The sequence below is a fragment of the Trachypithecus francoisi genome, unplaced genomic scaffold, assembly GCF_009764315.1.
Source record: "Trachypithecus francoisi isolate TF-2019V2 unplaced genomic scaffold, Tfra_2.0 Lachesis_group7, whole genome shotgun sequence".
Lineage (NCBI taxonomy): Eukaryota > Metazoa > Chordata > Mammalia > Primates > Cercopithecidae > Trachypithecus > Trachypithecus francoisi.
In genome coordinates this window covers 49,527,660-49,671,838 of record NW_022681472.1, presented here as the reverse complement: position 1 = coordinate 49,671,838, position 144,179 = coordinate 49,527,660, and the positions used below count along the sequence as shown (strand labels likewise).

Below are 144,179 nucleotides of genomic sequence, written 5' to 3'. Positions count from 1 at the left end.
TACAGAATAAGGGTGACATCTCCCCTCTCCTTAGCCTTTCTGCTTATTTGACCAGTCTACTGCCCTCACAGACCCTTCTTTGAAATTTTTTCTTTGCTTAGTGTTATATGATAGAGATGCTGAGACATTTTGCCAGTTTCCAGGGAAACCAGTGGAGAAGGCAGACTTGCTGCTATTCAGACATGGTGTTAGGAAGTGTGTAGGTGCCCCACATAGCCAGTAAGCCCAGCATCTCTGGCTTAGCACGTACCCTTACGAGCTGTGCAACCCCAGGCAAGTCACCAACCTCTCTGAAGATCCATTTCCTTATTGAAGCAATGGGGATATTCATAGCTGCCCTCCCTATCTTACACAGTTGTTGTGGGGATGGAATGACATAATGTATGACAAAGGGATTTGTAGAGGCAACAAACTATGCAGATGCAAGGGGTAATTATTATGCTGTTATGGTTGCCTGCTCTTAACTGGAGCCAGTCTAGGGAATTCTATCTCCCCAGATGAAAATGTCTTTGTTGTCAAATTAAAATGGTTACATTCCATCAAGGTCTATGGGACAAAACCATCGATCTTTGCTCTCACAATGGAACAGTATCTCCTGGAGACAAGTCTGAACTTTATCTGTGTACCCACTAGTACCAAAAGACACTTCTAGACATTATGTCCTTGGATTGAGAATTCATTCCCAAAAAAAGTCCTTCCTTCTGCAGTGCAGAGCTATTCTGCACCCACACAGAGCTGGCCAGTGTGCAGCTCAAGCTCTCCTCCCAGAACGCCAGAAACAAGACTTGCTTGTGGTTGAAGAATATTATTTCAGGAAAGACGCAGGGACTTGAAGGGGTGGAGCAGAGAAGACTTCGCCATAGTGACCACCAGTTATTCATAGAATCATTAATACTAAAGTTAGAAAGTTATCTGGGCCAAACTCCTGCTTTTAAGATGAAAAAAATTATGGTTCAAAGTAGATTCAGTAAGCAAAACAGGTTAGGCAATGGGTTAAATAATTACTTAGAGAAGACTGAGCCTTTTGATTTCTAGGCCAATGTTTTTCTCATTGCATTATTAATAATACTAACTACATCAACATTCACAACAGCTACTGTTTATTGAACAATGAGTATGTGTCAGACATTGTACTAAGCTATTCACATATATTCACTTATTTAATTCCCACAACAAACCAGCCAGGCAGATATTATTCACACTTTACAAATAAGAAAATAAAACTCAGCAATAATCATTGCTTCCCAACATCAGGGCACTGATCTTTACAATCAGCCAGATCTTTATAATCAGTATAGAAAGCAAGAGGGGAGTGTGTGTTGTGGTTACTGCTATTGCTTGCATACGACATTATATCTACTTTTTTTTTTTTTTGAGACAGAGTTTTGTTCTTGTCACCCAGGCTGGAGTGCATTGGCAGCAACCTTGGCTCACTGCAATCCTGCCTCCCAGGTTCAAGCGATTCTCCTGCCTCAGCCTCCTGAGTAGCTGGAACTACAGGCGTCCGCCACCACGCCCAGCTAATTTTTGTATTTTTAGTAGAGATGGAGTTTCACCACCCTGGCCAGGCTGGTCCTGAACTCCTGACCTCAGGTCATCTGCATGCCTCGGCCTCCAAAAGTGCTGGGATTACAGGCGTGAGCCACTAAATGTTTAAAAAACATTTAGAGATGAGATATCATTCCTTACTCCAAATACCAAAGGGTCCCAGAAAATATACTCTGAGTTGAATTGTCACACAATTTCATCCTGAAGTACAGCCCGACTTTATACTGACAGGGGTTAACTGGCAATGAAGATGTGAGGCTTTCACGCCCTTCTGCATGCCAAACTTTTATAATTCAGACATGAGATGAGTCATAAAAGAAATATGTAGGCTTTTGGCCACAATAGAAACACTCATTTCCCCAATTGCTCAGCAGCAAAACATCAAAACTAACTATTTTTATGTGCTAGGAATGTTAAAGAGCTTTTTCCGGTCTTAGGGTTGCTTTTAAGATAATTAAACCAACCTTTGCTGCTCCTGCTGTGGCTTCATTCTAAAGATCCTACACTCAGGCTTTTTCTCCTCTTGCTTAATGGGTTGTGATGGGAAATTCACTAAGCCTAGGATTGTCAGCTGCCAAAATAAATCTGCATGTTCTTTAATCTTGACATCATATTTTGCCAACTTCCGTTAAAAAGCATAACGCCTCTATAGTCTTTCCACACTCTGGTACAAGCCATAGTGCTTGAATTTTTAACATCCTGAACATGTATTTAATTATAATTCCAAATGTCCAAGAACATTATTCAGAAATTCTATCATCCCTAAAATGTTAACTTTACATTAAATGATGCTACGAACAAATGTCCTGGAAGCACCAGAATAATTTCTTGAAATTTCTCCAATACAAAATAAAAGACAGAGGACAGCAGTCTCTGAAATCAGCCAAGGCTCTTCAAGCCCAAATAGAAATGAAACTATCCCCATGGGGTTGATAAAAATTGCATGCCTGATTCTGGATGGAAATATTGTTATGATTAAGCATTAGTAGGCTGCTGTCCACCCCACTTCCTTGTTGCTAAAAGTCAGGTAGCAATAGATATTGACCATTTGCATCCCCATTCTTCCTGTAGATAGGTTTCCTGACATCAGGGTCATAAGACTGCTTAAGAATTGGTTTGTATCCCCATTGCTCCTCTCTTTTGATACAGGACTTGCTCCAGCTTTCATTTCCCATCCTCTGCCTGCCTCAAGCTATAAGCAACCCTTTGTTTAAGGACCTTAAGATAGTTTTCAGATCCCCACATTCTAGCAACCAGTTTGAAGAGCCACACAGAGGAATGGAATCAGCATGAGAATCCAGTTTCTTTCTCTCCCTTTCACATGACTCCACCCTGCACTCTTCAACCAGTCAACCTTCTCCACACTTTGGCCCACTTCAAAACCCTTAAAAACCCTATCCCCAGACCTCTCTGGGAGACAGATTTGAGGCTCCCTCCCATCTCCTCATTTGGTGGCCTTCTTTCTCTGCTGCAACCTGGTGTCTCTGCACATTGACTTGCTGTGTGCATCGGGCGATGAACCTATTTCGGTTACAGAAACTGAATGAAACTTCACAAGACTAAAAGAAAAAAAATCTTTTATAAACAATTTCATAGTTGATTATTGGCTATTATTGGAATGCAATGTCTACCATTGCTGGGAAGAGAATCATAATGTTCATTTAAGAGAACATTTAAAGAGGAGCATGAGCTGTGACCAGTGGGGTCTAACCACCATCCCTGCTTTCTTCATCTCTTCATCCTTCTATCCATGTTTTTATATATCTGTTTATGCTCAGCATTTCAGTACTTAGGACTTGAGTCCCTGTTATATGGTAGGCCCTTAGGATCCAAAATGGAAACAGCAAGACTCGTTTTAGGCCATTCTCCTATTCTAGAAAACCTTCCCTGAAATCACTTCCCTGCCTGGTCTAGGTTAAGAAACATGCCCATGTGTTCCAAAGCATCCCCTGCGCTCGCCTATTTGACTCTTATCCCCCATAAGTGGTGGTAACAGTGACTGCTCACCATCATTGACCATTCACAATCTGCCAGGCTCTGTGCTAAACGCTTTAGGGGCCTCTCCTATAATCCTTGTAATGACCACAGGTGGTAGGTACTGTCAGGCCTCTGAGCCCAAGCCTGCATGTATACATCTAGATGGGCTGAAGCAACTGAAGAATCACAAAATAAGTGAAAATGGTCAGTTCCTGCCTTAACTGATGACATTGCCTTGTGAAATTCCTTCTCCTGGCTCAGAAGCTCCCTCACTGAGCACTTTGTGACCCCTGCCCCTGCCCCCAAGAAAACAACCCCCTTTGACTGTAATTTTCCACTACCTACCCAAATCCTATGAAACTGCCCCACCCCTAACTCCCTTTGCTGACTCTCTTTTTGGACTCAGCCTGCCTGCACCCAGGTGATTAAAAAGCTTTGTTGCTCACACAAAGCCTGTTTGGTGGTCTCTTCACATGGATGCCAGTGACAGGTACTATGAGGAACTCCATTATGCTGATGAGAAAACTGTAGCGTGAAGAGGTAATTTGCCCAAGGGCACAATTAGTAAGTAGCTGAGGGAAGATTCAAAGCCAAGCAGTTGGACTTTTAAGCCTGTGGTCCTAACCACTGTCCAATACAACTTGAATTTCTTTCCCAAAGACCGTGTGCATTATAAGAATAGGAAGTACCTTATCTTTTCTTTGTATCCAAAGAATCTAGCAGAATGCCTGGTGCATATATATATACACACAAAGTTTGCTGAATGAATGCAAATAAATGAATGAGTAGTAGAGGCAAGGAGTGAATGGGAGGTGAGAAAGTAGGCACAGCCATCCCAGAAGAACCTCATGAATTTTGGCTAAGTAGAGAGGAAGAGAGAAAAGGAACCATGGTTTCCATGACCAGCCTTCTGAAAACTCCCCGCTGGGGACAGGAGCAGCCTGAGGAGCGACAACGGGAGGGCACAGTGAGCCCACGTACTTGTGAGCCCAAGTAGGAGAAACTGGGGCTTCAGTAACTTAAGAGTTTTGGGCATATGATTTTTCAGGTCTTCTGGGCCCTAATATTGCATAGTCTAAAGACTCCCTATGTTCCCTTCTGCTCTCACAGGCAGTTGTTTGTTCATTGTCATCATTATATTCCTGCCCTGCCCTTGTCCAGGGTCATGGGGAGAATGTACAAAGCCACTGTGGCTGTATTTCCTCTCTTGCGATAAAGGATTTGCTCCAGGTTTCATTTCCCATCCTCTGCTTGCTTCAAACCTTCTCTTGTCTGGAAGTTCCCAGCCTCCCCGCTATTGACAGCACTCCCAGATTCTTCTTCCTTTTTGGCTTTCATTTAACTTCTTCTCAGTGCAATATTTTTGAATCAACCTCTTTAGTACCAGGTTCAATAGCCAAGGGCAACTGAAGGCCTAGTCTTGGGAACAACCCAATGGCCAGACCTAGGTCAAACCTAGTGCCCATGCTTTCGGGGAGGTAGAAGGTTTTTTCAATAATATCTAAGTTTTGTTTCTGCAGCAGCCAGTGTCAATGCCTTCAGTCCTCCCCCTCGCCACCCGCCCCCATCACTGCCTATCCTTTGGACCCTAAACTTGCAGTATCTGCATCTTCTGTGCCTGAGAATTTTTGGCCCCTTTTTTGCTCAGAAGTGCCACAGCCCCCAGAGCAGCTCTTAACAAAAGCTGATGGGGAGGTGGTATATAAATACCCCAGCTCCCTCACCCCTCAGGTGGTATGATTCTGAGGAGTGTGCTTCACACCAGGGCTTCTCCATGGGTTAAGGTCTAATCACTCCCTAGGGTGACCAGTCTCATAACTCACACATTGTTGGCTACCTTCCCTTCTCTGTCACTTTCCCACTTTCCTACCAGCAGCCCTTGCATCTCCCCAATAAACCACCTGTACTCAAGTCTCTCTCTCTCAGAGTCTGCTTCTACAGGATCCCAAACTAAGACTGTTTCTTTTTTTTTTTTTTTTTGAGACGGAGTCTCGCTCTGTAGCCCGGACTGGAGTGCAGTGGCCGGATCTCAGCTCACTGCAAGCTCCGCCTCCCGGGTTTACGCCATTCTCCTGCCTCAGACTCTGGAGTAGCTGGGACTACAGGCGCCCGCCACCTCGCCCGGCTAGATTTTTGTATTTTTTTTAGTAGAGATGGGGGTTTCACCGTGTTAGCCAGGATGGTCTCGATCTCCTGACCTCGTGATCCGCCCATCTCGGCCTCCCAAAGTGCTGGGATTACAGGCTTGAGCCACCGCGCCTGGCCAACTGTTTCAAAGTTTTTTCTTTGGTGGAGACTTAGAAACAGGGCCAGGACTAGGTGCTCACTCTCTGGGTGGCACAAATGCCAACTGTGCATTCACATGGCCCTGAGACTAAGTGCCTCCTTAAATGTGAAGCCTTGGCAACTCACCCACCCTTACCCCAGTCCAGAGGTATACAATTTTTGGCTTCCCTCAGCCAGACTGGAAGAAGAAGAATTGTCTTAGGCCACACATAGAATATACTAACACTAACAATAGCTGATGAGCTTTTTTAAAAATTGCAGAAAAATCTCATAATGTTTTAAGAAAGTTTGCCAATTTGTGTTGGGCCACAGGTTGGACAAACTTGCCCTAGTCCTGTCAGATAACTATTATTATCTACAATAGTCTCACCAGCCTGGAGTTGTTTGATCATTTTATATCCATGTGTTTGTTGTTTATATCAGTATCTTCCCTTTTAGTGGTAATCTCTGAGAGGGCTTATGCTAATTTGGATTGTCTTTACATTATGCAGAATAGTATAGTTATGGATCAAATTGTGTCCCCCTCAATGCCCCAAATTCATATATTGAAGCCCTAACCTCCAATGTGACTGTATTTGGAGACAGGATCTTTGAAGAGGTCATTACAGTTAAGTGAAGGCATAAGGGTGGGGCCCTGATCTGATAGGACTGTTGTCTTTATAAAAGGAAGGGACCGCCCCACCCCCAACACCTGCACAAAGAAGTCATGTCAGCACACAGCAAGGTGGTGGCTGTCCACCAGGCAAGAGAAGAGGCCTCAGTTTGAAACCTGCCTTGCCAGCACCACCATGATCTTGTACTTCCCAGCCTCCAGAAATGTAAGAAGTAAGTTTTTTGTTCTTGTTTTTGTTTTGTTTTTTTTGAGATAGAGTTTCTCTCTTGTTGCCCAGGCTGGAGTGCAATGATGTGATCTTGGCTAACTGCAACCTCTAACTCCCAGATTCAAGCAATTCTCCTGCCTCAGCCTCCCGAGTAGCTGGGATTACGGGCATGAACCACCACGCTTGGCTAGTTTTGTAGTTTTAGTAGAGACAGGGTTTCTCCATGTTGGTCAGGCTGGTCTTAAACTCCCAACTTCAGGTGATCCACCTGCCTTGGCCTCCCAAAGTGCTGGGATTATAGGCGTGAACCACCACGCCTGGCAGAAATAAGTTTTTATTGTTTAAGTCAGGGGTCCCCAACCCCTGGGCTGTAGACCAGTATCAGCCTGTCGCCTGTTATGAACCCAGGCCACACAGCAGGAGGTGAGCAGTAGGCAAGGGAGCATTCCCACCTGAGCTCTGCCTCCTGGCAGATGAGCAGCAGCATTAGAGTCTCATAAGAACCTAATGAGAAGCCAGCTGAAACCGCCAAAACCAAGATGATGACAGTTAGAGTCTCCCGAGAATCTAATGCTGCCGCTCAGCTGACAGAAGGCGGAGCTCAGGTGGTAATGCTATTGTGAAATGCGCATGCGAGGGATCTAGACTGCACACTCCTTATGAGAATCTAAAGTGTGATGATCTGAGGTGAAGCAGTTTCATTCCAAAGCCATCACCCACCACCAACCCACCTCTACCCTCCTACCACCCTACTTGGAAAAACTGTCTTCCACGAGACTGGTCCCTGGTGCCAAAAAGGTTGGAAACCACTGGTTTGAGCCATCCAGTCTCTAGTATGTTGTTGTGGAAGCCCTAGCAAACTAAAATAGGTATTGAAACCACCTTTGCAAAAATTACAACAGTGAGAAAATTATGGTAGTGAAAGAGATGGGATTTAACCAGTCCTCACCTTTCCTTTAGCTGCCCTTAATTATCCTTGGGGTTGGGCCAAGCTAACTTTGTGCGGAAACTAGCCCTTTCCCAAAACTCAACTGCCTTTGTAAACCTAATGAGAGACCGCCAAGCTAGGAGGATAGAGGAACCTGAATTCAGCTAAGGTGTAGACATAAAGGATTGCCAGACACTACTCCAGAGGTGACAAGATACGCAACTTCCTCTATTACTCCTGCAGATAACATCACTCTTGTAGATCCCAAGATTGGTTTTTTGAGAGATCTTTTCAGGCTTTTTGTGTGTCTGATGACTGATGGCTCCACTTGGACCTGCCACCTGCTCCTGTGACCCCACCCAGAAGTGACTCAATGAGCAGGAGGACCATTTCCCACATCTGTATAATTGCACCCCCCAACCAGTCAGCAGCAAGCACCCATTGTCTAGCTACCTCGACCTCTTCTCCCAAACTACCTTCAAAAACCTCTAGCCCCAAATTCTTGGAGAGACTGATTTGAGTAGTAATAAAACTCCAGTTTCCCATTTAGTTGGCTTTACATGTGTAAAACTTTCTCTATTGCAGTTCCCCTGCCTTGATAAATCAGCTCTATCTGGGCAGTGGGCAGTGGGCAAGTGCACAAGAAGAACCCACTGGGTAGTTATTGCCAGGCGTTTGAAATAGAGCAACTCCGTCTTGAATAGGGGGTGGATAAAATGAGGCTGAGACCTGCTGGGCTGCATTCCTAGGAGGTTAGGCATTCTTAGTCGCAGGATGAGATAGGAGGTCACAAGATACACCTCACAAAGACCTTGCTGATAAAACAGCATGCAATAAAGAAGCCAGCTGAAACCACCAAAACCGAGTGATCTCTGGCTGTCCTCACTGCTCATATACAGTAATTGTAACGTATTAGCATGCTAAAAGACACTCTCACCAGTGCCATGATAGTTTACAAATGCCATGGCAATGTACAGAAATTACCCTATATGATCTAAAAGGGGGAGGAACCCTCAGTTCTGGGAAATCCCTGACCCGTTCCCAGAAAACCCATGAATAATCCACCCCTTGTTTAGCATATGATCAAGAAATAACCATAAAAAACATACAACTAGCAGCCCTCAGGGCTGCTCTGTCTATGGAGTAGCCATTCTTTTGTTTCTTCACTTCTCTAATAAACTTGTTTTCACTTTATTCTGTGGGCTCACTCTGCATTTTTTTCTTGCACAAGTTCCAAGAACCCTTTCTTGGGATCTGGATCAGGACCTCTTTCTGGTAACAGTTACAATATCCGTTACAATATCCTATGTTTAAAAATCCAATACAAGGCCACACGGCGGCTCACACCTGTAATCCCAGCACTTTGGGAGGCTGAGGTGGGCAGATCACGAGGTCAGGAGATCGAGACCACTCTGGCTAACATGGTGAAACCCCATCTCTACTAAGAATACAAAACATTAGCCGGGTGTGGTGGCAGGCACCTGTAGTCCCAGCTACTCAGGAGGCTGAGGCAGGAGACTTGCTTGAACCCAGGAGGCAGAGGTTGCAGTGAGCCAAGATCTTACCACTGCACTCCAGCCTGGGCAACAGAGTGAGACTCCATCTCAAAGAAAAAAAAAATCCAATACTATTACCTTCATTCATATATTCATTCATCCATTCATTCATTTTCTTTTCTCTTTTCTTTTCTTTTGTTGAGACAGAGTCTCACTCTGTTGTCCAGGCTGGAGCACAATGGTGTGATCTCAGCTCACTGCAACCTCTGTCTCCTGGGTTCAAGTGATTCTCCTGTCTCAGCCTCCTGAGTAGCTGGGATTACAGGTGACCACCACCACGCCCAGCTAATTTTTTCTTTGTGTCGTTAGTAGTGACAGGGTTTCCCTATGTTGGCCAGACTGGTCTCAAACTCCTGACCTCAAGTGACCTGTCCACCTTACAGGTGTAAGCCACCATGCCTGGCCTCATTCATTTTCGTAAATGTTTAAGAAACCTCTACTCTGGATGAGTAAAGGTCTAATGATGCTAAAGATGCTCTCTGAGGAGCACACAAATGAATAAAATACTTTCTCAACCCTGACTCAAAGGCCATATAATCGTTAGCATTGTTATTTTAAAATGCACATTTGCACACATTACTCCACTGATGTAGGAAAGATGACAGGACCTGACTCCTGGCCCCTTTCCAGATTCATCTCCTGTCATTCCTCTTCAAGTACCTTGTATTCTAACCACACAGGATTATTTGTTGAACTCTTTCTTTATTTTGGGACTTTGCTTAGTCCCCTGTGGAAATCCTACTTATCCTTCCAGATTTAAGAGAAGTCACACTACTTCCATGAAACCTTCTGGATTCTTCCATGCAGAATTAATTACTCTCTTACTGGTACTGATAGCACCTTTATACCTCTATTGTAGTATTTACTGTAGTCCACAGTTTAATTTTTAACACATCTCTTTCTAAAACTAGAGTGCAGGTGCCTCTAGAGCAGGGGCTTTCTTTTTGTTTGTTAGTTTTTTTCTTTTGAGATGGAGTCTTGCTCTGTCGCCCAGGCTGGAGTGCAATGGCACGATCTCGGCTCACTGCAACCTCCACCTCCCGGGTTCAAGTGATTCCCCCGCCACAGCCTCCTGAGTAGCTGGGATTACAGGCACCTGCCATCATCCCTGGCTAATTTTTGTATTTTTGTAGAGACGGGGTTTCACATTGTTGGCCAAGCTGGTCTTGAACTCCTGACCTCAGGTGATCTGCCTGCCCCAGCCTCCCAAAGTGCTGGGATTACAGGCATGAGCCATCACACCTGGCTGCTTTCTCTTCTTTAACTTCTTTCTTGCATCTGGTACAGAGGCCCTCTCAGAGCAGGTACTCAGTAAGCATGAAGAAATGAATATGATGCCTTTGGGAACTTCAAGCCTACGAGAATGAGCCACTCACAAAATTAGTCCATAAGTCAACCAACCGTCATTCATTTTTTAAATAAATATTTTAAGGGGAAATAGTGCACTAAGAATTTCGTTCCTCGGCAGGAGCACAATTTATATAGATTTCTAAGACATATCAGGAATAGCCTTGGATGCATAAGAAAACAAAACAAAAATTTCCAAATAACAGAGATTTCAGGAAGATAGAAGTTTGATTTTCACTCATGTAGAGGAGTTTAGATAAGGGTGTCTACAGCTGATACAGCCAAACCGTGATCACCAAGGGCCCCGGCTCTTTTTATCTTGCTTTCTCACCCTCCAACATAGCCGTTGCATTGCATCTATATTCCAGCTAGCTGGCAGGAGGAAGAGCCAGAGCGGGGCATGTGTGCTCACCCCACCCCAACACTTTCTGGAAGTTGCTCATCACACCTCCATTTGTATTCCACCGGCCAAAACTTAGTCACAGGAGCACACTTGGCTGCAAGGTATAAACTGTAAAATTCCAGGCTGGGCGTGGTGGCTCATGCCTGTAATCCCAGCAGTTTGGGAGGCCGAGGCGGGCGGATTGCCTGGGCTCAGGAGTTCACGACCAGCCTGGGCAGCAGGGTGAAACCCCGTCTCTACTGAAATACAAAAAAAATTAGCTGGGTGTGATGGTGGCACCTGTAGTCCCAGCTACTCGGGAGGCTGAGGTAGGAGAATTGCTTGAACCCGGGAGGCGGAGGTTGCAGTGAGCCAAGGTTGTGCCGCTGCACTCCAGCCTGGGTGACAGATTGAGACTCCGTTTCAAAAAAAAAAAAAAACGTAAAATTCTGGAGTGGGTAGAATATCTAGAATATCAAGTACCAGAATAGTGGAAGTTCTATTTCTAAGGAAGAAGGGAGGAAATGAATTTGAGACAGACAATGAAGTTTCCGTTCTTCTCAACTTACCTATTGCCTGGACCTTGTTTCCTCAGGCAGATAGAAGCTGCTGTACAATGTAGGGTACCCAGAGCCCTGTGTGTAGCTAGTTCACCAAAGTGGTAGATTTCATATGAGAAAATGTGCTCTGCGTTTCGTCCTCTGGAATGAACTTGACATTTAATAAATAATAACAATTAAGGAGAAACCTTTGAAATTGACTTTGGACACTGCATTTTCCTCATTCACCTGAAATATCTCCTCCATAAAGGTCAGCTTTGTTATTCAGAAGGTACAACTTGATACACATCTTCCACTAAAATGAAATGCCTGGTGCCACGTTGCCAGTGACGTGTGGGGTTTTTGTTTTTGTCACGGGTATTAGACCCACATTTTAGTTCAAAACAATGACTGAATAAACTAGCAAACTCAGGTTGGGTAGGAGTATAAATTCCCAGTCCCAGTACTGGTTTCTTGTTTGTAAATGGAAGAACAATGCCTTCCTCCCAGAGGTTTTATGAGAATTAAGTGTGCGTGGGTGTGTGTGGAACACCTTTCCATTCTCAAAGTGTATTACTGTTATAGGGCTTTGGGGGCAGTAAGCAAATATCAACCTATTTGATGTAAAAGATAAAATAGAACACAATAGCAACCATGCTGGAACTAACAGAGCAGGGGAGCTTCAAAAATAGAAGGGCCTGTTGCATACTGTTAGAATCTCAGGGCTGGACAACCTTCACAGAGCAGGCATATTTCCAGCATGCCCGGCCCCTGGGCAGAACTCCTGGGAGTTCCACACCACTGCAAGTCCTCTCAGAGATGAGTTGCATCTGTTTCTCATCCTGAAGGAAAGAGGGGAGTAGGGCAGGCCGGCAGGGCTGGGCTGGCCAGACGCCAGCTGAGTGTCCCAGAACTGGACTTGGATTGTGGAGGTTGAGGTTGAGAACATTCCCACCCCAGTCAAGGTGTCAAGCCACAGTACACAGGAGAAAGCCTCCAGCCCCAAATCAGGAAGCATGTGAGCCTACAGTAAGTGGAGAGCGGCCGGCAGTGGAGACAAGTGAAGGGGTCACACAGAAGAGCTGGGAGTTGAAGAGGAATGAGATCAAAGCAAAAGGAGAGGGAGAACAGGACCAGGAAAGAGAAGCAGGGGTTGGGGGGACAGGCCTGGGAATCTCCTCGAATACCTATAGGGCCTACAGAGTTCAAAGGAATGACCTGGCTTCAAAAGCCACATGGCCTGGCCGGCATGGAACCATCTTAACATCAAAGCTGACCTGCCTTGAGACCCTCCCCTTCCTACGATTCTATTACTGTCAGCAGGATTTGCTGCTACAGTGGAACAACATGGAGTTTGATTACAGACACCACTGGTTTCCAATCTGCATTCCCTGGGCAGGTGGTACAGTTTATGTGCTGCACAAAGGCATCCCAGAGATGGGGGCACACAGGGGAGGGGAAACCCAGTCCATATCTCGGTCACCATGCCCAGGTGTGGGGCTGCACCTGCCCAGAGGGAAGAGGAGGCTCACTCTTTGCTCAAAGGCACCTGCAGGGCTGCCCCCCTCACAAAGTCCCAACATGGGACCGTGGGAGTCCTGGCCTGCCCCTGCATGCTGCAAATCCCCCAAAACTGCAACTTAATTTCATTTATAAAATATTTTAAACTAAATGTAAAAGTATACTCCCCAAAATGCACTTAAGTGAAGACCATCAGACCGCATTATCTTGTTTGGGGACAGAGACACCTTAGAATAAAGTTTCTTGCAATCTCTAAGCACATATCTGAACTCAATGTCAATGTGTTATTTACTTTGATCTCATGGCTCTGCAATGAACTTAGTAACATTCAGGCCTTCACGTAATTGAGTAGTGACCTGGGAGCGGTCTGCACAAAGCTAGAAAAAGGAACCCAGGCCCCATGCGGTGGCTCACGCCTGTAATCCCAGCACTTTGGGAGGCCAAGGCAGGACAATTGCTCGAGTGCAGGAGTTCAAGACCAGCCTGAGCAAATGGTGAAACCCCGTCTCTACAAAAAAATACAAAAAATTAGCAAGGTGTGGTGACTCATGCCTATGGTCCCAGCCACTCTGGAGGCTGAGGCAGGAGGATCGTATGAGAGCAGGAGGTAAGGCTCAGTGAGCCATGATCACGCCACTGCACTCCAGCCCGGGCAACAGAGAAAGACCTATCCAAAAAATAAAAAAAAAATAGAAAGAAACTCATAGGCCAAGATGGGACACTGTGTCTCCCCGGCCCTGTGGGGGATGGAAATAGAGGTGATACGGTGGCTGCTGATGCACAACTGTCTTGTTTTCAGGTGAAGGGCATTTCTTTCGTGGAGGGGAGGGCCTTGGACAGCCAATGCCATTTTGGATTTAACTCATACAGTCGTATCTCCTTGCTCTGATTCCACACTCACTGTATTAGCTTGCTAGGGTTGCCATAACAAAATACCACTCACACACAAAAAGTCTACTGAGTGGCTTAAATAACAGAAATTTTTTCTCTGGCAATTCTGGAGGCCAGAAGTCCAAAATCAAGGTGTTAATAGGTTTGGTTCCTTCTGAGGGCAGTGAAGGAAGGATCTGTTCCAGGACTCTCTAGATAGCTGTGGATAGCTGCCTTCTCTCTGGATCTCTTCATATCATCTTCCCTCTATGCAAGCCTGACCCTGCATACAAAATCCAAATAACAACATCAGTTGAGGCCCACACTAATGATCTCACTTAACTTGATTACCTCTGTAAAGAACCTATCTCCACATAAGTTCAGATTCTGAGGTACTGGGGGTGTTAGCACTCTAACATATATTTTTAGAGGAGCACAGTTCATCCCATAACACCAAGGAATCTTCTAGAGACAATTTGACTTCCCTGAAGATTCTCCTACGTGGAGAGAATCCAGGGACCAAGCAACGAGCACTTCTCATTGTCAATGAATGATTTCTGTTAGTGAAATATTACTAAAAACAAAACTTCCTGCCAACCTAGAAAACCTCTCCACAAAAGTAGAGGAGAAAGGAAACCGTCTTATTATTCAGCAAACATTAAACCAGAATGTAATGCGCATCCCAGGCAAACTGCTAAAAAGACGGCAGAGACAGAAAGAAGCCTCACCCTTTATACAGGGGAGCAGCTACAACCCGGTCCATGCATGTTCTTAAGATGAACAGCAACTAGTCCTCACAGAAGAGGGCTTGACAGCACCATTTGCCACACGGAGTTCATTGTAAACTCACTTGGGAACTAGAGTGACCACTTTCCTTCTCTCCCACTCTGAGATGTATGCCAACTGTTTTAAAAGCTAAATAAACCTGTTGTCAGCTTTTGGCCTAGGAATGACTTTCCCAAGGACCTGGGAGCCATCATTTTAAAATGTAATCATTGTTTTGGCTGGGCACGGTGATCCATGCCTGTAATCCCAGCACTTTGAGAGGCCGAGGCGGGTGGATCATCTGAGGTCAGGAGTTCAAGACCAGCCTGGCCAATATGGTGAAACCCCATCTCTACAAAAAATACAAAAATTAGCTGGGCGTGGTGGTGGGCACCTGTAATCCCAGTTACGTGGGAGGCTGAGGCAAGAGAATTGCTTGTACCAGGAGGTGGAGGTTGCAGTGAGTCAAGATCATGCCACTGTACTTTAGCCTGGGCCACAGAGCAAGACTCTGTCTCAAGGGGAAAAAAATGTAATCACTGAGAAAAATAGTGCCCCATCTCCAAGTTTTTGTGGGAGAGTAGAAGCCTACATTTCTATTGGTTTGTTTTCTCTCTTTCTCTAATAATAGAGACAGGATCTTGCTCTGACACCTAGGCTGGAGTGCAGTGGCATGATCATAGCTCACTGCAGCCTCAAACTGCTAGGCTCAAGTGATCCTCCTACCTCAGTCTCCGCAGCAGCTGGGGCTACAAGTGTGTGTCACCATGCCCTGCTAATTTTTTCTTTCGTTTTTGATAAAGATGGAGCCTCACTATGTTGCGCAGGTAGATCTCGAACTCCTGGCCTCAAGTAATCCTCCTGCCTTAGCCTCCCAAAGTGCTGGCATTTCAGGTGTGAACCACCATGCCCTCCTGGCTTATTCACTTTAAATCAATTTTTAGAAGTTTTAAAACATATTACAAACGCTATTCCTTTGTCATATATTTTACAAACATTATTTTCTGTCTTTTCTACTTCTATTTATATTGTTTTTTTCCTATACAAACCTTTTTGTTTTTTAACTAAGCAAGCTTGTTAATCTTTCCAGACTTTGTATTTTGTTTGTTTGTTTGTTTGTTTTTCTTTCCTGAGACAAGTCAGTCTCTGGGTTGGGATTTTGTACTCTACGGCCACAGACAGCAGGAACGCCCAAAGCATTGGCTCCAACAACTGTGACCCGGGACGTTCACTGCCATGGTCTGTGGCTGTTGGGTATCCTTTTTTTTTTTTTTTTTTGATACTAAATCTTGCTCTATCCCTCAGGCTGGAGTGCAGTGGTGCAATCTCAGCTCATTGCAACCTCCACCTCCCAGGTTCAAAGGATTCTCCTGGCTTCAGTATCTAGAGTAGCTGGGACTACAGGCATGCACCATGATGCCCAGCTAATTTTTGTATTTTTAGTAGAGATGGGATTTTGCCATCTTGGCCAGGCTGGTCTCGAACTCCAACCTCAAGTGATCCACCTGCCTTGGCCTCCCAAAGTGCTGGGATTACAGGCATAAGTCACCATGCCCACTCGACTCGTCAGTATTCTTGTAGGAAACATGCTGAGTCCCTATGGGTCACAGAAGTAAATTCAGAGATTGAATAAAATGGCCTCCATGTTCCTTTGAGGTTCTCAGATTTAAAGTCATTTCTTCCAGCTAAGCCCCAGCCTAGACAGGAATATTAGTCTGGGTTTATATTAAATAAATGATATGATTATCCAAGCCTCTGTTTCTTTGAATCAATTAAGGTATGCTTTTTTCCACCTTGAACTATCTGCATTTCAAAGAAATTCATTGTCAAGTTACTGAAGCTGTAATAACATTTAAAGAAAATTTCTGGACCATGCCTGATGTGATTCAGAAAAAATTCAGGGAATATCCAAAAATACAAAGGAATGAACAATAATAAAACTTGGCAGACCACTCAATGAAATGTCATTTATTATCTTGCAATTTACCTGAAACCCAACGAATGGCACAGGCCCTTCCTAATATTTCATTCCTCTGCTTTCCACAGTAGATCCTTAAGATTTTCCAACCTTGCTTGTAAAAAATAATCTTTTATTCCCCTTCACTGCCCATTTCTAATTCTACTTTCTCTTCTTAGCTTTCCTGGACCATCACTGTCTTCTCTAGGCCTCAGGTGTACCAATTCCTTTTGTTTTCAGTATGGACTTCCTAACAATTAGGATGTGGAGGTCAAGGGAGAATGGAACAGGTTGCCTCGGGAAGCATTGAGCCTCCTCCCAGATTGAAAGTGTAAAAAAGAGGCTGGATCGACCAGGCACGGTGGCTCATGCCTATAATCCAAGCACTCTGGGAGGCCGAGGCAGGCGGATCATCTGAGATCTGGAGTTCGAGACCAGCCTGGCCAACATGGTGAAACCTCGTCTCTACTGAAAAATACAAAAATTAGCCAGGCGTGATGGCAGGCTAGCCTTAATCCCAGCTACTTGGAAGACAGAGGCAGGAGAATCGTTTGAACCTGGGGGGCAGAGGTTGCAGTGAGCCGAAATAAAGTCATTGCACTCAAACCTGGGGGACAAGAGCAAGACTTCTCTCCAACAACAACAAAAAAAGCTGGATCCCATGCAGGAGATGGTGGGGCAGGAATTCTAATTATTACTGGAGTTTGGATTATATGATCTGGAATATTCTTTTTGAAACAAAGACATTGTCTCCAGTATGCCTTAGCGCAGGCACACACAGACTCAAAGACTCAAAAACTACTCTGTAGAAGAGAGAATGTCTAGGTTAGAAACATTTCAGCTTAATGATATGGATCAGGACACCTTCAGTCTCTAGTTTAATTCAGTGTCAGCTAAATGTGCTTGCTACATTTGAAAGGCTTAATGATTAAAAAAAAAAGAGGCTGGAAGGAAATATGTGACTTTATATGCATAGAAGAAATCTGGAAGGGCATACATCAAAATGTTTCAACGTTTCATCTCTGAGATTGGCTGCTATGACTGTCATCTGGGATGTCAGATCCAGATGGATGATTTCAATGTTTAATTTTTGTTATTCACTATGTTTCAGATTTTCTGCATGAAAACAAGAATTATGTTTACAAACTAGTACCCACCCACCCCATCTCTATCTCTATCTTTTTTTTTTCTCTTTTGACAGGCTGGAATACCAGTGGCATCAGGACTGACTGGTAGAGGGCAGATCAGAGAGCTGTAAGCAGTGTATATCTAGCAGAAAAAGATGCTGAGGAACAGAGAGCACTACAGACATTATGCTGACACCCAGGGCTACACCCACAAGGAGTTGTCTGGGGACATCAGGTATGGCAGAATGACCCGAGGGGAAGCCAGGCATGGTGGCTTACACCTGTAATCCCAGCGGTTTGGGAGGCTGACACTGAAGGATTACTTGAGCCCAGGAGTTCAAGACCAGCCTGGGCAATATGGTGAGACCCCAACTCTACAAAAAAATTTTGAAAAATTTAGCTAGGCATGTTGGCACACACCTGTAGTCCCAACTACTCGGGAGGCTGAGATAGGAGGATTGCTTGAGTTTTGGAAAGTGAGGCTGCAGTGAGCCATGTTTCCACCACTATACTCCAGCCTGGGGAACAGAGAGACTCTGTCTCAAGAAAAGAAAGAAGGAAAGAAAGAAAAAAGAAAGACCCAAGGCCCATGGAGTTCATGTCAGAGAGGGAGCAGACTGGCTGTCTGTCATACAACTTGGTTTTAACTCAATGAAAGGAAGAGCTCTCTCACCCTCAGAGCTTGCAGAAAACCAAATGGAGATCCCTGTGAAAAGTGATCTCCTAAGGGAGCCAGGATGTGATGATCCACTGGGGTACACAGGAAGCAAATAGGTATTTTGTCCTTTACACACTTGAGATGTCCCAAGGGAAGAGCAAGGGTTCCATAGTGTGGAGAGTTGACAAAAAACAGCTGCACTCCTTGGCTGGCTTTCAGAGTTATTGTGATGTGTGGTCGACTAAGTGGACCCAGTGAGGATATTGTCTTGATTTAACTAAAGTAGTTCCAACAAAATGGCTAAATGTCTAAAAACTGATGACTGCAAAACATCTAAGCACAAGAGAACAGCAAGGAAAAGGCAGAGCTGGCACTTCTTCAACACTGAGAATTAGCTCTTTGTCAGCCACACACTCTTTGTCAGCAGATAAATTCAAATCTGCTTAGAAGTTGGCTGAACACAGTTGAAGTGAACAGGAAGACTATTTGAACTATGAATTTACATCTGCTATCACTAACAATAAATCAAGCTGGAAGGGCATACTATGTCTTGAGATATTAGCCCATCATACTGTGAGGCCATCATGATTAAGCATTTAGAACATTATTAATAATAGTATAATTATAATGAGGGCAAAGGGGGTGGATAATGTTAACAAAATAAACTTTGAGATCATTTCATAAGTATTATATCTTTCATCTTTATCTCATCATTTCAATTCTGGGTTTTGTTTTTTGTCTTTGTTGTTGTTGTTACTGTTTTGAGACAGGGTCTCACTCTGTCACCCAGGCTGGAGTGTAGTGGCATGATCTTGGCTCACTAGAGCCTCCGCCTCCCGGGTTCAGGTGATTCTCCCACCTCAGCCTCCTGGGTAGTTGGGACAACAGGCACATGCCACCACGCCTGGCTAATTTTTGTGTTTTTTGATAGAGGCGGGATTTCACCGTGATGGCCAGGCTGAAATTCTGGTTTTTTGTTTTGTTTTGCTTTTTTTCTTTTTTGAGATAGAGTTTCGCTCTTGTTGCCCGGGCTGGAGTGCAATGGTGTAATCTCAGTTCACTGCAACCTCAGCTTCCCGGGTTCAAGCAATTCTCCCACCTCAGCCTCCTGAGTAGCTGGGATTACAGGCATGCACCACCTTGCCAGGCTACTTTTGTATTTTTAGTAGAGACGGGGTATCTCCATGTTGGTCAGGCTGGTCTCAAACTCCTGACCTCAGGTGATCCACCCACCTCGGACTCCCAAAGTGTTGGGATTACAGGCATGAGCCACCTTGCCTGGCAAAATTCTGTTTTTGTAAATGTTTTGATATTACTTGTATAGAAACTCTAGACATATATAGAAGAAGTATTCCAGGATATTAGCATGTAATAGATTACTGACAGGTGTGCCCAGTGCCACATAGGAAAGGACAGTGGATTGCACCAGTGATTAGACATGGGATCTCACACGCACCAATTGATAGGAGAAAAATACACAGTTTAGAAATAGGAGGCTTGGAGATAATGAGTTCCTGTCATGGGAGCTGTTCAAACATAAGCTATGATACGTGGTCATTTGATGTCATGGTAGAGGGGATTGTAGGACTCTTTGGAGACTTGGACTGGAGGACTTTTAAAGACTTTCCACCCTGAATTCTACATTTCTATGTCTCTTCTGTATTCTCAATGTTCTTCGGTCAACTTATTTCATGAAATTTATCTCATTCTGCCTTTCATTGTGTTGGATTTATATGTTTATTTGCCTCTTATGGTAGGTTAAGTGTTTTGAGAGAAAAGGTTATTTTGTGTGTTTCTTTGTAACCCCAAGTTACCTGAAACCATGCTTTGCACATTGGAGGCATTCAATAAATGGTTGTTAATGTAAATAGTAAAGCATCATTATTTTTAGTAAAGCAAATAGTATTGTCTGACTTCTTGGAGAATAAAATGATATATGAAAGACCGATGAAAGCAGTGGAGGAAGTTGTTCACAGATTACCTTTTAAGATTGTTTTTGGTATTGAATGCAGATCATTTTCAGTATTGAATGTACCATCACTTATTAAAATGCTGTTTTTGTGCAAAGATGGTGGGACTGCTCCATCTTAAGTAAGATGTGGCATCACACGAAGTTTTACTCTCCCAACAAGAATAAATCCACATGTATTTGCTGAGGAGTTCTCCTGTGTCAAGAGCTGTGTTGTGCACTTTGAGGATTATATAATAACCATCAATATGGCTTCTGTCTCAAAACGCCCAGGATTTATTTCAGAAGACGACAGAGAAGAGGCACACATGAAGCCAAGAATGCTGAGAGAAGATGACAGAGAAGAGGCACACACGAAGCCAAGAATGCTGAGATACTAGGTATTACAACATCATACACTGATTCCAACTGAATGCTCTAGAAACCAAGGGACAAGGGGATCCCTGCGGATCAGAACAATCGAGGAAGAATGACTTTAGTATGGCAGGACTGTCAAGACAGCATCCCATGTGTGGGACCAGCCCTTTCTTTGTGATCTATTCCAGACATTTGTTAGGATGCTGGGTAGAATGTGAGCCACAAGTTAGAGAGCGTCTTTGTTGTCAGAATCATCAACGATAGCCTTTTGTTTGCTGCCACAGTTAAGCCCCTAACCCAATGTTTGTATCTATAAATGTGGCAAATTGTGGTTGGGATGATGTTGAAAATTCCTTCCAGCTATTAAAAAAATCTGCAATTATATAAGAAAAGATAATTTCCTGAGAGAGGGACAGATCCAGAGAACTTGGCTTGCCAGATAGGTCTGTCAAGGTATGTCCTTCCTTGCCTGAGGAAGGAAACCAAGCCTGAGAGCTACGTGGAAAAGAACACAGCCAGGCTGTCTTCAGGACAACTTGAGCTGTGTGTGACCCTCGTGAGCCCCCTCTGTCCTGGCTGTGCTGTTGGTGTCTCCAGGATGGGTGGCCCTGCTGAGGCTGTCCTTGCTAACTTGGGTTTGGTAGCTGGCTCTGCAGTAGCGGCAGAGCTGCAGCCACAACGAAAATTGATTTTGTTCCATCCTTCAGTCAAATCCATCTCTGCTGCTAAACATAAGAGCTCAGCTCTTATGGCAGAGACTCTAAAATGACAGTTTCTGAAGGGAGGCTTTGCCATTAATGGATTCAAAGAGCAAGCTATTGTGAGCACAGCAGAACTAGAACAAGTAGACCTCAGGCAAGCGAAATCATTTTTCTATTTGTTATTATCAGGGATGAGAATGGCTACACAGAAAAACAACTCTCAGAGCCACTTGTGTTTTGTTTCTTGTTCTTGTATTTAACAAGTACTAATTGGGCAGTACTTGTTCGTTTATGTAACTGTTCATCGGCTCATTAATTCAACAAACTTGTTGCTGCTCCAACACATCAGGCACTGTGCTATATGTTTGCAGTGTAGAGACCAATAACATCCTGTCCTGCCCTCTTGGAGACACCAGTTTATGGGAAAGGCAGGAGAGCACAATGCACTGTGACAAGTGGATGTCAAGGGAATACAGGGAATGGGTGGTGGCAGCTCAAGGTTTGTAATCAGGGAAGAATTCCAGGCTGAAGCCTGTGTTAAACCTGGAAAGTTTGAAGGTGAAATAGAATAAGAGAATTGAGGCAAAAGGACCAGCTTAGACAGACACAGAGACAAATACGGTGAGTTCTCATATGAAATTCATTCATTCAACAAACTTGTATTGAGCATCTATTATGTGCCAGACACTGTTCAAGGTACTGGGGATACATCACTGAATCCAACAAAGATTCCTGCCTTCATGGAGCTGATATTCTAGCAGGGCAGACAAATAGGAAATAATAAACATAATAAGTGAAGAATGCAGCATGCTAGAAGGTGCGAAGTGTCTGAAGAAAGAGAAGAAAGAAAAAATAGACCACGGTGTGGGGTGGGGAATGCCCAGGATAGGTTCAGGCCTCTAAAGGGCAGGATGCAAGGGTCAGGGAGACCGCTCAGCGTTGCTGCTATCCTTAACCTTCCAAGTCTTCCTCCCCAGTCCTTCCTCCAACTTGTGCTTGAGCCATCTTGCTGAAATGGATTATGTCCCTCCTCTGATTCGAATCATTCCGTGGTTGTCCTCTGGTTTCAGGCTCAGGTCTAATCCCCTGAGCGTGGCTCGTGTGGTCTAACCTCTACCCACCTCAAGCTTCTCCTCTGGGGTTGTGTAGCAGGATGAGCCACAGACAAAACTCCTCAGACACCGAGTTAAAGAAGGAAGGGATTTATTTGGCCAGGGGCATTGGCAAGACTCCTGCCTCAAGAACTGAGCTCCCCGAGTGAGCAATTCCTTTCCCTTTTAAGGGCTCACAACTCTAAGGGGGTGCGCAGAAGAGGGTGGTGATCGATTGAGCAAGCAGAGAGTACGTGACTGGGGGCTGCATGCTCCAGTAATTAGATCGGAACAAAACAGGATAGGGATTTTCACAGTGCTTTTCTATACAATGTCTGTAATCTATAGATAACCGATTAAGTCAGGGGTCGATCTTTAACTACCAGGCCCAGGGTGTGGTGCCGGGCTATCTGCTTGTGGATTTCATTTCTGCCTTTTAGTTTTTACTTTTTCTTTCTTTGGAGGCAGAAATTGGGCATAAGACAATATGAGGGTTGGTCTCCTCCCCTAGTTGGAGACATCTGTTGACTTCCTCCCCACCATCTCTCTCTTTTCTTTTCCTTCCTTCCTTCCTTCCTTTCATTCGTTCGTTCTTTCTTTCTTTCTCACTCTTGTTGCCCAGGTTGGAGTGCAATGGTGCGATCTCAGCTCACTGCAACCTCCACCTCCTGGGTTCAAGTGATTCTCCTGCCTCAGCCTCCCGAGTAGCTGGGATTATAGGCATTAGCCACCATGCCCAGCTAATTTTTGTATTTTTAGTCGAGATGGGGTTTCATCCTGTTGGTCAGGCTGGTCTGGAACTCCTGACCTCAGGTGATCCACCTGCCTTGGTCTCCTTAAGTGCTAGGATTATAGGCATGGGCCACCGCGCCCGGCCACCGCCATCTATTTCTCCCCCCATGCTTCCCTTTGGGATCTAGTGGTTCCAGGGAAGTTGGAGGCACCCCCAGCACCAAGCAGAGGCCAATCCACAGCCTCCACACCTGGCCAGGGTAACTAGTTGAAGGGGACTTCAGATCTAAAGTGATCTAGTTTGGCTTGTTCCAGGAATGCTGGGGACGCAGGGCGTTTCTCCTGTTGTAGACAATGTGGTATGCAGAAGTGAGACCTGGAGCTGGGGCAGACACTTCAGCTCTCGTGGGGAGAATCAGCTTGCAGGTAAATTGGAAGACGGAGGAGAGAAGCAAGAGACTGGGGAAGCAGAGCCCCAGACCCGTGACACATGCGTGTTCCAGGACACAGGGCTCTCAGAGCAGCCTCTGCGTCCCACAGCAGTGGCTGCAAAGCCAAACCCTCACGTCCCACCCCAGCCCTCCTGAGTCAGAAGCATTGGGTGGGGTCCAGCCAGCTGCATTTTCACAAGCTTCGCCTGCTCCTTGAAGTTTGATAACCACAGGTCTAGAGCAGTTGTCTTAGCTAATAAATTCACTTTATAGTTTAAGCCCATTTGAGTCAGTTTTTCCATACTTGTGTCACTTGCCCTTTGAACCAGAGGACTCAGGTGCTGTAAAGAAAAATGGGACTTCACTTGTGTTCCTCATGTCCTTGTAAACCTGCTCAGTGCAGGCTGTCCTCTTGCCATTGGGTGAAAATTTGGGCAGGCTGCATCACTTTTCCACCCTGTCTTTTTCTTTCTTTCTTTTTTTTAAAAAATTATTTATTGTGGTGAAATACATGTAACATAAAATCTATCACCTTTAAGTGTATAGTTCCTTTGCACTAAATATATTCATATTCTCATGAAACCATCACCATCATCCATAAGCAGAAAATTTTCACCCCTAATTGAAATCCTGTTCCCATTAAACACTATTTCCTTCTCTCCCCACCCCTGGAAACCACCATTCTATTTTCTGTCTCTGTGAATTTGACTATTTCAGGTACCTCATGTAAGTACCTACAATAGGTACTTATAGGAAACATACGACATTCCATACAACATTCCAGGTACCTCATATAAGTACCTAGAATCGGTACCTAGCAGCATAATCTGTTCAAGGTTCATCCATGGTGCAGTATGTGGTAGAATTACCTTTCTTTTTAAGGCTGAGTAACATTCCACTGTGTGTGCATTCCACATTTTGTTTATGCATGCAGGTGTCAGTGATCACTTGGTTGCTTCCACGTTTTGACTATTGTGAAAAATGCTGCCATGAACGTGGATATTCAAGTATCTGTTCGAGTCCCTGCTTTCCCTTCAGGGAAATTCTTATCACAGATTCACTTCCCCAATCTGCTCTCACTCTCTTCTCTCTCCCCTTGGAGTGAGAGGTGTCCTGAAATTGGTTCTGGATACTTGGAATACTTTCTCTTGCATCTGGAAGCCTCAGTTCGAACAAGCAACTCAGTATCCTGTAAAGCCCATGAACTGTAGCTAATCACCTGTTATCGCTCTGAAAGTCTGAGTCATAGCCTTACCCTCAAAGAGGAAAGAAACTCACATGTGTTTTAGAGGCTGCCAAGCACTCTGGAAAGGGCTTTACATGTTTTTATCTCATTATACTGTGTAACGACCTTGTCAAATATGGATTCTTATCTTCTTTTACAGAAGAGGAAACAGCTTCAAGAAGGCAAGTAGTGTGTCTGAGTTCCCACAGCCAGAAAATAGAATCAAAACACAGGTCTGGGTCGGGCACGGTGGCTCATGCCTATAATCCCAGCACTTTGGGAGGCCAAGGCGGGTGGGTCTCCTGAGGTCAGGAGTTCAAGACTAGCCTGGCCAATATGGTGAAAATACGTCTCTACGAAAAATACAAAAATTAGCTAGGTGTGGGGGTGCATGCCTGTAATCCCAGCTACTCAGGAGGCTGAGGCAGGAGATTCACTTGAACCCAGGAGGTGGGGGTTGCAGTGAGCCGAGATCATGCCATTGCCTCCAGCCTGGGTGACAAGAGTGAAACTCCGTCTCAAAAACAAAACAAACAACAATGAAAAAACCACAGGTACTGTTGGCCTGCTAAGCATTTCCATGATTTCTTCATTCTACTCTATATTCTTTTGTTGTTGTTATCGTTTTTGAGACAGGGTCTCACTCTATTGCCTAGGCTGGAGTAGAGTGGCACAATCATGGTTCACTGCAGCCTCAAACTCCTGCCCTCCAGAGATCCTCCCACCTCAGCCTTTCCAGTAGCTGGGACTACAGGCACACAACACCATGCCTGGCTAATTTTTGTATTTTTTGTAGAGACAGGGTCTCACTATGTTGCCCAGGCTGGTCTCAAATTCCTGGGTTCAAGCGATCCTCCCATCTCGGCCTCTCGAAGTGCTGGGATAACAGATGTGAGCCACTGCACCCTGCCTATTATACTCTAGTTTCGTGTCTAACTGGAGAGACAAAACTGTGAACAAATGAAGTGTGGAGGACTGACCACGTGTTAACTCTTAGAAGAGAGAATACCAGGGTGGACTACACTGTTTTGAGAGTAGCCTATGGTGAAGGTTGAACTTGATCAGGACCTTGGAGAATGAATAACGTTTAGATAAACAGAAGGTAGAAGAGAGAACATTCCTGGGGTGAGGGGTACACTAAGGCAAAGGTAGGGAGGAGAGCATTCAAGGGACACACACTGGACCTTCCTAAGTAGTAGGTGCCTGTCAGAGAGCAGTAAGCAATAAGGTTAGATCAGAAGGTTCTGCTCACATTTGAACCAAACTGGAAATCCAAGCTTTTTGAAAGCAACATGGCATAACACATACAGTACGGGGTTAGACTTGGACTTGGAACTCTGCCCTGTCCATGTGGAAGTCATTTAAATGCTCTGATGCTCTGTTTCCTTCGCTGTGAGCTAGGGATGATCATAGCTACTCCGTGCGGCTTTTGTAAAAATCCGTGATGATGTGTGTATAAAGTGTCTGTCCCAGGCCTGGCACAGAAGTGCTTAGACGTGGTAGAGGTTGTTGCTGTCATCACTGTTATTGTTATACTCAGCAGTGCATTCATTGGTAGGGAAGCACTGGGAGTTTCCAGAAACAGGAGAGGCTGACTAGGAAAATTTGTCTAGCAACAGAATGTAGTCCGGATGGCTTAAAGATAATGTGGGAGGCAAAGGAGACTAGGAAGAGATTCTTAGGTTATTGGGACACAAACCCACAAGGGGCTGAGGCAGGGTGGAAGGAACTGGAATGAAGAGGAAGAGATGGCAGAGCTCACTGGGGCTTGGAAGTAAAGTATTAAGTAGAGGAAAAAGTCCAAACAACACCAAGCTTTCTAGTAAGAATGATGAGGAAGAGGATGGTGTCTACTGGTGTCAGACACCAAAAATAAGGAGGGAGAGCTGATTGCCTGGGAAGTACAGAAGCCCCAGGGAAGCTGTGAGGCTCAATTCTGGGCATGTTGAATTTGGAAGGATGATAAGACATTAAAATAAAATAAAACCCACTTTGTTTTATACATGGGGTGAGTTGGAATTGATGCCAGAGTATATGGGGAAAAATCAGAGTGCCAGAGAGAACATAGCAAGAGTGGATTGGGGAGTGAACTGACAACACTCTTCATATAAAAAGTTTTCATTGCCTGAAGTTAGTGGCAGAAAAACCACGCACTTGCTTGCCGAGAAGGAAGCCACAGACCCCCGGCACCATGAGACCTGAGTGGTCATCCTTTCTTACCTAGTCCGTGGATAGCACTGCACCAGGCAGAGTGGTGCGTGCTCCGTGCTATGGCTGAAGGAGGGAAGCCCGTGTTTATGGAAAGTTTCGTGTCTTCACTGCTGGGGAACTCTGATCTTTTGTCTATATATGCCTCATGTGTCAGCTAATATAATGCAAAGTTAATACAACAGCACTGATCCTCATGTAACGATGCTGGCATTCAATATATATTTTATTGGAAATTTCCTGAATATTTCTAGTTTGCTAGGATACTATTCAAGACCACTGCAGTATATATTACTTGAAAGAGTTAATATCGGTCCCCCAATACTTTAACTGTGACCCATTGCTTTAGAAAATTAAAATGGAATTAATTTGGTTTAACAATCACATGATTTTATCCTTCTTAGCTTTTTAGGAAAAAAAGCTTATTTCAGCAAAAATTACCTAATGCAAGAGCTGTTCTATGAGTGAAGACTTTCTTTTGATTTCAAATCATGTCTATTTCTATGTAAATCACAGTGTTGATAATTTCTCTAAAGAGCCAGAACATCAGAATGTGGTCCATTTATTATTTAAATGAAATGGCATGCATCATTAGTTGAGTCCTTGAGATAGGTTCCATCTTATTGCTATTCTGAGCTCAAGCAGATTGTAAATGAAAGTCTAAATTTTATACAAGCAATGCAATGTCTTTAAAAGTGCCTTCTGGGTAGGAAGGGGGTGAAAGGAGAGAATTTCATTCTTGCTTTTGTTTCGGGGCTACACTGATGTCCAGTGTCAACTTGAGCATTTATTTGTGTGTACAAACAGACAGCAAACACAAACCTGAAATTTCAAATCTCTAACTTTTCTTTTTGGCACATGTTGCACTATCATAAGCTGCTAGACCAGGTAAATAGAATACCAAGCATACAGAAGGATGCTTTGATTTTTATTTAGAGAATTTGAATAATAAAATTTAAGATTTACTGAGGATGTCCCTTCTATGTACTCCCATTATACCCTAACAAATCTCCGGCATAGACACACTGGGGTGTGTCTATTTAACTCTTCTTCCATGAGATTGTTGGTTCTATGAGAGGAGACTGCATCTGCCTTGCTCACCATCAGATCCCCAGTATAGTTCTTGTGTCAAATTGTAATATGCAAGCAATACATATGTGAATATCTAAATCCAGGAACGATGGCAATTAAGCTGTTTCCTTTAACTAGTTGCATGGAATGCTAAGATATCTTTCTTTATTATGAAAGGCTGGGCGTGGTGGTTCATGCCTGTAATCCCAGCACTTTGGGAGGCTGAGGTGGGCAGATCACTTGAGGTCAGGAGTTCGAGACCAACCTGGCCAACATGGTGAAACCCTGTCTCTACTAAAAATACAAAAATTAGCCAGGCATGGTGGCATGCATCTGTAGGCCCAGCTACTCAGGAGGCTGAAACATGAGAATTGCTTGAACCTGGGAGGCAGAAGTTGCAGTGAGCCGAGATTGCACCACTGCACTCCAGCCAGGGCAACAGAACAAGACTCCATCTCAAAAAAAAAAAAAAAAAAAAGGAATGATAGAAGCTTACAGCTATATAGGCCTTATAAATGATTTAGTAAAGTGGTTTTCAACTTCAGATGCACTTTTTTGTGTGTGTGAGATGACTGCAGTGCGGTAGCATGATCTCGGCTCACTGCAACCTCTGCCTCCCGGATTCAAGCAATTATTCTGCCTCAGTCTCCCAAGTAGCTGGGACTACAGGTGCGTGCCACCACGCCTGGCTAATTTTGTATTTTTAGTAGAGATGGGGCTTCACCATGTTGGCCAGGCTGGTCTTGAACTCCTGACCTCAAGTGATCCGCCTGCCTTGGCCTCCCAAAGTGCTGGGATTACAGGCGTGAGCCAGTGTGCCTGGCCCACTTACTTATTTTTATTCATTTTTAGAGTATATATTTGTTGCATACAATATGTTGGTTTGAAATATGTATACATTGTAGAATGGCTAAATCGAGCTAATTAACATATGCATTACTTCCCATACTTTTTTGTGGTGAGAACACTTAAAATCTACTCTCTTAGCAATTTTCAAGAATGCATTGTTATTACCTATAATCACCATGTTGTACAATAGATCTTTTGAATTTATTCCTCCTAACTGAAATTTTGTGCTGTTTGACCAATATCTCAGCCCCACTCTCAACCCCCAGGGCCCACTATTCTATTCCTGCTTTTATGAGCTCAACATTTTTAGGTTCCACATATAAGTGAGATTATGTGGTATTTGTTTTTCTGTGCCTAGTTTATTTCACTTAACACAATATCCCCCAATTCCATCCATCTTATTGACAGAATTTCCTTCTTTTTTCAGGCTGACTACTATTCCATTGTGTATATGTGCAGTGGACCCTTCATATCTGTGAGTTCTGCATCGGTGGATTCCACCAACTATGGATTGAAATATTTGAGAAAAATATGAATAGTTGCATCTGTACAGAACACGTACAGACTTTTTGTCTTTGTTTCCTAAATAAGACAATGTAATAACCATTTACAGAACGTTCACATTGTATTAGGAGTTATAAGTAATCTAGAGATGAGTTATAAGTTATAATCTAGAGTTATAAGCAGGAGGATATGCACAGGTTATATGCAAATACCACACCACTTTATGTAAGGGATTTGAGCATCTGTGGATTTTAGTATCTGGGGAAGGTCCTATGGATACTAAGAGATAACTGTACCACATTTTCTTTATCCATTCATTTATTCATGGACACTTAAGTTGATTCTACATCTTGCATATTGTGAATAATGCTGCAATGAACATGGGAGTGCAGATATCTCTTCAATATACTGATTTCATTTCTTTGTATATACACCCAGTAGTGGGATTGCTGGATCCTATGATAGTTCTATTTTTAATTGTTTGAAGGACCTCCATACTGCTTTCCGTAATAGCTACACAAAGTTACATTCCCACCAACAGTGTGCAAAGGTTCGCTTTTCTCCACTCTCTCTCCAATACTTGTTATCATTTGTCTTTATGATAAGAGTCATTCTAACAGGTGTGAGGTATATTTCTTTGTGCTTTTAATTAGCATTTCTTTGATGACTAGTAATTTTGAGCATTTTTTCATAAACCTATTGACCATTCATTGTATGCTTGCTTTTGAGAAATGTCTATTCAGATCCTTTGCCCATTTTAAAAATCAGATTATTTGTTTTTTCCTGTTGAGTTGTTTGAATTTCCTACAGTTTGGCTCTGCCAAGTCATATGTTGAAATTTGATCTCCATTATTGGAGGTGGGGCCTGGTGGGAGGTGTTTGGGTCATGAGGGGTCTCTCATGAATGGCTGGATGCCATTCTCAAGGGTCTGAGTTCTCACTCTTAGTTCCCAAGAGAACTGGTTGTTGAAAACACCCTGTCACCTCCTCCTCCCTCTCTCATTTTTTCTCTCTCTCACTATGTGATTTCTGCACACACAGGCTCCCCTTCCCCTTCTGCCATGATTGTAAGCTTCCTGATCCCTCAGATGCAGATGCCAGTGCCATGTTTCTCATACAGCTTGCAGAACCATGAGCCAAATAAACCTCTTTCTTTTATAAATTACCCAGCCTCAGGTATTCCTTTATAGCAACACAGAGAGATTAAGACAGCATTCCTTATATTTTGGTATTTGTTTGTTTGTTTGTTTTGAGACAGAGTCTCACTCTGTTGCCCAGGCTGGAGTGTAGTGGCATGATCTTGGCTTACTGCAACCTCCACCTCCTGGGTTCAAGTGATTCTCCTGCCTCAGCCTCCTGAGTAGCTGGGATTACAGATGTGCACCACCACACCTAGCTAATTTTTGTATTTTTAGTAGAGACCAGTTTTCGCTATGTTGACCAGGCTGGTCTCATACACAATAAATTTTCCCAACACAATTTACTAAAGAGATTGTCCGTTCTCCTTTGTGTGTTCTTGGCACCTTTGTGAAAGATCGATTGACCATAAACACATGGATTTATTAATATTTCCAGACTCTCTATTCTGTTTCATTGGACTCTGTGTCTATTTTTGTGCCAGTACCATGCTGCATTGATTACTATAGCTTTGTAGTGTATTTTATTTTATTTATTTAAAAATATATTTTACTGCTCTTTGTGAAGCAGGATTACCCCATGGGCAGCATGCTCAGAATGGCAGCCTGTAGTGTATTTTAAAGTCAGGTAGTATGATGTCTCTAGCTTTGTTCTTTTTGCTCAAGATTGCTTTGGCTATTTGGGGTCTTTTATGGCTTTATATAAATTCTAGGATTTTTTTCTATTTTTGTGAACAAATGTCATTGGTATTTTGACAGAAATTGCATTGAATCTGTAGATCACTTTGGATATTATAGACATTTTAACAATATTAATTCTTCCTATCCATAAACTTGGGATATCTTTCCATTTATTTGTGTCTTCCTCGATTTCTTTCATCAATGTTTTATAATTTTAAGTGTATAAGTCTTTTGCCTCCTTGGTTAAATTTATTACTGTTTACATTTTTTGGTAGCTATTGTAAATAGGATTTTTAATTTTTTAAAATAATTTACCACAAAGTTTAATTATGGTTCAGAAAAAAAATGAGCAAATAACTTTCTCAGAAAAAATATATTGACTCTGTATAGAGCACAGTGATGGGGGGAGGGGCTGGTAGGTTAAATTATCCTATTTTCTTTTTCTTTTTTCTTTTTTCTTTTTTCTTTTTTTTTTTGAGATGGAGTCTTGCTCTGTCACCAAGGCTGGAGTGCAGTGGCACCATTTCAGATCACTGCAACCTCCACCTCTGAAATTCAAGCAGTTCTCCTGCCTCAGCCTCCTGACTAGCTGGGATTACAGGCCTGTGCCACCAAGCCCAGCTAATTTTTGTATTTTTAATAGAGACTGGGTTTCACCATGTTGGTCAGGTTGGTCTTGAATTCCTGACCTTGTGATCCTCCCGCCTTGGCCTCCCAAAGTGCTAGGATCACAGGCATGAGCCACTGCACCTGACTTCTTTTTTGTTTTTTTGAGATGGAGTCTCGCTCTGTCACCCAGGCTGGAGTGCAGTGGCAGGATCTCGGCTCACTGCAACCTCCGCCTTCTAGGTTCAAGCAATTCTTCTGCCTCAGCCTCCCGAGTAGCTGGGATTACAGGTGTGCACCACCATGCTGGCTAATTTTTGTATTTTTAGTAGAGACCAGGTTTCATCATGTTGGTCAGGCTGGTCTTGAACTCCTGACCTCGTGATCCACCTGCCTCGGCCTCCCAAAGTGCTGGGATTATAGCCATGAGCCACCGCACCCAGCCAATTACCCTGTTTTCTATTCTGAAAATGATTTTAATAGAAAGTCCCATTTCCAGTCTGAGTATAAAGATACATGTGCCCCAAATGGCTGAGAATAAATACAACAGGACATGCAAAAGCTGTAAAGCTAAGGGCATGCAAGAGAAAAATCTCAGAAATACCCAAAGTGGCAAGAAGGAATGTTTGGCTGGAACTTGAAGTTCTTTCAGTCATCTTTGTCTTCTGCTCCGTGTTTTAGGATGGGTGTGAACTCAATGTAATTTAAATTCCCCTTTTTGTCAATAAGATCTTCTCTGTACAGCTCATCCGCTTCTTCATCCATGAACCCATCCCCCATGGTTGTCAGCAGCTCTCACAGGTAATCTTCCCGAATTGTGCCAGTTACTTCTTCACCAAAGCGAGCAAAAATATTTCTGATGACATCTTCAGGATCTGTGCCATTTAACTTCTCACCAAACATGGTGAGGAACATGGTGAAATTGATGGGGCCTGGAGCCTCATTCATCATGGTATCCGGATACCCATTAGTTGGACTCTTCCCCAGTGAAGCAAGCACATCCTGCAAATCTTCCTTGTTGATGAAACCATCTCTGTTCCAATCAATCATGTTGAAGGCCCCTTTGAACTCCTGAATCTGTGACTGGTCAAACATAGCAAACACATTGGATGTTGTGCACTAAGGGCATTTCTTGGTGTTTCCTCTTTTGCTTGACATGATGGTGGTTAAATCCCAGCACAGCTACGAGAATCTGAGCACCTCAGTGAGCCCCTCGCTGCCGCTATATGTAATAGGATTTTAAAAAATTTCTTTTTCAGATAATTCATTGTACTACATACAAACTCTACTGATTTTTGTATTTTGAATTTCTATCCTGTAATTTTACTGAATTTGTTTATTAATTCTAACAGTTTTCTGGTGAAGGACTTAGGGTCGTCTATATATAAGATCATGTTGTCTGCAGAGACAACTTAAGTTCTTCTGTTCTAATTTGGATGCCTTTTATTTTTTCTCTCGCCTAACTGTTCTGGCTAGGACTTCCAGTACTATGTTGAATAGAAATGGTGAGAAATCGGGTATCCTTTTCTTGTTCCTGATCTTAGAGAAAAAGCTTTCAAGTTTTCACCACTGAGTGTGATGTTAGCTGTGAGTTTGTCACATATGGCCTTTATTGTATTGGGGTACATTCTTTCTGTACCTAATTTGTTGAGAGTTTTTATTATGGAAGAATGTTGAATTTTCTCAAATGTTTTTTCTTCATCTATTGTGAGAATCATGTGATTTTTGTCCTTAATTCTTTAAATATGATGCATCAAATTTGTTGATTTTTGTATGTTGAGCCATTCTTGCATCCCTGGGATAAATCCCATTTGATTATAGTGAATGATTCTTATGATATACTGTTGAGCTCGGTTTGCTAGTATTTTGCTGAGGATTTTTGCATCTATATTTATTGGAAATATTGGCCTATAATTTTCTTTCCTTATAGTATCCTTGTCTGGCTTTGGTATCAGAGTAATGCTGGCCTTGCAAAATGAGTTTGAAGTATTCCCTCTTCTTCAAGTTTTTGAAAGAGGTTGAGAGACATTAAGTATTAGTTCTTTAAATTTTCTTCTTTATATGAAATTGAGTTTGTTTTTTGAAGAGATAAACAAAATTGACAAACCTTTAACTAGACTAAGAAAAAAAGAGAAAAAAGACTCTCTCTCTCTCTTTTTATTTTTTCTTTTGAGACGCAGTCTTGCTCTGTAGCCTAGGCTAGAGTGCAGTAGCACAATCTTGGCTCAATGCAACCTCCGCCTCCCAGGTGCAAGCAATTCTTCTGCCACAGCCTCCCAAGTAGCTGGGACTACAGGCGTGCACCACTATGCCCAGCTAATTTTTTATTTTTAGTAGAGACGGGGTTTCACCATGTTGGTTGGCCAGGATGGTCTTGATCTTTTGACCTTGTGATCTGCCTTCCTTAGCCTCTCAAAGTACTGGGATTACAGGCGTGAATCACTGCGCCCAGCAGAAGACTCTCTCTTTGAAGAAGACTTTCTCTAAATAAATGAAAGAGGGGACATTACAACTGATACCATAGAAATACCAAAGATTGTAAGAGATTACTCTGAACAGGAGGTTCCAAGATGGCCGAATAGGAATAGCTCCAGTCTATAGTTCCCAGTGTGAGTGACGCGGAAGATGGGTGATTTCTGCATTTCCAACTGAGGTACCGGGTTCATCTCACTGGGGCTTGTCGGACAGTGGGTGCAGGACAGTGCGTGCAACGAACGACTGTGAGCTGAAGCAGGGTGGGGCGTTGCCTCACCCAGGAGGTGCAAGGGGTCAGGGAATTTCCTCTCCTAGCCAAGGGAAGCCGTGACAGATGGTACCTGGAAAATTGGGACACTCCCACCCTAATACTGCGCTTTTCCAATGGTCTTGGCAAACGGCACACCAGGATATTATATCCCATGCCTGGCTTGGAGGGTCCCACGCCTACAAAGCCTCACTCACTGCTAGCACAGCAGTCTGAGATCGAACTGCAAGGTGGCAGTGAGGCTGGGGGAGGGGCATCCACCATTGCTGATGCTTGAGTAGGTAAACGAAGTGCTCAGGAAGTTCGAACTGGGTGGAACTCACCACAGTTCATGGAGGCCTGCCTGCCTCTGTAGACTCCACGTCTAGGGGCAGGGCATAGCTGAACAAAAGGCAGCAGAAACTTCTGCAGACTTAAACATCCCTGTCTGACAGCTTTGAAGAGAGTAGTGGTTTTCCCAGCATGGAGTTTGAAATCTGAGAACAGACAGACTGCCTCCTCAATTGGGTCCCTGACCCCCGAGTAGCCCAACTGGGAGACACCTCCCAGTAGGGCCAACTGACAGACACCTCCCAGTAGGGGCCAACTGACACCTCATACAGCTGGGTACCCCTCTGAGACGAAGCTTCCAGAGGAAGGATCAGGCAGCAACATTTGCTGTTCTGTAATATTTGCTGTTCTGCAGGCTCCCCTGGTGATATCCAGGTAAACAGGGTCTGGAGTGAACCTCTAGCAAATTCCATCAGACCTGCAGCTGAGGGTCCTGACTCTTAGAAGGAAAACTGACAAACAGAAAGGACATCCAGACCAAAACCCCATCTGTATGTCACCATCCTCAAAGACCAAAGGTAAATAAAACCACAAAGACGGGGAGAAACCAGAGCAGAAAAGCTGAAAATTCTAAAAATAAGAGCGTCTATTCTCCTCCAGAGGAATGCAGCTCCTACCCAGCAACAGAACAAAGCTGGACAGAGAATGACTTTGACGAGTTGAGAGAAGTCTTCAGATGATTGGTAATTATGAACTTCTCTGAGCTAAAGGAGGATGTTCGAACCCATCGCAAAGAAGCTAAAAACCTTGAAAAAAGATTAGATGAATGGCTAACTAGAATAAACAGTGTAAAGAAGACCTTAAATGACCTGATGGAGTTGAAAACCATGGCATGAGAACTACATGATGCATGCACAAGCTTCAGTAACCAATTCAATCAAGTGGAAGAAAGGGTATCAGTGATTGAAGATCAAATGAATGAAATGAAGTGAGAAGAGGAGTTTAGAGAAAAAAGAGTAAAAAGAAATGAACAAAGCCTCCAAGAAATATGGGACTATGTGAAAAGACCAAATCTATGTCTGATTGATGTACCTGAAAGTGATGGGGAGAATGGAATCAAGCTGGAAAACACTCTTCAGGATATTATCCAGGAGAACTTCCTAAACCTACTAAGGTAGGACAACATTCCAATTCAGGAAATACAGAGAACACCACAGAGATATTCCTCGAGAAGAGCAACTCCAAGACACATAATTGTCAGATTCACCAAAGTTCAAATGAAGGAAAAAATGTTAAGGGCAGCCAGAGAGAAAGATCGGGTTACCCACAAAGGGAAGCCCATCAGACTAACAGTGGATCTCTCAGCAGAAACTCTACAAACCAGAAAAGATGGGGGCCAATATCAAACATTCTTAAAGAAAAGAACTTTCAACTCAGAATTTCATATCCAGCCTAACTAAGCTTCATAAGTGAAGGAGAAATAAAATCCTTTACAGACAAACAAATGCTGAGAGATTTTTGTCACCACCAGGCCTGCCTTACAAGAGCTCCTGAAGGAAGCACTAAACATGGAAAGGAACAACAAAGCCATTGCAAAAACATGACAAAGTGCAAAGACCATCAATGCTAGAAAGAAAATGCACAAACTAACGAGCAATATAACCAGCTAACATCATAATGACAGGATCAGATTCACACATAACAATATTAACCTTAAATGTAATGGGCTAAATGCTCCAATGAAGACATAGACTGACAAATTGGATAAAGAGTCAAGACCCATCAGTGTGCTGTATTCCAAAGACCCATCTCACATGCAGAGACATACATAGGCTCAAAATAAAGGGATGGAGGAAGATCTACCAAGCAAATGGAGAACAAAAAAAAGCAGGGGTTGCAATACTAGTCTCTGATAAAACAGACTTTATACAAACAAAGATCAAAAGAGACAAAGAAGGCCATTACATAATGGTAAAGGGATCAATTCAACAAGAAGAGCTAACTATCCTAAATATATATGCACCCAATAAAGGAGCATCCAGATTCATAAAGCAAGTCTGTAGAGACCTACAAAGAGACTTAGACTCCCATACAATAATAATGGGAGACTTTAACACCCCACTGTCAACATTAGACAGATCACCAAGACAGAAAGTTAACAAGGATTTCCAGGAATTGAACTCAGCTCTGCACCAAGCGGACCTAATAGGCATCTACAGAACTCTCCACCCCAAATCAAGAGAATATACATTCTTCTCAACACCACATTGCATTTATTCCAAAATTGACCACATAGTTGGAAGTAAAGTACTCCTCAGCAAATGCAAAAGAACAGAAATTATAACAAACTGTCTCTGAGACCACAGTGCAATCAGACTAGAACTCAGGATTAAGAAACTCACTCAAGACTGCTCAACTACATGGAAACTGATCAACCTACTCTTGAATGACTACTGGGTAAATAATGAAATGATGGCAGAAATAAAGATGTTCTTTGAAACCAATGAGAACAAAGACACAACATAGCAGAATCTCTGGGAAATTTATAGCACTAAATGCCCACATGAGAAAGCAGGAAAGATCTAAAATCGACACCCTAGCATCACAATTAAAAGAATTAGAGGAGCAAGAGCAAACAAATTCAAAAGCCAGCAGAAGGCAAGAAATAACTAAGATCAGAGCAGAACTGAAGGAGATAGAGACACAAAAAAACCTTCAAAAAAACCATTGAATCCAGGGGCTGTTTTTTTGAAAAGATCAACAAAATTGATAGACTGCTAGCAAGACTAATAAAGAAGAAAAGAGAGAAGAATCAAATAGACACAATAAAAAATGATAAAGGGGATACCACCACCGATCCCACAGAAATACAAAATACCATCGGAAAATACTATAAACACCTCTATACAAATGAACTAGAAAATATAGAAGAAATGGATAAATTCCTGGACACAGACACTCTCCAAGACTAAACCAGGAAGAAGTTGAATCCCTGAATAGACCAATAACAGGCTCTGAAATTGAGGCAATAATTAATAGCCTACCAACCAAAAAAAGTCCAGGACCAGATGGATTCACAGCTGAATTCTAACAGAGGTAGAAAGAGGAGCTGGTACCATTCCTTCTGAAACTATTCCAATGAATAGAAAAAGAGGGAATCTTCCCTAAACCATTTTATGAGGCCAGCATCATCCTGATACCAAAGCCTGGCAGAGACACAACAAAAAAAGAGAATGTTAGACCAATATTCCTGATGATCATTGATGTGAAAATCCTCAATAAAATACTGGCAAACTGAATCTAGCAGCACATCAAAAAGCTTATCCACCATGATCAAGCTGGCTTCATCCCTGGGATGCTAGGCTGGTTCAACACATGAAAATCAATAAATGTAATCCATCATATAAACAGAACCAAAGACAAAAACCACATGATTATCTCAACAGATGCAGAAAAGGTGTTTGAGAAAATTCAACAGCCCTTCACACTATAAACTCTCAATAAACTAGGTACTGATGGAACGTATCTCAAAATAATAAGAGCTATTTATGACAGACCCACAGCCAATATCATACTGAATGGGCAAAAACTGGAAGCATTCCCTTTGAAAACACAAGACAGGGATGCCCTCTCTCACCACTCCTATTCAACATAGTGTTGGAAGTTCTGGCCAGGGCAATCAGTCAGGAGAAAGAAATAAAGGGTATTCAATTAGGAAAAGAGGAAGTCAAATTGTCCCTGTTTGCAGATGACATGATTGTATAGTTAGAAAACCCCACTTTCTCAGTCCAAAATCTTCTTAAGCTGATAAGCAACTTCAGCAAAGTCTCAGGACACAAAATCAATGTGCAAAAATCACAAGCATTCCTCTACACCAATAACAGACAAACAGAGAGCCAAATAATGAGTGAACTTCCATTCACAATTGCTTCAAAGAGAATAAAATACCTAGCAATCCAACTTACAAGGGATGTGAAGGACCTCTTCAAGGAGAGCTACAAACCATTGCTCAAGGAAATAAAAGAGGACACACACAAATGGGAGAACATTCCATGCTCATGGATAGGAAGAATCAATATCATGAAAATGGCCATACTGCCCAAGGTAATTTACAGATTCAATGCCATCCCCATCAAGCTACCAACGACTTTCTTCACAGAATTGGAAAAAACTACTTTAAAGTTCATATGGAACCAAAAAAGAGCCTGCATTGCCAGGACAATCCTAAGCCAAAAGAAGAAAGCTGGAGGCATCATGCTACCTGACTTCAACCTATACTACAAGGCTACAGTAACCAAAACAGCATGGTACTGGTACCAAAATAGAGATATAGACCAACGGAACAGAACAGAGCCCTCAGAAATAATACCACACATCTACAACCATCTGATCTTTGACAAATCTGAGAGAAACAAGAAATGGGGAAAGGATTCCCTATTTAATAAATGGTGCTGGGAAAACTGGCTAGCCATATGTAGAAAGCTGAAACTGGATCCCTTCCTTACACCTTATACAAAAATTAATTCATGATGGAGTAAAGACTTAAATGTTAGATCTAAAACCATAAAAACCCTAGAAGAAAACCTAGGCAATACCATTCAGGACATAGGCATGGGCAAGGACTTCATGACTAAAACACCGAAAGCAATGGCAACAAAAGCCAAAATAGACTAATGGGATCTAATTAAACTAAAGAGCTTCTACACAGCAAAAGAAACTATCATCACCATGAACAGGCAACCTACAGAATGGGAGAAAATTTTTACAACCTACCCATCTGACAAAGGGCTAATATCCAGAATCTACAAAGAACTTAAACAAATTTACAAGAAAAAATCAAACAACCCCATCAAAAAGTGGGTGAAGGATATGAACAGACACTTCTCAAAAGAAGACATCTATGCAGGCAACAGACACATGAAAAAATATTCATCATCACTGGCCATCAGAGAAATGCAAATCAAAACCACAAGGAGATACCATCTCGTGCCAGTTAGAATGGCAATCATTAAAAAGTCAGGAAACAACAGATGCTGGAGAGGATGTGGAGAAATAGGAACACTTTTACATTGTTGGTGGGACTGTAAACTAGTTCAACCATTGTGGAAGACAGTGTGGCGATTCCTCAAGCATCTAGAACAAGAAATATCATTTGACCCAGCAATCCCATTATTGGGTATATACCCAAAGGATTATAAATCATGCTGCTACAAAGACACATGCACATGTATGTTTATTGCAGCACTATTCACATTAGCAAAGACTTGGAACCAACCCAAATGTCCATCAACGATAGACTGGATTAAGAAAATGTGGCACATATACACCATGGAATACTATGCAGCCATTAAAAAGGATGAGTTCATGTCTTTTATAGGGACATGGATGAAGCTGGAAACCATCATTCTGAGCAAACTATCTCAAGGACAGAAAACCAAGCACTGCATGTTCTCACTCATAGGTGAGAACTGAACAATGAGAACACTTGGACACAGGGTGGCGAACATCACACACTGGGGCCTGTCGTAGGGTGGGGGGAGGGGGGTAGGATAGCGTTAGGAGGTATATCTAATGTAAATGAAGAGTTAATGGGTGCAGCACACCAACATGGCACATGCGTACATATGTAACAAACCTGCATGTTTTGCACGTGTACCCTAGAACTTAAAGTATAAAAAAAAACCCACAAGAAAAGAAAAAGAGATTTCTCTGAACAAATTGTATGCCAACAATTGGATAAGCTAGAAGAAATGGATTAATTCCTCAACACATATAACCTACCAAGACTGAATCATGAAGAAATAAAACATATGGCCGGGTACGATGGCTCATGTCTGTAATCCCAGCACTTTGGGAGGCTGAGGTGGTTAGATCATCTGAGGTCAGGAGTTCAAGACCAGCCTGACCAACATGGTGAAACCCAGTCCCATCTAAAAACACAAAATTAGCTGGGCATGATGGAGCATGCCTGCAATCCCAGCTACTCAGGAGGATGAGGCAGGAGAATCGCTTGAATCCAGGAGGCGGAGGTTGCAGTGAGCTGAGACTGCGCCATTACACTCCAGCCTGGGCAACAAGAGTGAAACTCCATGTCAAAAAAAAAAAAAATAGAGAATATATGAACAGATCAGATCAATAACCAGTAAGGAGATTGAAACAGTAATAAAAAAAGTCTCTCATCAAATAAAAGTCTAGGATCTGATAGCTTAATTGTTGAGTCTATAAACCACTTACTCATCACTTGGTATTTTCCTTTATATTGACTCCCTTTTAGGCATTACATTTTAAAAGAAAACTGTATATCATTTGATAGCTGGGCAATCTGTTTCAACTGCTATACATAGATGAAAAATGAAAATAAAAGTAAGGAGAATAAAATGTAATTAAGTTCTAGGTAGATAAAATTGTCTGCTGATGACACTCAGCCTGAAACTTGTCTCATTAAAAAGAAGTACTTGGAAAAATGTCATTAAGTTGAAACTTTCTCCTTGATAAAATGATTCAAAGAGAATCGAAATGGGGTGACTTTTCTATTATATGTGAGTCATATAATAAATTCTGGAATAATTAATTCTGTTATTAATGAATACATCCTGCATTCACATAGCACCTATAATTACCTCAAGAACCATGGTGTTCTACATAACATACTCTGTAAAATACCATGCTCCAGGCACAATTGGAGGACTGCTTGTTTTACGGATATTTTTGCAATGGCTGTCTAATCAGAATGATTAAAGATCGAAATACATTAAGGATAGAATTCTGGCATTAAAAAATCTGTATAAAATGGGAAAGAAAAGAAAAAGACAACTTTCTTTTGATATGCCCCCAAAAGGAAACGTCTACTGAGAACTTCTTTTATTGAGTTTCAAGTTCTTTACGGATTACTAAGTAATCAAGTCTGATGCCGATTACACACCAGTACACATTGTTTCAGTGCTCTCTTCAAGCAGAAGAAGCAAAAACACTGAGTGCAATTAAAAAGGTGACAAGAAAGAGATGGAAGACCCTACTGTTACTCGCAGCCAAGTCAAATGCAATTAACCTATGTTTTCTAAGGCAAAAACTTTTTTTCAGGCAAAGTTTTTCTTATCAGACATCCCTCAATGGGTTGAACCAGTGGTACAGGACAAATCATGAAGGGGCATGAAACTGATGTGTGCTTCCTCAAGCATTACTCTATAATGAGAAAACATTTCCTGGAACAAGCCTCATACTCTCCATCAAATGCAGACTTGGCACTCATTCCATTTCTTTTTTGGAGGCTGAAAATGCCTTTGTCTACTGGTGCTGTTTAAAAGTTGTCTAATCAACATCACCATAATGCTGTGTCCCTCCTGCGAAAGCCAGCTGGGATCTCTGGTTCTATCAGGGCGCAAGTTTTAATACAGCCACTTTCCTTTCAACATATTGGCTGGGAAATCTCCCCTGCTGGGAAGTAAAAAGCTTTAATTTTGTGAATCATCAAAGCTTTTTCTTATACATGGTGTAGAATAACCTTTCCTTTGCAGAAGGTCTAATCCAATAGCCTCCCAGACCTCAGGATGTCACCAAATGGCATGTGCGTGCAAGAAGAACAAAGGAGGAAGCCATTCAAAGCCCAGCTGCATATTGCATAACACCTTGAATTAGAAAATCCACGACCCATAAAACGCTTACCTACTTTGTGGAGTTTAAATAAAGCAGAGTGCTGCTCCTCTTTAAAGAACTGTTTTACAGTTATCTTCCTGTCAAAATTCCAATTATTCTATGACTCAGTGGGTAAGTGTTTAGCTTTTTGAAAACTTTTTTTGGGGTAAGAATGTGAACAAGTTTTTATGAGAAGTTTGTAAAGGAAAAGTTTATATAATAATGCTCAGCTGCAACAAATACAATATATTTTATTTCATTATTTGAAATAAAATACTTTCTTAATGTTTTAAGAATTAGATCTTATCTATAAAATTGATGAATATTTTCTTTGGTACCTCTGAAAAACATAGTAATTCCCTCCTATCTAGGAATTAACTGGTATCTGTGACAGGGTTGGGAGTATTCAATATGCACCTCTCTCAGACCTTCGGACTAAGATTTCTGTATAAGAAGAATCCCAGGCTGAAAATTTTTATGTACCAGGGATTCATTTTTCCTCATTTTTACAAAACCTGTTCATGGGCACTTTTTGTTTCATCTGTACCAAAGACCAGCTGCTGCTCACTTTCTCCACTTCCATTTAGCTCTGGGGACAAGGCTGGATGATACTTCTCAACCCCCCCAACCCCCTTGCAGATAAGCCTGGCTCTGTGGCTCATTCTGGCCGAGGGAACGTGCAAAGGAGTGATGCACTCACCTTCAGCCTGGCCCATAGAAACCTCTCCCATGCAGTCTTCTTGTCCACAATCCACTCGCTAAGTGGCAAAGGATCCAGGCAAAGAAGTAGAGGCTCTGGGCCGGGCACGGTGGCTCAAGCCTGTAATCCCAGCACTTTGGGAGGCCAAGACGGGCGGATCCTGAGGTCAGGAGATCGAGACCATCCTGGCTAACACGGGGAAACCCCGTCTCTACTAAAAAATACAAAAAACTAGCTGGGCGTGCTGGCAGGCGCCTGGGGACAGAGCAAGACTCCGTCTCAAAAAAAAAAAAAAAAGAAGTAGAGGCTCTAAAAGCGTATCCAAGTCACAATATGAACCATCACATGCCAATCATAAATATCCACAACGCTGAACTTTGAGTGAGAGATAAATTTTTATTGTGTTAGATCACTGATATGTTAGAGTGCTATTGTTTTTGTTTTTAAAGTAGCTGTTAATATAATCACCCGGTGTCCTTGCTTCTTTCCTTTGGTCTCCCTCTGCTCTCCTCTTTGTCTTGCTCTTATTATCTTTCCTTATCATATGATTAGGTGTTTCTGATTTAATAACCAAATCAAGATACCCTTAGTGGATTTAGGATTAAATCCTTGATGGTGTTGAAATAATAAGCAGACTCAATTGATTTAATTCGGAGAAAAGGTTTCACCAATTCGACTTCTTAAAACATTTACAAGTTAAATATTTAAGATAACTTTTATTAAACAACTGCTTGGGTGGATGGGCATTTATCTGGTTTAGAGATCACATAAGAATCAAGGTAATATTGCGGCACTATTCACAATAGCAAAGACTTGGAATCAACCCAAATGTCCATCTGTGACAGACTGGATTAAGAAAATGTGGCACATATACACCATGGAATACTATGCAGCCATAAAAAAGGATGAGTTTGCATCCTTTGTAGGGACATGGATGCAGCTGGAAACCATCATTCTTAGCAAACTATCACAAGAAGAGAAAACCAAACACCGCATGTTCTCACTCATAGGTGGGAACTGAACAATGAGATCACTTGGACTCGGGAAGGGGAACATCACACACTGGGGCCTATCATGGGGAGGGGGGAGGAGGGAGGGATTGCATTGGGGAGTTATACATGATATAAACGTCATGCACATGTACCCTAGAACTTAAAGTATAATAAAAAAAAAAAAAAAAGAATCAAGGTAATTAGGACTAACATGGTGATCTCAGCGCGAATGACCCAGAGGATGTGTACAAGACAAGCCTCTGCTGATAAGAAGGAAAACTAATGTGCGTGAACTTGGAAAGGCAGACTTGGAAACTCAGCCAACTATCTTTATCTGAATGGCCCTGCGGCTTCTGGTGGGCATACACAGATGTTGAAACACAGGATCAAACATCTGTAAGAGCAGGCCAGAATGAGTATTAGTACTGCAAATAACTGGGTGAAGCTTCCAAATTCATTAAAGTTTCAAAAAAGCTTTTCACAAAAAATCTAAAACTAAAATTCCAGTCTGATTTTGCACAAGCTGCTTTCTTTCAGACTCTGTTTAGTGGTTATAACTCACCCTCTTCTCTTTTCCATGTAGGTGGTTCTCAAACCGGGCTCAGTTAAACCTGTTCAGAGACTGTCTCAAGAAGTGGGCTCCAGGCAATTCACTCTGGATTTAACCAGAAAGGCTTCATTTTGAGCTGTTTTGCAAACTGGGTTTTAGCATAAGCATTTATTTTTGTGTGTGAGTGGAAAGGTTCCTTGACTTTAAAGGGGTACAAACCATTGCTTTACGTCTTAGCTGGACATCACATCTATTGTCAGAGTTTTAGTCTCACAAATACCCAGTGATGTCCAAATCTGAATCTATGGCACATCTCTTTTCTGAGCACCCCCCTCATAGTCCCACTCACATTTCACATGTCCGCTTACTGGATGTCTCATAGACACCTCATCACAATATTCCTGAAATAGAACATATTATGCTGCCTACTCTTCTTCCTTAATTAATGACATCACCATTCACCCGATTACTCAACATAAAACTCTGAATCATTCCGACCCCCTTTCCTCTCCCTCTCTGTATCCAATCTGTCATTAGGTTCTGTTTTGTAAAGCGTCCTAAATATCCTTTAAATATGTCCTTTCTCTCCACCCTCACTGCCACTGCCTTGGCGTAGGCCCTTGTCATCATCCTTCATCTGGATCATTAAAATAGTCTCCAGATGGTTCTCATATCACTCTGCTTCGTGGCTGCCTTGAGGGTTTATATAAAATACAGCAGAACGCACAACGGTTAATATTTACGTTTAGCTTTGTAGTCAACCGATGCTTTCATGTACATTGTCATATTTAAGTCTCACAACATTCCAGCAAAAAGACACTGTGATTATTCTTAATTCAGAACAGGAAAATGATGCCTAAGGAAATTACCTTGAACAAGGAGTCTCACCAGGTCATAGTGATTTGAACCCAGATCCAAAGGCTCTAAAGTTTATGCTGATGACATTAAGCCAGACCTCCAAACAGGTATCACCATACCTGAAACAGAAAGTGCACAACCTTTAGTCTGAGAAAGCCTCTTTATAGTCATGCCCCACAGAGCATATTTAGTAGTTAAATAATAGAGTTCTAGAGTTAGAACTCACATTATAGTGTGAAACCTTAGAGAAATCTCGAATCTGCAGTTTCTTAATTTCTTAATCTGTGAAGTACGGCTAATAATAGAGTTTATCCTACAAGGTTGTTGTGGGGCTTAAATAAGGTCGTGAGTGTGAAGCCCTTCACACTTGGCCTGTCCCAGAGAAAGTGCTCAATGAATGTTTGTTCTTGGTACCGATTTATCAGCCTCATGCTGCACCATTTCCTTTCTGTCCTCCACCCTTCAAACAGACCAGACCACATTCTCCACTACTTCTTCTTTGAAGCCTCAAAAATTCAGGTTGATGACTCCCCGACCACTTTATACCACTCCTACAGTTATATACTTGGTCAGAGAGTATAGCCTTTAAGTCAGCAGTGGATTGTTTCCTGGGGTTGGTCAATAGGGCCTTGAGAAAGTCCCCACACAACAGAATGTTCTTCCCACAAACTTTCGCTGGTCTCCTACTTTAGGCTTCTCATCTCCTTGCCCTACCTCTTCCCCATCCCCCGCCATTTCTGACTTTAGATGTGTCCCCTAGGCTTGCCCTGGCTCCACTTCTGATCTCAGCTCCACACCAGTGCTGTGCTTCTGGGCAAGGCTTTGGCATCTTGGTCCTACTGTCTCTGGCGTCTGACCTCAGTCTGTCCTGTTTCTAGCTTTCCTGGAGCTGACAACTCCCAGGGACTGATCAACAATCGTTCAGAAGGGATGATCATAGTTCTTATCATACTGTTTCATGTTATTTCTTTGTCTTTCTAGTCCATTAGGATAAACTCTTCCAGGACAGAAAGACCTTGTCTTTGATCTTAGCAGATCCTTCATAGCACCAGGTTTAGAATAAGTGAGTGCCTGTTGATTGAATAGACTATTCTTTCTCCACATAGAGGCATCTGATAGCACAATCTTCTGAAACTGCTGTTGTACAACCACATTCAGATTAATGGGAGGTACATACAACTGTGGTCATATGTGAAGTTTTTTTCCCTACCAGAATAATATTTTAAAAACCTCACCCCTAAAATAGTTTTAACAAATTATTTTCCTGCTGGGTGCTGTGACTCACACCTGTAATCCTAGCACTTCGGGAGGCCGAGGCGGGTGCATCACCTGAGGTCCTGAATTTGAGATCAGCCTGGCTAACATGGTGAAACCCCGTCTCTACTAAATATACAAAATTAGTGGGCATGGTGGCGCATGCCTGTAATCCCAGCTATTCGGGAGGCTGAGGCAAAAGAATTGCTTGAACCCGGTAGGCGGAGGCTGCAGTGAGCCGCAATGGCACCATGGCACTCCAACCTGGGCAATGGAGAGAGACTCTGTCTCCAAAAAAAAAAAAAAAATTGTTTTCCATTATGTGCTGACAAGTTTCTATAAATTCGACTATGTCATCAACTGTCCTCATTTAGTTTCATTCTAAACATTTTCATTGTTAACCCTTTGCTTTTCATCAAGCACTTTGTTGATATTAATCCCTTACTTCTGTACATAGAGTCCTTGAAAGGAGTTTTATGTTTGTGTTTTCTTGCTGCACCTTGTTGAGTAACTTTTTCCAAGTACAGTATATGCTACATAATATTGCTTAAATTGAAATACACAGACATTTTTGCAGCTACAAAATAACCTCATTTTGTGTTTGATTAAACTATCACAGCTTTCATTAGACACATTTTTCTTTAACCACTGGGCCTTATTTGTATTTATTTGTTTATTTATTTATTTATTGAGACGGAGTCTCATTCTGTCACCAGGCTGGATGCAGTGGCATAATCTCGGCTGATTGCAGCCTCTGCCTTCAAGGTTCAAGCAATTCTCTTGCCTCAGCCTCCTGAGTAGCTGGGATTATAGGCATGCACCACCACGCCCAGCAAATTTTTGTATTTTTAGTGGAGACAGGGTTTCACCATGTTGGTCAGGATGGTCTTGATCTCTTGACCTCATAATCTACCCACCGTGGCCTCCCAGATTTCTGGGATTACAGGCGTATGCCACCATGCCCAACCTAGTTTTATTTTTTTTACTTTTATGTTATTATTATTTCTCTGAGACAGAGTTTCACTCTTTTTGCCCAGGCTGGAGTGCAATGGCACGTTCTCGGCTCACTGCAACATTTGCCTGCCAGGTTCAAGTGATTCTCCTGCTTCAACCTCCCGAGTAGCTGGGATTACAGGTATGCACCACCACGCCTGGCTAATTTTGCAGTTTTTAGTAGAGACAGGGTTTCTTCATGTTGGCCAGGCTGGTCTCGAACTCCCGACCTCAGGTGATCCGCCCGCCTTGGCCTCCCAAAGTACTGGGATTACAGGTGTGAGCTACCATGCACCCGGCCTTATTTTTTTAAATCTGTAAAACAGTAAGGTTGCTTAGATGAGCACTTTCTTTTCAGCTCCACTGCCTGTAGTGTGTGGTTGTGAGATGTGACTAAAAACTCTGGTGTCTCCTTGTCTCAGGTGATCTCAGAATTAATAGAGGAAAATTAAAAAATTCTATTGGCTTACTAAAAAGAAAAATGTACTTTGAAATTATTACTTTTTAAAAGAAATAAGCTTTAGAAAAATGCAAATTAATGCAACAATGAGATACCACTTTTTATCTATCACCTAAAAACATATGGGTTAGGGAAATGCACATTAATGAAATGAGATACCACAAATTGCCTACCAAAAACATGATTATCCCTGGTGTTGGGAGGCATTATTGTACACCACTGGTGGGAATGTAATTTGGTGCAATTTTCATGGAAGGCAATTTGACAGTATGTATTCATTAAAAATGCATATAACAGCTGGGCGCGGTGGCTCATGCCTATAATCCCAGCACTTTGGGAAGCTGAGGTGGGCAGATCACTTGAGGTCAGGAGTCTGAGACAAGCCTGGCCAATATGGTGAAAACCCATCTCTACTAAAAATACAAAAATTAGCCAGAAATTGCTGGAACCCAGGAGATGGAGGTTGCAGTGAATCAAGATCGTGCCACTGCACTCCAGGCTGGGTAACAAAGTGAAAGTCTGTCTCAAAAAAAAAAAAAGTATATAACCACCCATCTGCAAGGGGTTAATAACCAGAATATACAAGGAACTCAAACAACCCTATAGGAAAAAAATCTAATAATCTGATCAAAAGGTGGACAAAATATTTGAATAGACATTTCTTAAAAGAAGACATACAAATGGCAAAGAGGCATATGAAAAGCTGCTCAAGGCTGGGCACATGCCTGTAATCCCAGCACTTTGGGAGGCCAAGGTGGGTGGATTACCTGAGGTTGGGAGTTCGAGATCAGCCTGACCAACATGGAGAAACCCTGTCTCTACTAAAAATACCAAAAAATTTAGCTGGGCATGATTACTGCATGCCTGTAATCCCAGCTACTCGGGAGGCTGAGGCAGGAAAATCATCTGAACATGGGAAGCAGAGGTTGTGGTGAGCTGAGATCATGCCATTGTACTCCAGCCTGAGCAACAAGAGCAAAATTCCATCTCACAAATAAAATAAATAAATAAATAAACAGAAAAGCTGCTCAATATCATTGATCATTAGATAAATGCAAATCAAAGCTACAATGAAATATCATCGATAGCAATGAGATATCAGCTAAAACGGCTTTTATCCAAAAGATAGGCAGTAACAAATGCTGGTGAGGATGTGGAGAAAAGGAATCCCTGTACATTCTTAGTGGAAATGTAAATTTGTACAACTACTATGAGGAACTATTTGGAAGTTCCTCAGAAAACTAAAAGTTGAGCTACCATTATGATCCAGCAATCCTACTGCTGGGTATATACTCAAAAGAAAGAATATCAGTATATTGGTGAGATATCTGTACTACTATGTTTGTTACAGCACTGTTTACAATAGTTAAGATTTGGAAGCAAACTAAGTGTCCACTGACAGAAGAATGGATAGAGAAAATGTGGCACATATACACAATGGAGTACTATGCAGCCACAAAAAAGAATGAGATGCAGTCATTTGCAACGACATAGATGGAACTGAAGATCGTTATGTTAAATGAAATAAGCCAGGCACAGAAAGACAAATACCACATGTTCTCACTTATTTGTGGGATCTAAAAATCGGAGCAATTAAATTCATGGACTAGAGAGTAGCAGGATTGTTACTAGAGGCCGGGAAGGGGAGTGGGGGCTGGAAATGAGTTGGGGATGGTTAATAGGTGCAAAAAAATAGTTAGAAAGAATGAATAAGACCTACTATTAGATAGCGCAGTAGGGTGATTGTAGTCAATAATAGCTTAATTGTACATTTTAAAATAACTTAAAGAGTATAATTGGACTGTTAATAACTCAAGGAATAAATGCTTGGGGGATGGATGCCCCATTCTCCACGCTGTGCTTATTTCACATTGCATGCCTGTGTTAAAACATCTCATGTACCCCATAAACATATACACCTACTGTGTACACACACAATTAAAAAATAAAAAGTAAAATTGTTCTCATTAAAACAAAATAAAGAAATAAAAAGGCATATAACCTTTAAGCCAGAACTTACTCTTCTAGAATGTTCTCCTAAAAATATAATTGAAAATAGATGCAAAGCTTTAGCTAAATGGTGGTTCGCAGCAGTTTGATTAGAAAAGAAAAGCTCTTTGAATGCTTGCAAATTGAATGAAGTATCATTTCCCAAACAAGCAAGGACAGATGTTTGGGGCTACTGCTCTGTAAAAATTGTGTGGCTGGACACACAATAGAGAAGAAACATCTAATCACTCCTCTCTGAGGCTGAACCATTGGCGGGAAGGAGGTAAAGGCCACTTTTCGTTATCCCTTCCCCAGCTCCATTTCAGGACAAACCAGAGGAAATTGAGCATCTTACAAGCTGAGCAGTAAAAAGCTAGAAGGTAGAAGAGGAAGAAAGGAGGCCAGGTCAGACCTACTTCCAGACCCCATCTGAGTGGGCGGGTTCCAGAACACCAAGAAGACTAGGGGCAAGGAAAGCTCTCTTGTGCCACCTTGTAATCCTCACATGTGTATGCATCAAATAGAAAGGCTCCCTTCTGCTCATAGGCTGTACTGATGTTTCTTCTACACGGTTAGAATTTATTTTAAAGTTTATGACAAAAAATAATTTAAAGGTCCAACAATGGAAGATGGATTAAAAAAATGTTTATAGAAGACTTTACTAACATGAAATAATATTTACAATATATAGATGAGTGAAAAAAGCAGGTTACAAAAAGCATATGCAAAGTTATCTCATTTCTATGAAAAACAATACATACACACACATATATATATGTACAGCCACAAACAGAAAAAAAATATGGAATAGTGATATGGTTTCAATCTGTGTCACCACCCAAATTTTACATAGAACTGTAATCCCCAGTGTGGGAAGTGAGGCCTGGTGGGAGGTGATTGGATCATGGGAGTGGTTTCTCATGAATCATTTAGCACCATCCTCTTGGTACTGTTCTAGTGACAGTGAGTGAGTTCTCACGAAATCTGGTTGTTTAAAAGAGTGTAGCACCTTCCTTCTTCCCTCTTGCTCCTACTCTGGCCTCCTGCTTCCTCTTTCCCTTCCACTGTGATTGTAAGTTACCGGAGGCCTCCTGGAAGCCAAGCAGATGCCAGTATCATGCTTCTTGTACAGCCTGTAGAACCAAGAGCCAATTAAATCTCTTTTCTTTATAAATTACCCAGTCTCAGGTATTTCTTTATAGCAGTGTGAGAACAGACTAATACTGATAGTATACTTTAAGGTGTCAACAGAATTCTAGGTACTGGTGTTAGATTCAGTAGCTAATAAGACAGACAAGACCCCTACTCATAGTGCTTTTATTCTCATGGGGAAATACATAACATAAAAAATAAGCCAATAAATAAACATATAATATGTGCCACATACTGTTGTCCGTACTGGGGATACAACTTTGTGAACACACCAGGCAGTTATGGTCCCTGTCCTAACAAGTTTTCTTGTCTGCCTTCTGTGTCTGCTACGAATAGCGAAGTGAGGAGTCTGTGGGGACCTACGAAAGGGACACCTGACCTGGTCACGAGGGATATGGGAAAGCTTCCCGAGGAGGGAAGTGCAGACTAACAGCTAAAAGATGAGTAAGGAGTAAGGCAGCTGCAATAAGAGAGAGCTTTCCAGAGAGAGACCAGGGCAGGTTTTCAGACCTCAAGGAGAGAGGGAAGGAAGGAGGGCAGACAGACACACGGACTGGCTGAATGACTGACTGCTTTATTCCAGGAATTCATTCTGGTATCTGTGGCATTTAGGGTTTGAGCATGGATGGAACAATGCGGAGTAAAGCAGCCCGGGAAGCAGGTCATGAAGCCATGTTAAAGAGGGCTTGGGCTTGACCTGGAGTGATCTCTCAAAGGTCATCATGAGTAGTTCAAGGGCTCAGTGAATCAACTTAGCCCTAGTGTGTACTTCTTTAGGAAGAAACCATTTTTTAAAATAATAGTATCTTTGAAACCCATTTCTGAAGAATATTTAATTACAGGGAGATATACTTATGCTGTGGTACTTAAAAGAGCAGGCTACAAAATAATGTGTATAGTATACATGGTAACACCCTTATGGAAAAAAGTACAAATATGATATATGTTATTTGTAATGCAAAGAAAAATGTCTTAGGGAAATACGCTAAAACCAAAATGTAATCTGTGATTATCTCTAATGATGGAATTACAGGTAGTTTTTGTTTTCTTTTCTTTATGTTTTCTGTAGTTTTCAAAATTTCTACAATGAAGTGAATATACACTCTTTTTATAATAAAAAAAATATTTAAGTGTGCTTTAGGGACAGAGAGCAGAGCCCTAAGGGTTATACATCACCAAGTGACCTTGCCTATAGGCAATTATTCAGGAGAAAAAAATAGGCTCAGCATTGAAGTCTGTCCAGGCACAGCAGCACACACCTGTAAGTCCCAGCTACCTGGGAGGCTGAGGTGGGAGGATCACTTGATCCTGGGAGGTCAAGGCTGCAGTGAGCTGTGATTGTACCACTGCACTCGATCCTGGGCATGGGCAACAGCGCAAGACCCTATTTCAAACAAAACAAAACAAATAACAAAAAACACTGAAGTCCGGGTGGGACTCCAGGACTCACATTTTTTATTTGCAGATTTTACTCACATTTTTCTGTAACAATTTGAATTGCAATGTGAGCTGCACTAAAGGAAGTGCTGTTTTTTGACAGCACACATAAATTTCTCTATTGGCAGATAGGTTTCACCAGTAAAACTAATATGTATGCACATATTTTTGCATGCCTAAGCATATCATTTGTATATGCTTTAAACTTTTAAGTCCTGTTTCTAAGAATTCTGTGCCACACTCGTACTTGACAAGCCAGGTAAAACAGCTAAATTAGATCATTTCTCTATTAAACTATTCTCAGCCTGGCTATGGCTGTCCTGAGGAGACTTGAGTGCTAGCTCTCCACTGAGGGGCTTGCCAGCGACCTTGGACCTACCACAAAACTGCTTTGGGCTTCAGCTTTCTGAACCACAAATGAGCGAGGTAAGCTACGATTGCTAAGGTCACCTAAATTCTATGATTTTGGGACTTCTTTCCCATTGTAAAACTTGACAACATCCTAAAAACAGAGTGAAGACTGAACACTTTCATTTGTTGACTAAAGAAAAAGCGTCAGGCTTGTTTTTCTGAGATGGAGTCTCCCTCTGTTGCCAGGCTGGAGTGCAGTGGCGCGATCTCGACTCACTGCAACCTCTGCCTCCAGGGTTCAAGCAATTCTCCTGCCTCAGCCTCCTGAGTAGCTGGGACTACAGGTGCGTGCCAACACGCCTGGCTAATTTTTGTATTTTTAGTAGAGATGGGGTTTCACCGTGTTGCCCAGGCAGGTCTCGAACTCCTGAGCTCAAGCAATTCGCCCACCTCGGCCTCTCAAAGTGCTGGGATTACAGGCATGAGCCACCGTGCCCACCCAAGCATAGGCTTTTAAAGAATTAAAGCTAGCTTTATTTAGAAGTCTTCCTGGGGACTACGGACCAAGGCCTGGAGCCTGGGAGCAGTCTCTCGGCTCTGGCACAGTTTTTCATCCCACTGCTTATATATAGGTGGTGGGGGTTCAATACCTGCAAAATCACATCAAACTTCCTCAGAAGTTACATTAAAGCAGAATCACATCACGGTTTGGGTGTAAGAGTACATCTGGTTATAAATTACAGAGGCATAATCACTAACCCCATCTGTCGTTATCTTATGTGTAGGACAAGGCAAGGACCAGGTTATTTATCTTTTAAGGAGTGTAGTGACTCAGGCAAGAGACATGGGGGGCCTATGTGCTGTCTCCTGTTTTGTCTTCAAAGCATCTTTCCAGAGAGCTGCGTGTCCCACAGAGTCAGGGACTTTATGAAATTGTATTGCCAGGAAGAAATGAACAAATATGGCTTCTTATGTGTGCTACTTTGTCTCATATATTTTACAAGTTTTACAGAAATGAATCAAGTGCTATTTTATTATGCTTAATTTTTAAAAAATTATTTATTTATGTATGTATTTTTTGAGACAGAGTCTCACTCTGTCACCCAGGCTAGAGTGCAGTGGTGCGATCTCGGCTCACTGCAAGCTCCACCTCCTGGGTTCATACCATTCTCCTGCCTCAGCCTCCCGATTAGCTGGGACTACAGGTGCCTGCCACCATGCCAGGCTAATTTTTTTGTATTTTTAGTAGAGATGGGGTTTCACCACGTTAGCCAAGATGGTCTTGATCTCCTGACCTCGTGATCCACCCGCCTCAGCCTCCCAAAGTGCTGGGAGAATTTTTAAATTTTTTATTTATGTATTTTTTGAGATGGAGTTTCACTCTGTCGCCCAGGCTGGAGTGCAGTGGCGCAATCTTGGCTCACTGCAACCTCTGCCTCCCAGGTTCAAGCTATTCTCTGGCCTCAGCCTCCAGAGTAGCTGGGATTACAGGTGCCTGCCACCACACTCAGCTAATTTTTGTATTGTTAGTAGAGACGGGGTTTCACCATGTTGGCCAGGCTGGTCTCAAACTCCTGACCTCAAGTAATCTGCCTGCCTTGGCCTCCCAAAGTGCTGGGATTACAGGCGTAAGCTACCACACCCGGCCCAATTGCTATTTTAAAAAGAAATGTCTGAAGTTGCTTTCACATTCTGGAAGGTGGAATAAACAAGTCTGCTCTTTTGCTTGAGAAATACCTAGAGGGGTCTTTTGATTATAGAAGGTGATCTCTCCAAGGCATATTCTGGAAAAAGCGGATTCTGGCAGATAACTAAATTGTACTGTAAGTAGAGAGATGGTGGAGTTGCAGTGCTAAAATGAGAGGTGGCTGTATCAATGGAAGTGACTTTAGCTCTTTCCTGTAGCCTCCATTGGAGCCCCTACCCAATCCAAGTAGCATACAATCTAAGTAAAAACAATGTGCTTCAAAGCAAAGCAGACTTTGAGATAAGACCTCTAGCCCCAGTTCCCAATCAGGCTGTTCTTGCTGAGCTCCTTCTTCTGTATAGAGAGTTTCTGAGTCTCTGCTGGCGAAGGAGAAAGGTACAGGAACCCTGGGGACTCCAAGAAGATGATACAGAGGAATGAGGGTAGAGAGGAAAGTTGGCCCTAGGAGCACAGCAGCAGGCCAGGCCCTAAAAGGATGGATAGTAATGTAAATTTCCTGTGCTGGAGAGTTGACTAAAGGACTTGGAGGATGGCAAGACCTGATGTACAGCTTGAAGTTGTTTTCCAAGCAGTGCCCCTCTCCATCACCCCTGACTTTCAGCAAAGGTTAAAATATGCAATTGTCTAATGTTAATGGTGCTTTGGAGAATGAAGGAAAGGGAAACCTGTAGGGGATTCACCCAGTGAGGTGAAGTGGTAGAAGTAAGAACAATAGCTGCAGGGCAAGATGAGAAACGGGAATTCAGCAGAACCTTTCAGAGAGAGAGATTACTTGAAGAACAGAAGCCACCAGGCCTTCTGCACACTCTGCTCCTCTGCTGTGACGTCCACCACACACACAGGCTAACAAGCACATGCACACACACACATGCACATGCACACAAGCACATGAATGCACTCATGCACACCCTCCCAGGAATCCTGAGAACCCTGGAAGGAGGCAAGGCTTCTCATAACATTTGGTTTGGGAACTGGATACTCACCATTTCATTTGGATATTACACGACAGGGTATTCTCAATAGATTGGAAGATTGGCGAATGGCTTTCATTTGACTGTAAATGACAGAAAAAATAGTCCTGTTATATTAGTAATATTAAACCATCAACAGCTGTTATTTTTCGTCAAAAGAGAATCAAAATGTCCATTGTAATAGAAATCATTTGTCCAATTGTTGGCAAAATGTTCGACAAGTTCCATGTCTGTTTTAATCTCTTGCTTCCTCAGCTGAGCTAAATGCACACCTTGTACTCACATGTGCTTGTTAACCTGGCCATTCTTTCATTCTCCAGGCCCCCTGTCTTCCCTGGGCCTTTTCTAAGATAACTTAAACTTCAGGGGGCTCCAAGAAAGGCCTGGGCCACTCACATGGGTTGTCTCCTCTTACTTGGCACAGTGATTTTAAAACTGGAAATGATTTTAGTGCTGGGTGCTTTCTATGCTCCCCATGTGGTGTGTGTGAAAGTGGAAGCACTGAACATTTGAGTGTAACAGGAGTGAATATCCCAGATGTGCTGTGGGTCTCAAGGACCTGGCTTCACCTGGATTTACTCTGTTCGTGTCCATGATCATCACAAGCTGAGGAAGGTCCAGACCCTCACTGTACTGTCACTTCTAAAATCAAAACACGAGATCATGACATGATTGTGTGAAGGCAGAACTTTCTTGGATTATTCATGGAAATACGTGGGCAAATGCCTTTTGTGTATGACGATTATAACAAGAATTCCTGCCAGGGAGAGCTTGGCCCCTGTTAGGAAAATACCATCCTGCCTGAGGTAAAAACAGTCTACAGAAGCTGGGCTTGGCTTGTTATATTATAAGAAGCTCCTGGGTGAACCCAGAGGGAGGGTCTAAGTGTGGATAAAATGATACTCAGCGTGCTTTTTCCTATTCTCTTACAACAATCAACACACAAGATTTCTGTGATCAAATGTCTGGGAGTTTCTCCCCAACAAGCAATCAGTTCTGCAGCGGACACCAACCTGGCGCTACAGTTCAATTTTGACACTATCTGTCTGGAGATAGTGTCAGATCCCACAGGTTGAAGGCTCAGTCACCCCGGCTCCCAGATACCAGTCACATGTCAGGGCCTCCAGAAGTCCTGACAGACCTGCTTCAATTTGGGATTGCTACAACCACTCTTTAGGTTGGGTTAATTCGCTAGGGTGGCTCACAGAACTCAGGGAAACCCACTGACCGTTTGTTATAAAGGATATTGCAAAGGATACAGATATGTAGAGTGAGGTATGGGGGGAGGGGCGCAGGGCTTCCACAGGCACTCCACCCTCCAGTTATCTCATGTGCTCAGCCATTCGGAAATTCCCCAAATGCTGTCCTCTTGGGCTTTTTATGGAGACGTCCTTGGATAGACATGATTGACAACCATGTAGAAATGTGTTTGGACAAAAGGATATGATCTTATGCTCATAGACTGAGTGGGGAGACCCAGCAAACCCTGTCCTCCAGGTTATGGGGCAGGACCCCTTCTGAAATGGGAGTCTTATGGCCTACAATCACACAAGGTAGCTCAGGGAATTTATGGTCAGCTCCAAAACAGAAAAGTAGGGGAAGATTCCTGTCTTGGGGAGAGAAAGAAGGGTGGGGGAAGGTCAGAGAAAGATTCTATTTTCTTTTTTTTTTGAGACGGGAGTCTCGCTCTGTCGCCTAGGCTGGAGTGCAGTGGCCGGATTTCGACTGACTGCAAGCTCCGCCTCCCGGGTTTACGCCATTCTCCTGCCTCAGCCTCCCGAGTAGCTGGGACTACAGGCGCCCGCCACCTCGCCCAGCTAGTTTTTTGTATTATTTTAGTAGAGACGAGGTTTCTTTTTTTTTTTTTTTTTTTTTTTTTTTTGAGATGGAGTCTGGCTCTGTCTCCCAGGCTGGAGTGCAGTGGCCTGATCTCAGCTCACTGCAAGCTCCGCCTCCCGGGTTTACACCATTCTCCTGCCTCAGCCTCAGGCGACCGCCACCTTGCCCGGCTAGTTTTTTGTATTTTTAGTAGAGACGGGGTTTCACCGTGTTAGCCAGGATGGTCTCGATCTCCTGACCTCGTGATCCGCCCGTCTCGGCCTCCCAAAGTGCTGGGATTACAGGCTTGAGCCACCGCGCCCGGCCGAAAGATTCTATTTTCTAAAGCCTGATTCTGAGGCCTAAAGTGCCCCCCAAGATTATAACAAAATACTGTAACAAGGGCTATGGGAGTTACGAGCCAGGAACAGTGGATGAAAAAAAAATATATTTATATGTATATTTATACATTTATATAAATTTTAATATATTTATTATGTATTATTATATTTATATATTTATGCTTTTATATAAATTTTTATATACTTATTTATATATTATTATATATATGCATATATTTTCATCCACTATATATAAAAAATACCATGGAGAGAAGGGGAGAGAAAAAGAGAGAGAGGAAGAAAGGGAGAGAGGAGATGTTGTGCTGTTTCATAATGGGGCCTCTTGAATCCTCAGAAAGTTAAAAAAAAAATCACAGAATGCTTGGTGAGACTGCATTTCTTGTGGGAACCAGAGAGCAATTGAGAAGCCAACCAGCTCTAAGCGTCCGTGATCACAGGGAGAAGAGGCCCCTGGCGGCATTTGAGGGATATGGCCATGCTTAGAGAGAGTTAGAGGAGTAGACCCAGTGAGCAGGAGTGGAGGTGCTGTAGCAAGTGTTAGTGCTTGGGAAGTGAACACGGCTCATTAGTGAAAAGATACACACACACACACACACACACACACACACACACACACACACAAAGCACCGATAAAGGAAATCTCCTGATTTTTGAAGAAAGACTTGAGTGACAGAGCTCAAGGAAGTAGTTTTTCTGTCCATCTGGGACATACGGTGACAAATCCTTACAGGAAGAAGAAAACTATGCCTATTTCTGCCCTTGAATGGAGTGCAGGCATTCCTGGAAACTGCGACAGGTGTACTACTACAAAGAAGAGTCTATTTTCCCCCTGGGACAATGGTTATAACAGGCATTCCTGGAAACTGCGACAGGTGTACTACTACAAAGAAGAGTCTATTTTCCCCCTGGGACAATGGTTATAACAGAGTGGCATCCTGACCAATAACTCAGCATCACATAAGCCATAAATAGAACCAATTGCATATCATAAAAGCAAAGTATTAACTTATATAATTACCTCAAATTGTAAAATTATTTCTTAATTTCTATAAAATAGGCATAAATGTAATATACACATAATGTTACAAGAGACTCCAATATCCTATAAAATGAATAACCATAAAAACAACTAGTGTTAACATAAATATAACATGAAATGCTATAATGAAAATGAACTAACCACTTGACTAACGATACTTTTGTTTGCCTTCTTAGCAGTTAAATACAGTTTTATGGCCCAACATATAGGTATAATCTTAAAAGGGCTATTCAAGAAAGTGAGTTAATACTTCTTTTTTTTTTTTGAGACAGGGTCTTGCTCTGTCACCCAAGCTGGAATGCTGTCGTGTGATCTCAGCTCACTGCAACCTCTGCCTCCCAGGTTCAAGCGATTCTCCTGCCTCAGCACCCCCAGTAGCTGGATGTTGGTCAGCCTGGTCTTGAACTCTTGACCTCAAGCAATCCACCCACCTTGGCCTCCCAAAGTGTTGGGATTACAAGCGTGAGCCATTGTCCTGGCTTCTTTTCTCTCGATAAGTGTTCCCGAATTAAGCAGTGCTGCTTGAAGTCAGTCAATTAATCAAAAGTTCCTTAAGACACATGGTAAATATTTACTACTTGTTTGTTGCTCTTGTTGTTGTTGAGGGTGATGATGATGATGATGGTGGTGATGGTGGTGGTGTCTTCTCCGAAAACACTTCATAGCATGTAGCTACATGTTCTTTTAAGAGGTAGGACCTTCTGAAGGATATCAAGTGAAGTAAGTTCATACTATGGTGTACCTGACATGGAACAACTGGGGGGCAGTGGTTTGGAGGTACTTTATGAGTCAGGATTGCATTAAGCTGCATGGAATAGAGACCTGTCTGTAAATAGGGCTTTGTCCTTCCCAGTAACAAGAAGTGGATGCAGCCTGGGGCTGGCACAGCTGCTCAAGATAGTGGTCAAAGACCCAGCTTCTCTACCTGCCTGCTGTACAAACTCACGCTCCTGCATCTCCAGGCATCATGAACACATTCCAGGCAGGAAGACAGAAGAAGGGCAAAAAGTGTGTACCAGCATATTTATTCCTTTTTTTTTTTGAGACAGAGTCTCGCTCTGTCGCCCAGGTTGGAGTGCAGTGGCGTGATCTCAGCTTACTGCAAGCTCCGCCTCCTGGGCTCATGCCATTCTCCTGCCTCAGCCTCCCAAGTAGCTGGGACCACAGGCACCCGCCGCCACGCCCGGCTAATTTTTTTGTATTTTTAGTAGAGACGGGGTTTCACCGTGTTAGCCAAGATGGTCTCGATCTTCTGACCTCGTGATCCGCCCGCCTCGGCCTCCCAAAGTGCTGGGATTACAGGCGTGAGCCACCATGCCCGGCCATTTATTCCTTTTTATGAGGAAGTCAATAGCCTTCTCAGATGACCCATCAGCAGACTTCTTGCCTCTCATTGGCCACTATGGAACAGGGCTTCTTAGCCACAATGGAAACTAAGAAGATTCCATCCCAAATGAAACCAGTGTTCCATAGTAAAAAAAAAAAAAAAAAAAAAAAGAAGGGGAGCCAGGCACCGTGGCTCATGCCTGTAATCCCAACACTTTGGGAGCTGAGGCGGGAAGATTGCTTGAGCACAGGGGTTCAAGACCAGCCTGGACCACACAGTGGGATCCTCATCTCTACAAAAAATACAAAAATTAGGCAGGCAAAAAATTAGGCAAAAAATACCAAAAAAAAAAAAAACCAAAAACAACCAGAAAGAAAGAACAAATACCAAAATTAGGCAGGCGTGGTGGCACATGCCTGTAGTCCCAGCTACTCAGGAGGCTGAGGCAGGAGGATCACTTGCCAACCGCCCAGGCTGAGCCTGGTAGGCTGCAGCTGCAGCGAGCTATGATTACACCACTGCACTCCAGCCTGGATGACAGAGTGAGACTCTGTCTCTTTTTTAAAAAATAAAATAAAATAAAATGAAGAAGGGGAGAATGGATATTCCACAGGCAACTATCAATATCCTCCTACAGGTTGATTTATTTTGAGGTAATAATTCAGGGCTTCGCTGCAGCATAATTCATACTATGAGTCATGTTTAAATGGCAAGGTCATAACAATTTTTTCGCATATGTTGTCTGAGTTTAAACTGCTGTACTTTTTATAAATTCTGCCATGCTCACCTTCTCAAGATTATTATCTGCCATTTAAAAATATATAAAACTGGCTGGGCGTGGTGGCTCATGTCTGTAATCCCAGCACTCTGGGAGGCTGAGGTGGGCGGATACCTGAGGTCAGGAGTTTGAGACCAGCCTGGTCAATATGGTGAAACCTTGTCTCTACTAAAAATACAAAAAATTAGCTGGGTGTGGTGGCATGCACCTGTAATCTCAGCTACTTGGGAGGCTGAGGCAGGAGAATTGCTTGAGCCTGGGAGGCAGAGGTTGCAGTGAGCTGAGATTGTGCCATTGCACTGCAGCCTGGGCAACAAGAGCGATACTCCATCTCAAAAAATAATAATAAATAAAAATAAAAATACACAAAACTAAATTTTAGGATAAATGACCTGTCCAAGAACAAGTGGGCTCTAATGAACATGAGTCATCTTCATCCAGCATTTTACATGTAGAACATTATCAATTGCAGATCATGACATTAGAGAAAGAAGAGGACTTAGAGATCATTGGACTTATAAATGAAACAGAAGCCTAGAAAGCATAACTGATTTAGCCAATGTCTAGTTATCAATAGAGATAAGACTAAAACCTAAACTTTTGAACTTCCAGTTCAGTGTACTTTCCACTACCCAATTAAATATATATCTAACTTTGGAGCCCATTTCTTTTGGGAGGAAGAATTGAGTCACACAGCTTTCACTTTATCCCCATCATTTCAGATTCTTTTCTAACCCACTTACTTACAGAGTCCCTCAAGACCTGAATGACAATGCTTGTTACTTAATGACTTACTGAACACATCATTATGGAATAAGTTATACTTCCCAAGATAGTACAACTATATAAATGAGTCTATTATGATCCGGTTATTCTGCCTGTAAGGCAGTTAGCTTTAAGGTTTCTTATTTCAGTTCTCAGAGCTCACCATCACAGGAGGCCAAATAGGCAGCCTCCTTCGATGTTGTAATTTTGTATGGGAAGGCTTTATGTGTACACTCAAATGGTCAATTGGGAAAAGATGGTGCAATCCATGTGGTCTATGCTTCCCTCAAGAGAGGTAACTCCTTTCAGCATCCCTGTCTCATTTCCATAATGCATATGCAGAAGGATGTAAATGTCAGGAAGCCACTATTATTTGAGCAGCTCTAAATTATCTAAAAATTCTTCCCTCTTGAGCTGAAATTCACCATTTCATAGCTTTCATTTATTGAGCCTAGTTCTGCACCTGGGAGCTATATGGATATCAGCTCCTTCTTCTATGGGACAAATATTTGAAGAACACCATCATGGTTCTGGTTCATTTTTTCTCCAGTTCTTTCTATTATGCATGGGCATCTCAGCATCCTTCACCATCCTGATCACCACCCTCCCAATAAAATCCAGTTATCAAAGTACTGAGACCCAGACACGTTCAGAACCAGAAACAATACCATGAATAAGGTGTGAATAGCACCCAATAGGGCCATTTCCTCCTTTATTTTGGACACTCAATTAACGTGGCCTTAAATTACATTAACAATCTCATCCCAGTGTTGTTCCATATTGAGCCTGTGGTCAGTTGAAACTGTTACTGTTTTTTCTGGAGCACTGTCCTTGCGCCAGCTCTCCTTCTCTGGAATGTCGTACCTATACTCCCCTCAGGCATACCACAGAAGCGGTCAAATAAGTAAATATGTCACATGAATTTGCTTTGTGGCTGTCAAAATAATAATTCAGTCAAAATGACGTACTGTATTCATTGTATGCTGACCTATTCCAGGCACTGTGCTAACAACTGTACTTCTATTATCTCCCTCAATCCTTATGACAACCCTTTTGAAGCAGATATTATCCAGGTTGACAGATAAAGAAGAGGCTCATAGGCTGGGTGCGGTGGCTCATGCCTATGATCCCAGCACTGTGGAAGGCCAACGTGGGTGGATCATTTGCAGTCAGGAGTTCGAGACCAGCCTGGCCAACATGGTAAAACCCCATCTCTATTAAAAACACAAAAAATTAGCTAGGTATGGTGGCGCATGCCCGTTAATCCCCGCTACTCGAGAGGCTGAGGTGGGAGAATTGCTTGAACCCGGGAGGCGGAGGTTGCAGGGAGTTGAGATCGCACCACTGTACTCCAGCCTGGGCAACAGAGTGAGACCCTATCTCAAAACAAACAAACAAACAAAAACAACAACAAAAAAAGAGACTCATAGAGGTGGGAGAGTTTGCTTATGATCATATGCAAAGGAAATAGAGAAGTTGGGAATTCAAAGCCAGGCCTGTCAGAATTCAAAGTCTTTGCTCTTAGCTCTAATTCTACTGTGCCTCTTCTTCCTTAGCATACAGAAAAAAAAAGTGATTAAATGATGGCTCTTCCTGCAGTTTTATAACCAAGGAGAGTAGACAGAATAAGAGGAATGGGTTTGGAGTTCCATTTTGTTTAGATTACAGGACAGATACTCTTGGACGTAAAATCTTATAGCCTTTTACCCTCTGCGAGTTAAAGCTAAAGTGTTCTAGTCATTTATAGAAATATTTAAAATGTCAATTTAATGAGTCTCCCTGGCAGCTGGCATTGTTGTGCTCATGTGATACAAGGTAGCTAAAAATATATAGAAAGGCATCTAAATTCTTATTAAAATATCAAAAATCAAAGCGCCGTGCAAACACTGGCCACGATTATCTCCCATCAGCTGGTTTGAGTTTCAAAGCTCAATAAGTGACATAAGAGGAAAAAGAGCTCTATGATTCATTTTAAAACCTTTTTTTTAAAGCCCTGGTCTGCTACCAGCTGTCCCTTAACTCCTCACAATGAGAGCAGCTGCAAAAGAAAACTGCCAACATGAAAACATGATCAGAATAATAGCTGACCCCAGCAAGGAGCAGACCTTTCCCAAACAGGATTAGATCATTGACTTTGGCTTTGTGTTCTGAGCTTGGTCTGTCGCCCTTCTAGGTAACAATCCTTTGAAACTGTGTGTAATGATGGCTTTGAGAGAGGCTCCAAAAAATGAGAACTGTTCAGTGGATTGAACAACATTCAGCTAGCTAAAAAAAAAAAGGACAAAATCTTGTTCTGTTTGCTGTAATGGGGAAGACTGAAAACCTGAATTAAATGGAATAAGGCACTTAGTTTTTTTCTTACTTTGAAACTATATTCTTAACTCTAAATAAATCCCTTTTTGAATCCAGTCAATTCTGTCAAATGGTCAATCTAGACCCTCGGTAGACAAGGCTACCCCCACATCAGGGCCTTTGCACATGCTGTTCCTTCTTTCTGGAAAATTTCAGCCTCATTACCATCCTATAGTCCTGGCTAGCTACTGCTCTGCTTTGTCTCCATTAAAGTATCTCCTCCACAGGCCTTTCCAGACTACCCAAACTATCGTAAGTATGCTAGTTTTATGTTCTTGTACCCTACAGATGGATAGTGCTCTATAGTAGGCAAAATAACGCCCTCACACACCCCCACCCACCCACCAAAAAAAAAAAAAAATCCATATTCTAATCCCCAGAGCCTATAAATACGTTACCTTACACAGCAAAGGGGACTTCACCAATGTGATTAAGCTAAGGATCTTGAGATCCTGAAAATTATCCTGAATTATCCAGTGGGACCAATGTAATCACAGAAGTCCTTGCAAATCAAAGAGGGGGTCTTCCTTAGAGCCTCCAGAAGAAACCCAGCCAGGCTGACAAGTTGATTTCAGTGCAGTGAAACCCATTTCAGACTTCTGCCACCCAGAATTGTAAGATAATACTTTTATGTTGCTTTAAGTCACTCAATTGTGGTAATTTGTTACAGCAGCAATAGGATAAGAACACAGTACTTACTGTGCTTTTATTAATTTGTTGTTCTGTCTTTTCTGTTTAACTATAAGCTCTGCAAAAGTAGAGGCGAGGTCTTATCTACCTCCAAATCCTTAGCACCTAGTGTCCCATTGGGGAAATTGTATATAGAAAAAGGGTGTTATATACTTTTGATAAGAGTTTGATTTTTAAAGAGATTTTAATGTAATATGTATTTCATTAAAATGAAGGAAGATTCTCGAATCATTAGATAATTCGTTCTTAAATTTTTTCTGAAGCATGACCTGTTTTGTGACCCTATTCCCTAGGAGATGGATGAAAGTATATCATCTCTAATTTTAGCATTCAATTCCCTAACCTGGGTTTTAAAAACTCAGCACTAGATTTAGAATGCACTGTAGTCATCTGAGCTGCCCAGCACTCTGGTGCAGTAAAGGGAGAGACGACAGAAGTTAGGAGGCGGACAAGGAGTGAAGTGGAGGACAGGGAGAATGGCGTTCCTCTTGCCTCTGCCGTCCTGTGAGCACACCTACCTGTGAGCTACAGTCAGAAGGGCCCCAGCCCGGTCCTGAAAAGCTTACTGTGCGCTCCGCTGCCATCTGCTGTCAGCCATGGGTTTGGTTAAATACAAACTGCAAAGGCTTCGGGTCTTCCTGTCTTTAAGATTCAGGATAGTCCAACCAAAAGTTACAGATTAACGCAAATCCTCTCACTTTACATAGTAAATGGTATGAAAGTTCTTCTGCTCCACACATTCTTGCCCACACATGGTATTTTAAGTTTTTAACTTTTAGCCATTTTGTTGGTTTTGTAGTGGTATCACATGGTTTTATTTTGCGTTCTTTTTTTTTTTTTTTTCTTTTTTTCTTTTTTTTTTAAATATGGAACGCTTCACGAATTTGCGTGTCATCCTTGCGCAGGGGCCATGCTAATCTTCTCTGTATCGTTCCAATTTTAGTATATGTGCTGCCGAAGCGAGCACTATTTTGCGTTCTTATGACTAACAAGGTTGAGCACTTTTCACAGGTCTTTACTGGTCATTTGGAAACCTTCTTTTGAGGGATGGCTGCTTAAGTCTTGCTCATTTTTCTATCGTGTTGCCTGTCTTCCTTATTGATTTGATGAGTTCTTTATTCAGGACAGGAGTGCTTTGTCCAATCTGTTTGCAATTTTTTTTTCTCTTATCGAGGTTTGCCTTTTCATTCTTATAATGGGATCTTCTGATGTACAGTGTTCCTGATTTTAATGTAAATTCCAAATTTACACATATAAATTTATAAAAGTATAATTTAATGCAAATTGTAAAGTCCAATTTACAAATCTTTTATTTTATGGTTCATCTTTTTTGGGTCTTAATTTTGAGACAGACAGGGTCTCACTCTGTCACCCAGGCTGGAGTTCAGTGATGCGATCTCGGTTCACTACAACCTCCACATCCCTGGGCTCAAGTGATCCTCCCTCCTGAGTAGCTGGGACTACAGGCACACGCCACCATGCCTGGCTAAGTTTTTGTATTTTTGGTACAGACAGGGTTTCACCATGTTGCCCAGGCTGGTCTTGAACTCCTGAGATTAAGTGATCCACCCACCTCCGCCTCCCAAGGTGCTGGGATTACAGGCATGAGCCACCATGCCCAGCCTTTTTGGGATCTTAAGAAATCTTGGCAGGCTAGGTGCAGTGGCTCACGCACAGGTGTGTAATCCTAGTGCTTTGGGAGACTGAGGCTGGAGGATCGCTTCAGGCCAGGAGTCTGAGTTCAGCCCGGGCAACATAATGAGACTCTGTCTCTACAAAAAAATTTAAAAGTATCCAAGCAGGGAGGCATGTGTCTGTAATCCCAACTACTCTGGAGACTGAGGTGCGAGGATCGTTTGAGCCTGGGCGGTCGAGTCTACAGTGAGCTATGATTGTGCCACTGCACTCAAACCTGGGCAACAGAGAGCGACCCTGTCTCAAAACAAAACAAAAAACTAAAAGACCTACATGAAAGTCATGAATGGCCGGGCGCGGTGGCTCAAGCCTGTAATCCCAGCACTTTGGGAGGCCGAGACGGGCGGATCACGAGGTCAGGAGATCGAGACCATCCTGTCTAACACGGTGAAACCCCGTCTCTACTAAAAAAAAAAATACAAAAAATTAGCCGGGCAAGGTGGCGGGCGCCTGTAGTCCCAGCTACTCGGGAGGCTGAGGCAGGAGAATGGCCTAAACCCGGGAGGCGGAGCTTGCAGCGAGCTGAGATCCGGCCACAGCACTCCAGCCCGGGCAACAGAGCGAGACTCCGTCTCAAAAAAAATAAAAAAAAAATAATAAAAAAAAAAAAAAAAAAAAAGAAAGTCATGAATATATTCCCCTTTTATCTTATAGAAACTTTACCATTTACCCTTTCACATTTAGATTTAGCATCTACCTGAAAGTGATTTTTGTGTAAGTATGACATAGGGGCATGCGTTTTTTCCACTGGGATATTCAATGGCACATCGATAAACACCTTGCCCTTACTGCACTGCATGCTACCCTTGTCATGTGTGTGCATATACATATCCACACACCTGTGGATTTCTTCCTGGACCTCATTCTACTGATCATCTGTGATTATTTATCCATCCTTGGGCCACAGCCATGTATTCCTTGTAATGATAATAATTACAATGGAAGCAATAATTATTATAAAAATAACAGAAGCAGTTATTTTTTAAAACCCACAGACAACTGTGTGGCAGGCAGTTTGTCTACCGCTACTTCTAGCACACTCAGTAAGGAGACAGTGTCTTAATGTAGTCTCTAGTGGGTCTAATCTGGGTCTCTCTTTCTGCACTAAATATTAATGAGAACTACTACTACTATTACTACTACACAGCTTATATATTCACATAGCATTTACTACGTGCCAGGCACTCTTCTAAGCACTGTACACAATAACTCATTTAATCTTCCCAATACGTCTTTGAGGCAGGTACTATTTATCTCTTTTACAGATGAGAAAATTTAATCATGACTTGCTCAAATTGCCCAGCCAGTAAGTGGTGCAGCCAGGACTTAAATACAGGCCAGTCTGGCTCCAGTGTCTGTGCTCTCAACTACTACCCTTGGTGCCTCTCTTATGGGCAGTGGGGCAATGTATTTTCTTGCAAACCACAACATGCAGCCAGGCAACAGAGAGCAGGAGCACTTATCTCCAACTTGGTTAAACATTCCATGCAAGTGATGGAGATGTGGCCCAACATAAAAACCTTTAATGATGTGACTCCTGTTTTCCTTTCCAACCTCATCGCCCTCCAAAGCCTCCAAACATACTGCTCTGTGTTCTTTTATGTAGTGATGAGTGAGGAATGACAAGGGGAGACAGGAAAAGGTTTCTTACACTCACAGGTCCTAGAAACAGATGGCATGGTACATCATGCACAGCCACAGGGGAAAGCGCCAGTCAGGAGGCGGGAGCACCAGGAGCCAGGGGAGAGCCTGGGCGCTTACTGGAGTTTCCGAGGAAATGGTAAAGCAGGGCGGGGTCAACAGTTTGGGATCGGCTCGTTGGAATAATTTCAGTGTGCTGTAAACTACAGAGGTAGTCCCTAGTTGCCTGTTACCTGGTCCTGGGATGATTTAAGGAAGAGGAACATTGCCTCCTGGGGTTTCAGGGCCACAGAGGAGGTGTGGCTCAGGGCTATAGTTCGTGTATCAAAGGTATGCTCCCACCTGAGTCCTTTGCTGTCTAGAAGAATTGGGGAGCCCCAGGAGGGGCAATCACTCCCCAGAAGGGAAGTTTCTTAAAATGACAAAACATCTTATACAATTTTTAAAATATAAGCAGTACATGTGCTCTGTATTCAAACTGCCCATAGTGTCCCAAACTGCCATGTGCTGCTTTGTCTTTGAGCACATACTGTTCCATGCTTTGGTTGCATTTGTTTGTTTGTTTGCTTGCTTATCTTAAAATCTTAGATCAAATCCGCTTCTCTGAGGTCAAAGACCTGATGACCCAGAAGTACAGTTAAGAGCTTTCCTTACATCACACCCAGGGACTGCAGCGCATTTCATATTGCTGTCATTATTGGTTAATTTACCTGTTTCTCCTACTAATTATAAGACCCTTCTGAGGTGCTGGGAGTGGGAAGAGGTAGAAACATTGTTGGAATGAATGAGCAAATGAAAAAACTCTCCCTCGCAGAGACAATATTACGCTCTTCCTGTTCTCTCCACCCTCTATCATGAACTGTGTCTCCCACAGGGGTGTTTTCTTCTTTTATGTTTTACCTGTATCGCTGACCTCTATCTGGGCCTCTTCCTGGTGGAGCTGGGGGTGGCTGAGGAAGAAGGCAGGCTCAGAATTTTCATTGGTCAGTTATTGAGATCAGTAATCTGAGTTTTAATATCATATTATTAATTTATTAGCAATATAAAAATATACTTTGGGGCAGATATTTTAAACTAAAAATAAAAATTCCAGCATTCATATTTACTCAACGTTAAAATCACATTTTAAGAAACTAATCCTGGCCAGGTGTAGTGGCTCACACCTGTAATCCCAGTACTTTTGGAGGCCGAGGTGGGTGAATCTCTTGATCAGGAGTTCAAGACCAGCCTGGGCAACATGGTAAACACTTGTCTCTACAAAAAAACCCACAAAAAATTAGCTGGGTGTGGTGGCGCACACCTGCTGTTCCAGCTACTTGGGAGGCTGAGGTGGAGGACTGCTTGAGCCTAGGAGACGGAGGTTACAGTGGGCTAAAATTGTGCCACTGCATTCCAACCTGGGTGACAAGAGGGAGACCCCATCTCTCTCTCTCTCTCTCTCTCTCACACACACACACACACACACACACATGAAACTAAGCCTTACAACAAGTGGTAAGCAAAGGATATTATTTTCATTGTAGAGATGTAGAATGAAGCTCAATGATGGCAAATTACTTTGTTCAAGATACCAAAGTTTGTAAGTGATGGGCAAAATTCTAATTTGAATCCAGGTTCTGTTGCTCAATTTGGAGCATTTTCCATTAAGCTGCACTGCTCACTGCTCCTTGACTTACATTTATTTCCCCTCAGCTTATATTTGTCACTATTTATAAAAAAGATACATGCTTCACGCTTGTAAGTGCTGAGTTAATGATCATTTTGAATGTTCCTCAATGTAGGTAATCAGCAAAGCCTTCTGAAAAGGTAGTTAGGACAGCAATGCCAGAGAAGCAAGCATTTACAAATCTACCATAACAGATACTGGTCTACAGAAGTATTTTAGGGCCCTGTACATTTCTAAGGAGCACACAAAGTACACAACAGCTTATAAAGAACCTCTCTAGGTTTTGTTTCATTATGAAATGATGAAGAGACATCAAATGTTTCTAGAAAACCAGTAAAATCAGGGATATAAGATTCAAAGTACAGTGACTGGGTACTACAGAAATAGACAAAGGGTAATGAATCTAGTGAATAACTATGCACATGATCAGGAAATGTAAATTGTGACAATGTGAACAAAGGAGTCGATAGTGTATGAAAATCTGAACACATTTTTATGTATCTAACCAAAATAAAAATATCATACAAAATTAATTTAGAATGATTTTAAATGTTTTCTCTGTTTTAATTTATCAGCAAGTAAGCCAATTGATCCTTTATTGTGAAATTTAATACTTAAAAACATTTGCACTAAAATTAACTTCTTCTATGTTGAATGATGGTTGAATTTCTTTCATACGCTTCTGACTGAGAGGTTTTAAAAATCCATGCCGGTACATGTATTAATCTCTGCAGCTTTTATAAAGGCATTCCTGTACTGTGATCCTTCAGAAACTGCACTTTCAAAGACTTCCTTTTCAGTCATCCTCAAGATTCAGGGAAATGTAAAAGATTCAACTTTGGCAATGGCTGGGACCTCTGCCCCATTAATGCTATATTCCTAAATGCTACTCCATGAGATATACATTAATGAAATAGAAAACAGAAACACCAAATGTTTTAGTATATATTTTCAACTGAGAAAATATAAACAATATTTATACAGTATTCCATTTTAAGTATTTACACAGCATTAACATAGAAAGCAGTGAGAAACATGATACATTTACAGTTTTTTGTTTTTGTTTTTTTCTGAGACAGGGTCTTGCTCTGTCATCCAGGCTGTAGTGCAGTGGTGCTATCTGGCTCACTGCAGCCTCCATCCCCTGGTTTCAAGCAATTCTCGTTCCTCAGCCTCCCAAGTAGCTGGGATTACAGGCCACCACATCCAACTAATTTTTGTATTTTTTGTAGCTATGGGGTTTTGCCATGTTGGCCAGGCTGGTCTTGAACTCCTGACTTGAAGTGATCCACCTGCCTTGGCCTTCCAAAGTGTTGGGATTACAGATGTGAACCACAGCACCCAGCCTTACTGTTTGCTATTTACAATCTTTAAACATAATTGAAAAGCAAAACTTTGGAAGATAACTCTTAAAATATTAAGTAATTAAAATGTATAAAAAATATTGGCAAAAATGTCACATATAATAACTTAATAAATGTAAACTATATTAGAAATGCAAATACATTGCATGGAAAGAGCATACTGACCTAATACAGGTATACAAAGGAATGAAAAGATATCATTTCATCAGATGCATATTAATCCAACAGTGAATTAATCCACTGCCAACTAGGGTAAGCAATTAGAATAAGGCAAATTGAATCAGCAATAATACAATTTAAAATTTCTAAGTAAACTTGAAAATATCTTTCAACATTTTTTTAACCATAAGCACACAAAACATGAAAATATCAAACTGAAAACTAGTCTTAAACTTGGAATCAAATTACTTTGTCAATGTGAGAAAATTCAGGCAGCTCTCAGTTTATAAAATAATCCACAGAGAAAATTGATGGGGACTGTTTTAATTATCATTAAAAAATATTATGCTGAAAGCAACATTTAGATTTTTTTTTGGCCTCACTGTCAGTGTTACTTTATTATTTACTGCATTAAATACCACACACAATGGGAAAACAATATTTTCTGTTTTATCACATATATTCCCAAGTTATAAAAATAAATCTTTCTGCAAATAAAAAACAAAAACAGAATAGTTTGCATTAAAAGTTTTAAAAATATGGCAAACTAACCTGGTATCATGACATTTTTTTTGGTCATGATTATACTGAGTCTTTAAGTTATTTATTCAGGAAGTTAAATCAAAAATCTTTGATCCACCAATGTTTTGGACACCAAATTCTTTTGTCCTACTGTATTACGGATATATCTAAATATCTGGAAAATTAAAACAATTCAGAATGAAAAGAAATATAAACAAAATTAAATATGCACATCAGTTAAAATATTTAGATTAAATTAGCTAATTCTCTCAACTATTTTCATGTATCAGGCATCTGAATCCCATGGTGATACACAAAATTATTTCAAGATGATAATTTTGTTCATAGTTTCAAAGCAATGTATGTTCCCATTTAGAGTAAATTCTTATGAATTAATAATACAAATTCTCTCATGTTCACAGGGATACACTTTAAAATATTTAGAAAGGCAACTTTCTTCTAAGTCTAAAACTAAGGAAACATCAAAAGAATCTACTCGTTAGGGATAGAATTTCTGCACAATTCTAGATCACTGTCAAGGACTAATAAATTGCATCTTACTCATATATACTTCTTTGACATAGTGGAGAATATTTAGTTGATAATAACACCATTTCAAGAACAGATTTGCCATTTCTTGAAATCGCTATTTCAGGGTCCACACTCATACACAAAGTTGCTTTTCATCTACACAGGTAGGGCAGGTGTCAAAGCTGCAGGCTAAAGGGGGCTTCCCTTTGGTGCTGAGCCCTGAGCTAGCTCTCCAGTGGCTGTTTTTTTGTTATTTAACATCTGGTGGAGAGGGTGGATGGGACTCTAATTACTGTTCACTTGTAGCATCTAGGAGACTAGTAGTTAAATGTCTTCCTATAGGATTCCTCTTCCATGTATAATCAAGCAACTGATGCCCTCCACTAGACCCCAGTATTTCATTGACCCTAAAGGACAGAGTACAGTTGGTTGAAATGTTATTCCTCCTTTTAGTGGGGTTAGTCATATTCTAAACCTTTAAAAAATTGTAGTAAAAGTAGACATTGTTACTCTCTGCTATGAAAATATCTACTTCTAACATATTTCTCTCAAGAAAATGAAGGGAAATGTAGAAAAATTTTTAAAATTTACCTCTTGTTGTAGATATGTAAGGAAGGACGCTAAAATAAAATTTTGGCAAGCCAAATCCACAACACAGAAGAACAGCAGATCAAAAATAAGAAGGGTAGCTTCATTTCCATAATACAGGACACTGCTGAAAGAATAACCTTCATCTATTAAAAACGTTTAGAAAATATAAATTAGAAATTTAAAAAAGGAACAAGTCTGTGATAAATTTCTGGTGACAAAATCCGGATATTTAACAACAGCACATTAGAAACATACTATATACAATACTTCATGGCTTACACAAAAATAAACAAAAAGTTTAAGATTTGCTCATCTAAAAGAGGTTAGTTAAAAAACTCATAACACCTCCTAAAAAGCAGTTTTAACATTAGGACCAATGGTTGGTAACTGCTGGTAGTGTAAGTTTCAAAGACCAGTTAATAAATAGCCTTTCTCTATTTCTTTTTGTAACTAAAAGCTAAATTAATCTTACAAACATTCCCTGAGATAGAGTAAATTAGAGAAAAAACCCAGCAAGGCACAGAATAGTACACAGTGTTCAAGAGTTCAATAATTTATTTCAAATAGTCCCCTTAAGGTTTTGCTCTAAGTTCTCTTCTCACTCCACCAGCAGGTTTCATCCTTATTGGGATGTGAACACCCTTTTAAAAAGATTATGATGAGGCCGGGCACAGTGTCTCATGCCTGTAATTCCAGCACTTTGGGAGGCTGAGGCAGGAGGACTGCTTGAGGCCAGGAGTTCAAGACCAGCCTAAGCAACATAGCGAGACTCCATCTCTACCAAAAAAAAAAAGAAAAAAGAAAAGCTGGATCTGGTGGTGCACACCTGTAGTCTTAGCTATTTGGGAGACTGAGATGGGAGGAGTGCATGAACCCAGGAGTCTGAGGTTATAGCGAGCTATTAATATGATTGTACCACTGCACTCTAGCCTGGGCAACAGAGCAAAAACCTGTCTCTAAACAAACAAACAAACAAAAAACCACAAAAGCCTGATGAAAGCTAAAGACCCTTTCACCAGGAAAAAAGAAACAAACAAACAAACAAAAAGCTATACATATACAAGTCTTGCCAACAATTTCAGGGAAATCCAGAAAACCACTGAAGCAGCCTGGGGATACCCAGTTAGGAACATCTGCTTTATACAAGGGGGCATCTGGAGTGCTGGTAATGTTCTCTTTTGAAAGGGTACTAGTTACAGGGGTATATTCAGTTTGTGAAAATTCACTGACCTATAAGTTATATCCTTACAAAATATGCACATTATACTGGCATATAAAATCTTAAAAATAAACCTGTTTTACATGCTGTCTCTTGGTGATTTTCTACTAACACTGCTCCAGCAATGACTTCATATGATAGCAACTCCTCAATTTATTGTGTGCTTCTACTTTCTCCTACAACCTGGTCCCTTATATTTAATGCCTACTGGATACCTCTTCCTAGATGTCCTAAAGTACCTCAAGATGCAACATACTGAAAACTAAATTCATCCTCTTTCCCTCAAAACCTGGTCCTCCCTCTGTATTGCCTCTGTTATTGAAAGGCACCACCACCCACTTAGTTACACAGCCAGAAGTCTGGATAATTTTTGACTAGTCTTTTCCCTTAACATTTCTGGCAATCCTTTCTTTTCTAGCCCCACTGCTACTGCCTTAGCTCATAGTCTCATCATCTCTTGATGAAGACGAAGATAGTGAGGCCAGGAGCGGTGGCTCACACCTGTAATCCCACTTTGGGAGGCTGAGGTGGGCAGGTTACTTGAGGTCAGGAGTTCGAGGCCAGCCTGGCCAATATGGTGAAACTCCATCTCTACTAAAAACACAAAAATTAACCAGGTGTGGTGGCAGGAGAATTGCTTGAACCTGGGAGGTGGAGGTTGCAGTGAGCCAAGATTGCGCCACTGCACTCCAGCCTGGACAACAGAGCGAAACACCATCTCCAAAAAAAAAAAAAAGAAGAAGATAGAGAGATGGAAGAACACAGTTAGAAAGAGGAGGAAGATATGAGGAAGAGGAAGGAAGACTGAAGGAGAAAGGAAGAAAAAGCAGGAAGAAAGAAAGTGACTATTGTATTATTAAAAATAATAGGGCCGGGCACGGTGGCTCATGTCTGTAATCCCAGCACTTTGGGAGGCCGAGGTGGGCAGATCACCTGAGGTCACGAGTTCAAGACCAGCCTGACCAACATGGTGAAACCCCGCCTCTACTAAAAATACAAAAATTAGCCAGGTGTGGTGGCACATGCCTGTAATCCCAGCTACTTGGGAGGCTGAGGCAGGAGAATCGCTTGAACCTGGGAGGCGGAGGTTGCAGTGAGCCAAGATCACACCATTGTGCTCCAGCCTGGGCAACAAGAGTGAAACTCCATCTCAAAAAAAAAAAAAATAATAATAATAACATTTCCTTTTCTGAGTGCCTGTCCATAACAGATACTTTACTGGGTTCTTTATATTAACACATAGTAACTCCACAAAACTTTTAGAGGATTGTAACCAATTTTACAAAGAAGGCATTAAAGTTCAGAAAGGCTAAGCAAGTTTCTCAAAGTTCACAAAGCCAGTAAATGGTAGAGTCAGGTTTTGAATCTAAGACCAGAAGACTTTGAAAGCTACAATACTTTTGTTTGTCTGGTTTTGTTTTACAGAGACAGGGTCTTGCTCTGCCACCCAGGCTATAGTGCTATGGCATGATCATAACTCACTGCAGCCTTGAACTGCTCAAGTGACCGCCTGCCTTGGTCTCCCAAAGGGCTGGTATTACAGGTGTGAGCCACTATGCCCTGGAGGAAAGCTATAATCCTAATGTCTAAACTATGCTGTTACAATTTTGCATCTATTTAAACTCAACTTGTAACCTACTGACAGAGTAATTCTTCCAATTTACAAATCAGATCTGCTTAGCACCCTTCAGTGATATATCCATGTTCATTAGCAGTGGTTTCTTTTTCTTTTCTTTCTTTTTTTTTTCCCCTTTTTTTTTTTTTTTTTTAAATAGGGTTTTGCTCTTGTTGCCCAGGCTGGAGTGCAATGGCGCGATCTCAGCTCACCACAACCTCTGCCTCCTGGGTTCAAGCAATTCTCCTGCCTCAGCCTCCCAAGTAGCTGGGATTACAGGTATGCACCGCCACTCCCGGCTAATTTTGTATTTTTAGTAGAGACAGGGTTTCACCATGTTGGCCAGGCTGGTCTTGAACTCCTGACCTCAGGTGATCCGCCTGCCTCGGCCTCCCAAAGTGCTGGGATTACAGGCATGAGCCACCGTGCCCGGCCCCATTAGCAGTGGTTTCTAAATCATTTTGATCATGCATCCCTATCAGAATAAGATGTTGAGCATGCAACCCATAATAGATATAATAGAAATATTTTATTAATTACTACTCCATATAAATTTAAAAATAGATTAATGGTGATTAAATTGCAAATATACACAAATAGACATTTTAATATTTTCTTCTCACACCTCCATGGATCAACTTATATACATCTTGTAGGGCAAAAAATTTAAAAAAAAATTTTAGAAACAACAGGTTTACAGGATAGAGTGAAACTCCTTAGTGTATCAGGCAAGGCCGTTGTAATTTGGTCTCTGCTTTCTTTATCTTTCAAGTACTCTCTTCCACTGTGTCCCACTTCATATCAGACTTTATAAAGTTTGAAAGTGCATAATGCACTTTGCGCACTGTTTTTGAATCCCCTTTTCCCTGTCTGCATGAATGTCTTTCCCTCCCTCTCTTACCTTAATCCTCTCGGTTGACAAACAGCTACTGAGTTTTGTTTTGTTTTGTTTTGTTTTTTTAATCTCTTTTTTTTTGAGATGGAGTCTCACTCTGTCGCCCAGGCTGGAGTGCAGTGGCCAGATCTCAGCTCACTGCAAGCTCCGCCTCCCGGGTTCCCGCCATTCTCCTGCCTCAGCCTCCCGAGTAGCTGGGACTACAGGTGCCTGCCACCTTGCCCGGCTAGTTTTTTGTCTTTTTTAGTAGAGACGGGGTTTCACCGTGTTAGCCAGGATGGTTTCGATCTCCTGACCTCGTGATCCGCCCGTCTCGGCCTCCCAAAGTGCTGGGATTACAGGCTTGAGCCACCGCGCCCGGCCGCTACTGAGTTTTTAAAACTCAGTTCAAACTTCTCCATGTTGCCTCTTCCGGCTTTACCTCATATCTGGTTAGATTTTCTATGCTCCCTTCTGTCCCCGGCACAACCTGTGCCTGTACAGACTTCTATGCCAGTACCACCCTCTTTATTCACATGTTTGCCTTCTATAGTCTGTTAAACAAGATACCCAAGGTAGGGATCATTTGTCTGTGTATCTCAGACTGACACAATATCTGGCATGCAATAACATGTGGGTAAATGATATCTAGGCCAGGGCATTGGTTATACCACTTCTATTCTTACTCATACAATAGGTCATCAGTCATACTACAAATGACATGTATACTATCTTTTTAACATGAAACTAGGTTTAATCACTATTCCTGTCACAAATATTAGCAATTTTTACAAACTTGGATAAGATAAAAAGTTAAGTATTAAAGATTAATCACAAATGTTATTCTTCTTTAAGTGTTTCATATGTTTGGCATTAAACGAACATTCCAATAAAATCTGAATTTTATTTGTTTTACTATCTCTTCCATGTGGACTGTTGATTCTGAAATTCACCTTTTCTACTTTCTTATAGAATCTTTTATGTGTTTGTTTCCTGCTATATGACATAATAAAATAGAACACAGAAAAGAATTATAATTCATGAGGTTGAGTTCATTATGTTTCCTTTGTTTTCATGTAAAGTTGTTATTATTATTTGAAACAGAGTTTCACTCTTGTTACCCAGGTTGGAGTGCAATGGAGTGAACCCAGCTCACTGCAACCTCCACCTCCCAGGTTCAAGTCATTCTCCTGCCTCAGCCTCCCAAGTAGCTGGGACTATATGTGCCTGCCACCATGCCTGGCTAAGTTTTGTATTTTTAGTAAAGACGGTTTTCACCATGTTGGCCAGGCTGGTCTGAAACCCCTGACCTCAGGTGATCCACCTGCCTCGGCCTCCCAAAGTGCTGGGATTACAGGTATGAACCAATGTGCCTATCCATAAAATTATTAAATCAAAAGAAAAATATCAGCTGGGCTCGGTGGCTCATGCTTATAATCCCAGCACTTTGGGAGGCCAAGGCGGGCGGATTACGAGGTCAAGACATCAAGATCATCCTGGTTAACATGGTGAAACCCCGTCTCTAGTGAAAATACAAAAAAAATTAACCGGGCGTGGTGGTGGGTGCCTGTAGTCCCAGCTACTCGGGAGGCTGAGGCAGGAGAACAGTGTGAACCCGGGAGATGGAGCTTGCAGTGAGCACTGCACTCCAGCCTGGGTGATAGAGCGAGACTCCATCTTAAAAAAAAAAAAAAAAGAAAAATATCTACAAGCACTTTTTTCTCAAACTTTGAAAATAGTTATCAAGTTCTACAAAGGGATTTAAAAGATACCATTGTAAAAGATGCTTTTTTCCATTGGTTCCATGAATTCCATTCCAAGAATTCTTTCAAGAAGCAACTTATCTTTTATAAAGTAATCCATTTCCTTATGAACCTAATTTAAAAAAAGACAGCATCATTTCAAAAACAGCAGTGAAATAAATGCTTTGCAATTAATGTAAAATCAGCAGGAGAGAAAATGAAAAATGAACAGTACACAAAGAAAATCTGTTCTTCAAAAAGACTGAATTTACTACACTGAAACCTGTAACAAACTTCTCTATAGGAATGTTTTAAATTTTAAATGCCCTTAGTAGTATTTAGGGCTAAATATACTGAAAATCAATTTATAAAATGCTTTTCAGAAGTACAATCATAGCATAACACAAGGATTTCAATAATGAATAATACAGTAATATTTTGGTAACTGGCTAACAAAATTCCAGTGCAGACATAGTATAAGGGAATCATCATTATATTAACAGACACAGAAAATTTCATTTTACTTTTGCATAACCTAACTCTATCCCTAAGCCGTAGTTTGTTAATGCTAGAAATGTCTTTTAAAAATATGTTATTCCTAAGTATTGAATGTGACAGACAAAAGAAGGGAAGGTCCTAAGTGGGGGGGTTCTAAGTTTACTGACTTGGTTGACTTGAAGAAATAATTGACATTCCCACTTAACCTTTTAAAAACTGCATTTGATCCCAGCTTAAATATAAATGTTGACATACATACATGGTCAATGAAGGAGCCAAGAAATTTATTCATCATATGATATGCCTTTATACTCTGCTCAAAAGTATTTGCTGATGAACTCAATAGTCTAGCAGGACCATTTTTCTAACGTAAAAAAGAGAAACGAATAAATACAAAGTCTTATGTTCTTGGTATCTAAAAAACATTAAATATTGACGGAATATATCTGAACTGTACTTTATACAAACCCTTATTAGTGTCTCATGAATTCTGTCATAATGTTGTCTCATCTGGTTAGAAATTGCAATCTCAAAAGTCTGACCATCTGTGTTGGGTACCAAACCTCGCTGGCTACACAAATTTTCCTGAAAAGTTAAAGAATTTAAGTTAAGATCAAAATGATAAAAAATTTCCTGACTTAAAAAGAAAATACAGACTGTTTTTTAGCTGTTATCATGTATTACAAGATTCAGGTGCTAAGTGAAATTCACTGAAACTGTATTTGAGAAACAGATTCTACCATTATCCTAGGTTCCCAGATTCTGCTAATTTCTACTTTATTCTAATTCATACTCCCTTGAAGGTCTTTATATCATCTCCTTTGCTCTACTTTAAATAAAAAGAAAAATATATATATTTATCTATAATATATAATATATCTATTTATATATTTATCACATATACATTTATATATTTAGGTAGAGCATATATATTTTTAGGTAGAGTATATATATTTAAGTAGAGCAAAGGAGATGATATAAAGACTATATATATGTTTATTGTATATTGATATTCTTAGCTTCCCTTATAAGGAAGATTATTGCTCTTTTAATGTATGCTGAAAGGTCTTGCTTTGGAGTTAACTAGTTTTATAATTGCAAATGATCTTTTTTGTTTTCTAAACATTTTTGAGATGCTTCCTTAATTAATTCCAATAAAACATAGTGATACGTGACCAAACAGTTAATGTTATGAACCAGATATCCATATCCATTTTGGGTTTCCCTTATACAACTTGGATCCTGACAACCACAAATATGTAAAAAATTTTTGATTTGATTGATGCGTCAAGGCTCGACTCAAGTTCTCTGGCCTACATAAAGCCTGTCTACCTACTCCAGAGGTTAATATTTTCCTTCTTTGTCTTTCTATACAGTTAAAGGGAGAATACATATAGTGAACTTCTTTATTTAAAATTTTTTTTCTTGATTAAAAACATTCATGCCATTGCAGAAAATTTACAAAAAAAGAGAAATACAAAAAAGAAAAGAAAAAAAATTACCTAGTCTCAACACCCAGAAATATAGATATATTAAGGAATTTCACTTCCAGTCTTTTTTCTAAGGGATGTACATATAAATAGCATAAAATTGGGATCACAATGACTTCTTTTTCACTTAACGTTATAGCCTGAGCAATTCCCCATGTCATTAAATATTCTTTAAAACATGATTTTACCATCTACTTAAGATTTCACCATAAAGGTAAGCCAATTTATTTAATATTCTCTAATTTTTACATACTTTTTCCCTTATAAATAACTCCTGTGATAAAGATCCTGAATTTAAGTAGCTGTTCATATTGCTAATTTTTCCTTAACATTCATAAAATCAGTGAATTAAAGATCATGAACCTTAAAAAGCTCTTGGTATATATGTTGCCCAAACACTTTCAAGAAGGTCTGCATAAATTCAACCTGCCACCAGTAGCTTTGTGGTTGCCCATTTCACTGTGTCCTTGATGCTATTAAGTATTAGCTTTTCTAAAAAAATTTTGCTAATTTGAAGAGGGGAAAATCATTATTTTTATATTCAGCTCTCTGATTATGAGTTAAAATCTTTTTAGAGGTTTATTAGTGTCTATTGGTCATTTTTCCATTGAGATTTTAATTTAGTGTTTTCTTAATGATTTGCATAACTTTCAATATTGTTATCAATATCTTTGTCATATTTATTATAAGTATTTTACTCTAATTTACCTTTTATTTATGATTGCTTGATATGTAAATGTACTATATTAATAAAGTAACACCAATTAATATTTTTTTGATGCTTTCTATTCTTTATCCTTAGAATATCATCCTCCAGTCTGAAATATTCTTTTCTAGGTTCTTATGGCTTCATGTTTTACATTTAACTTTTTAATTATAAGGTAATTTCTAATGTTTAATCAAGTGATCCAGTTCAATGTATTAAATAAATTCTTCTCTGAAATGTCATTATCACGTATCAAATTCTTACAAGTCACAGGTATGGCCCTTAATCACGAAATCCTCTTGGTTTTTCCACTTAAGCACATCCTATTCTCTAAAAAATTTTATTATGGAAGTTTTCCAGATGTACATAGTAGAGAGAACAGTAAACCACTCATTACCTAGCTTCAGCAATTACTAATATTTTATCAATTTTGTTTCATCTATCCTCCCAAATTTTCTTTTTTCTTAGAGTATTTTAAAGTAAAACCCAGACCATGTCATTTCATCTGTAAATGCTTTGTATGCATTTCTAACAAGGACTTTAAAAGAAATAACTACCATGCCATTTTCATACCTAACAAAATTAGTTATTCCTTAACATTTAGTCCACTAAAAGTCTCTCAGATTTTCTAAATAGTTGGTTTGTCTGAATCAGGATCCAAATAAAGTCCACACATTGTATCAGATTGGTTTGTTTTTCAAATCTTTCTTATAATGTTCCTACACTGGCACCATCATCCTTCCTTTTCTTTTCATGCCATTGATTTGTCTGGAGACACTGAGTAATCTATCCTGTGAGGCAGCCTATACCCGGACCTGGCTAATTACCTTCTATGGCACTATTTAATTTGTCCCTTTATCGCCTGTATTTCCTGTAAACTGGTGATTAGGCTAGAGGGTTGATTATACTCAGGTTCAGTTTTTTAGGCAAAAATACTTAATTGGTATTATATACTTCCTACTACATCATGGCAAGAAGTGTATAGGTCAGTTATCCTTATTTTTATTTACAGGGCATCTATATTACGTCAACCTGATCCCTCATTATAAAGTTCCCTGTCAACAATCACTTAATTGTTTAGCATCCACTGATGATGGCAGACTACATTCATCAATCCATTAGTCGCTGCAAAATGGTAAGTTTTCTAACTTAGAATTCCTTCTACTTTCTTCTATAAAGAGGAACTTTCCCTCATGAATTATTTGGTTACTGTGAAATACAGTTCATATAGGAACTACAAGATAAAATCAGATTCTTTGCCTTTGTGGATGTTCAGGGTGAGCTGGTTCCTAGCAATTTTTTTTTTTTTTTTTTTCTGAGACAGAGTCTCGCTCTGTCGCCTAAGCTGGAGTGCGGTGGTGCGATCTCAGCTCACTGCAAGTTCCGCCTCCCGGGTTCACACCATTCTGCCTCAGCCTCGTGAGTAGCTAGGAATACAGGCGCCAACACCATGCCCAGCTAACTTTTTTGTATTTTTGGTAGAGACAGGATTTCACTGTGTTAGCCAAGATGGTCTCTATCTCCTGACCTCATGACCCACCCGCCTTGGCCTCCCAAAGTGCTGGGATTACAGGTGTTAGCCACCATGTCCGGCAGTCCCTAGCAACTTTCAAAGTGATCAATAGGCCAGGTGCGGTGACTCACGCCTGTAATCCAAGCACTTTAGGAGGCCAAGGTGGGTGGATCACCTGAGGTCAGGATTCAAGACCAGCCTGGCCAACATGGTGAAACCTCGTCTCTACTAAAAATACAAAATTAGCCAGGTGTAGTGGCAGATGCCTGTAGTCCCAGCTGCTCAGGAAGCTGAGACGGGAGGATCACTTGAATCCAGGAGGCAGAGGCTGCAGTGAGCCAAGACTGCGCCACTGCACTCCAGCCTGGGTGACAGAGCGAGACTCCATCTCAAAAAAAAAAAGTTATCAATAAAGACTTTTTTCAAAAAAACAAATCCAAGATTTATAAGAATCCATTTCTCAACTTAAAAACAAAAAGATGTAAAACATTTTCATACCGCTTCTCTTTTAAGGTTCACATTCATTTCTTCCATATTAGTATCTGCATGCCCATGTACTGATCTACCATGAATGTAATATCCAAAACATTTGTGGGATAACAGAAACACTGATATCTATAAAAAGAGAATAAAAAGAAGCTATTAGCAACTCTTCTGCAAAACAATAAAAAATTAAGTTTTCCTTAAAATTGCTTTCTTTTTCCCAAAATAATGAAGATTGTATTCTTGGGAAATATATAAAGAGGATAATACAGTAAACAAGGATAATAAGGTTTTTTTTTAAAGTGTTTGAGAAAGAGATTGAAGATATTTTCCAAGAAAGGGAGAAATAAGTCTGTGCAACATAGGGAAACTCTTTCTCTACAAAAAAAAAAAAAAAAAGTTGAGTTGGTGGTGGTGCACACCTGTGGTCCCAGTTACTTGGGAAGCTGAGGTGGGAGGATTGCTTTAACTCAGGAGGTCAAGGTTGCAGTGAGCTACGACTGCACCACTGTACTCCAGCCTGGGTTACAGTGCGAGACCTTTTCTCGAAAAAAAAGAAAAAAAAAAAAGGAAAAGAAGAAACAGCGTTGATATACAAACAATTTTCAGGGGTGCTGGAATTAATGAACTACTTGGCAGCATAAGAAATACATAATTAAGAAACTGTAAATAAAGATGAAAAAAACAGGCTGGGCACAGTGGCTCACACCTGTAATCCCGGCACTTGGGGAGGCTGGAGGCAGGTGGAGTTCAAGACCAGCCTGGCCAACATGGTGAACCCCACCTGTACCAAAAATACAAAAAAAAAAAAAAAAAAATTAGTCCAGCAGAGTGGTGCGCACCTGTAATCCCAGCTACTCAGGAGATTGAGGTGTGAGAATTGCTTGAATCCGGGAGCCAGAGGTTGCAGTGAGCCAAGATGGTGCCACTGCACTCCAGCCTGGGTGACAGAGCAAGACCGTTTCCAAAAACAAACAAACAAACAAAAAAGATGAAAAAACTAAGGCAGTAAATATTAACTTGTAATATTATTAAAATATTAAAATTATATAATATAAAAATTATAATATCTCTGGAATTAACAACCAGTGGAAAATTGGACCAAAAATTCAATCATACCAAATCACTTTTAAAGCCTCTCTTAACAAACTCATGACCTTTAAAAAGGGAAAGTAACAGTTGCAAGATGAAGTCAGAAAGTACTTACATTACTCATAGAGCATAAATCAACGAACTGTCGAATTTTATCTTCTATAAATCTCTCATAAAAGACAGCAAAGAACACGATCTGAAACATTAAGCCAAGTTTATGTTTATTAGCTTTTAGGATTTTAATTTTCTGTTACAGCCACAGTGTAGTATCTTAAGAAAAAAAAAGTTCCAACCAAAAGCACAGTGGTCTTTAACAGTTCCTATGTGATAAAGTCCTACTTATCATTTCTGAGTCTTCTGTCCAAGGGAGGAGGATTTTGAAATTGTGTTGAGTCATTGAGGGAACCTATTTTGAGTTCTGAAAACTTTCTGTGTCATTAAAACAAGCTATGACAAACATGTGGGAAGAAAGAAAAAGTCTTTTAAAAATGTAGGACAAATCAATGCATCGATGGTCAGATTTATGTTTGGTTTTGTCATTTTGCTCATCTAAATTACAAGACATGAGAAAATTCTCTACTTTTCAAATTAATTTTCTCTGCCAGAACAGCACATAAAAAGCATATATCTAGTATTCTGACTATAAAGTATTAAAAATTCATATGGAATGGTTTCCAGTGTTTTCTTAGATTTAATAGTAGAAACAGAAATTTTATAAATAAAAATTTTACCTGGTACATCTCTTTAGACATGTTTCACAAAAAGGTAAAATTTCCTAACTCCTCTATTTAAAGCTGTCCCCACTGTCCCCCATTCCTACCCTCCACTCCCCTCCCTTCTTTTTACTCTCTATCTCATGTCCCTGCTGCATCTCTTCACAGCACTTGGCACAATCTGTCATTTGTTCCTGTAACAGCATATCCATAAGCTCAGCACAGCATCCAGTACATAAAATGCACTCAAATATGTGAATGAATAGAGTGAATCTACAGTAGCTGACTGCTGAAAATGTTTTCCTACATACTCTATATATATATATTGTAAACCTCTTTAAAGGATGTCAAAAACAGCAATATTCAAGGTTTAAAAATTAAAAGACACCACTTAAAAGCTGAAGAGGCTGGGTTTAAGGAAATAGAAGGAGTGAACAATAAAGCCTGACATTATTAGAATCAAGAAGAGTTTAGACAAATTTACAAAACTGTAACAGGTTGTTAAAGGAACTCTCAAAGATTCTTGACAAATATATAAACACTGATCATTTTAGAATATTACCATGGAGAGAAAAGGTTTACTATCCAGCTGACAGCAAAGTGAGATGCAAAGAATGAAGTTAGATGGTGGTGTCTGAGATTGCTAGGTGCTGTCCCAACAACCCTTTCTCCTTAGTAACAGATCCCTTCCTTGAGCAGGATATACTGCTGCCCAGCTGAAAGTTAGTGCAGTTAGGTGTGGCCATGCTATTAAGTTCTAGCCAAGAAGATGTTGAAAGGCACTTCTGAAAAGGCTGTTAAAGAAAAGGTGAGCTTACCTACTTCAATTCCCTCCTGTAACTTCATTGGCCATTATGGACCATGAAGGGACTGTGGAGATGGAAGTCCCTTGTGGCTGGGCAGAAGGACAGGCTTCTGGGTCCTGACAGTAGCACTAAGCCACCATTCCACTCCAGCCCTGTACTTTGGACCTCTGCTTATCTTTTTCATGGGAAAGATAAGGTTCTCTTTGATTTCAGCCACTCTTATTTTGTTTTTGATTGTGTTATATTCAACCAAATATGAAAAGTTTCAGATGATACTGCTTTAGACTCTCTACATCCAGATGAATCTGATATACTCACAAAATATATTGGTATATTGTACAAAATATTTCCTTACTATTACATTGATGGTAAACATCAAACTCCATACTCTTTTGATTCTATCTTGTTTCCAATTCTAATATGTTTGTTTTCTTTTTCTGGTTGTCAGTTGTCCTTTACTAACTCCATCCCTGTAGTTTCAACTTTGAGTAAGTCTCATCAATTTAAAATAAATATATATTTAAAAAGTTAATACACAGATTACTGAATACCACCACCTGGACCTAATTCTCTAAGAATATGTTCTCTTAAAAATATTTCAGTCTGGCTCATAACTGTAATCCTGGCACTTTGGGAGGCCGAGATGGGAGGATAGCTTGAGTTCAGGAGTTTATGACCAGCCTGGCCAACATGGTGAAACCCCGTCTCTACTAAAAACACAAAAATTAGCTGGGCATGGTGGCAGGCCCCTGTAATCCCAGCTTCTTGGGAAGCTGAGGCAGGAGAATCGCTTGAATCTGGGAGGCAAAGATTACAATGAGCCGAGATCACACCACTGCACTCCAACCTGGGAGACAAGAGTGAAACTCTGTCTCAAAAAAAAAAAAAAAAATCACTGGGTGTGGTGGCATGTGTCTATAGTCCCAGCTACTGAGGAGACTGAGGCAGGAGGATTGGTTGAGCCTGGGAGGTTGATTCTGCAGTGAACTATGATTGCATCATTGCACTCCAGACTGGGAGAGAGGGGAAGACTGTCTCTAAAAACAAAAACCAAACAAACAAAAATCTCAAAAGATCCTTAAAAGTAGGCTGTTCTAGGTAGATAGCTATTAGCCAGCCATAGGAAGTTAAAAGTGGTCTCTCTAGAGGTCCTATCTTCATGTGCTGATTATAAAAGTTAAGGAAATTTTAAACAGAAGGACTCTTTCTGTTTATGAGTACCTGAAAGTTAGATGCTTGCTGCTGCTTTTCTTTTTCTTTTTTTTCTTTCCTTTTTTTTTTTTTTTCTTTATAGCCTCTACTAGATCCATGGGACCTGAGGCTAAAAAGACTTATTTTTACTTTTGGTCATTTTAATAAATATTTCAATAAAAACTCCACAAGGGGTACGAGCAATTTGAGTAAGGTTTCATGATATATAAATAAATGTAAACAATAAGTTATGTTTCAAAAGAAAACAACATATTTAGGGTAGCTTATCTGTCCCTGTATTTACATATAAACTAAACAAGGAGTCTGTCCTATGACTATAAAGCTGCAGACTCTCAAAGGCCCTTCAGAGCCCCACTATCGACAAGAACGTGAACTCTGAAATCAGGCTGTCTGAGTTCAAATTCCAGTTCTGTCAGTTACTAGTCACATGACTTCAGGCAATTTTTTTAGCCTTCCTGTGTCTCAGTTTCCTCATCTATAAAATGAGGATAATAACAGAGCTTATCTCTGTGGGCTATTATAAAGACTGAGGCATTATTAGGTATAAAGCAATTACAATTTTCCTTTAGTATGTTGGGATTGAGTCCAGAACCCCCAAGTATATCAAAATCCACCCATATTCAAGTCCCACATTCAGTCCTGCTGGAACCCATCTATACAGAAAGCTGGCCCTCTGCAGATGCAGAATTTGCATTCTGTGAACACTGTATTTTCTACTCTCAATGAGTTCAAATAGTTTAACCCCATGTTGTTCAAGGATCAACAGTAATTACACTTGATCTTAGCCTAAAAGCCAAGAAGTGATGGATCAACAGTAGTTAACTAGTACAGTGACTAACACAATGTAAGAATTGACTACTGGCTGGGTGCAATGGCTCACACCTGTAATCCCAGCACTTTGGGAGGGGAGGAGGGTCACCTGAAGTCAGGAGTTCAAGACAAGCCTAGCCAACATGGTGAAACCCCGTCTCTACTAAAAATACAAAAAAATTAGCTGGACGTAGTGGTGGGCGCCTACAGTCCCAGCTACTCAGAAGGTTGTGGTGGGAGAATTGCTTGAACCTGGGAGGCAGGGGCTGCAGTGAACCAAGATCATGCCACTGCACTCCAGCCTGGGCGACAGAGCGAAGGCTGTTTCAAAAAAAAAAAAAAAAAAAAGAACTGACTATTAGCTTATTGCTCTTGTCACCTTCTTTCTGCTACAGAAAGAAGGATGTGGTCAATGTTTGATGATAATCAGTAAGTAGGCAGAGTTATGAAGAAGCAATGTTACTTAGAAGTAATATTACCTGTATAATTCCTTACCTGTATAATTCCAATGGCTAGCCAAAGAGCAGCAGACACTGCATATCTCAAAATGCGGCTATAAGGAGCTACATAGCCAGATGGACTTCTAGAAAGACTAGAAGATGAGTCCATTAATGCCAAGTTCTTGAATCCCACAACCTGGAGTAAAAAGGAAAAGTAATAATTTAAACAGACATGGATAAAGAAAACTACTCTAGACTGAAAATAGAAAACCTCTCCCTACTCACCTTGAAAAACTAAAATATCCAAGTTTGTATAAACAGTAGAAAATCTAGATAAAAATAATTATTATCCAGTATCTTAACTACAAAGTATTTATTACACAATATTTAGTTAGTTCATTTGGCATTCTTCTCAATATGACTAAGGGTCAAATATAACCTTGTTGTCATACACACTGACAAGACTACAAATTTAATTAAAAGGATAAAACTTTCATTAGTAAACTACCAATGAGTGAAACCAACAACTAGTATTTCATGAGTATTTGACATGTGCCAGGCACTGTACTAAACATTTTTATACTTTAAAACAGTATATTACAAAATGTCTTCTAAAGGGCATAAGTTCTTTGAAAAAGTAATCTATGTTTAAACACATTTGGTCCATCCATTACGCTCACCTCCATGCTTCCCACCCTTGTAGAATAAAGGCTCTGAGAAGTTTTACAGTAAAAGATGCTACATGATTATACTGAATCCAATATTTTCCAAACTTACTTGACTATAAAACTTTTTCACGTAACATCTTTTAAAGCTGAGGAAACTCCTAAACACACACACACACACAAACACACACACACACACACACACACACACCCCTTCAAAAAGAAAAGAAGTATGTGAGGTAACAGATAAACTAGCCTGATTTAGCCATTCCACAATGAATACATATATCAAAACACTGTATTGTAAACTATAAACATATGTAAATTTTATCTGTTTATTTAAGAAAAACCAAAATACTACTTCAAGTGAATTTTGGAAGTATTGCTCATATTATTTAAAAGCTCTAAGGATACAAACAGTCTTCTACTAGCTTTACAAAAGTAAAGGAAGGGAAAGGGGAAAGAGAATGGAAAGAAAGAAGAAAAAAGAGGGAAGACAGACAGACCTAAGAGTTAATGATTTATATTCAATCTTAATTAAGCAGATAATTCCTGAGAAAACCTATTCCCATATAAACGGTTTCCATGTTCAGTCTTATACTTAGTACTGAATACTTTCTTTAATAATTTCAACTAAATCCATGAAATAACTGCAAATGTATAATAAATATGTTGCATCTTGTTCATTTTAGCCCCAGCTCTTAGCACAGAACATAGTCCATAGTAAGTTTTCAATAAAAATTAGTTGAAAAATATCAAACTTATAATAGTGATTCTAATGCAGAGGAGAATATGGATCAGGAAGTAGGGAGCTTTTTCAAAACATAGATACCTGGGGTTACCTCAAAGCTACTAAATCAAACATAGTCTCTAACGGTGAGCCTGAGCATAGGTATTTTACAAAAGATCCCCGAGGGCTTCTGACACAAACTATTGGTTTTAAAGCCACTCCTTACACCTAGAGCAGTCAAAACACACAGAGACAGAAAGTATTATAGAATGGTGGTTGCCAGGGGTTAGGTGTAGCAGGGAATGGGTACAGGGTTGTTTAAGGGGTATAGAGTTTCAGTTTTGCAAGATGAAGAGTTCTAGAGATGAATGGTGATGATTTTGCATGACAATGCGAATGTACTTAACACCATCTTTTTTTTTTGAGATGGAGTTTCGCTCTTTTTGCCCAGACTGGAACGCAATGGCGTGATCTCTGCTCACTGCAACCTCCGCCTCCCGGGTTCAAGCGCTTCTCCTGCCTCAGCCTCCCGAGCAGTTGGGATTATAGGCATGTGCCACCATGCCCGGCTAATTTTGTATTTTTTGGTAGAGACAGGGTTTCTCCATGTTGGCCAGGGTGGTCTCAAACTGGCGACCTCAGGTGATCCGCCTGCCTTGGCCTCCCAAAGTGAGGCATGAGCCACTGCGCCTGGCTGACTTAACACTATTAAACTCTACACTTAAAAATGCTTAAGATGGTAAACTTAAAAAAAAAATTGTGGTAAAATAAATAACATAAAGTCACTCCTTTTTAATGGCTTCACAACAATATTTCAACCTTTAGAGAAATCTTCCACTGTCATGAAAACTTAGTTGGAATTATATTAGTTTAATATTTGTAAGGTACATGTAAGTTGCATATAATCACATCAAACAGTTTATACCTCCAAAAAGAAGAGGACAGTAAGTACTTGAAATAGTGAATTAATTTTTCTCACAGTCTGAATTTCATTCCATTCATTTGCTACAAAATATGTTCTCCATATGCTTACAGGAACAGTGGCACTTCGTATACCACCCTCACCTGGTCAGAAAAACAAAATGAGTAAAAGAATTCTACCTCCTTTGCTCTGCAAGGATAACAAAAGAATTTTGGTACAAATGTTTATTTCACTTACCTTCAACAGCTTTAAGAACCTTTCCTTTAGGTCGCTCCCAATCAATAAAGAATACATCTATTGTAATCTGGGATATGAGCTTATGCAAAAATTGTAGTGCCTGAGAATGACATATAATAAAACACCTGAAAAAGTACCAGCATTAAGCCCACTTATAAAACCAATATTGACTCTTTAAGAAACATACTGTTATCACAAGAACATATACTTTTATAAGTGAATTCACATGAAGTTATAATACCACTAGGGGATCATTAGAAGCTCATCAGATAACCTGGAATCACCAAATTCACAGAATTTTCATATACATTTTAATTTACCTTTCCTTTTTATTTCTTTAAAATAGGAATATGAAAAGAGGCGACATTTTCCTCCTTACATAGGGACTTATATAATTGACTCTTTCCCAAAGATTCTAGAAGCATACCTCGTTTTGTAGATCAGTTGACTTCTTTATAAGTAAAGATATTTTCAACTATAGTTTGTTTTTCCTAATTAAAGTTTTTGAATGCTCTGTTTTTTCTATTTCTGCTATTAAGATTTCTGATTTTTATATAATGTGTTGTTGAAACACATCTTTCTCATTTATAGAAGCAATATGTTTAAACTGAGGCATTCTTTCTAGTTGTTGCATTATTGATCAAATAAGGGATAAAAATCTGAGTATGGGATACTTCACTTCGAGAAGCTCCCAGTCAGTGGAAAAAGGAGACACTTAATATTCACAGTACGATGGGATAAGGACTACCAAGAGGCATATAAAGAGCTTCACCTACATTGATAGAGAACACTAAGTTGAGGATGGGGGTCATAGGAAGAAAGGAGCAAAGGAATCTAGAGACAGACAAAACAGCTTTAAGATCTCAACACTTTATCCTTGATTAATGGAGACAAAATTCATGCCTGAAGACATTTTGTCCCATTGTGAATGTATCATCAGACTTTAAGGAAAGTTATATACTGAAATATCATTTTATCAAATAAGCCATACAAATTTATGGCTTCTTTGAAAAAAATATTTAAGGCAGATTTTCAGACTGAGCATCTACTACAAATAAAAGTAAATTTACCACATAAAATAATTAATGCTTTCTTTCAAAACCAAAGTGAATTTCACACCAAAGATTTTTGAAAGCATTTTAATTTTAAAGACTTACTAGTTTATTAGCAGGCCTTTTAAATTTGGTAACCTGTCCTTTAAAACTTACCTTCAGAGCAAAGGCACATCCAACGTAAGTGACAAAACGTTCTTCCTGAACTGGCATTGGTAGCAAAACAGAGACAGACTTCTGTGCCTATAATAAAAATTACTTGATAAATATAATCACACAAAGTTTTTTTTTTGTTTTTTTTTGGGGGGGGGAAAGGAGGGTCTCAGTATGCTGCCCGGGCAGGACTCGATTCTGGACTCACAGGATCCTCCCACGTAAGTCTTCCAATTGAACAAGGTTTTTATTAAGCACAATTTAAAAACCAAAGAAAGCATAAAAGAGGAAGATAGTGATGTAATTGATAAGCTCAGCACACTCAAGGAATGGAGAGTTGGGCACTTTTCTTTTTTTTTTTTGAGGCGGAGTCTCGCTCTGTCGCCCGGGTTTTTCGTAATACTGTTGATCAAAAATTCTCCCAAACAAAAATAGTTCCTTTATAAAGAAAATTTTTCAATTATTCCGATACTGGCAGTTGGGGTAAATTCAGAAACTCACTCACTTTGAAGAAAATAAGCCAGTAAAGACCTGTTCCCACTGTGATGATAAAGAAAACATTGGCCAGATCACCAGCATAGTACACCAAGAATTTCATAACTGTCTGCAATTAAAAAACAAGAATTACAGCTGTTTAAGACTCAATGTATAAACCACTGTTAGTAATACTACCACTTTTATACATCATCCACTACATTTCTTAAGCCTGAAACACCTTGTTTCACATATCCACATATGATCTGGCTATAAAGACCACCTGCTTCCTCCTCCTTGCTACCTTTTGGTTCCTTACCTTTCTGGCCATTCCTGGTAGCCTCTTTTTTCAATGCTTCTCATCTTTCACTATCTAAGAAAATTGAACTGCTTTCTAATTTTCTCTTAGTCCCCTTTAATCTCTCCTCCACACTAACACCAGAGTTAGTTTTCTAAAATGTGAATTAGATTGTGTCACTTCCCTTGTTAAAAATGAACAACTCCTCACTGCAGTATAAATTCCTGATCCACAAGGTCTTTCACAATATGGGCCAAAATTAACTTTTTAGCCTCATCTGCCAGTTCCAGTCATCTAATTAGTCAATGACTAACCACTCCATACTTTCATCTCGAATACTTTGTGGAATAAAATGGGCATTGTTTTACCAAATATTCTTCTCTTCCTCTCTCTGGTAAGCTCTCATGATTTCTGAGAGCACAGACTATGTCTGTCTTCGCTCACTATCACAGCCTCTAGTTCCTGGCAGAGTGCCAGACACTTAGACAGTAGAGCCTCAGTGACTATTGTAGAATGAAGAGATAATCCCACTTAAAGTTCACTTCTCTGGGAAGCCTTTCTGGACTATCCCAAGTAGTAAATCAAGTCCCCCTGCTGATTCCTTAGCTCACTGGCTTTGGAATCAGAAAGATCCTTTGGTTAAAGCTACCCTGTAACCTTTCTCATGTTCTTCATCAGCAAAATGGAAATATCTATTACTGAGTTGTTGTAAAAATCAAGTGAGTAGAAAATTTAACCTTTGCCTCAATTTCCTCATGTGTAAAATGCGAATAATAATAATAACCTAACTTCAAAGAGCTACTGTGAGGATTAAGAAAATTACATACATAAAGCTTTAAAAAGTGCCTGGTACATGGTAAATATTTTTTAAATGTTTGATAAAAATAAAAGGTTAAATATGAAGTGAAAGTATAAAGTTAATAGAATAAAATGTAGACTATCTTTGTGATGTTGATATAGGGAAGGTTTTCCTAAACAAGATCCTAAAAGCACTGAAAAAATATTCAGATATGATGATATCAAAACTAAAAGTTTCTGGCCAGGCATGGTGGCTCATGCCTGTAATCCCAGCACTTTGGGAGGCCGAGGTGGGCGGATCATGAGGCCAGGAGTTCAAGACCAGCCTGACCAACATGGCGAAACCCTGTCTCTATTAAAAATAAAAAAAGTAGCCAGGCAAGGTGGTGCATGCCTGTAATCCCAGCTACTCAGCAGACTGAGGCAGGAGAATCACTTGAACCCGGGAGGTGGAGGTTGCAGTGAACCAAGACCGTGCCTCTGCACTCCAGCCTGGGCGACAGAGTGAGACTCTGTCTCATAAAAACAAACAAAAACAAAAACAAACCTGAAAGTTTCTGTTAAACAAAGGACCACATGGATAAAAATGACAGATGGGTCACATATTTATTTGTTCATATATTTCAACATCAGAAACCAAAAAGAGGTTACTATTTAGAAAATAAAAAAAATCCTTCACATAAACAAGAAAAACTGGAAACATAATAGAGAAGTAGGCAAGGGATATAAACAGGCAGTTCACAGAAGGAAAAACCTGAATGATTAAAATGTATATGAAGAGTACAGAGAAATGAAAATGAAATCAACAGTGACATACTACTATATGCCATGAGATTGGCAAAAATTGGAAAGGTTGGAAAAATATCAAGTGTTGCCAAGTTTGTGCAGAAATAAGAAGAGCACTGCTGGTAGGAATATAGACTGGCATACAGTATGGTGGGAAGAAAATGAGGTACGCATATACCATATGACCCAGCAATACTTATCCTAATTACATACCCCAGAAAAATTCAATGCAACTTCTTTACTTATCCTCTAGCTGTGTCTTATGAAAAGGATCTAGAATAGTCAAAAGATTAAAATATTATTTAAAAACTCCTGAGATTATACCTGTAAATCAATCATGGGACTCCCAGTGCGCCTCTTCCATCCTGCTGTCTTCAAAAGAGATGCTAAAACAGCTAGCCCACCCAATACACCCAAAGCAATCTAAAAAACAAAAGAACAATTGAGAATTTATGTAATTTTTCTCATTGGTGCTCAAAAACACTGTGAACAGAAAGTAAGGAAGTGCTCAAAAAAATGGTGGGGTGGGACATGTTGAAAGGACACAGGAGTCAAGTTGGAGGAACTTGTAATGGCCAAATGTGGGACAATTTGAACAAGAAAACAAATAATAACATATCATAATTACTAGAATAAAATAAATACAAGTTTACACTGATTTAAAAATAAATAATTGAATAAATAATGTGAGCAAAGGGAGAGTTTCTCCTTATAGTAAAGTTCCAAAATAATAAATAAAAAAGTAATTAGGGAAACAGAAAATCACCATCAGGCAAATATCACAGTGAAACTTTCTGCAGGTAAGAATCATCAATGGATGCTATTCAACAAAATTAGAGGGCCGGGTGCGGTGGCTCACGCCTGTAATCCCAGCATTTTGGGAGGCTGAGGCGGGTGGATTGCCTGAGGTCAGGAGTTCAAGACCAGTCTGGCCAACATGGTGAAACCCCGTCTCCACTAAAAATACAAAGAAATTAGCCGGGTGTGGTGGCATGCACCTGTAATCCCAGATACTAGGGAGGCTGAGGCAGGGGAATTGCTTAAACCAGCAAGGTGAAGGTTGCAGTGGGCCGAGATCACACCACTGCACTCCAGCCTGGGCAACAGAGTAAGACTCCATCTAAAACAAAATAAAATAAAATAAAATAAAATAAAATAAAATAAAATAAAATAAAATAAAATTAGAGGGCCGGCTGAGTGCGGTGGCTCACCTGAGGCTGGGAATTTGAGACCAGAATGACGAACATGGAGAAACCCCATCTCTACTAAAAATACAAAAATTAGCTGGGCATGGTGACACAAGCCTGTAATCCCAGATACTCAGAAGGCTGAGACAAGAGAATCACTTGAACCCGGGAGGCAGAGGTTACGGTGAGCTGAGATCACACCATTGTACTCCAGTCTGGGCAACAAGAGCAAAACTCTGTCTCCAAAAAAAAAAAAAAAAAGAGGGGGAGAATAGGAGAATAAGAAGAATAAGAAGCAGGATGTTTGCGTAATTTCAAAGAATCTTCCCCATGAGATACTTATTTTTATTTATTATTATAGCATCACTTTGATGGCATCTTTGCCAACACTGTATGAACTCAATCTGATCATGGGAAAATACCAGACAAACCCAAATTGAGGGCCAAAATAAGGGACCAGTACTCTTCAAAAGTATTACGGTCACAAAAGACTAAGAATCTGTCACACATTGTAAAACACTAAGGAGATATGACAGCTAAAAGCAATATGTGACACTAGACTGGGTCCTAAAACAGAAAAAAATTCAATAGTGAAATTCAAAAAGTATGTAGATGAGTTAGTAGGACTACATCAATATTAATTTCCAGATTATGATCATTGTGCTAAGGTTATGTATGCTAACATTAGGGGAGGCTAGGAAAAGAATATCTGGCAAATTTGTTTTAGCAACTTTCTTGCACATCTGAAATTATTTAATTATAAAATACACTGTATATATTTTAATAGGTTAAAATAAACTTACATCTGTCTGAACATGTGCTTCTCCATGATCCATTTCATATGTGACTGAGAAAGAAACCTGGTATTTAAAACAAAAGAAATTAGCTATACTGAAATTATGTAATACAAACTTACTTTTCTTAAAAAACACATTTGTAGCTGGGTTTTACCATAAACACTATAGCTTCTAACTATCAATATTACTAGAGCTGATTTACTTACATGTAAATAGATACGCTTTTGAGAATTATTTGTGCTACTTTAAATATCTCTTTCACGCACATTAAAAACGGGGCTTGTTAGGAGGTAAGTTAAATTCATGCACAGACTAACCATATTTCATTTTCTGATAGACTTCTGTAACTGAGGAATTTGACTAAACTTGTACATTAGGAATTTAGCAACTGGGTAAACCACCAGTTGCTAAACCGCAGATTAATCAAAGATCTGAACAAAACCTTAAAGATACCACTACGTTAAGAGACAAGAGAAAGAAGAACCTAGTAAAAGGTCAGAGAAGAGGACTGTGGGGGTAGGAGAGGAAGATACCTAAGTCTTACCATGGTCACAGAATAGGGAGTTTCAAGAAGGAGGAGGACATTGAGTACAGTTTCAAATGTTGTATAAATGTCAAGGTGAAGAAAGCCACTATACGTGGAAACCATCGCTGACTTTCATGAAAGAGGTTTTCAAAGAAGTAAATGGCAAGAGCCAGACTGCAAATTATGAAAGAGTAAATGGTTGGGAAATGAAGAGATACATTAGCAAGCTGGGCAGCTGGCAGAACTGAGTAAAATGTTTGTTTGGTTGGTTGGTTGTTTTAGTTTGTTTTTAAGATAAGGCAATCTGAGAGTTTTTATAAACAAAGGAAAGGGACTCATAGAGAGGCTGTCTGAATAAGACATTAGGGATGGAACAGGATATTGGAAAATGTACTATAAACGAGTTAGATAGAAGATTAGTTTAGGAAGAGAGGAGGGGACCTTCTTTCTTGGAAACAGGAACAAGAAATGGGAAGGACAATGAAACAGAGATTCTGAAATATTAAAGAGGAAATCTTAAGGAATTCGTATTAGATGGTCCTGATCTGCTCAAGACCAGATAAAGGGCAGAGACATAGCTGGATGTTTACAACTGACGTAAAATTTTGCAACAGCTGCCATGAGAAATTAAGAAATGATGAAAGAATTGTATATTTTATAATTAGAGTAATTTGAGGTAGACTTCATCAATGTAGTTTCATGACTTAACTTTTTTTTTCTCTCTCTTTTGAGACAGTCTTACTCTGGAGTGCAGTGGTGCAATCTTGGTTTACTACAATCTGTACATCCCAGGTTCAAGCAACAAGAATTCTCCTGCCTCAGCCTCCCAAGTAGCTGGAATTACAGGTAACCACCACCATGCCCAGATAATTTTTTGTGTGTTATATTTTTAGCAGAAACAGGGTTTCACCATGTTGGCCAGGCTGGTCTCTAACTCCTGACCTCAACTGATCTGCCCACCTTGGCCTCCCATAGTGCTGGGATTACAGGCGTGAGTCACCACAACCAGCGGACTTAACTTTTTTCTATTTATTATTTTTCAATTTATCAAGGCTTAGTTTAGAATTATTTTGGACAAGAATAATATCTAAAGAAAAGACTCAGAAGTGTTTTACATTAAAATAAATATATATATATACACACACACACACAATTGTTTTATTTTTTTTGAGACAGAGTTTTGCTCTTGTTGCCCAGGCTGGAATGCAATGGCACGCTCTCGGCTCACTGCAACCTCCTCCTCCCGGGTTCAAGTGATTCTCCTGCCTCAGCCTCCCAAGCAGCCGGGATTACAGGCATGCACCACCATGCCTGGCTAATTTTGTATTTTTAGTAGAGACAGGGTTTCACTATGTTGGTCAAGCTGAAAATAAATATATTCTTGATTACTCATAATACCAGTCCAGGAAGTTTTAAACCAGGCAGTCTTTTGTTGTTACCAAGTATGTTTTGGATTTTCTTCTCTCATTACAGTGTATGTAAGCTCGGTCAATGGAAACTAATTTTAGCACTGGATTAGGTAATACAAATGAGGATGGAAAATCTTTAAAAGTTATACTACATGTGTATTTTTACTTAATTAAAGTTTGAATCCAATAGCAGTCAAGTACAAGTACAAGCACAACAGAGAGGCCAAAAGCACCAGCTGAAGGAACTAGAATATTAAAATACAGAAGTAAAATAGTAGAAATTCAAAGCTCTTACAGAGTTTGGAGGTAAGAAATGCTATGCTCCACTTCTCATGTTTTTAGGGAAAGAAGGGAATAGCCACTTAATCTCTAGGAGGAAAAAGTATAGAAGAATTACCTCTGTTTTTTTTACCTCTATCCCTCTCTCATTTATCCCTCCTCAAAGCAAGGATGCTTTATCTGACTGGAGAAGTTGAGAAGAGGAACTGAGCATGTGTGGCTCAACCTTCTCTAAGCTCATTCTCTGCAGTGCAGCCTAAGAGGTCTCACTTCCATATACAGGCCCACCCAGGCAGAAGAGGCCTTCTGTCCTATAGTTAAGTTTAATTTAGTTGGCGAAGTAGTGGGAAACCTATTTGGCTGCAGGTCCAAACTACATCCTCTAGTTCATGTTAGCTGTACTAGTTATAACGCTGATAATTATCATCTCCTTCTGCCTGTTGAAGTATGTCTCTATTAAGTAGGTCATGGATTGGTGAGTACACATATGCCCACTGTAAAGTCTGAGTTCCTGGCTTAATTGGGCAAAGACACAAGATCTTTTTTTTTTTTTTTTTGAGACGGAGTCTCATTCTTTTGCCCAGGCTGGAGTGCAGTGGTGTGATCTCGGCTCACTGCAACCTTTGCCTCCTGGGCTCAAGCGATTCTCCTGCCTCAGCCTCCAGAGTAGCTGGGATTACAGATGCGTGCCACCACACCTGGCTAATTTTTGTAGTTTTAGTAGAGACAGGGTTTCACCATGTTGGTCAGGCTGGTCTCGAACTCCCGACCTCAGGTGATCCACCCGCCTTGGCCTCCCAAAGTACTGGGATTACAGGCATGAGCCACCACACCCAGCCCACAAAATCTTAACAAAAGCAAGGTGGCCAAAAAGAACAGGAGCAGACATTGCACATCTCAGCATACCCCAGTAACCCGAACAAGGATACTGGGCTGCTGGTGAGACTTCTACTGAAAAACATAATCCATTCTTACTTTTTTATACTCAGGGTCCATATGAACTCACCTCTTACCATTATTAGTAAAAAATAATTAAGACTTGACTATATGTAGAGAAAGGTTTATTTAGAACTTAAAAAAAAAAGACTGTCTTTTGACCAAAATGTAAACTGAATCAGTATTATACTCTATTTATACATATAAGGGCACTGATTAGTCAGGAACTCACCTTCACAGACTGGCTGTTGGCATCTTTGATATCAATGTCACTGTAGGCAATGGTGATTAAGGGAGGGTAGATGTTTCCATTTATTGTGTTGGGTACAAGGTGGACGCTATTTAAAAGAAAATACATTTATAGTAATCAGTATATCCAGGCCCTTAAACATACATTTAATTTACCATTTCTTTTGAATTTAATATGAATTGTGCGATGATCTCAGAACCAATCAGTTAACAAGGACTAAGGAAGGTTACACGTAAACTAATGATGACAACACAAGCTATCTTCAGTGATCAAGACTTGAACATTAAAATATATCATCTGATGGTGTAAGATTAAAGAAAAAACAAACTAAAAATGTACCATCTGAGATAAATTAGAATCTCAATCCAAGTCCTATGAAGTTTACAGATGAAATCACTGAAGCACTATAAACTATCTTTGAGGAATAATCAAAAGTACAGTGCTACATGAAGCCTAAAGAAAGGCAGATAAGATCTTGATTTCAAAAGAGAAAGATGAATTTTTTTTTTTTTTTTAATTTTTTTTATTTTTTATTTTTTATTTTTTATTATACTTTAAGTTCTAGGGTACATGTGCATGACGTTTATATCATGTATAACTCCCCAATGCAATCCCTCCCTCCTCCCCCCTCCCCATGATAGGCCCCAGTGTGTGATGTTCCCCTTCCCGAGTCCAAGTGATCTCATTGTTCAGTTTCCACCTATGAGTGAGAACATGCGGTGTTTGGTTTCTCTTCTTGTGATAGTTTGCTAAGAATGATGGTTTCCAGCTGCATCCATGTCCCTACAAAGGACGCAAACTCATCCTTTTTGATGGCTGCATAGTATTCCATGGTGTATATGTGCCACATTTTCTTAATCCAGTCTGTCACAGATGGACATTTGGGTTGATTCCAAGTCTTTGCTATTGTGAATAGTGCCGCAATAAACATACGTGTGCATGTGTCTTTGTAGTAGAGTAATTTATAATCCTTTGGGTATATACCAGTAGTGGGATAGCTGGGTCATATGGTACATCTAGTTCTAGATCCTTGAGGAATCGCCATACTGTTTTCCATAATGGTTGAACTAGTTTACAATCCCACCAACAGTGTAAAAGTGTTCCTATTTCTCCACATCCTCTCCAACATCTATTGTTTCCTGACTTCTTAATGATTGCCATTCTAACTGGTGTGAGATGGTATCTCATTGTGGTTTTGATTTGCATTTCTCTGATGGCGAGTGATGACGAGCATTTTTTCATGTGTCTGTTGGCTGTATGGATGTCTTCTTTTGAGAAATGTCTGTTCATATCCTTTCCCCACTTTTTGATGGGGTTGTTGTTTTTTTCTTGTATATTTGTTTGAGTTCTTTGTAGATTCTGGATATTAGCCCTTTGTCAGATGAGTAGGTTGCAAAAATTTTCTCCATTCTGTAGGTTGCCTGTTCACTCTGATGGTAGTTTCTTTTGCTGTGCAAAAGCTCTTTAGTTTAATGAGATCCCATTTGTCAATTTTGGCTTTTGCTGCCGTTGCTTTTGGTGTTTTAGACATGAAGTCCTTGCCCATGCCTATGTCCTGAATGGTACTACCTAGATTTTCTTCTAGGGTTTTTATGGTATTAGGTCTAACATTTAAGTCTCTAATCCATCTTGAATTAATTTTCGTATAAGGGGTAAGGAAAGGATCCAGTTTCAGCTTTCTACTTGTGGCTAGCCAATTTTCCCAGCACCATTTATTAAATAGGGAATCCTTTCCCCATTTCTTGTTTTTGTCATGTTTGTCAAAGATCAGATGGCTGTAGATGTGTGGTATTATTTCTGAGGACTCTGTTCTGTTCCACTGGTCTATTTCTCTGTTGTGGTACCAGTACCATGCTGTTTTGGTTACTGTAGCCTTGTAGTATAGTTTGAAGTCAGGTAGCGTGACGCCTCCAGCTTTGTCCTTTTGACCTAGGATTGTCTTGGCAATGCGGGCTCTTTTTTGGTTCCATATGAACTTTAAAGCAGTTTTTTCCAATTCTGTGAAGAAACTCATTGGTAGCTTGATGGGGATGGCATTGAATCTATAAATAACCTTGGGCAGTATGGCCATTTTCACGATATTGATTCTTCCTATCCATGAGCATGGTATGTTCTTCCATTTGTTTGTGTCCTCTTTGATTTCACTGAGCAGTGGTTTGTAGTTCTCCTTGAAGAGGTCCTTTACATCCCTTGTAAGCTGGATTCCTAGGTATTTTATTCTCTTTGAAGCAATTGTGAATGGAAGTTCATTCCTGACTTGGCTCTCTGCTTGTCTGTTACTGGTGTATAAGAATGCTTGTGATTTTTGCACATTAATTTTGTATCCTGAGACTTTGCTGAAGTTGCTTATCAGCTTAAGGAGATTTTGGGCTGAGACGATGGGGTTTTCTAAATATACAATCATGTCATCTGCAAACAGGGACAATTTGACTTCTTCTTTTCCTAACTGGATACCCTTGATTTCTTTCTCTTGCCTGATTGCCCTAGCCAGAACTTCCAACACTATGTTGAATAGGAGTGGTGAGAGAGGGCATCCCTGTCTTGTGCCAGTTTTCAAAGGGAATTTTTCCAGTTTTTGCCCATTCGGTATGATATTAGCTGTGGGTTTGTCGTAAATAGCTCTTATTATTTTGAGGTACGTTCCATCAATACCGAATTTATTGAGCGTTTTTAGCATAAAGGGCTGTTGAATTTTGTCAAAAGCCTTTTCTGCATCTATTGAGATAATCATGTGGTTCTTGTCTTTGGTTCTGTTTATATGCTGGATTACGTTTATTGATTTGCGAATGTTGAACCAGCCTTGCATCCCAGGGATGAAGCCCACTTGATCATGGTGGATAAGCTTTTTGATGTGCTGCTGAATCGGTTTGCCAGTATTTTATTGAGGATTTTTGCATCGATGTTCATCAGGGATATTGGTCTAAAATTCTCTTTTTTTGTTGTGTCTCTGCCAGGCTTTGGTATCAGGATGATGTTGGCCTCATAAAATGAGTTAGGGAGGATTCCCTCTTTTTCTATTGATTGGAATAGTTTCAGAAGGAATGGTACCAGCTCCTCCTTGTACCTCTGGTAGAATTCAGCTGTGAATCCATCTGGTCCTGGACTTTTTTTCGTGGGTAGGCTATTAATTGTTGCCTCAATTTCAGAGCCTGTTATTGGTCTATTCAGGGATTCAACTTCTTCCTGGTTCAGTCTTGGGAGAGTGTAAGTGTCCAGGAAATTATCCATTTCTTCTAGATTTTCTAGTCGATTTGCGTAGAGGCATTTATAGTATTCTCTGATGGTTGTTTGTATTTCTGTGGGGTCGGTGGTGATATCCCCTTTATCATTTTTTATTGCGACTATTTGATTCCTCTCTCTTTTCTTCTTATTAGTCTTGCTAGCGGTCTGTCAATTTTGTTGATCTTTTCAAAAAACCAACTCCTGGATTCATTGATTTTTTGGAGGGTTTTTTGTGACTCTATCTCCTTCAGTTCTGCTCTGATCTTAGTTATTTCTTGCCTTCTGCTAGCTTTTGAATGTGTTTGCTCTTGCCTCTCTAGTTCTTTTAATTGTGATGTTAAAGTGTCAATTTTAGATCTTTCCTGCTTTCTCTTGTGGGCATTTAGTGCTATAAATTTCCCTCTACACACTGCTTTAAATGTGTCCCAGAGATTCTGGTATGTTGTATCTTTGTTCTCATTGGTTTCAAAGAACATCTTTATTTCTGCTTTCATTTCGTTATGTACCCAGTAGTCATTCAGGAGCAGGTTATTCAGTTTCCATGTAGTTGAGCGGTTTTGATTGAGTTTCTTAGTCCTGAGTTCTAGTTTGATTGCACTGTGGTCTGAGAGACAGTTTGTTATAATTTCTGTTCTTGTACATTTGCTGAGGAGTGCTTTACTTCCAATTATGTGGTCAATTTTGGAATAAGTGCGATGTGGTGCTGAGAAGAATGTATATTCTGTTGATTTGGGGTGGAGAGTTCTATAGATGTCTATTAGGTCCGCTTGGTGCAGAGATGAGTTCAATTCCTGGATATCCTTGTTAACTTTCTGTCTCGTTGATCTGTCTAATGTTGACAGTGGAGTGTTGAAATCTCCCATTATTATTGTATGGGAGTCTAAGTCTCTTTGTAGGTCTCTAAGGACTTGCTTTATGAATCTGGGTGCTCCTGTATTGGGTGCATATATATTTAGGAGAGTTAGCTCTTCCTGTTGAATTGATCCCTTTACCATTATGTAATGGCCTTCTTTGTCTCTTTTGATCTTTGATGGTTTAAAGTCTGTTTTATCAGAGACTAGGATTGCAACCCCTGCTTTTTTTTGTTCTCCATTTGCTTGGTAGATCTTTCTCCATCCCTTTATTTTGAGCCTATGTATGTCTCTGCATGTGAGATGGGTCTCCTGAATACAGCAGACTGATGGGTCTTGACTCTTTATCCAGTTTGCCAGTCTGTGTCTTTTAATTGGAGCATTTAGTCCATTACATTTAAGGTTAATATTGTTATGTGTGAACTTGATCCTGTCATTATGATATTAACTGGTTATTTTGCTCGTTAGTTGATGCAGTTTCTTCCTAGCCTCGATGGTCTTTACATTTTGGCATGTTTTTGCAATGGCTGGTACCGGTTGTTCCTTTCCATGTTTAGGCTTCCTTCAGGGTCTCTTGTAAGGCAGGCCTGGTGGTGACAAAATCTCTAAGCATTTGCTTATCTGTAAAGGATTTTATTTCTCCTTCACTGATGAAACTTAGTTTGGCTGGATATGAAATTCTGGGTTGAAAATTCTTTTCTTTAAGAACGTTGAATATTGGCCCCCACTCTCTTCTGGCTTGTAGAGTTTCTGCCGAGAGATCTGCTGTTAGTCTGATGGGCTTCCCTTTGTGGGTAACCCGACCTTTCTCTCTGGCTGCCCTTAAGATTTTTTCCTTCATTTCAACTTTGGTGAATCTGGCAATTATGTGTCTTGGAGTTGCTCTTCTGGAGGAGTATCTTTGTGGCGTTCTCTGTATTTCCTGAATTTGAATGTTGGCCTGCCCTACTAGGTTGGGGAAGTTCTCCTGGATGATATCCTGAAGAGTGTTTTCCAACTTGGTTCCATTTTCCCCCTCACTTTCAGGCACCCCAATCAGACGTAGATTTGGTCTTTTTACATAATCCCATACTTCTTGCAGGCTTTGTTCATTTCTTTTTCTTCTTTTTTCTTTTGGTTTCTCTTCTCGCTTCATTTCATTCATTTGATCCTCAATCGCTGATACTCTTTCTTCCAGTTGATCGAGTCGGTTACTGAAGCTTGTGCATTTGTCATGTATTTCTCGTGTCATGGTTTTCATCTCTGTCATTTCGTTTATGATCTTCTCTGCATTAATTAGTCTAGCTGTCAATTCTTCCACTTTTTTTTCAAGATTTTAGTTTCTTTGCGCTGGGTACGTAATTCCTCCTTTAGCTCTGAGAAGTTTGATGGACTGAAGCCTTCTTCTCTCATCTCGTCAAAGTCATTCTCTGACCAGCTTTGATCTGTTGCTGGCGATGGGCTGCGCTCCTTTGCAGGGGGAGATGCGCTCTTATTTTTTGAATTTCCAGCTTTTCTGCCTTGCTTTTTCCCCATCTTTGTGGTTTTATCTGTCTCTGGTCTTTGATGATGGTGACGTACTGATGGGGTTTTGGTATAGGTGTCCTTCCTGTTTGATAGTTTTCCGTCTGACAGTCAGAAGGACTGTCTGTTGGTCTGTTGGAGATTGCTTGAGGTCCACTCCAGACCCTGTTTGCCTGGGTATCAGCAGCAGAGGTTGCCAAAGATAGAATATTGCTGAGCAGCGAGTGTACCTGTCTGATTCTTCCTTTGGAAGTTTCCTCTCAGGGATGACTCCACCCTGTGAGGTGTGGGGTGTCAGACTGCCCCTAGTGGGGGATGTCTCCCAGCTAGGCTACTCAGGGGTCAGGGACCCACCTGAGCAGGCAGTCTGTCCGTTCTCGGATCTCAACCTCCGCCTTGGGAGATCCACGGCTCTCCCCAAAGCTGTCAGACAGAGTCGTTCGCCTCTGCACCGCCCCCGCTGCTTTCCCTATTGGACCTCAGCTGTGGGCTGTCCCCAGAGGTGGAGTCTACAGAGACAGGCAGGTTTCCTTGAGCTGCTGTGAGCTCCACCCAGTTCCAGAAAGATGAATTCTTAACAAAATAATATATGTCAAGCCAGGTGCAGTGGCTCATGCCTGTAATCCCAGCACTTTGGGAGGCCAAAGTGGGAAGATTGTTTGAGCCCAGGAGTTCAAGACCAGTCTGGGCAACATAGCAAGACCCTGTCTCAAGATAAACAAATAAATAAATTTTTTAATTAAAAAAAAAAAGTGTCAGCTGTAATATGGTTATGGCACAAAGTGAGGTTCATTTTGCCAAATTCAATGCATTAGTACTGTATAGTTTGTGAATTCAAAAAGGAAAGTGCCAATCACTAGGGGCCAGCATGGTTTCATCAAGAACACATCAAGTCTGATTAGGTGCATTTTCATTTTTACTAGAACACTGTATTAGCAGATTGAAGAAATGCTGAAAACACAGTACATTTGGATTTCAGCATGATACATAACAAAGTTTCTGCACTGTTTACCTCATAAGATTATGAGAATCAAAATGAAACAACTGAAAAAAAAAAGTGTATTGAAGTACTTCAAAGTACCAAACTACTGTGAGATGATGGTGTTGATTTTCATCAGTGTATTCAAGGTACACATCATAAAACATTAGAGTGGGAAAGTCACTAAGATTTTAGAGATCTCACACTGGAATACAAAGAAAAATTTAAGTGGTGCAGTACTAACCTAAGGTACGATTACAGTTAGGTTATCCTAGGAAGAGGGGGGTGTTGATAATTAATCTGGGTAAACCCAGAACAAAAGTCACTGAAAGAAATGAGGATAGGGGAGTCCTAAATATCACCAACCATCTGGCAAGCTCTTTCTAAAACACCAATTTCAGCTCACTGGTATTTACTTAGCTATTCACAACCCATTCTAATTGAGCAGGTCTAGAGGGGGACCTGGCATGTGAATTTTGACCTAACTCCTCACACTCTTCTGCTACATAGTTTCCCCTTGGCTGTTCACTTTTACTGGTCTATGCCAATCTACACATAGACTTAAAATAACCTGACCAACTGTTCCAACTCAGTTGTCCTTACTGTTTTCATCTACTAAAGACTGGCAAACACTTCCATTATATTTTCCCATAAATAATATCATTAGACATTTGTTTACCTCAGTGATATTTGGGTAGCAACTCGAATTACTCTTGGCTGACTTCCTAAGTCATTTTCTCGTCCACTTACTGCATCCACTAAGAAAATGCGCCGAGTTAGAAGCCACTTGCCAGAGTTGCTGTCTTTTATTATAAAAAGAAAAAAGTTTACTGTACACATTTAAAACAAAATTATTGTTTTAGATAAGATGGCTGCAAAAAGCTACTAGTATAAGAAACACCTGACAATGGCCTTCTCTAACTCATGTGAATGTCTTCTTTCTTTTTTTGAGACAGAGTCTCACTCTGTCGCCCAGGCTGGAATGCAGTGGCGCAATCTTGGCTCACTGAAAGCTCTGCCTCCTGGGTTCACACCATTCTCCTGCCTCAGTCTCCCGAGTAGCTGGGATTACAGGTGCCCGCCACCACACCCAGCTAATTTTTTTGTATTCTTTAGTAGAGATGGGATTTCATCGTGTTAGCCAGAATGGTCTTGATCTCCTGACCTCGTGATCTGCCTGCCTCAGCCTCCCAAAGTGCTGGGATTACAGGCGTGAGCCACCGCGCCCGGCCTCTTTTGTTTTTTTTTAGACAGGGTCTCACTCTGTTGACCAGGCTATAGTGCAGTAGCATAATCATGGCTCACTGCATTCTCAACCTGGGCTCAAGTGATCCTCCCACCTCTGCTTCCAGAGTAGCCGGGACTACAAGAGTGCACCACCACACCAAGTTAATTTTATTTTTTTTTGTAGCAACAGGTTCTCATCATGTTGCCTAGGTTGGTCTTGAATTTCTAGGCTCAAGCAATTCTCCCCTCTTGGTCTCCCAAAGTGCTGTGATTATAGGTGTGAGCCACTGCGCCTTGGACTTGAATGTCTTCTGATTGTTTGAACTTTGCATAGATTTGGAAGGCTTTTCCCTGCAAATTACCTGAAAAAGCGGAATTTTATAATATGAGTAATAACAAAAGAAACTAATTTGTCCAAAAAAGCATATTCAGGACAGTTTGAAGAAAAAGCCCTGGCCGGGCACAGTGGCTCAAGCCTGTAATCCCAGCACTTTGGGAGGCCGAGATGGGCGGATCACGAGGTCAGGAGATCGAGACCATCCTGGCTAACATGGTGAAACCCCGTCTCTACTAAAAAAAAAAAAATACAAAAAACTAGCTGGGCGAGGTGGCGGGCGCCTGTAGTCCCAGCTACTCGGGAGGCTGAGGCAGGAGAATGGCGTAAACCCGGGAGGCGGAGCTTGCAGTGAGCTGAGATCTGGCCACTGCACTCCAGACTGGGCGACAGAGTGAGACTCCGTCTCAAAAAAAAAAAACAAAAAGCCCCAATTTACAGTTCTACTAATGTTTCTCAGGATATACCCTTAGCAACAGTATAATTTCTTAACAATATGTCTGGTAATAAAATTAGTAAAAGTTTCTAAATCCACCATCAATATATTGTTTTATTTTTTGGCACACTGTATAGAACCATATAAGAGAGAATTCATGAGCTTTCTTATGTGGTTTATTAAATTATCATGTAGGTTAACTTATTTATTGATTCCTGCTCAGGGAAAAAGTGGTATGTATGGATGTCTTACCTTGGTTCACAAATATCTTATTGTGTTGAAGATTTAGGTTTAACACAGGCACAGCCAAAATATATTGATGTTGATTTTCATCAGCATATTCAAGGTACACATCATAAAATATAGGAGTGGGAAAGTCAATTAAGATCTTAGAGATAGGAATCTCACACTGAAAAGTAAAATTAAAAATAAAAGCACATGAAACAGCAACTTAAAGCACTAAAAAGCAAAACAAAAAAATTACAATTGAAAATTAGCAAGCATATTTATTATCTTCAGAATGTTTTTCTAGTTGTGCAAAATATCTTTATACTACCTTGTTTATATGCGTTTCCACTTGCCTTCCAAAATCTGAATACTGTAAATATGATTATTTTATAAGGACCAAAAACACTAATAGTAAAGAACTGCTTTGAGAACTTTGAAAACTTCTTGAGCCTCAACTCAGATGAAGGAGGTATGCTTTCATTCTCAATATTAAGTGTACATCAGTGAAAAGGTTTAAAACTACTGTCCTATGGGATAAATTCCCAATTTTTTCTCCTGCTGTACAATGATGTCTATGATCTGCCTTCCATTAACCAAGCCAGGTTTATCTCTCATTACTCCCTATCTGTCTATGGTGGTCCATTCATACTAATCAACTTGTAGTTTCTAAATATGCCATGCTACTGTATGCCTCTCTGTCATTAAAATGTGGCTTCTGTCTGACATTTCCTTCCCCACTGTGTTCTCCTGGAAAACTCATATTCATTATACAAGCTCAAGTATCACTTACTTTGTGAAGCCTTTCTATACTTCCCCAGGAATCAATACCTTGTACAAATCTATAGAATTACACTTATTATATTCTTTGCAATTATTTGTCTATATAACTGTTTTGCCTACTACACTACGAAGAACTTGAGAGTTGGCCAGGTTCAATGAAATAAAAATGCTTTTTAAACCTGATGGAACATTGGCTCCACTGTTTATGTGACACAAGTCTTTGAGTAAATTACCTAATTACTTGGCATAATTTCCTCATCTGTGAAGCACAGATATTATGTATCTCACATAGTTATTTTATGAATCAAATGGGATAATAATGATAAAACGTTGAGCACACAGAGACAGGCATTACATAAATGTTGATCTTTCTGGCCTATGTTAGAAGCACAATAACATTTATTTTGAAAACAGCAACAACAACAACATGTAAATCATTTCTGACAAAAGAAGTAAATTCATGTTCATGGTAGAAAATTTGGAAATTATAAACAAGAAAACAAAAATAATTTCTGACCCCACTATCCAGAGGTAATCACTGTTAGTAGATTCTTCCAATCTACTTTCCATAATGGTATTTTTTGTTGTGGTTTTGTTCTATGGTTGTGTGTGGAACTTTATCAAGATGTATTTTTACAGACTAATGAATTGATATGGTTTGGCTGTGTTCTCACCTAAATCTCATCTTGAACTATAGTTCCTATAATCCCCATGTGTCATGGGAAGGACTGGAGGGAGGTAATTGAATCATGGGGGCGGTTACCCTCATGCTGTTCTCATAATAGTGAGTGAGTTCTCATGAGATCTGACGGTTTTATGAGGGGCTTTTCCCTTTTTTGCTCAGCACTTCTCTTCCTGTCACCGTAAGTTTCCTAAGGCCTCCTCGGTCATGCTGAACTGTAAGTCAATTAAACCTATTTCCTTTGTAAACTACCCAGTCTCCGGTGTGTTTTTATTAGCAGTGTGAGAATGGACTAATACGTGCATGTCTTTCAAGAATTTAATGGCTCATAATATTCCTTAGTAAGATAATGTAATTTCAAAATAGGTACCAAAGTAAGGAATGTCAGAGAAGGAAGGAGAAAGAAAAAAATGGAGGAAGATGAAGGAATTATTTTTGTTTGTTATTAGGGGGTAGAAGAAGGGAGTAACCCTTTATTAGTCATTTAAAAAAAAGCATTTTTACCTTATTTCAAAATGCTCAGAAGTAAGCATTACTTTTTAAGACCTATAAGCCTAGAAGCAGATAAACAATTTATTACGAATATGTAATATTATATGATGTTTAAGACTCTAGGCTGGGCGAGGTGGCTCGCACCTGTAATCCTAGCACTTTGGGAGTCCGAGGCTGGTGGATCACTTGAGGCCAGGAGTTTGAGACCAGCCTGGTCAACATGGCAAAACCCCATCTCTAAGAAAAACACAAGAATTAGCTGGGTGTGGTGGTACATGCCTGTTGTCCCAGCTACTCAGGTGGCTGAGGCACATGAACTGCTTGAACCCAGGAGGCAGAGATTGCAGTGAGCCGAGATTGCAGTGAGCCAATATCGCCCCACTACACTCCGGCCTGGGCAACAGAGCAAGATTCTGTCTCAAAAAACAAAACAAAACAAAACAAAACAAAAACCTCTATAGATAACAAGGTGCTCTGTTTATGCCACTGAAATCAAGCTTTTCTGTACCCAGGTAATAAAAAATTATATTAATTAGTGAAATTATTCATCACTATTAAAAACATTTCTGGCCAGGCACAGTGGCTCATGCCTATAATCTCAGCACTTCGGGAGGCTGAGGAGGGCAGATCACCTGAGGTGGGGAGTTCGAGACCAGACTGACCAACATGGAGAAACCCCGTCTTTAGCCGGGCATGGTGGCACGTCTGTAATCCCAGCTACTCGGGAGGCTGAGGCAGGAGAATCGCTTGAACCTGGGAGGTGGAGGTTGCAGTGAGCTGAGATCGCGCCACTGCACTCCAGCCTGGGCAACGAGAGCAAAACTCTATCTCAAAGAAAAAAAAAAAAAACAAAAACAAGAAAAAAAAATTTCCAATCTCAAAATTTAAGTATTATTCCAATTACTGCTGATATGATATTTTGAAAAATAAAGCTAAAATATAGTCTAATATTGTTCAAACTTACATTTTGTTGGTAGGTTGTTCCAAATGAATAAGCAGCATTTAGCCTTGTTTCTGTGTCTGGACAAAGCTACAGTAAAATAATACAACACATAAATATCTCTCACAACTGTTTTCTATTCTTATACTCACCCAAACATGGATATACGCTCTACGTCATACTTATGTAATGTATCAAGGATATGAAAAGTTAAGGGAACATCTGTTATAAATTAAAGTCACAACTTTAAAGAAATAAAACTTAGCCAGGCATGGTGGCTCACACCTCTAATCGCAGCACTTTGAGAGGCCAAGATGGGCGGATCACGAGGTCAGGAGATCAAGACCATCCTGGCTAACACGGTGAAACGCCGTCTCTACTAAAAATACAAAAAACTAGCCGGGTGTGGTGGTGGGCGCCTGTAGTCCCAGCTACTCGGGAGGCTAAGGCAGGAGAATGGTGTGAACCTGGGAGGCAGAGTTTGCAGTGAGCCAAGATCACACCACTGCACTCCAGCCTGGGTGAGAGAGCGAGACTCTGTCTCAAGAAAAAAAAAAAAAAAATTAGCCAGGCGTGGCGGCTGGCACCTGTAGTTCCAGCTCCCAGTTATTTGGGAGGCTGAGTGAGCCAAGATAGCACCATTGCACTACAGCCTCGGCGAGAGAGTGACACACTCTCTCAAAAAAAAAAAGAAAGAAACTTAAGAAATTCTAATTTAAAGCGTAAGAAAAAAAATCAACTGTAGTATGTAACTGATGCTTTATTCATACAATAATCTAATCTTTTCATCTTTGCCTCAGGCAAAAATAATGCACATTATTAATTCTTTAACTAGAATTGTGCTTACCTGTAAAACACCTCCTTCTAAAGTTTGCCACTTGAGAAAATTTCCTCTTATATCATAGGAAGCAGCAACAAACTTCAGTTTTGTATTCTGATTAAAGAAAACAAGAGCAAAATCAGGTCAAATACTCTGAAAGTCATACAATGTCCTATAAAGAAATGTTCATCATTGACAAATTACATTCAATTACCTTTATTTTGAGGCTCAATTAATCTATTTCTATGACTAAATACACCTAAAATAATTGGACTTTTTTTTTGCATGAAAATTATTATTCTAGAATTGAGAGGCAGCCCTAGTGCCTCTCACTAGGAGGCTAGTGACAGATAGCCTCCTTTCGAACCTGTTAAATAGGAGGCAGTGTGGGAAAACAGTATCTCCTCATTCTGGAAGGTCAAAAAGTTAGAGGTAGGAATCTGGCCCTGTGAAGTGCTGAGCAATGTCACAGAGCCCCAGTCAATCTTTGGAAGCACTTCTTTAAGGTATGGAAAAACAGGACAGAGATTTTTTGCATTTGGTGTTGAAAACTACTCTTCCCAACCCTACAAGTACTACTTCTTGTCATAACCACATAATCCAGAAGTATCCACATATTCAATATGACAGCTAAACTCTATACTGTTTGGTTCTTGTAAGTTGTTGACATTTATATTTAGTTTAGTAACTGAGTTTGTAGCAATAACCTAAAAAGGTAAGAATTGTAACTTTTTTATTACCTTTTAAAATTATAAATCAAAATGTAGTTATCCTCGAATGATATTAGACATTTTTACCTGGTTTTCTCCTTTAAAACTGAAATTTGTAGGAAGAGAGGTAGAACTGAGGACTTGAGGTGCTAATCCTAACTGGTCTCCATAAAACAGCCAAGGAAGATTCTGTCTCCTATAAACAGTTACAACTGTTTTAATAACGGAGAATAAATATTTCTTATTAATATTTGTGAATATATTAATAACTGCACTGAATTCAGTCAAAATAACATTTCATCAATTAAAATATCCTTACCAAAATGAAATAGAATGAACAGTGCTTAGTCCAGCAGTATTTTCAAAGATAAACTGAAATAGTCGACATGCATCAAATGTGGCAAAGTCGTAAGAATTCATGTTCATCACACATATATTTCCAAGAGCTTGACAAGATGTTAGATTGGCATATACCTACAACAGAACAATGGCAAAGAAAAGTAACATGAACCTGAACAGTCTATGCAAAAGTTGATATAAAAATTTTACTTTGTGCAGGTCTGTTCGAAGACGGCCAAGTAGGAATAGCTCCGGTCTGCAGCTCCCAGCGTAATCAACGCAGAAGATGGGTGATTTCTGCATTTCCAACTGAGATACCTGGTTCATCTCATTGGGACTGGTTGGACAGTGGGTGCACCCCACGGAGGGTGAGCTGAAGCACAGTGGGGCATTGCCTTACCTGGGAAGTGCAAGGGGTCGGGGGATTTCCCTTTTGTAGCCAAGGGAAGCCATGACAGACTGTACCTAGAAAAACAGGACAACTCTACCTAAATACTGCGCTTTTCCAATGGTCTTAGCAAACGGCACACCAGGAGATTATATCCCGCCCCTGGCTCGGCGGGTCCCATGCCCACGGAGCCTTGTTCACTGCCTGCACAGCAGTCTGAGATCCACAGCGAGGCAGCAGCCTGGGGGAGGGGCATCTGCCATTGCTGAGGCTTGAGTAGGAAAACAAAGCAGCCAGGGGAAGCTCGAGCTGGGCGGAGCCCACTGCAGCTCAGCAAGGCCTGCTGCCTTTGCCAACTCCACCTCTGGGGGCAAGGCATAGCTGAACAAAAGGCAGCAGAAACTTCCACAGACTTAAACATCCCTGTATGACAGCTTTGAAGACAGCAGTGATTCTCCTAGCATGGCGTTTGAGCTCTGAGAATGGACAGATTGCCTCCTCAACTGGGTTCCTGACCCCGTGTAGCCTAACTGGGAGACGCCTCCCAGGAGGGACCGACTGACACCTCATACAGGCGGGCGTCCCTCTGGGACGAAGCTTCTAGAGGAAGGATCAGGCAGCAGTATTTGTTGTTCTGCAATATTTGCTGTTCTACAGCCTCTGCTGGTGATACCCAGGCAAACAGGGTCTGGAGTGGACCTCCAGCAAACTCCAACAGACCTACAGCTTAGGGACCTGACTGTTAGAAGGAAAACTAACAAACAGAAAGGAACAGCATCAATATCAACAAAAAGGACATCTACACCAAAACCCCATCTGTAGGTCCCCAACATCAAAGACCAAAGGTAGATAAAACCACAAAGATAGGGAGAAACCAGAACAGAAAAGCTGAAAATTCTAAAAACCAGAGTGTCTCTTCCCCTCCGAAGGATCGCAGCTCCTTGCCAGCAACAGAACAAAGCTGGATGGAGAACGACTTTGACAAATTGACAGAAGTAGGCTTAAGAAGGTCAGTAATAACAAACTTCTCCAAGCTAAGGGAGGATGCTTGAACTCACTGCAAGGAAGCTAAAAACCTTGAAAAAAGATTAGATGAATGGCTAACTAGAATAAACAGTATAGAGCAGACCTTAAATGACCTGATGGAGCTGAAAACAATGGCACAAGAACTACGTAATGCATGCACAAGCTTCAGTAGCTGATTCTATCAAGTGAACAAAAGGGTATCAGTGATTAAAGATCAAATTAATGAAATAAAGCGAGAAGGCAAGGTTAGAGAAAAAAAGAGTAAAAAGAAACGAACAAAGCCTCCAAGAAATATGGGACTATGTGAAAAGACTAAATCTACGTTTGATTGGGGTACCTGAAAGTGACAGGGAGAATGGAACCAAGTTGGAAAACACTCTTCAGGATATTGTCCAGGAGAACTTCCCTAACCCAGCAAGGCAGGCCAACATTCCAATTCAGGAAATACAGAGAACACCACAAAGATACTCTTTGAGAAAAGCAACCCTAAGACACATAATTGTCATATTCACCAAGGTTGAAATGAAGGAAAAAATGTTAAGGGCAGCCAGAGAGAAAGGTTGGGTTACCCACAAAGGGAAGCCCATAATACAAACAGCAGATCTCTTGGGAGAAACTAAGCCAGAAGACAGTGCGGGCCAATATAAAACATTCTCAAAGAAAAGAATGTTCAACCCAGAATTTCATATCTAGTCAAACTAAGCTTCATTAAGTGAAGGAGAAATAAAATCCTTTACAGACAAATGCTGAGAGATTTTGTGACCACCAGGCCTGCCTTACAAGAGCTCCTGAAGGAAGCACTAAACATGGAAAGGAACAACCGGTACCAGCCACTGCAAAAACATGCCGAATTGTAAAGACCATTGATGCTAGGAAGAAACTGCATCAACTAATGGGCAAAATAACCAGCTAGCATCATAATGACAGGATCAAATTCACATATAACAATATTAACCTTAACTGTAAATGGGCTAAATGCCCCAAGTAAAAGACACGGACTGGCAAATTGGATAAAGAGTCAAAACAAATCAGTGTGCTGTATCCAGGAGACCCATCTCACCTGCAGAGACACACATAGGCTCAAAATAAAGGGATGGAGGACGATCTACCAAGCAAATGGAAAAAAAAAAAACAAGCAGGGGTTGCAATCCTAGTCTTGATAAAACTGACGTTAAACCAACAAAGATCAAAAGAGACAAAGAAGGCCATTACATAATGGTAAAGGGATCAATTCAACAAGAAAAGCTAACTATCCTAAATATATATGCACCCAATATAGGAGCACCCAGATTCATAAAGTGAGTCCTTAGAGACCTACAAAGAGACTTAGACTCCCACACAATAATAATGGGAGACTTTAACACCCCACTGTCAACATTAGACAGAACAACAAGACAGAAGGTTAACAAGGATATCCAGGACTTGAACTCAGCTCTGCACCAAGTGGACCTAATAGACATCTACAGAACTCTCCTCCCCAAATCAACAGAATATACATTCTTCTCAGCACCACATCACACTTATTCCAAAACTGACCACATAGTTGAAAGTAAAGCATTCCTCAGCAAATGTAAAAGAATAGAAATCACAAGAAACTATCTTTGAGACCACAGTGCAACCAAATTAGAACTCAGGATTAAGAAACTCACTCAAAACCGCTCAACTATATGGAAACTGAACAACTTGCTCCTGAATGACTACTGGGTAAATAATGAAATGAAGGCAGAAATAAAGATGTTCTTTGAAACCAATGAGAACAAAGATATAACATACCAGAATCTCTGGGACACATTTAAAGCAGTGTGTAGAGGGAAATTTACAGGACTAAATGCCCACAAGAGAAAGCAGGAAAGATCTAAAATGGACACCCTAACATCACAATTAAAAGAAGTAAAGAAGCAAGAGCAAACAAATTCAAAAGCTAGCAGAAGGCAAGAAATAACTAAGATCAGAGCAGAACTGAAGGAGACAGAGACACAAAAAAACCCTTCAAAACATCAATGAATCCAGGAGCTGGTTTTTTCAAAACATCAACAAAATTGATAGACCGCTAGCAAGACTAATAAAGAAGAAAAGAGAGAAGAATCAAATAGATGCAATAAAAAATGATAAAGGGGATATCACCACCGATCCCACAGAAATATAAACTACCATCAGAGAATACTATAAACACCTCTATGCAAATAAACTAGAAAATCTAGAAGAAATGGATAAATTCCTGGACACAGACACCCTCCCAAGACTAAAACAGGAAGAAGTTGAATCTCTGAATAGACCAATAACAGGCTCTGAAATTTAGGCAATAATCAATACCCTATCAACCAAAAGAAGTACAGGACCAGATGGATTCACAGCCGAATTCTACCAGAGGTATAAAGAAGAGCTGGTACCATTCCTTCTGAAACTATTCCAATGAATAGAAAAAGAGGGAATCCTCCCTAACTCATTTTGTGAGGCCAGCATCATCCTGATACCAAAACCTGGCAGAGACACAACAACAAAAAACAAGAGGATTTTAGACCAATATCCCTGATGAACATCAATGCAAAAATCCTCAATAAAACACTGGCAAACTGAATCCAGCAACACATCAAAAAGCATATCCAACACGATCAAGTTGGCTTCATCCCTGAGATGCTAGGCTGGTTCAACACACACAAATCAATAAACATAATCTACCACATAAACAGAACCAATGACAAAACTGCCACATGATTACCTCAACAGATGCGGAATAGGCCTTCAACAAAATTCAACAGTCCTTCATGCTAAAAATTCTCAATAAACTAGGTATCAATGGAACGTATCTCAAAATAATAAGAGCTGTTTATGGCAAACCCACAGCCAATATCATACTGAATAGGCAAAACCGGAAGCATTCCCTTTGAAAACTGGCACAAAACAGGGATGCCCTTTCTCACCACTCCTATTCAACACAGTGTTGGAAGTTCTGGTTAGGGCAATTAGGCAAGAGAAAGAAATAAAGGATATTGAATTACGAAAAAAGGAAGTCAAATTGTCCCTGTTTGCAAATGACATGATTGTATATTTAGAAAACCCTTGTCTCAGCCCAAAATCTCCTTAAGCTGATAAGCAACTTCAGCAAAGTCTCAGGACACAAAATCAATGTGTGAAAATCACAAGCATTCCTATACACCAATAACAGACAAAAAGAGAGCCAAATCATGAGTGAACTCCATTCACAATTGCTACAAAGAGAAAAAATACCTAGGAATCCAACTTACAAGGGATGTGAAGGACCTCTTCAAGGAGAATTACAAACCACTGCTCAACGAAATAAAGGAGGACACAAATAAATGGAAGAACATTCCATGCTCATGGATAGGAAGAATCAATATCGTGAAAATGGCCCGACTGCCTAACATAACTTAATAGATTCAATGCCATCCCCATCAAGCTACCAATTACTTTCTTCACGTAATTGGAAATAACTACCGTAAAGTCCATATGGAACCAAAAAAGAGTCCACATTGCCAAGACAATCCTAAGCAAGAAGAACAAAGCTGGAGGCATCACACTACCTGACTTAAAACTGTACTACAAAGCTACAGTAACCAAAACAGCATGGTACTGGTACCAAAACAGATACATAGACCAATGGAACAGAACAGAGCCCTCAGAAATAACACATCTACGACCATCTGATCTTTGACAAACCTGACAAAAACAAGAAATGGGGAAAGGATTTCCTATTTAATAAATGGTGCTGGGAAAACTGGCTAGCCATATGTAGAAAGCTGAAACTGGATCCCTTCCTTACACCTTATATAAAAATTAATTCAAGATGGAGTAAAGACTTAAATGTTAGACCTAAAACCATAAAAACCCTAGAAGAAATCCTAGGCAATACCATTCAGGCTGTAGGCATGGGCAAGGACTTCATGATTAAAACATCAAAAGCAAAGGCAACAAAAGCCAAAATTGAAAAATAGCATCTAATTAAACTAAAGAGCTTCTGCACAGCAAAAGAAACTACCATCAGAGTGGATAGGCAGCCTACAGAATGGGAGAACATTTTTGCAATCTACCCATCTGACAAAGAACTAATATCCAGAATCTACAAAGAACTTAAACAAATTTACAAGAAAAAATCAAACAACCCCATCAAAAAGTGGCTGAAGGATACGAATAGACACTTCTCAAAAGAAGACATTTATGCAGCCAACAGACATGAAAAAATACTCATCATCACTGGCCATCAGAGAAATGCAAATCAAAACCACAACGAGATACCATCTCATGCCAGTTAGAATGGCAATCATTAAGAAGTCAGGAAACAACAGATGCTGGAGAGGATGTGGAGAAACAGGAACACTTTTACACTGTTGGTGGGACTGTAAACTAGTTCAACCATTGTAGAAAACAGTATGGCGATTCCTCAAGGATCTAGAACTAGAAATACCATTTGACCCAGCCATCCCATTACTGGGTATACACCCAAAAGATTATAAATCATGCTACTATAAAGACACATGCACCCACATGTTTATTGCGGCACTATTCACATTAGCAAAGACTTGGAACCAACCCAAATGTCCATCAACGATAGACTGGATTAAGAAAATGCGGCACATATATACCATGGAATACTATGCAGCCAGAAAAAAGGATGAGTTCATGTCCTTTGCAGGAACATGGATGAAGCTGGAAACCATCATTCTGAGCAAACTGTCACAAGGACAGAAAACTAAATACCGCATGTTCTCACTCATAGGTAGGAACTGAACAACGAGAACACTTGGACACAGGGCGGGGAACATCACACACCAGGGCCTGTCTTTGGGTGGGGGACTGGGCAAGGGATAGCATTAGGAGAAATAAGTAATTTCTTATTTCTTATAAATGATGAGTTAATGGATGCAGCAAACCAACATGGCACATGTATACCTATGTAACAAACCTGCACGTTGCGCACATGTACCCTAGAACTTAAAAGTATAATTTAAAAAATAAATAAATAAAAAGAAAAAATATTACTTTGTTTTCATTTTGCCTATTCTAGGGCAGCCATGGTGACCCACAGCTATAATCGCAGAACTTTGGGAGGCAGAGGCAGGCAGATCACTTGAGGTCAGGAGTTTGAGAGCAGCCTGCCCAATGTGGTGAAACCCTGTCTCTACTACAAATAGAAAAATTAGCCCAGTATGGTGGTGGCATGCACCTGTAGTCCCAGCTGCCCGGAAGCTAAGGCAGGAGGATCTCTTGAGCTCAGGAGACAGAGGTTGGAGTGAGTCAAGATTGTGCACTCCAGTCTGGGCAACAGGGTGAGACTCTGTCTCAACAAAAAAAAAAATTTTTTTTTTTTTTTTTACCTATTTTAATGATAATTTATTTTTGTTTGTATTCTTTTGCTTGTTAAAATCTTTCCTCTAGCTTAAGTAGAAAATAAACTTTCCACTTGGGAAGAGAAATAACACAAACATTTTCATTGTAAATTTTAGGCTAAAATATAAAGACAAGAAACTGAAAGAAGAACTAAGGAAAAACTCATAGCATGGCATTAAAACAAACTCAGACTATATTTGAAAGAATAATAATTTATATATTAGATCTTACACATAAAATCTAATCCATTTTGTTTAAGTAATCTGCTTTATAAACAACAAAATGAGATCATTTGTTGAGTTTGCCTCAACCTTCTTTCTCAGTTTTCCCTATCAGGAAAAGGCAATTCCATTTTTACAGTTATTCATGTGAAAAACTTGGAACTTTTTTTCTCTCTTGCCCCTTATCCAGCTCATGAGTAAATTCCACCAGCTAAATCTTCAAAGCAAAGCTGAAGGTAAACGCTTCTCTCATTTCTATAATACCACCCTTGTGCAATGGTCCACTGCCTCTCACTCAGATTACTCTAATACTCTCCTAAATGGTCCCTTACCCCAAAAATTCTATTCTCCATGCTACAATGATCCTTTCAAGAACTGAAGTTCTATCATGTCGTCCTTTGCATGAACTCCTTGTATTTCCCTTAAAATAAGCTCCAGGGCTTTGCTGTAGCCACTCCCTACATCCTTGACCTCATTTCCACTCGTTTCCCTGCTCACTCTGCTCCACCCACTCCAGCCTCCTCCTCCTCTCTTAGGCATGAATAAGCCAGTAAACTCTGCTTTGAGGTCTTTGCTCCTGCTATGGTTTCTGCTTAGAACATTCTTCTCCTTGATGTTTATATGGCTCACTCTCACTTTTTTCAGTTCTTTGCTCAACTATAACCTTGTCAGAGATGTCTGTCCTGATCACTATATAAAATATCATCCCCCACCCCCTCTATGTACTTTACTCTTAACTATTTGCCTTCATAGCACTTAGCACAACCTGACATTTACTTAGGCTGTGACTCCATGAAGGCTTGTTTTTTTCTTTTTCTGAAATATCTAACCTGATTTAAGAATTGGGCCTGGCACACAGTAGGTCATCAATAAACATTTACTAAATGACAGTCCGTTTCCCCTAACACTCCATTTCAGCTAAAAAAGCTTGGAGACGGCCAAGCGCAGTGGCTCAAGCCTGTAATCCCAGCATTTTGGGAGGCCGAGACAGGTGGATCACGAGGTCAGGAAATCGAGACCATCCTGGCTAACACGGTGAAACCCCGTCTCTACTAAAAAATACAAAAAAAACTAGCCGGGCGAGGTGGCGGGCGCCTGTAGTCCCAGCTACTCGGGAGGCTGAGGCAGGAGAATGGCGTAAACCTGGGAGGCGGAGTTTGCAGTGAGCTGAGATCCGGCCACTGCACTCCAGCCTGGGCGACAGAGCGAGACTCCGTCTCAAAAAAAAAAAAAAAGCTTGGAGACATCCAATATGTGTACACTAAATAACATCTTCTTTATGTATTCCCTTTCAGCCCACAAGAAAGGGTTTATTCTTCTTATAAGATTATGACCAAGAAGCTATAGCTACTTAGAAATAAAACTTTTATTATCTGGGTAAATACATGGTATAATTCTTCAAAATAAAATGAAATTTATTTTTAAAAATTCAAACTTACCAAACATGCAGCTGCTGATGATTGCAAATACTTTGCAAACCATTCTGAAGTTAAAGACACGCCCTGTATACCAAAAGATAAATTTTAAGTTCAAATGACCTCAATATGCATATTGTTGAATAGGAAATGTCTCACATTACTTTCACAATGTTAGTAGAAAAAAGATACCAATAGGAATACAAGAATTGATTTTAACCAATGTCAATTATTATAAATAAGACCGCATTACAAAATAATCACACTTAGGCAAAAGATATAACGAGACAAAATGTGTCTATAATCCAAAAATACTATATGCCTATTTCACTAACATAAAAAATAAAATGGCAAAAGAAAAAATAACAGATCCTGACTTAGTATTGAGTGGTTAACATTTACTGGTTTAGAATTTTTGTAAATACTGTACCGAACTGGCAAGCTATAAAACAAAATGGGGGGAAATAATTTCACATCTCCAAAGTGGTGGTTCTCAAACAATGGTGGGCATCACAATCACCTGCAGAACTTTCTAAAAACAAAACATGCCTGGCTTCATCCCAAAAAGGAATCAGTATCTCCAGATGAGACCAAGGCAATTACATGGGTTTTGAAGGCTACAGATAAAAACCTCTAGTTAAAAAACATTGCTTTAAAGCTTATCTGCACATCTTGCTAAAATATGAGAAATTAAGAAGCACCATTCAGAGAAAATTGTCTGGGCACACACATAAGTGATACAACTAAATTATATGAATATGGCACCACAGTGATCAGAGAAATCTATAATAAAATTATGAGGTACTATTTTTGTATATTTAATAAGCAAAAGTTATTTTGTAAGAAAAAATATGCATAGAAGGCTAAAGAACACATGCACACAAACTGGTAAAAAATGAAATGCAACAAAACAGTACTAACAAATGCATGTAAAATGGAGCCACATACAATGCCACTGATAGTGTTAAAGTTGCGTGATACTTTTATAAAGCAATATCCACATACTCTAACCCAGAAATTTAGGAACACTTAGGAAATTTATCTTAAAGCAATAATCCCTCTAAATGGGAAAACATATTTATGTGCATAAAATGGCTGATGGCAATATAGTTAATAACTGAAAACCTAAATATCCTCTGGAGATACCATTATACAAATTTTAATGCATAAACCAGAATATTGTGGAACTATTAAAAAATATAATTATACAAGGTGAGTCTGGAACATGGTATAGAGAAACCAAGGAAATCCCTAAAGTCTAAAGTTACGTCAAAACAACACAGGAGCTATGCTGAAAGAAAGTTCAAATTTGGTACAACTTGAACTTCGAAAAGAAGAATAACAGTAACAGATTATAACACAATGAGTAAACATTCTATGAGTTCATAATAAAGCTTTTTTTTAAAAAAAAAAAGCACAGAGAAAAAGTAAAGTGCTTCTACAGACAATTGCTAGCTAATAAATGTAGAGGGAATAATAGGATTGTTATTAGAAATGACCAGTTTGATAACTGATACAGGCAAGATTCATTAATGAATACTAAAATGGATATGGATATTTACATTGTCTCAGACTAACGTATTAATCACAATACCTTTACAATGGAGAGAAGTGACAGACACAACTATGACCAAGAAATCAATTTTTTTTTTTTGAGACGGAGTTTCGCTATTGTTGCCTTGGCTGGAGTGCAATGGCGCAATCTTGGCTCACTGCAACCTCTGCCTCCTCTGTTCAAGCAATTCTCCTGCCTCAGCCTCCCGAGTAGCTGGGGTTACAGGAGCCTGCTGCTATGCCCAGCTAATCTTTGTATTTTCAGTAGAGTTGGGGGTTCACCATGTTGGCCAGGCTGGTCTCGAACTCCTGACCTCAGGTGAGCTACCTGCCTCGGCCTCCCAAAGTGCTGGGATTACAGGAGTAAGCCACCACACCCAGCCTAGCAATCAAATTTAGTATCACCAATAACTGGACAACCTGACAGACATTACCACATACCCCCTGTTGTGATGCAATGGGAGGTATACAACATCTATATAATATCTTGCAAAAATATGTTTCACTGAGTCTAATCACGAGAAAACAATCAGAAAAACACAGAGGAGAAAACCACAAAAGCAAAGTGAAGCAGGGATATGTTCTAAATTAAAGGACACTAGAAAGACTAACTGCAGTTAGTCCTTGATTGGATCCTAGGTATCCCTTCCCCGAAAAAAGGCAGGGAGAATAAAGAACACTTTTGAACAACTGGGAAAATTTGGGTATGAATGGGTATCAGTTAATAATATGTTAATTTTAAATTCCTTGGGTGTGATTCTAGGAAAATGCCTTATTCTTTGGAGATTCCCACTAAAGTATTTGGAGTGCAGTGTCATTATGTCTACAACTTATTTTCAAATGGCTCAGGGGAAAAAAACATAGTGTGTGTATATATATTTATATATATAGAGAGAGAAAGCAAATGTGGCAAAACATTAATAATTTGTTAACCTAGGTGAAAGACATATGCATAGTCATTGTTTAATTCTTTCAGTTTTTCTGCAATTTTGAAATTTTTCAAAATAAAAGTTGGGAAAACCAAAAACCACAAAGATAGTTCACTATTAATGTCTTTGAGGGAAAGGGAATGGGGGGAAGACACTAACTCATGTATGTGAAAATTTTTTCTGATTAGCAAGTATATTCCAAGAGTGGGATGAGTAGGATTGGATGCCTTGTTATAAAATCATACAAACAGAATTATGTTCCAATTTTGTTCTCTAAGAAAACTTCCGACCTTAATGTTCAAAGTAGACTTTTCCAATTAGGAAGAATGTATGTTATGGAGTCAATACAAATGTTTCAGTCTAACTGGCAATTACAGTCTCAACATAAAACTAATAAACATGTATTCTGGTTTATCAATTAATCTAATCTTGTCTGAGTTTAATTACTTTAAACAAGCCCTTAGAATCTGACTGACTTACAAGTACATGGATAAAATTGAGTTCTTATTCTTGCAAACTGAGACTAGGCTAGGGTAGTCAAAACAACTTAACTAGATTTTGCTTACACGTTTTATAATCTGGCTTCACGGCACCAGTCTGAAAAGCAGTTGCAACATGACTTAAAATCAGGAATCTCAAATCCATCCTTAGGAAAGAATCAGTGTTCAGAACTGGTATGTTTAGTGCACAATTGCTGTGGTGATGTCATGCTCTCCCTGGCCAGGTCTGAGCCTCGACAGATGAGAGAAAGACATTCATGGCAAATGGAACCACTCTTCTCATTCCTCCTATGGGCCCCTCGCCTCTCCTCCCTGCCCTTGGGCAGTATGTGGGATGCAGCGATGTGGAATCCGGTTGACCTCGTTTCCTCCACCCTCTGCCTCATGGCATCCTGGCAGGACTGCGGGGTCCTCTGAGACAGCAGGCACCCCTTGCTGGCCTCTTACGGCCATTGCCTTGCAGGCAGCCTTTCTTCATGGTGGCGGGAGCTGCCCCACAAGCCCGTCAGGCTGCTCTTCCCTGCTCGCACCAGTGTTGGCTCTGCTAGACCTTTGCTGTGCTCCTGGAGTGCTCCAGGTTGTCCTTCAGGTGCCCCAGGCCGAGCAGAGGTGTCCTTCCTGTTCCCAGTGCCCAATCCTCCACTCACCACTGCAGTGTCTGCTTGTGGGACCTGGAAAGTTTTGGGGAGGGTCGAGGTGGTTTTGTTTTTTTTTAAATGTAGTTTTAAATTATTTTTAACTTTAAAAAAATCTGGTATGTTTAAATGAAATACATTAACTGAATCAGAACAACATTAAGGATGGAACAGTTCCTCCCTACCCACCTATCAAAGAAGTCTATAATGGGTCAACTGCACGGTGCTAGCAGAGGAGGGAGAATGTGGGGGTGGAACAGAAAGTGAGGGGGTTGGACGATTGGTCACATTGATCATATAAATAAATTGAGGATAATGAATCCCAGATTTCTCACTCCTGGAGAAGATAGTTCAAACCTATCAAAGGGAAAGGTTAGAAAGAACCCTGAAGTATTGCTTCAGAATTAAAGGGATCAGTATGAGCTATTTTATTTATTTTATTTTAAGACAGAGTCTTGCTCTGTCACCCAGGCTGGAAGGCAGTAGCCCGATCTTGGCTTACTGCAATCTTCACTTCCCAGGTTCAAGTGATTCTCCCGTCTCAGCCTCTCGAGTAGCTGGGATTACAGGAGCGCACCACCACATCCAGCCAATTTTTGTATTTTTAGCAGAGACAAGGTTTTACCATCTTGGCCAGACTGGTCTCAAACTCCTGACCTCAAGTGATCCACCTGCCTCAGCCTCCCAAAGTGCTAGGATTACAGGCCACCACGCCCAGCCCTTTTAGTATATATACACAGACACAGAAATAGTCATAGATATGTGTATGTATATATGTGTATATTTCCTAGCTATGTTTGCTGAGAGGACATACTAAGTGTGTTAATCTAGGTTTCTAAATATTTATCCTACAAAACTGATTAAGGAAATGGCTGATTCCGGCCAGGTGCAGTGGCTCATGCCTGTAATCCCAGCACTTTGGGAGGCCGAGGTGGGCATCACCTGAGGTCAGGAGTTCGAGACCAGCCTGACCAACATGGAGAAACTCTGTCTCTAGTAAAAACACAAAAATTTAGCTGGGTGTGGTGACGCATGCCTATAATCCCAGCTACTCAGGAGGCGGAGGCAGGAGAACCACTTGAACCCGGGAGGTGGAGGTTGCGGTGAGCTGATTGTGCCATTACACTCCAGCCTAGACAACAAGAGTGAAACTCTGTCTCAAAAAAAAAAAAAAAAAAAAAGAAAGAAGTAAAGAAATGGCTGATTCCAGGTCTGAGGCAGGAAAAGTACAAGATTAGCCTAGAAATCTTGTACCATAAAGTAAGTAAACGTTCAAAGAATGATAGGAACATGTCAAAAAAAAAAAAAACAAAAAACAAAAAACAAAAAAAAACACGCAGGAGCCAACTTGAAGGGACTTTTATTCCAGATGTAGGACAATTTGAGCACCTAAACAAATAATGAGTATGCTGGATTATAACTGAATAAATTAGGAACCCACACATCCACGTGGACATGAATTTTAAAAAATAAGTGTATAAATTGGGAAGAAGAGATAGTTCTTCCTTATAATAGAATGCCAATTAATAAATGTGGAAGTAATCAAATGTGGATGGAAATCAAAAATTAATCTTTGGCAATCATCACAGTAGTGGTCAACAATGGAGACTAATGCTAGTGAGTTAAAGGTTAGTGAGGAAGTGTAATCTCAGAAACACTCCTCACAAAATACTAATCAATTACAAATGGTAAATGGTAACTTTATGGTAGTCATGGTGACTTTAGGGCAGGTGATCAAGGTTAACAGCATCAGTGGTGGCACAGGTAGACACTGTGCGCCCCTGGATGTGATGCAGTCCACTGAGAAGAACATGACATCTTTGTTGTGGCTTTCATCTAAGCAGTTACTCAGTATGAGGAAAGTATCTGTAGGATGGTAAGGCCTGTAATCTTCAAAACTGTTACATCCATGAAAGATAGGCAAACACTGAGGACCTAGTTTCAGATTGGAGGAAGCTAAAGGGACATGACCACTAAATGACTGGGGATCTCAGACCGGAAAGAACAAAGAGTCATTGTTGGGACTTCCAGCAAAATTATTTCAACTTAAATTTTTTGAAAAAGGAAAATTAAAGGCCTGCAAATTTAATAATCATATACAGATATGCACTCCAATCTGGAGAAGAATGCCCCGGAAGACACATATCTTGTTACAGGTCAGCCAATTTTTGGATAATCTCAGAGCTCCCTATGTATTTTAGCTTTTATTTTGCTGTCTTGTAACTACTTGGTACTTGCCTGTCTTCCTCACAAAACTATACTGGAGGAGAGGAATTTTTGCCTAATTCATCAAGATCCTAGATCCCACCCTCATTATTGCTATCCTCACAGTCTTTTTAATCACTCCTATATTCAATAATAATATTAACAATAATGATATTAACAACCAGATCACACCGTGTCCACCCTTAACTCTGGCGTACTAAGCATCTTCAATGTTCATTCATTAATTCCTATTCTAACTCCCAGTCATCTAACTCCTGTGCTCTTGGATTTGCAACTTCTGTAGTTTCAATTCCTCTACTTACTTTCCATTTTATACCCTAGAAGTGGTTATCACCAGCACCTGCTGCCAAAGCTCTAACTCTAGGCCTCAATGCTCTCCTCCATAAAATAAGAAACAATTGGCTGGGTGTGGTGGCTCATGCATGTAATCCCAGTACTTTGTGAGGCCGAAGTGGGTGGATCACGAGGTCAGGAGTTCGAGACCAGCCTGGCCAACATGGTGAAATCCTGTCTCTACTGAAAATACAAAAAATTAGCCAGGCATGGTGGCAGGTGCCTATAATCCCAGCTACCTGGGAGGCTGAGGCAGGAGAATTGCTTGAACCCGGGAGGTGGAGGTTGCAGTGAGCCGAGACTGAGCCACAGCACTCCAGCCTGGGCAACAGAGCAAGACTCCATCTCAAACAAAAATAAAATAGAATAATAAGGAACAATCTGACCAAATTAAGAATAATCCTGATTTCTCTAATGATTACTATGTACAGACACTGTGATAAAGGTATTTTTATTATGTCCAATTTACAGACAATCAACTGAAGCTTTGAAATCTTCTCAAGGTCCAAGGATACAAAACTAATGACTTACAAATCCAGGGTTCAAATCTAGAGTTTCTGGTGCCCGTAAATGCATTATACTGTATCCTACACAGAACATATACCAGATATTTCTGGTGTAAACATTCTGTAGCACACTGAAAAACAAACAGGCTATGGTACAGACTCAGTACTGTACTTAGAAATCATAATGCTGAATTATTAGACTAATGTTTCTTAGATTGATTTTTTTCTGTTTTAAAATGATTTATACAAAAGTGTTTCTCATTCTAGCCTGAAATTAATTACTAATGGATGAAATATAGAAAATTTCTTAACAACAGACCAAAAAAATTGAAGCATACTCACATCTTCTCCATAACGTGCAGTTGAAATTCTACGTAGAGGAAAATTCCCTGTGTTGCTGAAACATAATCCCCCTGTCTTCATAAATAAATGAGGGAAAAAATAGAAGCTTATGAAAAGGCATAAGCGATTGAATTAAAAATATATGCAGTTTATCAATTTGGTTAGCCTTACGAAAATGTTAGGTTCTGAACATGCACAGGACCTGCTGGTATTAACAAATGTTGGCTCACATCTGATGCACCTGTTCAATATAACAAAAATAATTTTTAAAATGTTAATAAATTATACCAAACCTAATAGAAAAGCTGTCTTTCTAAACAATGGATTAGAGTAGATTCATTCTTGTAAGCAATTATGTAAATATGTTAAACAAATTTAGAATAACACCGATTTGAATAGTTTTAGGCCATTCTGTGTTACAAAGTATAAAGTATGTAAAACTAGTCAATAATAGAAGAGTATTTTTTAACTACATGGAATGTACAGAATGAATAATTCTGAATATCAAAGATAATTAAGTCATTCAACTAACAAAAGAGACCAACAAACTCATATAAATGAAACCCAATCAATTTTTACAATTAGTTATATCAAATATACTTTCCTTATTTTATGTGCCACAAAGTAAAAAGGTAGCATAAGCTGAAGAGAAATGCATCTCTAGCTCCTATTAAAACTATAGCCAACACTTTTAAATAAATTCTATTTATCATCTTTGTTTATTTTAGAAAAATACTTCATATTTTTCATTAATGAATGAGATAGATGGGGGAGGGTACTGGACCAGTGATGAGTGAATATATAGGTATTCTTCACTTGCAAAATAGAGCAGGTAGGAGTGGGGCTGGGGCATGACGTAAAACAGACGAGGCTTGGGGAAAGATTAGAGGGGCAAAAAAAATTGGTATTTGGATGCCGTAACTCAGGTCAGCCTTAGAGAAAAGATGATCCAACACTAAGTAGCCCTCAGAAAAGCTGCTCAACTATATTCTATATTAAACTTGGAAACTAAAGAAAAAACTGTGCCTGGAGGGAAGTCATGATGTAGAAATTTAAAAAAATTAAAGAAGCTGAAATTGGTATATATGCTTAAATGAGAGGGAAGTACATAGGCAGGCAGGGGTGTGTGCATGTGTGTGTGTGTGTTTCACAAACACATGCACAAAGGGGGAACAGGAAGCAACAGAAAATGGGACTATAAGTCAGGGTACCTGGGCTATTATTAGTATACATTAATGTTTTATGTATTATAGTGCTTTAGTACAGCACTTAGCACAAAATTATATTACAGATTATATACCAATTACATAACAACAAACAAAAATAGCTACCCTTTACAGAGTGGTTACTATGTAGCACTATACTAAGAACTGTACTTACTTATTTCTGAGCCATTACAGCCTATGAAGTGGGTGGCAATAGTACCATTCCAAAGACAAGGGATTGTAAAGTAGTGAGCTATCTAAGGTCAGACAACTAATAGACTGGACCAAAATTTGAACCCTAGTGTGTCTCATGCTCTAGGCCTCAGCTTCTGTATCTGTTAATGTCTACTTCTATCCTTGTGAAAACTAAGTGAACTAAGTGATATGATAGGAAAACACTCTTAAAAGTACAAATTATACATTAGTATAAGATGATATTAATGAAGTCAGCCCCACCACACTGCTTACCTGTCTCCTAAAGCATTTGCTACTGTAAAAGAGTTTTCATTTCCATCACAGAGCTCACAAGTTGCTTGAGACAGCAATGTTCCATTAATATCTCTTTCCACTAAACAGTTTAGAAACAAAAAAAAAGATGTAACTCATAGTAAACATATAAGCTTCTACATATTCAGAAAATATTTAACAAAACCCAATTGTAACTATTATTCTATTAATTTTCAAAACACTTTATTTGCATTAAAGGCATAACAAGTATCTCCATAATAAAGTATAGAGAGGTGATCCCTTCATACCCATCCATGCCTCCAAAAAAAAAGAAAGAAGTGATGCCTTCCCTATTTTCACATAGTAAAATACAGAAAGTCATTTTCCACATCATCATAACAATTAAGTCAGTATTTTTTTCCTCAGAATTGTCTTACCTCTTATCTATACATTTCTGTCACACTGGGATAGTGAAGCAAGTATTTTCATAGATTACTGATAAGTTTCTGCAACTTAGAAGGCTTTTAGTAGTATCTATTAAAGTTTCAAATTCACATCCTTACAACACTACAATTTTGTTTTTAGATACCTAACCTACAGAAACACTTGAACATGTACATAAGTATATTCATTGAAGCATTATTTGTTAGAAACAACATGAATATTTAAAATAGCAGAATGGTGGTATATCCATGCTACAAAATACTATGGAACAGATGAAAAAGAATCAGGTAAGGCCAGGTGAGGAGGATCATGCCTGCAATCCCAGCCCTTTGGGAGGCTAAGGTGGGTGGATCACATGAGGCCAGGAGTTCAAGACCAGCCTGGCCAATATGGCAAAACCTTGTCTCTACTAAAAAAATACAAAAATTAGCTGGGTGTGGTGGCATGTGCCTGTAATCCCAGCTACTCAGGTGGCTGAGGCATGAGAATTGCTTGAACCTGGTAGGTGGAGGTTAAAGTGAGCTGAGATCACACCACTACACTCCATCCTGGGCAAGAGTGAGACCCTGTTTCAAAAAAAAAAAAAAGAATCAGGTAAATCTAACAGAGTATCAGAGTATACCATTAACTGAAAAAAGTATGCTAGAACAATATTTGTGTATGAAACATTTATGCAAACATACCACTTATGTTTCTTGAGGCTATATAATGTAGATCCTTATAACAGGAAACAAATTCTGAATGTGCACACACACACGTGCACACACACACGTACACACACACACACAAATAACCAGTTACTTCGGGGTTGAAGGAGCAACAGAAAAACAGTATTGGGGAAAATGGTCAAAAAGGACTTTAGTCTTATCCTAATGTTCTAAGTTTTTGCATGGTAGTAAAAAGTAATTTTAACAAAAGTAAAGATGAGCAACTTGTTCCTCTTACAGTCATCCCTGTCTCAATAAATGACAGCTCCATTTGACCATTTACTGTGGTCCCAGTCCTTAAGAGTCCCCTCATGTTCCATATTAAAAAAATAAAAATAAAAAAATTAATGTGCAAATTCTGTCAGCTCTCTCTTCAAAATATATTCAGAAACAAAATTATTTTCTCTACCTCTACAACTAATATCGTGGCCTGCTGGGTACAGTGGCTCATCCTGTAATCCCAGTATTTTAGGAAGCCAATACAGGATGATTGCTTGAGGCCAGGCATTCAAGACCAGCCCAGACAACATAGCAAAACTTCATCTCTATACACACACACACACAAATAACCAGTTACTTCGGGGTTGAAGGAGCAACAGAAAAACAGTATTGGGGAAAATGGTCAAAAAGGACTTTAGTCTTATCCTAATGTTCTAAGTTTTTGCATGGTAGTAAAAAGTAATTTTAACAAAAGTAAAGATGAGCAACTTGTTCCTCTTACAGTCATCCCTGTCTCAATAAATGACAGCTCCATTTGACCATTTACTGTGGTCCCAGTCCTTAAGAGTCCCCTCATGTTCCATATTAAAAAAATAAAAATAAAAAAATTAATGTGCAAATTCTGTCAGCTCTCTCTTCAAAATATATTCAGAAACAAAATTATTTTCTCTACCTCTACAACTAATATCGTGGCCTGCTGGGTACAGTGGCTCATCCTGTAATCCCAGTATTTTAGGAAGCCAATACAGGATGATTGCTTGAGGCCAGGCATTCAAGACCAGCCCAGACAACATAGCAAAACTTCATCTCTATACACACACACACACACCACACACACACACACACACAGCCAGGTGTGGTGGCACGTGCCTGTAGTCCCAGCTACTCAGGAGGCTGGGGCAGGAGGATCACTTGACCCCAGGAGGTCGAGGCTGCAGTGAGCTGTGATCATGCCACGGCCCTCCAGCTTGGGTGACAGAGCAAGAGTCTGTCCAAAAATAAAATATAAAAAGAAAAAAGAAAAAAGAAAAAACTCTGGCCCAAGCACCATCATCTATCACCTGGGTTTTCGTAACAGCATCTTAACTGGAGTGCTGGTTTTGTGCTCCATGCAGAAGCTAAAGTGAAGCTTTTAAAACTTCAGTGTGATCATGTCATTCTTTTGCTTAAAACCTTCCAAATGGCCTCCCATCTCACATAGGACAATTTCAAAGGTCACTAACACAGCATAAAGGTCTTACATGATCTGCACACTATGACCCCAAATTTTCAGACCCAGATGCTTCCACTTTACTTTACTTCTTTGCTTTAGCCACATTAATATACTTTCTGTTCTCTGAAAAATGCCAAATATACTCCCATCTTAGAACCTTAGTACTTGCTATTCCCTCTGCTTAGAATGATGTTCCCCAGTCATCCTCATGGCTCTATCCCTCCCTTCCTTCAAGTCTTTCTTAGGTTTCACCTTTCCAGAGAGGACTTCCATGATAATGTATGCAAAATAATACCCTATTCTCTCTCCCTTCTCTTGCACCATAGAGAATTTTAATCACGTAATAGTACCCTCTAAAATAGCAAAATACTGTTTCCACAGCTGTAACCTAACCCGAAGGGGCCAGAAGATGTCAGAGCCACTGTTTAGAGAAAGCAGCAAACAACGTTCCTTTCCCCTACTTCTCATCCACAGATATCTCAAGAGCATCTAATTTAGGGAATGAAGAATTATAAGAATTACAGTAACATAGCTACAGTAATAGAAACATAACTTGAGTGGTTAACTATATAAGATTTCAAACTAGTTTTTATTCTTCCAGTAATTAACTGGCTTACGCACATGGCTGATAGCAAGTGTACTAGTATGTATTTTCTCTTGATATTAACTTGTGCTGTCCAATACAGTTACTGTTGACTGTGGTTACTAGCCACTTGTGATTACTGACCACTTGAAATGTGCCTAGCCAGAACTGAAATCTCAAAAATTTTAAGAACAAAAGAACGGGCTGAGCATGGTGGCTCATGCCTGTAATTCCAGCAATTTGGGAGGCCAAGGCGGGCGGATCACCTGAGGTCAGAAGTTTGAGACCAGCCTGGTCAACATGGTAAAACCCCATCTCTACTAAAAAACACAAAAATTAGCTGGGCGCAGTGGCAGGTGCCTGTAGTCACAGCTACTCAGGAGGCTGAGGCAGGAGAATCACTTGAACCTGGGAGGCAGAGGTTGCAGTGAACCGAGATTGTGCCACTGCACTCCAGCCTGAGCGACAAGAGTGAAACTCTGTCTCAAAAAAAAAAAAAAAAGAACAAAAGAATGAAGATATCTCAAAAATTGTTCGCCTTGATTACCTGTTCAAAGGATAATATTTTAAATAATATTAGGCTAAATAAAGTATATTATTAAAATTCATTTCATGTTTCTTTTTGCTTTTTTTAATGTGTAGACAAGAAAATTAAAAATTACGTATTTGGTTTGCATTGTATTTCTACTGAACTGCACTACTTTAAATAAACGCCAGCATATTTGGCCTTAACAGTTTTTATTCCAAATTTATAATTAAATCTGACTTACCTTCATCTTCCCATAATCCTAAAATTTACAGTAGAAATAGTACATCATGAAGTGTAATAAATTTCATATTGCCATCCAACTCATAAAACTTTCATTAGCCCCATCCCTAAGAATACACCCCCCAAATACCATGAGAATCAAGTTAATATTTTCAATGGAGGCAACAGTGCCAACGAAACTACTAAGAAGCCGGGTGCGGTAGATTGCTTAAGCCCAGGAGTTTGAATCTAGCCTGGGTAACATAAGAAGACCTCATCTCTAAAAAAAATAAGACCAGGCAACTGTAATCCCACATATGGGGAGGTCAAGGCAGGAGGACTGCTTGAGGTCAGGAGTTCGAGACCAGCCTGAGATATATAGTAAGACCCCCATCACTACAAAAAACATTTGTTGAAACGAAAAAAAAAAAAAAAAATTGAGATAATTTAAAAATTAATCTTTGAATGAGTAATATATAAAATATAAAAATAAAAGGCACAAAAGGATTTATTTTATTTTATTTTTTGAAACAGTTTTGCTCTTGTCACCCAGGCTGGAGCGCAGTGGCATGATCTCACTCACTGTAACCTCCGCCTCCCAGATTCAAGTGATTCTCCTGCCTCAGCCTCCCAAGTAGCTGGGACTACAGGCACCTGCCACCATGCTCAGCTAATTTTTGTATTTTTAGTAGACATGGGGTTTCACCATGTTGGCCAGGATGGTCTCGAACTTCTAACCTCAGGCGATCCACCTGCCTTGGCCTCCCAAAGTGCTGCAATTATAGGCGTGAGCCACCGCACCAAGCACAAAAGGATTTAAAATGAAAATTAAGTCTCTTTCCTGCCATTCCCAGGCACTCAGTTCTTCACTCAGGAGGCAGCATTGTTACCAGTTTCTTATGAATCCTTTCAGAAATAGCCTGTGCATATTCAAGCACATATGCATATATAATAGTCTTTAAAAAGCTAAATAGTGGAATACCAAATACATAAAACAGTGCTGATAAATAACAAGTACTCAATAAATACTTGTAGATGAATGAATAAATTATTCTATATCTTGCTTTTTTACTCAATATATCTTAGATTTCTTTCCATAGTAATATGTGTAGAACTGCCTCTTTATTTTTCCACAATTGCATTCTATACCATTGTATGACTATATCATAATTTATTTGGCTGATCTCATCTTGATAGACTCTTATATTGTTTACAATCTTTTGTCTTAGGAATATGCAAGAAAAAAACATTCAACACTTCTTCAGGCATATAGTTAAGTGTATCCAAATGAGAAATTTCTAGACGAGAGCTTTCTAGGCAAAGATAATCTGTATATTTAATTTTGATAAACACTGTAAATTTTCTCTCCACAGAGGCTGCACCAACTTATAATTTTCCCTATTAATACATGAATAACTATTTCCCTGTATCCTTATAAATACATTGTCAAAGTTGAAAAAGTTTCTTTTTGTTGTTTTCAGATAGAGTTTCCCTCTTGTTGCCCAGGCTGGAGTGCAATGGCATGATCTTGGCTCACTGCAACCTCCACCTCCCGGGTTCAAGCAATTATCCTGCCTCAGCCTCCAAAAAACTGGGATTACAGGCATGTGCCACCATGCCTGGCTAATTCTGAATTTTTAGTAGTGACTACGTTCATCAGGCTGGTCTTGAACTCGTGAACTCAGGTGATCTGCCCACCTCGGCCTCCCAAAGTGCTTGATTACAGGTGTGAGCCACTGTGCCTGGTCGAAAAAGTTTTATAATAAAATCTGGTAGGTTAAAAGTAAAATCTCATTTTAGCTTTAATGTACATTTTCTTTTTTTTTTTTTTTTTTTTTTTTTTTTTTGAGGCGGAGTCTCGCTCTGTCGCCCGGACTGGAGTGCAGTGGCCGGATCTCAGCTCACTGCAAGCTCTGCCTCCCGGGTTTGCGCCATTCTCCCGCCTCAGCCTCCCGAGTAGCTGGGACTACAGACGCCCGCCACCTCGCCCGGCTAGTTTTTGTATTTTTTTTTAGTAGAGACGGGGTTTCACTGTGTTAGCCAGGATGGTAATGTACATTTTCTTACTCTGAGTAAGGTTGAATATTTTTTCTCATGTTAAAATATTTTTTTCTATGTGAACTTTATTTATGATTTTTGGCTATTTTAAAAATTGGGCTATTCATCTTACTTTTATTTATCTGTAGGACCTTTACATTTATTGAAGAACTTTGACCTCTGTCTATTGTATGCATTAATATTTTTCTTTAGTTTGTAGTTTGGTTTTTGGTATTATAATTTTTATGGCATTTTATAAATTTACCAATTTTTCCTTCTGTGGTTTTTCTCTTTTCTTTTTGTCTTTTTTTTTTTTTTTTTGGAGAGACAGAGTCTCCCTACATTGCCCAGGCTGGTCAGGAACTCCTTGGCTCAAGTAATCCTCCCACCTAGGCCTCCAAAGTGATTGAGTATTTTTGGTCATACTTAGGCCTATTACAACAAAACTATACAAGTTTTTCCTACATTTTCTTTAAGAACTTTCATATATTCATTTTAGTATTTGACTCATTTGGAGTTTAATCTTCTCAGAAATAAGGTAGAAACCCAACTTGGTGTTTTCTCAGTTTTCCCAGCACCATTTATCAGTTTTATCCCCACTTGGATGAAATGCCACTTTTTGCACATACCAAATTCCCATATGAATTGAATCTATTCTGATTGTCTAAGTTCCATCAATCAGTCTGTGTACCCATAAGCCTGTCATACATGTGATTATAGTAGCTATATAACATGCATATTATCTGATGGGGTAGTTCCTTCTTTCCCTTTCCAGAATTTTCTTAGATCTCATATATCTTTCCTGATAAACTTCAGAATCTATTTGTATATTACCCCGAAACAAACAAATAATATCCTGATAGAATTTCCAAGGGTCCTTTAAAATATACAGTCTGGTAGGAGAGTTGGCATCTTTCTAATATTTAATCTTCCTATGCAAAAACAGAGAATGCATTTTCACTTATAAAAGCCTGCCTTCATATCCCTCAGCAATACTCACAAATTTCTTCAATTAATTATGTTGTACATTCCTTCTAAAGTATATGCCAAGGTCGGGCGCAGTGGCTCAAGCCTGTAATCCCAGCACTTTGGGAGGCTGAGGCGGGCGGACCACCTGAGGTCAGGAGTTCAAAACCAGCGACCAACATGGAGAAACCCTGTTATCTACTAAAAATACAGAATTAGCCAAGCGTGGTGGCACATGCCTGTAATCCCAGCTACTCGGGAGGCTGAGGCAGGAGAATCGCTTGAACCCGGAGGGAGGCTGCAGTGAGCTGAGGTCGCACCATTGCACTCTAGCTTGGGCAACAACAGTGAAAACTCTTGTCTCAAAAAAAATCCAAAAATTAAAATAAAAAAAAAAAAGATATACCTACTTATTTTTTCTTTTTTGTTGCTATTGTATATGAGATATTTTCTTTCATCACTGTTTATAGTAATTTTTAGTCATTCTCTTGGGTGTTTTAAACATACAATCAAATCATCTGTAAACAATGGTATTTTACTTTTTTTGCTTGTTTGTTTGAGACAGGGTCTTACCCTGTCGCTCAGGCTGGAGTGCAGTGGCGCCATCTCAGCTCACTGCTGTCTTAACCTTCCAGGCTCAAGCGATCTTCCCACCTTTGCCTCTCGAGTAGCTGGGACTACAGGTGCATGCCACCATACCTGAATAATTTCTTTGTTATTTGTAGAGATGGGGTTTCACTGTGTTGCCCAGACTGGTCTCGAACTCTTAAGCTCAAACAATACACCTGCCTTGGCCTTCCAAAATGTTGGGATTAACGGCCTATCTTTTCTTTTCCAGTGATAAATATTTTTTTTCTCTTACTTAAGTGCATAGTTTGCATCCTTTTCCAGGTCCTGACATTAATAGGAACGCTTACACTTTTTCCCTATTAGGCATCAACTTGGTTTTTGAGTTGAGGCATACATATTTTATCATGTTAGGTTAAAGAAGTAACCATCTAATCTTACACAATTAAGAGTTTCAGAAAACCAGACAAAACTCTGTATTTTCTTCTCAATGCCTGCTGATGTCTTAAGTATCACTAAATTTGTACAAAAATAATTTTTATAAACACTATTAAGGGCTGGACACAGTGACTGATGCCTATAATTCCAGCACTTTAGGAGGCTGAGGCATGAAGATCTCTCGAGGCCAGGAGTTCAAGACCAGGCTGGGCAACATAACAAGACCCAGTTTCCACAAAAAATTTAAAAATCAGCCAGCTGCAGTGGTGTATGTGTGCAGTCCTAGCTACTCAGGAAGCTGAGGCAGGAGGATTGCTTGAACCATTACAAAAATTGTAAGTAATCGTTTAACTATTTAAATTAATGCCCTTTTCAAAAACAAAAACAAAAACACAAATGAAGATTTATCACTACTTCTTTGTAAGGAATCTAATTCTTACCTAAAATATGGCCAGTGGGACAGTGACATTTTCCTTCGGCAGTTAAGCCACTAGGGCAAGAAATGCAGTTCCAGCCATCTTCTGTAACACCTTTCTAAATTAAAAGAAAAAAAAAAGCCTTTCTCTTTTTTAATTAACTTTCTTCTTCATAATCGTGTAAGTTCAAAATGCCATAACAGTATGTAACTGCAGTGAACATTCAAATAAATCATACATATATGAGCCACATAAAAATTCCCTGGAGAGATAATTCATGCTTATATTCCAAAATTAAGCTCTATATTATTACTATGTCCTGACAACTATTAAAGGATTAACTCTAGATAACAGTTCTCTCTTCTTCAGGATCTTTAATTCAAATGGATGCCTACTTTCATAATTATTTGTCATTTCATTTTTCTGTTTACAAATATAAAACACAACACAACACAAAAAGATTGAATCAATAGTCAGTTAATAGGTTAATCTCACCTGTTCTAAAACATTATTCTAATTTTTAAAAATTCAAATACATAAAAAATTTAGTCCAGGCATGGTGGCTCACATCTGTAATTTCAGCACTTTGGGAGGTCAAGGTGGGTGGATTACTTGAGGCCAAAAGTTTGAGGCTAGCCTGGCCAATGTGGTGAAACCTCGTCTCTACTAAAAATACAAAAATTAGCTGGGTGTGGTGGTGTACGCCTATAATCCTACTTGGGAGGCTGAGGCACCAGAATGGCTTGAACCAGAAAGGTGGAGGTTGCAGTGAGCTGAGATCATGCCACTGAGCTCCAGCCTGGGCAACAGTAATACTCTGTCTCAAAAAAAAAAAAAATTCATTTATGATTCAAAATGGGTAAATTTTATGAAATATAAATTATACACAGTTGTTGAAATTGATTCATGAGAATATTTTCTTCTATCCATTTATGGCTTGTACTAGTACACTTTTTTTTTTCTTTTGAGACAGTCTTCGCTCTGTCACCAGGTTGGAGTGCAGTGGCACAATCTTGGCTCACTGCAAGCTCCGCCTCCCGGGTTCAAGCGATTCTCCTGCCTCAGTCTCCCAAGTAGCTGGGACTACAGGCACACGCCACCATGTCCAGCTAATTTTTGTATTTTTAGTAGAGATGGGGTTTCACCATGTTTGCCAGGATGGTCTTGATCTCCTGACCTCGTGATCCGCCTGCCTCGGCCTCTCAAAGTGCTGGGATTACAGGCGTGAGCCACTGCGCCCAGCCTAGTAAAGGTTTTTGATAAAGTATGACAGCATTCAAAATTGGGCTTATTATAGTATATGGTTTACGAAAAGCCTGGGGCAGAAAACACAATAATTACAAACACCGTTGTACCCAAAGTTTATAAAGAACAAAAACAATGCCACAAATTATTTTAAATTTTAGTTGAAAAGACTGAATTTATCAAGAAATACTCCTATTTTGCAATACTTTTATATAGGACTATTTATTTATTTATTTATTTATTTTTTTGAGACAGAGTCTCACTTTGTCACTCAGGCTGGAGTGCAACGGTGCAATCTTGGCTCACTGTAACCTCCACCTCCTGGATTCAAGTGATTCTCCTGCCTCAGCCTCCCAAGCAGCGGGGACTACAGGCACACGCCACCATGCCCAGCTTATTTTTGTATTTTTAGTAGAGATAGGGTTTCACCATATTGGCCAGGCTGGTCTCCCAAGCTCATGATCCACCGGCCTCAGCCTCCCAAATTGCAGGGATTACAGGCGTGAGTCACTGTGCCCGGCCTATATAGGACAATTTAAAGATTACAGTAACTTAAACAATGTCACTGAAAAACAAATCTGCTGTGAGACCACTTTTTATTAGCAGCATTTTATCATGGGTAATTCAGGTAGGATCAACATTTGCAAAGATATAAAATAAGTGGTAATCTATTATAAAGATATAAAATAAATGGTAATATAAAAAATGGTAATCAGACCTACAAGTAATACAGATAGCTGTAAATTGGGACAATTGATAACTTCATATTAAATTCCCAGAATTAATATTTTTTATGACAATAAGAAGAAACATTACTGTAAATGTCAGAACTGTTACACAGACTTTTAATTATCCAACATGATTGAAAAATATATTTGTTAATTGAGAATTATCATATATAGTAACTATTTACTAATTTTTCAAAAATTACAATATAATGAAATTACTAACAAAACAGAAACAGACATTATTTAACCTACTTATTAGTGCAATTGGTATTTCATGAAATAATTACACCTCAGATATCATTATGAACATCAATAATCATATAAACTGTTGACATGGTAGGTCTAAGACAACTCCATTTGCATCAGTCAAAGAATATACACATCCCAAATTGCACACATCCCAAACTGCTCTATATATTCCTTATTCATTTAATTTTCTTCATAATCGAGTTATTCTATGAGTAAAAACAAAAACTTAAAATTTTTACAGCTTTGTGGTTTTTGGGATTTCAGATTTTAAAAGAAATACATTTCTGTTTTCTCCAAGTTTGCATAAAATTTCGCTGATTTCCCAAAACTTACTCTAGTAAAAATAAAGTTAGCATAGTAATTTTAAAGTTTGTGGGGAAACATTAAACATTAAATTATAGTTTGAAAAATAAAGATATTTAACTTATTACTTTTACAGTTAAGTTATTTTAAAATAAATTATGCATACCATGTTTTCTGGGCACTTTTTACAAATAACAGCAGGTCCTCCATTATTAGAGATCATCTGAAATCCTGGTAGACATACACACGAAGTTCCTAAAAAAAAAAAAAGCCAACTTTATCCTTGATAAATAAAAATAAAGTTCCAAGACAGTGAAACTTTTAATAAGTTTGAAGATCTTGAGAAGCAGTATAGTGATTAACAGCAGGATTCTGGAGCCAGTACTGCCTGGGTTCAAATCCAGAAACATACTTCTTGAGTTCCAAACTTAGTACTCCTACTCGGTTGCACGACCTTGAACAAGTTACTAAACTCTCTGCCTTGGCTTCCTCTACAATAAAAAGGAGAAAAAAAAATCGGTACCTACCTCATAGTATTAGTATGAGTATAAAATTAGTTATTATACGTAAAGGTCTTAGACTGTCACACAGCTGGTATTGTGTTGCTACCATTTTAAGTGCAAGTATAACTAAACTATTAAACTACTTAACTGCTGCTGGAAATTTTACATTTCTACGTCACTAAACAATATATATGTATTCGGGCCAGGCGCGGTGGCTCACGTCTGTAATCCCAGCACTTTAGGAGGCGGAGGCGGGTGGATCACCTGAGGTCAGAAGTTCGCGACTAGACTGATCAACACGATGAAACTCCATCTCCAGAGACTAGGGGTCGACCAAGGCGGGAGTGTTACTTTTGCCAGGGCCCACCTCAAACCGTCTTACCTCGGGCATCCTGCCTCTGGTTAGCTCCACACGGAATACAGGAGAGCGCGGAGATATCAAAATACTGGTTGTTGTCGCACTTCTCCGGCTGCTGGAAAGGGAAAGAGAAGGTCTGGGCCTGTAAGAAGCGAGGGAGGGACAACAGGAGGAACACGGTCACGGCCCGGGCGGATAAGAGGGACCAAGCCGCCATTGCCACCTCAGCCCCACCGCGCGTCGCCATGGTACCGACGCTGGAAGCCTCACAGGCGTCAGCCCCCCATCAGCCTCTGCGGCAGCTCCGCTGAGCTGATTGGACAACCCAAGTCTGGGTACCGGAAGTCACTGCTGGTGTTGCTTGGTTGCTAGGTTACCAACCCTGCGCGAAGTTGGCAGGTCCAGTAAAGAGTGGGTTAGAGGCCGGCTAACCCTGAAGTCCAGCGGTATTTTCTTTTCTTTTTTTTTTTTTTTTTGAGACGGAGTCTCGCGCTGTCGCCCAGGCTGGAGTGCAGTGGCCGGATCTCAGGTCACTGCAAGCTCCGCCTCCCGGGTTTACGCCATTCTCCTGCCTCAGCCTCCCGAGTAGCTGGGACTACAGGCGCCCGCCACCTCGCCCGGCTAGTTTTTTGTATTTTTTTTAGTAGAGACGGAGTTTCACCGTGTTAGCCAGGATGGTCTCGATCTCCTGACCTCGTGATCCGCCCGTCTCGGCCTCCCAAAGTGCTGGGATTACAGGCTTGAGCCACCGCGCCCGGCCCCCAGCGGTATTTTCAAAAGTGTATAGAGTTCCTCTACTTACGATAGGGCTGCCCCCTCCCCTCAATAAACCCATCGTAAATTGAAAATATCATAATTTGTCGAGTTATATTTACATCAGAATTTATTCAGACTAGGTAATTTTCACGTTAAAGGAAACATGACTTGTAGTTTAACAATTTGATGTCAAAAAAAAAACCCACTGACTTAAAACTCAGTGAAGGATTACTATAGCTCAAGCACTGAAAAAATAAAAAATCTTTCCTGCCAGGTTTGAGCATAGGAAATCATGTATGTGAGACAAAGTAGGAAACGGAAGAAACCATGTTTGCTCATTCTGTTGCCAGCGGAATTTCACAAAGCCCCTGACTCAGTGACTGAACACAGTCCTCCAGAAGAATGCCCTGAAGACAGTACGAGGATAGAGCACAGGTTTCCAAAACTGTTGCTTGAATCACTTCATTTTCTAAAAAGACACGTTCAGTGATCATAGCTCTTGCCTCTTCCTGTAGGTAAGATAACATCTGACAGGATTAAAGATTATTCCTCTGTAACCTATAATCAGATGTACTCTCCAACCAAAACTTTGATGAGATTTTGCTCCAGTGTAACTTCTGAGCATGTTTAATGTAACTTTTGAGCACATGCAGAATTCCATCCCTTGATAATAGAAACTGTGGGCAGAACCGCTGCTTTGGAGCAGTATAACATAAACTCTTTGAACGACTCCCCAGTGTTGCATTCCTCAGTAAGACTCCGAATAAAACTAACTTTGAGTCTTTAAAAGCCTTATTTTTATCTTTAGTTGACATGTATATAAAATGAGATCACCTTTACACCTCTTGTGAATAAAAGAATCTAAGCCTGGTGCTGTGGCTCATGCCTCTAACCCTAACATTTTGGGAGGCCACCGCAGAAGGATTGTCTGAGCCCAGGAATTCAAGACCAGCCTGGGCAACATAGTGGGACTCCACCTCTACGAATAAAATTTATTTTAATTAGCTGGGTGGGTGGCACATGCCTATGGTCCCGACTACTTGGAAGGCTGAGGCGGGAGAACCATTTCAGCCCAGGAGGTCAATGAGCCCAAAGGCTGCAATGAGCTGTGATCGTGCCACTGCACTCCAGCCTGGATGTCAGAGACCCTGTATCAAAAAAAAAAAAA

The 144,179-nt window shown here is 40.3% G+C and overlaps 1 protein-coding gene, 1 non-coding gene and 1 pseudogene across 6 annotated transcripts; all 3 read right to left on the bottom strand.

The window, feature by feature from the left end:
* Positions 1-32,362: 32,362 nt before the first annotated feature.
* LOC117078892 lies at positions 32,363-33,010 on the bottom strand (annotated as a pseudogene).
* An 11,389-nt stretch (positions 33,011-44,399) lies between these two features.
* Positions 44,400-142,559, bottom strand: TMEM67 (transmembrane protein 67). 5 transcript variants are annotated; one of them, XR_004435239.1, is made up of 31 exons: positions 142,280-142,559; positions 141,561-141,649; positions 138,894-138,987; positions 130,553-130,652; positions 129,051-129,120; positions 128,880-128,954; positions 121,879-121,941; positions 113,439-113,593; positions 113,207-113,315; positions 112,437-112,523; positions 111,614-111,679; positions 108,720-108,876; positions 107,150-107,273; positions 99,898-100,003; positions 96,522-96,578; positions 94,856-94,954; positions 92,681-92,779; positions 92,179-92,265; positions 90,971-91,070; positions 90,737-90,876; positions 88,472-88,612; positions 84,551-84,631; positions 83,359-83,475; positions 79,620-79,736; positions 79,411-79,515; positions 78,684-78,786; positions 73,204-73,346; positions 72,112-72,256; positions 55,916-55,986; positions 45,600-45,707; positions 44,400-44,574 (listed from the first exon to the last, which is right to left on the bottom strand). XR_004435239.1 is itself a non-coding variant. In XM_033202598.1 (28 exons), the coding sequence occupies exons 1-27, from the start codon at positions 142,500-142,502 to the stop codon at positions 73,233-73,235; spliced, it is 2,859 nt and encodes a 952-aa protein (XP_033058489.1). In that variant the 5' UTR covers positions 142,503-142,559; the 3' UTR covers positions 70,616-72,256; positions 73,204-73,232. The 5 variants fall into 5 exon arrangements, 3 of the variants coding, with proteins under 3 accessions (XP_033058489.1, XP_033058488.1, XP_033058486.1); XR_004435238.1 differs by having other exon boundaries at positions 44,494-45,707; XM_033202598.1 differs by lacking the exons at positions 44,400-44,574; positions 45,600-45,707; positions 55,916-55,986 and having other exon boundaries at positions 70,616-72,256; positions 73,204-73,327.
* Positions 65,895-66,001, bottom strand: LOC117079741. The gene has a single exon (XR_004435582.1). It is a non-coding gene; the product is annotated as a U6 spliceosomal RNA (small nuclear RNA).
* Positions 142,560-144,179: the final 1,620 nt, after the last annotated feature.

Bases quoted from the DNA above. Each gene is read 5' to 3' on its own strand.
- TMEM67 (XM_033202595.1), bottom strand. From the start codon at position 142,502: ATGGCGACGCGCGGTGGGGCTGAGGTGGCAATGGCGGCTTGGTCCCTC. The intron at 94,955-96,521 runs GTAAGTTTATTT...TTTGTTTTTTAG, and splicing joins AAGCACATGTTCAGACAGAT to ATTGCTTTGGGTGTATTGGG. The intron at 73,347-78,683 runs GTATCTTTTAAA...CGTTTTTAATAG, and splicing joins AAAAAGCATCTTTTACAATG to ATGAAGGTTATTCTTTCAGC.